General features: G+C 36.4%; 1 protein-coding gene and 1 long non-coding RNA gene across 3 annotated transcripts in view; both read left to right on the top strand.

Annotated features, from left to right (window-relative positions):
• The first annotated feature begins 65,230 nt into the window (after positions 1–65,230).
• Positions 65,231–107,002, top strand: NAF1 (nuclear assembly factor 1 ribonucleoprotein). Its single transcript, XM_082728767.1, has 8 exons — positions 65,231–65,748; positions 69,923–70,091; positions 85,698–85,791; positions 89,191–89,273; positions 97,025–97,185; positions 100,287–100,338; positions 103,175–103,277; positions 106,140–107,002. Exons 1-8 carry the CDS (start codon positions 65,420–65,422, stop codon positions 106,601–106,603), a joined length of 1,455 nt encoding a protein of 484 aa, XP_082584893.1. The 5' UTR covers positions 65,231–65,419; the 3' UTR covers positions 106,604–107,002.
• Positions 107,003–138,144: 31,142 nt separating this feature from the next.
• Positions 138,145–144,179, top strand: part of LOC309863961 — a 15,204-nt gene continuing 9,169 nt past the window's right edge. For both annotated transcript variants that reach the window (XR_014311316.1, XR_014311317.1), the window contains exons 1-2: positions 138,145–138,212; positions 139,167–139,255. This is a non-coding gene — a long non-coding RNA (uncharacterized lncRNA). The remainder of the gene's footprint in view (positions 138,213–139,166; positions 139,256–144,179) is intronic.

The raw sequence follows: 144,179 nt of genomic DNA, 5'->3' as shown, positions 1-144,179 counted from the left end.
CCAATTGACCCTGCTAAAGCTGGGATGATCCCTCTGAGTTGTCCTATGGAGAGAGGGACCAAGACATTTTTACCTCCAAGATAGTCAGGGCCTGCAGGCTGGGCTGGGGAGGGATATGACCGTGGGTCTGGTGCTTGTCTTTTGTGGAGGCAATTTGCTGAGAAGGTTGAGAACTGGGGACTGTGTCTCAGCAGCAATTGCAACAACCCAGGGAAATAAGCCCTTGAGATCTGAAGAGGGATTTGGGCAGCACACCAAAGTACTCACTGCAGTCCATCCCTTGCACCACTCATATCCACTTATTAATGGAAATTCTAATGGTCTTTTTCCCAAATAAATTCGTAATAAGAAGATCAGTGAACCAGCCATAGTGCCTGCTGCTCCAGGACAATATTAATTGTCTCCCTTCTGTACAATTTATTAAAGATTCCCTCACCCATTGTGACATAGATTCTCATTCCTGAGGGGTATTTACCCATCCAGTGGCTTCTGCTCTTTCCATCAAAACTGAGCAAAACACTGAGAAGAGGGACATCATATGTGAGTGACCTCAGTACCAACCATACTTCTCCCTGCCTTTCTTATGGAGTCAGATCAAGATGCCTAAGGGCAGCTCAGAAGAGTCAATGTTCTCAGCACTGGGTGGAATCTTTGTAGATTTGCTATGGACATGTGTTTTCATATTCAGTGACTGTGAATTCAGTGAATACTAGTAAGATTAGGATACTTTCAGTTGCAAAGAATGGAATATTTAATTAAATGGGGCTAAAGCAATGAATGTATGCATTATCCTATTAGACAAGGAGCATGGGGGTTATTACTTTAATGGCTCCATAATGTCATGAAGAACTGAGGCCTTCCTTATTTCTCTTGGTTGTCATCCTTCGATATGAACCTTCGTGGTTGCAAGATGGCTGCCAAAATACCAGGCATTATCTCCCATACAATCACAGATGAGTAGGAAGGTTGGGTTCTCTGCATATACCTCTTTATATCTGAGCCCTCTAGACAAGAGCAGGTCACATACCCATGCCACAGCTGTCAGGGTACTTGGAAAAGTTAGTATCTGGTGATCTTGGTCTCTATTGTAGGGGGTGAGCTGTGACAGCAGGGAGAATGCGAACTGGCTGATTGGGAAACCAATAGATACTGTCACAATATTCAGTGTGCTAGTCATATGATAGAAGTTTCATAAATTTAGTTCACAAATTTCCCCTTATGTATGTTTTCTTTTCTCTCAATTGTTTTCTAATTCTTTTTGTTTCTCTTTCACTTTTGCTTCCCTCATTCTTCCTCATTTTATTCTTGTTTATTTTTCTGCCCATAAAATATATTAATAATCTTTTTCAGCATAAAAATAGAAGGGATACAAAATAAACTTTAGTAGGTGATATTGATTTTTTTCCTTTCATAACTTTCATATGCATAAAGCTCCTATCTCTTGATATAAGCATAAACAGAATGACTATAAGGAGAAAATGAAAGAACAGAAAAACATACCAGAAGGGGAACTTGGGGCTTAAAAGAATGAGTTCCAGAGATCAGAATGAATGGGCCGCAATCTCAGCTATTTCACTGTGTGATTTTAGGCAAGCTTCCCAAAATGCCTATCCCCCAATCCTCTCATCTACAATGTGAGAAAAATAAAACACATAGCTCATAGAATCTTTGTGAGAATAAAATAAGAAAATACACATAATCTTCAAAAAACACTCAGTAAGGAGTCCTTTGTCTCAAAGATCTTAGGTGGTAAACTACAGGAAGAACAAAGTATCTGGGTTCAAATACAGACTCTCCAAATCTAGCCTCTGGGCTTCTGTGCCCAAGTAGTTTGAAACTGATGAAAATCATGCCTTCTTACCTTGTGTGGCTACATTTCACTGAGGACTTTATCTTTTATTCTCATCCCTTATTCTTGCCTATCTTCCCGTCCCCCCATGAGTGTTCTTTTAAATTCTATGAGAAGGAGTTCCAAATCTTTAAGTTTAAATCTCATCTCCTGTGCGAGGTCTATGTTCACATTACCAGTTTCCTTCTAGAAGCCTCCACTGGAATATCCCATCAGATCCTCAAAATACCACCGATTCATTGCATGGATTTGGACATACAAATGACAAGTAGGTTATCTCTGGGGTTCTCAATGTCTGCAGTTAAGAAAAAAGGAGGGGGTGACTGGCTGTTTCAGTCAGTTAAGCATCAGACTCTTGATTTTGGCAGAGGTCATGATCTGGAGGTGTGTACTTAGTAGGGAGTCTACTTGAGAGTCTCCCTCTTTCTTCCTCTGTCCCTCCCCCCACTCTCATATGTGCAAGTCTCCCTCAGATAAATAAATCTTAAAATAAATAAATAAGTAAATAAGTAAAGAAAGAAAGAAAACCGGTTGGGAGAGTTAAGGGTGTGGGTGAAAGAAATCACTGCTAAGACTTCATACGAACAGCTTTTTATTCCAGTCCAAAACAAAAATTATCATCTTCCCCTACAATCTGCTTCTATTCCTATCTTTCCTATTTCAGATTTATAACATTGGTCTTGTGAAAATGGATTTAAAAATTAGACATAATTTTGTCACTGTCATGTTCAAAGTGCTTTATTATTTCTTATTACCTGATGAAAACAATCACACTTTACTCTGACCTTGACTTGAAGAAAATAATTTTGCCTTAGTCTGACATCATCACCTGGAGAAAACCCTGCCTTAGTCTGACTTTAACCAATCTTTTCAGTCTAGCCCCTACTATTTTGCTTATTACACTTCACATTCTGGCAGTTCATTAACTTTATTTTTATTACCCCTGAAATTTACTTCAACTAATATAGACTTGGGAAATCCTACACATGCTTCAAAATTTGGTTTCGTTGACCTTTCCAGTGCCAGTCACAGATGATTATGTCTTCTTCTGTTTGTTCAATGTGCCTGCTTTAGAACTCTTCCCTACATGATATCTGGTTAATGTTAGAGCCATTCACTAGTTTTATTTTCCCCATTAGTTTGTAAGCTCCTTAAGGCAGCAACTGTATTTTGTTCACATAGCCTAGAATCCATGCTGTCTAAATCATTTTTACTATTAGCTTATACAGTAAAAATATAAATGCTGTGGAATAGAATAATTTAAAAAATGCTTATAATGTTCAAATTTGCATGCAGTTTTAAAGTATTAAATGCACCCGGGTCTGTGAGATGTTTGCAAATCATATAAAGTTCACTTTAGGTGTTTCCCAGTGTTTTCCTTTTCAAATAATTTATTATTACGTATATATTTTTGTTCAATTAAAATGTCACTTTTGGAATTTACAAGGAAATACTGCCAGCTTTGACTTAACAGATAATAAATTTGTAAGACATTTGGAGTTTTTTGAATTAAAATCTGTAGGAATGCTAAATACTGTTATCTTATATCATTAGCATTTTGTCTGGAAACCTCTCCCTCTAGCCATATATGGGATTTTTATTTTTATGCATAAATTTGCATAACTGCACTCTCTTTCACAGACTATAATCTTTAGACATTAATTTGACAAATATGAACAAATCATCAGTTTCAGTTCGGTTCAGTGGGTTTAAAACTTCTTCATAGAGATATTTCCGTATCTACCCAGCCTTTAATAGTCTCTCTCTCTCTTTATTGTCCCAAAAGACCCTTAATCAGTAATGACTGTAGATTGATATAACAAACACATTCATTTTCAAAAATAATTTGTGTGGTTTTATTCAGTACTTTCAGATAACTCCATGGCAGAATAAACTATTTAGGAACAAGTTTCTTCAGAAAGTGATCACCCACTTCAGAAAGTGATCACCAATCTCACAGGAGATTTTGGGCACAGACAAGTGAGTTAGTGTGCTGCAGCATTTCATAGCTTATTGATTTTCTTTAATCTTTGTATAAACTAAATGTCCCAGCTTTATCAGCCTACATGGAAAATGTCCTTACACCTACATGAACACTCCAATCCCTAAACTCTGTTAAATAACAACAATTGAACTGAACAAATTTTAAGGATTTACTTGGATTTATTAAATGGATCGTGAATCAGGGAGCATCCCACCATCCCATCTAGCAAATAGAGGGCCACATAAAGGAAAATGTTTTCAAAGACAAGACAAGGAAGTCATAAACAGGAAAAAAAAAAAAAAAGAATTGATTTGGGTGAAGTCACTTTCCTTTGGGGACAAAAGGGTCTTATTAGGTAGATTACCTCTTCTTCCTCTGGGGCATGGAAAGGGCCATATGACAGATTACCTTATTGGTGCGGACCAGAAAATTCCTGATGGATTGGTTAAGACTGCATTTCTGGGGGAGTTCAAACCTGCAATTAGATTAGATATGAAGCCCCAGCTTGGTCGTTTTGCCTAGCGTGATTTCCATTTAGCACTCTAGTTTTGTTTTGTTTTAACAGCCTGTCATCTGCTTGACCACAAAGTCTCCCATCCCCACCTTCACCCAAGTATTTATGGGTACTGCTTGCTGGTTCTTGCCACAGCTTAGTGGACTGGGCTTCCTGCCCCAGGCACAGACATATTCACAGACACTCTCCCAGGAGTGTCTCCTCTCTGAGGAGCTGGAACTCTCTCATCACACTTGCCAAGGGAGAAAAATCCTATCTTCTGTCTTACAGTTTGTGGGGTAATATACAATTTGCATAAATGCCAGGGTCTTGCCATCAAGGGGAATGGCTCAATTCCCACACAGTCCCCTTCTGTGCAAAGCATGCAGATCCCATTAGAGCCAGTACCCGCCTCTGAAGCGTACTCTGAGCTATCAGTTTACTTCAATTCTGGAGCCATGTTTAAACTGTGGATGATTGTGCTCAATAATATTCTCTTTTAGAGCAAATTCAGTATCAGAAACTCCATAATCTCCCATATACAATGACTGCCGCAAGGGCCTTCTATTAAACTTCTTTGTCTAAATACTAGTAACAGGCAAAGTCCAATTCTTGGTCCCCCCAGGACAATCTTGAAAATATCTATTTATCAATGGCTGCAAATAGATATCCAATAACTCCATTAGATAGAAGTACTTGACTCCCAGATCTCAGTTATGAACTTTGGCTTTTATGATGAGAAATTTTATAATTGTAACTTGTATTAGAGGAATGACCACTGATGTAAAAAAGAAAAGCATTCTCATGTAAAATGCTTCTACAATTGCACCTGTCAGCATAAATTTTCCAAATCAGAGCCAGACTACCCAGTGTCATATCCTCACTCATCAGCTTACTACTTGTATGACCTTGGGCAAGTGTGTTAGTTAGTTATCTCTTGCTGTGTAACAAATAACCACAAAATTAGCAACTTAAACCAACATACATGTATATAATCTCATAGTATTTCTAGGGTAAGAACTTTGAACATGATTTAACTGGGCTCTCTGCTTCAGGGTGTTTCACAAGCCTGAAACTCAGGTCTCAGCCAGGGCTGGGTCTCACGTGACACTAGCCTGGGAAAGAATGCACTTCAAAGCTTACTTCATTGTTAGTAAGACTCTCTTCCTCATAGGTTAATGGACTGAGGACATCAGCTTCTTGCTAGCTGTTAGCTGCAAGCCACTCTCAGTGCTTGGTCACATGGTCCTCTCCATATGGCAGCTTACGTCATCAAAGCCAGTGCAAAAATCAGTAGAGAGAATGATAGCAGGATAAAAGTTAGAATCTTATGTAACCTAACCACAGAAGTTATACCTCAACACTTTTCCCATTCTCTGTTGGTAAGAAGGAAATCACAGTTCCTACCCACTTGTAGCAGGAGGTGGGGATAACAGGAAGCCATCTAAGAGTCTGTCTACCAAAATAAGTCACTTAAGTTATTTGTGTATCTGTTTTTTCCCAATATATAAAGTAGGTTGGAAGGACTAGTGAAGATAATAATAGTACCTACCTCATAGATTTATGAAGATTAAAGAAGCTGACAAGCTAATATATGTTTAAGTAACATAACTGTGTTTGGTACCATAGTATATCCTCAATAAAAGATTAATCATTTGGGGGCACCTGGGTGGCTCAGTTAGTTAAGTGTCTGCTTTTGACTCAGGTCATGATCCCAGGGTCCTGGCATTGAGCCCTGTGTTGGACTTCCTGTTTGGTGGGGAGCTTGCTTCTCCTTCTCCCTCTGCCCCTCCACCCTGTTTTTGCTTTCTCTACCTCCCTCTCCCTCTCTCTCTCAAATAAATAAATAAAATTAACTAATAAAAATTAATTTTTGTTTTCTTACTCATGTGTCATAAACTTATATCAACCCAAATTTGGGCCATACTCACAGCCTTCTTTCTTTGATCATTCAGTTACCATCATCATGTTTGCCTCTTTCCTCAGATCCAATTTAGAAACATCTTATTATCCATCAAGACCTACTCAAATAACACCTTTTCCAAGATTTATTTCTAAGTATCCATAGCTGTAAACCTGATTCTTCTCCACTATAACAACTCTACTTCCTTTACAGAAGTGGTAATTTTCTGCCTAATATTATGTTTATAATCAAGCATGTCTCTACCCACAAGATAATAAACTATTTGATGCTAGGGATTCTGTTGCTGATGATTGTATCTGTACAGTGGTTAGAGTTAATGAAGACTCATCGGATTGAACCAAAAATTAGATTTTGGTCTAAAACTTCGCTATTGATGAGATCAATCAAAGAAAATGTTAGAAAGAATCATGGGAACAATATAAGTTGAATAAGATATAAGGAATTAGCCTAATAATTGTCATAGGAAAAGAGAAAATTTCCTAAAACTAGTCTGTTAAGATTGACATTTTATTCCAAATCATATCTATTTGCTAAATTACTTTCTTACAAAGTTCTTATGGGGTATTGAATAATTCAAACTCCTTTACACATAGAAAGACTTGAACTCTCATTCCTCTCATGAGAAAACTATTATATTTCATGAAAAGCTTATAAACAGGCATAATTTGGACAAAAATCCCCAACTGTGACACACACAGAGTTAACCCTTCCTAATCACACCTCTGTGTCCTTATCCCAACTGTCTAGAAGCATCATGTAACCTCTCTCTTCACTTCCTCCATATCTAACCACTGCTAAGGTAGTCACATGTTTGCTTCCATGCCTTTGCCCTAATACCTCCAGATTCAGAGCCCCTGGCAGAAGCACTTAGTTGACAAAGCAAGTCTATGGTTTCCTGACACTTCAGTTTTTCTTACACTGGAAGTAAGACTGTGACTCCCACCTCTAGAATTTCTCTTAAATACGACAGAGGTTGACTGCCAATGACCAAATATCCATTTAACCCTATTATTTTTGAATATAAATTTCTCCACATGGTCACATATTCTTCATATCTGTCATATCTATTATAATACTGCTATTGAAATTTAAAGATTAAAAATTTAATCTAGTCCTTTATGTAGACTTATAATAATAATAATAAATTAGTAATCAAAAATTTTCTACAAAGAAAAGCCCAGGATCAGATGGCTTCACAGGTGAATTCTACCAAACATTTAAAGAAGCATTAACACCAAAACTTTCCAAACTTGAAAGAAAGAAAGAAAGAAAGAAAGAAAGAAAGAAAGAAAAGGGATCACTTTACATTTCATTCCATGAAATCAGAATTATCTTGATATCAAAGATATCAAAGATAGAAATGTGATGAGCTCAGGGTGTTATATGCAACTAATGAATGATTGAACACTACATTAAAAACTAATGATGTACTATATGATGACTAACTGAACATAATATAAATATAAATGTAAATATATACCAATATTCCTTATGAACACAGATGTAAACATACTTAACAAAATATGAGTGTATCAAGCCCATCAACATATAAAAAGAATTAACACCATGATTAAGTGAGACTTATCCCAGCAATGCAAGTTTTTAGTATGCAAAAATCAATCAGTGTAATCCATCATAGTAATAGATGATTACCACATGATTACCTCTAGATGCAGAAAAAGTCCCTGACAAAATCCAACGATTTTTCATAGTAAACAGGAGTAGAGAGGAATACCCTCAACTTTATAAAGAGCATCTATGAAAAACTCACAGCTAAAATCATACTCTAGAGTGAAAATCTCAACCCATTCATCCTAAATTTGAGAAAAAGACAAGGATCTCTGTTCTCAGTTATATTCAAGATTGAATTGGAGGTATATTAGGCAAGAAAATGTAATAAAACCTATCTGGATTAGAAAGGAAAAAATAAAACCATGTCTATTTGCAGATGACATTACCTTTACATAGAAAATCCTAAGGTGTCCACTAAAAAAACTGTTAAAGCTAAAAATGGGTTCAGCAAGTTTGTATATAAAACCAGTGTAAAGAAATCAACTAGATTTCTATATATTAGCAATGGACAATCCAAAAATGAAATCAAGGAAACAATTTCACTTACAATAGCAACAAAGAATAAAATACTTAGGAAAAAATTAACAAAATAAGTACAAATTAAGTCCAAACACTAAACTATTAACCATTGTTGAAATAAATTAAAAGGGGGTTCCTGGGTCGCTCAGTTATTAACCGTCATTAACCATCTGCCTTTGGCTGAGGACATGATCCCAGGGTCCTGGGATCAAGCCCCGCATCGGGCTCCCTGTTTGGCAGGAAGCCTACTTATCCTTCTTACTCTCCTTGCTTGTGTTCCAGAAAACAACATGTGTTGAAGAGGATGTGGAGAAAGGGGAACCCTCTTAAACTGTTGGTGGGAATGCAAGTTGGTGCAGCCACTTTGGAGAACAGTGTAGAGATTTCTCAAGAAATTAAAAATAGAGCTTCCCTATGACCCTGCAATGGCACTACTGGGTATTTACCCCAAAGATACAGATGTAGTGAAAAGAAGGGCCATCTGTACCTCAATGTTTATAGCAGCAATGGCCATGGTCGCCAAACTGTGGAAAGAACCAAGATGCCCTTCAAGGGACGAATTGATAAGGAAGATGTGGTCCATATACACTATGGAGTATTATGCCTCCATCAGAAAGGATGAATACCCAACTTTTGTAGCAACATGGACGGGACTGGAAGAGATTATGCTGAGTGAAATAAGTCAAGCAGAGAGAGTCAATTATCATATGGTTTCCTTTATTTGTGGAGCATAACAAATAACATGGAGAACAAGAGGAGATGGAGAGGAGAAGGGAGTTGAGGGAAATTGGAAGGGGAGGTGAACCATGAGACACTATGGACTCTGAAAAACAACCTGAGGGTCTTGAAGGGGCCGGGGCGGGTGGGAGATTGGGGGAACAAGGTGGTGGGTATTAGGGAGGGAACGTATTGCATGGAGCACTGGGTGTGGTGCAAAAACAATGAATACTGTTACGCTGAAAAGAAATTTTAAAAAATAAATAAATAAATAAAATCTTTTTAAAAAAATTAAAAGAAGGCCTACACAAAGGGAAAGACATCTCATGATCAGGGAACAGAAGACTTAATACTGTAAAGATGTCAATACTTCCTAAACTGATAAACCTATTAAACACCATCTCTATCAAAATTCCTGCTGTGTTTTTGCAGAATTGGAAAACTGATCCTAAAACACATATGGAAATCAATCAAGGGACCCAGAATAACCAAAAAATTTTTGAAAGGAAACAAAGGTGGAGGATTCATGGTTCCAGATTTCAATGTTGAATACAAAGCATTAGTAAACATGACAGTGTAGTACAAGTATATGGCTAGATGTAGATCAGTGGAATAGAAGTGATGATGTTGAAATAAACCCTTAAGTTTATGGTCAATTAATTTTTTACAAAGCTATCAAGATAATTCAATGGAGAAAGAAGAGTATTTTTAATAAATAATGCTGGGATAATTGGGTATAAACATGCCAAATAAAGAAGTTGGACCCTAACCATATTGCATATAAGTAAATCAATTCAGAGTGCATCATAGATCTGAATATAATGGCTAAAACAATGATACTCTTAGAAGAAAACATAGGAGTAAATTTTTGTGAACTTGGATTAGACGATGGTTTCTTAGGTATAACATCAAAAACACAAACAACAAAAGAAAACATAGACAGATTGGACTTTATCAAGTTCAAAAACTTTTTAAAGGAGACCAGCAAGAAAGTGAAAAGACATTCCTGGTATTAGAAAAAAAAATTTCAAAAAATGTATCTGATAAGGAACTCACATCTGAAATACATAAAGAACACTTACAACTCTAAAAAGATGAATAGTGGATACCTTATGTCTGTATAAAAGCCTGCACACAGATGTTTATAGAAGCTTTATTCATAACTCAAAATTTGGAAACAACTGGGATATCCTTCAGTAGGTGAATGTATAGATAAACTGTAGCACATCCAGATAATGGAATATAATTCAATGCTGAAAAGAAAGAAACAACCAAGCCATGAAAAGATACGGGAGAATCTTAAATGCATGTTACTAAATGAAAGAAGCCAATGTGAAAGGCTATATGCTGTGTGATTCCAAGTATATGACATTCTAGAAAAGGCAAAACTGTGGAGACATAGAAGAGATAGATGGTTGCCATGGGTTGGGGGGGAGGATGGTTGAGTAGGTGGAGCATAGAGGATTTTTAGTGCAGTGAAAATAATGGACATGTATTAGTACACATTTATCCAAACTCATAGAAAATACAGTATCAGAAGTAGCCCTATTTTACACTATGGACTTTGGGTGATTATGATGTGCCAATGTAGGTTCATTAAATTTAACAAACGTTCCATTCTGGTAGGAAGTGTTGATAATGTGGGAATCGATGCATGTGTGGGAGGCAAGGGGTGTGTGAGAGATCTCTGTATCTTCCCCTCAATTTTGCTGAATCTAAAACTGCCCTTTTTTTTAAAAAAATCAATTAAAAGAAAGACAAATCAATTAAATGCTGGCAAAGCAATTAAATAGGCATTTTTACAAAAACAAGATATACACATGCTCAGTAAGCACACAAAACTATGCTCACCACTATTAATCATTAGAGAAATGCAAATCAAAACCATGAGGAGATACAATTCCACATCCCTAGCATGGCTAAAATAAGAAAGACAAACAATAACAAGTATTATCAGGAATGTGGAAAATTGGAACTCTCGCATATTGCTAGTAGAAATGTAAAAGGGGCATAAGGATGGCTCAGTCAGTGAACGGTCTGACTCGGTTTTGTCTCTGGTCTTAATCTCAGGTCGTGAGATAGAGCCCCTCATCGGGCATTGTGCTTAATGTGGAGTCAGCTTGAGTTTCTTTCTTCTCCTTCTGCCCCTCCCCATTGTGTTTCCTTTCTTTAAAATAAATAAATAAATCTTTAAAAAAAAAAAAAAAACAACTGTAAAAGAGCATGGCCACTTCGAAAAATAAAGGCTTCTCAAAACATTAAACATAGAGTTACTGTAAGATCCAACCAGGTCCACTGCTAGGTATATGCCAAGAAAATGGGAACATAGGCCCACACAAAAACTTACACACAATGTTCATAGTAGCTTTATTCATAATAGCCATATGCTGTATGCTGGAAACAACCCCAATGTCCATCAGCTGAAGAATGGATAGACAAAATATGATATATCCATACATGGAATATTATGTATGGATATATCATATTTTGATATATCATATGGATATATCATATTCACTGGGCAATAAAAAGAAATGGAGTGCTGATATGATACATTGTACGATAAAGCTATAATTTAAAAGATAGTTCAACTGTAGAATGTAGAATAGACCTAGAGAGAAAGGGAAGCTTTTATATCAGTGTTAACATTTCTTTTTTTGCTTTAACTCTCTATGCTTTTTAACTTGCAAACTTCTACATTTACCCATTGCAGATTATTCCAGCCCCTGTTTATCCAAGTATTTTAAAATAATTAGTTTAATTCATTCTTTTAATTCAGTTGTCTCAAAACTAGTCGTGCCTGTCAAAGTTGTCAAACCATCACCAAATACATGGGTAAGCATTGAAATATATTGACTTTAACAAAAAGTGCAACAGATTCCTATTAATTACTGGCACTACAATTCTGTTAAACTTAAAAGTATATTAACCAAATTATGTAACTTATATAAAGTAGAATACAATCATTCTAAATTTCAGAATAAACCAAGAGTAAGAAAAACAATAGAAATTATTTTACCCCCACCTCAAGTTGGGTTACTTTCTTCCTTTGAAAATAACTAGTCTTTTCTTAAAATGCCAAAGAATGAGCTCCTAGATGTTTCTAAACTTGAAAAATAGTCATGGACAGTTTGTTTCAAATATTGTGCAACTCTGCTAGCCTATCCAGTAATAATCCATTTATTTGTTAGCCACCTGGGAACTGTGGGTGGTGTGGGTTGTCCAAGTATCTTTTGATTATGTCCTTGGAAAGGAGTAGCAGGTGTCATGCCAATGTTCCTTTGGGATTCTCTTAATGCCAAATAGATGGTGTTTTGAAATCCTGTCAGTCTCATCCCTTAATATGGATGAATTCAACCCAGAGTCATTAAATGATACTATGACATGTAAGAGTAGGGTTACTGCAGTGTTCACAAAACCATGGCCAGAATAGGAAAAATGTGTAACAAAGGGCAGCAAGCTCTAGTTTTCCTTTTTTTTTTTAAGTTTTGTATTTATTTATTTGACAGAGAGACAGCGAGAGAGGGAATTCCAGCCGGGAGAGTGGGAGAGGAAGAAACCGGCTTCCTGCTGAGCAGGGAGCCCGATGCTGGGCTGGATCCCAGGACCCTGGGATCATGACCTGAGCCGAAGGCAGACGCTTAATGACTGAGCCGCCCAGGCACCCCTTCCTTGTTCTCTTCTAAACTGCACATAAGATCTATATAATTGAGCCACGCGTGCAAAGTGGTTGCACCCGTCCTCTCCCAGGGTTCTCCTAAGAGTTCCCCTAATGAGTCAGATTGATGAAATATTTCAGCTGTAAAATTATAATGTAGGACTTGTAATATAGTCTCATTTACTTTTTAAAGAAACCTGTCTGGTTAATCACAAGTCTACATAACTCACATGATTAATTTAATTAGCTACTTTTTAAATGTCCTTTTCCTACTCGGAGAACTTTGAATTGAGTTTTGCCTTAAAAAGCTAAACTAAATGGAAAAATGAAGTCAATTACCCTGTCAGAATTTTTAAAATGTCTTTGATATCTTTTAAACTTTATTTATACAATCGTAGAATAACATTGACAGTATTTATATTGGAATATATACCTAATTTGATTCTGAGTAAGAATAAAGCAGATGAGTATGGGAAATATCTTATTTTTCTTCCTATTCAAGGTATATTAAAAATTAACTGTAATTTATTTTCTTTTAATGTATTTTTAAAGATTGCATTTATTTATTTGACAGAGAGAGAGCACACAAGCAGTGGAAGTGGCAGAGGGAGAGGGAGGCTCCCCACAGAGCAGGGATCCCAACGCTGGGTTCCATCCCAAGACCCTGGGATCATGAACTGAGCTACAGTTAACTAGATGCTTAACCTACTGAGCCACCCAGGCACCCCCACAGATTTATTTCTTTATTTTTAATTTTGTAGGAGACTAACACCTAGAACAAAGCTTAGGAGAACTTGATACTTTAAATTAAAAACCGTAATTCAGTCTCTCACTAATTAAATTAAGAATCGTTTGTCAAGTGCCTCTTTGTCAGATCCTATTCATAGGTAACTTTGGATATTAACTGTATGACCCATTTAATAATATCGATAAAATTAATATTAGAGTGTTCCTTTGTGGCAGGCACTGTCTGCCACTATTTATAGATAATGAAACTGAAAGATAGAGAGGCTAAGTCACTTTTCCAAGACCACATAACTAGAAAGGCAAAGTTGTGATTCTAATGGAGACAGCTGGATCTGAAGACCTCGTGTTTTCGCTACTAGGCCATTCTGGCCATTCCGTCTGTTAACTAAATGTGTTGCTGCCATTTTCCTTTATCCTCTCTTTCTTCAGTGAGGGCATCATACAGCACTTCGGCTTTACGATTTTCTTTCGTTTCTTCGTACTTTGGGATTTTTCCTTTCTGTTTTTCTTCTCAATCTTGATGTTGGCTGAAGCATCCGTATTTTCCTGTCATGTTGATAACAGATACGTCACAGAATCCTAATCCTGGATGATGCCTTCATTATCTGATCTTGGTGTGTGTGTGTGTGTGTGTGTGTGTGTGTGTGTGTGTGTGTGTGTGTTTCATTTTTCATGAGACTGTTGAAGCTCCAAAATGGTAATAAGCTTATGCATTTTGGCAGATGTGTCTGAGTCATCAGTGACTGGACTAGTTTGAGCAACTAGCTAAAGATACTCATCTTGGTCTTTGTTCGTTCTGACAGTTTTTAGCCTTGGTGTATAGAGTAACTCATATGTCAGACAGTAATAGTTTCAGTCAGTATTCTTTAGTGATGTTTCCAGAAAATCATCTAATTTCCCAAGGGTTGTGATCATATTGTCACACACGTCAGACCAAGTCATGCTTCTTTTCTAAAATAAAAAGGAAGAGATACTATAATCCCCAAGGCAAACATCCTTCAACAACAAAAAAAGATTTTCAGAGACTTGGTGAAACTCAATTTTATCAAGAAATAGGCAATGTTTTATACCATGAAACTTGTTCATCTTAATCAATGGAAAAAAAATGTGTTCTTCATTTAAATGTGAAAAAGTAACAAGTAATAGCTACTAAGATTCACAATTTTTTAAAATTATCTTAAAAATCATGATTATTATTTTAAAAAGTAACGCTGCCATAAATGTACAAATAATTTTTTGTTTCCTTCCTTGTTGTTTTGAAATAGAAATGTATACATTTAGAAATATATTATTCTTTAACCTATACTGAAACATTATTTTTCCAGATTCTATTTATTTGTTTGACAGAGATTGAGGAAGAGCGCAAGCACTGAGAGCGTAAGACAGAGAGAGAGGGAGAACCAGGCTCCAACTGTTGAACAGAGAGCCCAGCTGGGACTGGAAACCAGAACTCTGGGACCATGACCTGAGCCAAAGGCAGATAGTTAACTGACTGAGCCACCCAGGTGCCCCTTCAATAAGCAAATTATAAGAGACATTCGAGAAGGACTGTGATGGGTAAATGGAGTGTAAATTCAAGGGCAGCTGAGGAACTAGAGTGAAAAGAGTCATTTAATTGCAAAGAGTACATTTTGGATGCAAGTGTCTCTCTATAAACAATATTTCCTGTTCTTACTACAACTGTTTTTCTTTTTCTCTTTCTTTTTTAACTTTCAAAACTGGGTTACAGATTTGGAAGCCAGTTTCTTCATATCATTTTCCATTCCTACATAAACCCCAACATTTGGAAGGTATGTCTGTTATGTGTCATTTTTGACACTTCTAATCTTTGTCCTGAAAAAACTAGCAGTGAAAAAAATAAAACAGAAATTTCCAAAATCCAATAATCAAATTAAGTTTAACTTCTATCCTAGAAACAGGCAAACCATTTTAAGGATTCTTCTCAAGCCATTCATTTTCTTAATATTTGTTTCAAATTTTCCTTTGTTGGAAGATCTTTTTCTAGCTATATAATTAATGATTTTGAGATGTTTTCTGGTTCACCTCTAAAAAGTGTTAATCTTTGAAATTTAGGTATTAAGTTTATACACTACTATGATTGCATCAAAAGCAGATTTAGAATTTTATTGGATATTGTAATTAATTCTTTCTAGATTTGGTACTCTTTAGTTGAATTATGGAACTTAAAATAGAGAATGTGATTTTAAACTGTAATTTGTGTGCACAAAACATTTTTGTTACTGACATGTCACTTTACTGAAATCTGCTATAATTGACTGACTTAACATTTTTCAAAATGATCAACCTTTTTTTTCTTAAGTTCTATTTATTTGTTTTGAGAGGGAGAGAGAGAGAGTCTACAAGCACAAGAGAGAGACAAAAGGAGAGGGAGTAGCAGGATACCCACTGAGCAGGAAATCCAACCTAGGGCTTGATCCTAAGACCTGGGGATCATGACCCGAGCAGAAGGCAGACATTTAACCAACTGAGCCACTCAGTCTGTTTGTAACACTTACCAACAATAAGCTCCTCAAGTTAAGAGTCTGTGTCTGCTGTATCTGTGTGATCTCCCTCAGCACACTGAATACATAGAGATTGTTAGTAAATATCTATGTAATTATTTTCTGTTATAGAGTTTTGAAGATACACAGAGCAGCAGTCAGATTCTGAATCTTTCACTTACTCATTTTCTCACTTTAGACAAATTAGTCAACCTCCTGTTTTCTTCATCTGTGAAGTAGGAATAAAAAAAGTACTGCTCTCACAGAGTTAGCTTGAGAATTTAATGTAAAGCATTTTATATGGTGCCCAAACCATTCTAAGTGCTCAGTTGAAGTTAGTCATTTTTGATGACCACATACACATTTTAATGAGAAACTATCAGGCAAAACCCTCATATGAATGTAGAGGAGATCAGGTGAAAAAATTTATATATACGTGAAATGTTACATGCAGTGGAACATTATATCACGATGAAAAGGGATAAGGAAGTACTTTAGGTACTGATATGGAACTCACTACAAGAAATGCTTTCCACTATGGAAAACAGTATAGAAGATGTTCAAAACATGAAAAAGAGAACTACCATATGATCCATCAATGCCTCTTCTAGGAATATATCCAAAGGTAACAAAAACACTAACTTGAAAAAAATAACTGCAATCCCATGGTCATAGAAGCATTATTTACAATAGCTGAGATGTGGAAAAAACCCTAAGCATCCATCGTTGTATGGTTGGAGAAAGAAGTTGTGATGTACATACATAATGGAATATTAATCCATAAAAAATGAGAAAATCCTGCTATTTGCAACATGGATAGATCTTGAAGGCATTATAAAAGTGAAAGAAATCAGGCAGTAAAAGACAAATACCATATGATTTCATTTATATGTGGAATCTAAAAAAAAAAAAACTGAAAAAACTAAAGTCATAAAAAAGAGATTAAACTTGCGGCTATCAGAGGTGGGAGGGGGACGGGGAACTAGAAAAAGTGGTCAAAAAGAACAGACTTCTAGTTATAAGATACATAAATACTAGGAATGTCATGTCCAGCATGAGGGCTATAGCTAACATTGCTCTATGATATATAGTTGTTAAAAGAGTAAATTTTAAGAGTTCTCATCACAAGGAGAAATTTTTTTTCCTTCCTTCTTCTTTCTTTCATTTTTTAAAATTATATCTACATGAGAAGGTAGATGTTAGTTGAACCTATTTTGGTAATCATTTCACAATATACATAAATCAAACCATCAAGCTACAGGGCACCTTCACTTATGTAGTGACATCTATCAGGTATTTCTCAATAAAACTGGAAAAACATATTGTTATCTTAAAAAAAAAAGTAGTGCAGAACGGGCATATGTGCCACCATGTGCATAAAAGAAAGGGAGGTGGAATTATATATATACCCACGTGCTGGAGAGATCACACAGATGAGTCAGATACAAACTTCTCATCTTAAAGAGTTTATTGTCTCTAAGTGTTAAAAACAGCTTGATCTCTTCTGAGTAACAAGGAAAAAAATATACACACATATATAATTTGTACATATTTGCTTTGTGTATGCATAAAATATTTCTTCCAAGGCTTAAAAGAAAATGATGCCTATATTGCTTAGAGGGAAGAGAATTGGGGTCTTGGAGACAAAAGTAGGAGGGTTATTTTTCTCTGTGTTCACTTCTGTATTTTTTAAATTTTAAATCAAAAGAATATACTATTTATTCAAAATCTTAATAAATGTAATTAAAATTGTTTGAAATTCCAAACTGGGGAGAGCATTTAAACCCAGTCTGTAATGAAAAAATGATAATGATCACTAAGAAAAATTATTTCATCATTTATGCAAAAAACACACAATGATTTTAGACAATAGTCTCTTAGGAAAAAATTAGAACTGTTAACATACTTCTAACTAATGTAATAAGCAAGACAAAAAAAGTCTTCCTTTTATGTTTATAGGTTTTATTTTTTCCTCTTGGTTCCACAGTAGAAATAGTCTGCATATTTTCATAGAATGAGCATCTTTGATAATGTCATATATCTCATCTTTATTATATTATTCTTAAATAATTTATTATTATATTTAAGTGAACATCATATTTAACTCGTGAGTGTTGACAAAGGCATGTGTAAGAATTTTTTCCTGAAGCATCTACATTCCTTCTGCATCATATAATTATAAATGACATGATTTTTATGCTATCTATGAATAAGAAATAAGTCATTATAGAGATTGGTGTCAGAGTCCACTCAGAAATAACCATTTTATGTTCTCTCTGATATGGATTGTGCACCTACAAGTGGTTGTTTAAAGATCATTTCAGGACTATATACTTAATGATTTTTGAAAGAGAAGTCAGCTTTTGTTTTTGTTTAAGAAGAGTAAAAACTGTAAGCCACACAAAAATGATGGGTGCAAGCTACCATAACTTCATACTTGAGGCCTGTTGGAGAAATGCAAATGACATCTTTCTGTTTGATCTAGAAGAAAAATCCCAATAAAGAAATATTGCCTCGGGGTGCATGAGTGGCTCAGTGGGTTAAGCGACTGTCTTCAGCTCAGGTCATGATCCCAGGGTCCTGGGATTGAGCCCAGCATAGGGCTCCCTGCTCACTGGGGAGCCTTCTTCTCCTTCTCCGTCTATTGCTTTGCCTGCTTGTTGTCTTTCGCTCTCTTGGTCAAATAAACAAATAAAAATCTTTTAAAAAAAGTATCTCTTTCTTGTGACCAAGAATAGTCTTATAATAGGTTCCTGATATGTTAGGACTGAGAAGTGATGTTGCTTGTCACAGTAAATAAATTAGGTTCAATATAATTAATGAAATGTTCATTAATACAGGTGTCTGTGTGGGGTAGGAAACTTTCATACACACTAGACTTCATACTTATCTTTAAAACAAATAGAATATGTTAAATTAATTATGTGGAAAACATTTGTTCAAAGCAGTTTAATTGATTCTGCTTTAACTCTGAAAGCTTTACAAGGCAGGGAAAGACTTTTAAACAAGATTCAAGTACACTCCAAAGGGCAAGTACTTTAGCATTTGACTCTCTGAAGTTAACAAATTTCTATCTTAAAAAGGGTGTGAAAACCAAAACTAAGATTAAAAAACATGTTAATTCATATGAAGTTCTTAGAAATATGCACAGCGCATTGTTCAATATATGTTAATATTATCCGTCTTTTTTTGCAATAGAATCAGAAATATAAAGCCAAAGGAAGGCTAAATCATATTTTTCTTCTAGAGTATTTAACCGAACTATACATGCAGAAAAGTACAGAAATCCCAAGTGTACAGCTTAATGAATTTCCACAAAATGAGCACACCTGCTGAGATCAAGAACTAGAGCACTGTTAGAATCCAGAAGCCCCTTCATACCCCCACCCAATTGCTACCTGCCTCTCACTTCCCAGAGGTAGCTCCAATCTTTTCTTTCTTTCTTTTTTTTTTTTTCTTTTTTTTAAGATTTTATTTATTCATTGAGAGAGAGAGAGAGAACACAAACCAGGCAGAGGCAGAGGGAGAGGCATGCTCCTGGCTGAGCTGGGAGCTCCACATGGGGCTTAATCCCAGGACCTGGAGATCATGACATGACCTGAAGGCAGACATTACAGCATCTGAGCCACCCAAGTACCCCGAGGTAGTCTGATGTTAATCTGGAACACCATGGTTTGGTTTTACCTCATTTTGAACTCCATTTGAATTGAATTGTACAATATATATTTATGTTAGTTTTGTATTCTGTGTAAAAATTTACCACAAATTTACTGGCTTAAACAACACAAATTTATTATCTCACAGTTTCCCTGGGTTAAGAGTCCCACGTCATGTGGCTGGATTCTCTCTGTTCAGGGTCTCATGTGACTTAAATCCATCTGGATTCATAGGTTCTGAAGCTGACCTACATCAAGAATAAAGAAGTGCTCCAGGAGTCCATAGAGCATTGCCAGAAATAATGGCATTGATTTTAGGTCAAATCTATTATAGGGTATAGTAGCATTTTTTAGACCAATATTAGAGCAGCCTTTTTATAGGCCACAAAATGTATATTTATATATATGTAGGAAAAATTCTGAAAGACTTTGAAATTGACCGAAAATGTATTCTTCTAGCATACCCTTTCAGATTTTTTTCACTCCTTCATTTTCTTTACACTATTTTTACAACCTCACAACTGGTAAGTTACAACAATGCAAAAACTCTTCCCCATGGACGTACAAACTTGTTGTGTTAGGTGTGGAATTATTACTTGAGGATAGACCTGTTGTTCATCTATTTGTAAAATTATTTCAGTATTACTTGCCTATGTATATATGGTTCTTTACTTTTTAAAAGCTTTTATTTAAATTCCAATTAACATACGGTGTGATATTCATTTCAAGTGTACAATACAATGAGTCACACTCCCTTACATCACCACAACCAGTACAGGCCTAAATCCCCATCACCTAGTTCACCATTCCCCTCCCCCGCTCATCAGTTTGTTCTCTATAGTTAAGAGTCTCTTTCTTGGTTTGCCTTCCTCTTTCTTTTTATCCCTTTGCATCTTTATTTTTTTTCTTAAATTCCACATCAATGTATCGTTCTTTAAATTTTCTTTTGAAATTGATTGTAACACTTTACTGATTTCATCAGCAGTTTAGTTAAATATCTTTGACCTGTGTTCATTTTATATTTGCATGAGAGCCATGCAAATTTCTTTTATTGAGCCAAGCAGATTTTTAAAAATCTATTCTTAAATGTAATTTAATAACACTTTGATTTTATTACTGTGTATCACACAAATGTCTATTTATAGAACCTAGAACAAATTTACTCTATGTGGATGCAAAGATTTATATGTATTCCAACTTCAAGATACATTTTTAAAATTTATTTTGAGTTTTTCATCTGGAATGAAGTGGACCTTTTGTTACTTTTCCAATAGTCTGCAGAGTGTGTTTATAGGATCCATCTATAATTTGGTAACAATGTACATTTAATCATATTACTAAATCATTTTATTAATTTCCCATGGCTCTTCTGGTAAAATCCCACATCCCTAACTGGTCCCATACTTCCTCTTCTGGAAGTTTTCCACACTCTAGAAATACTGGTCTTTCTTCAGTCTCTCAAACACAGCATATATATTCCTGAACTCCAAATCTGCACCCATGCTATTGGTTTTGCCCAGAAAGCTTTTCTCCACCCTTATACTCCACCCTTTTATTTCTTCCCGTCTTCCTTCCTTTCTGATTCCTTCCCTTTTCTTCTTCTTCTTCTTCCCATCCTTCCGCACCACACCCAGACACTAGTTTTCATTCCTATTATTCATTCCTATTCAACCTTTAGATTTCAATTCCCTCAGGCAAGTCTTCCCAGTTCCACCCCAGAACCAGTCAGATCCCTTTGTTGCATCCTCTTAGCACCACATTTTCTTCTTTCTTAGCATTTAAGTCATTTTTTAATTATGTATTCAGTCTTTGGGATAATTTAGTTTACTTTTAAATTAAGGTCTGAGTCTTTTTGGCTCACCTGTGTATCTGCAACTTCTAGTAATTTTATGTGTACTTCTAATATATTATGTGTACTCAATAAATACTTAACTACATTGGCATCTCACTACTTTTCTTTGCCATGAGGTCAAACATGTAAAATTGTCACTCTTCAAATATTTTTATATATTAATAATGATAATTTCTAAAGTTTCAACCAAGTAGCAAGATCTTTCTAGATATGGTTATTTTGGACAGGGTATAAATGAATCTCAGAAGTCATTTCTCCATGTAAGCATTATTCAACACTGATTAAAAATTATCTGGATCCTGGGTTCAAATTCTATCACTTACTATAGTGTGGCATGACTCAAGAAAAAGTTTAAAAATCTTTCTGTGCCTTATCTTTGTCATTTATAACATGAATATATAAGTAAGGTAGTTGTAAGAATTAAATTAAAATATTGAAAGTAATGTATATATTTAAATTGAGATTAGTTCAGAGTAATACTAGCTATTTTTTAAAAAATACTTTTGTGATCGAATTTCAAAAGAAATTTGTGTTTTAAAAAGTCCCTATCATCTAAAAAAACAATAAATATTCAGAATTGTTGGAGTTGTCCATGATAGCCTTAAGTGGCTGGTCAATACAGGTCCTTTGTTTTAGAGGAAATAAATATGAAAATATTGCAATAAACCCTGATAACTGGTTGTTTCATTAGCAACATTTTCCACATGATAGGAGAAGGGAAATAAATTAACATTCTGTTGCAATTTATCAATCTGATTAGTAAAGCATAAGCACAGGACCCTTCTTGCAGCCATACTCTATGGAATCCAGATGTTCTTGGATTAGTTTAGTTTCCTTATGATATCCTCTAAACATATGTGAATGGTGTTCATGAGGAATCCAAGAATAAGACCCCCAACTCAAAGCATTTCCCTAAATGCTAAATCCTTCCTAGATCACGAAAAATGCTAATAGTGTCATGACAAATAAAGGAACTACAATTAAATAAATTTGGAAAGACTATTTGGAAAGACTATTGATGCTTCCCAATAAATGGTAATACATTAAAGCTCTAAGAAGTTTTTTAGCAAAGAAACATACTTGACTATAAGTCATTGACGTGCAAATTTACTACAATAACTTTCTTTTTAAACATTTTACCTATGATCACTTTGAAAAACTAGTGTCCATTAAACACACTTGGGAAGCCCTGATTTTAGGTAGTCTCCAAACTATATATGTTAGAAAACAAAATTCAGGGGCGCCTGGGTGGCTCAGTGGGTTAAGCCGCTGCCTTCGGCTCAGGTCATGATCTCACTGTTCTGGGATCGAGTCCCGCATCGGGCTCTCTGCTCAGCAGGGAGCCTGCTTCCTCCTCTCTCTCTGCCTGCCTCGCTGCCTACTTGTGATCTCTCTCTGTCAAATAAATAAATAAAATCTTTAAAAATAAAAAAAAAAAAAAAAAAAAAAAAGAAAACAAAATTCAACTGAGTGAATTTGAAAATGTAATTGGCTTTACTAATGATTCGTAAATGAAGTAGCAGCCCATCTTAGCAGATAGAAAGGAGCTCTGAGGAGCTATATGAAAGGGAAGGGTTTTATAGGCAGAAGTGACAGATAAAGGAAATTTCTAAAAATTAGTGGATTGTTTTAAGCAAAGTCACTTTCATTTGTGGGGTGGATGGGATCTATCAAGCCAATTACCTCATTAGTGCTGACCAGGTAATTCCTAACTCAGTGGTTAAAGGTCACATTCCTGGGATAGGCTGAAATCCAATTAAGTTAGGTATTATTTACTGATGTGGGGTTTAGCACAAATGACTATATTTTGGACCCATTGTTTCAATTTTAACATACATTGTTAGAAAGAAAAATTCATGATGTAGTCCTTTTAAGAGAATTTGTGGAAAGGATTGTAAACTGTGATATCTTTTGCTAGGTATACAAATACACAAATGTATTCTTTTATATTCCAGTTTATGATAAATAACTTTCAAAGTAAAATTCCAAACTTCGAATTCAAATATAACAACAATTACATATAAGTTTATTTAAACTCAACTTTCTAAGTAGGGACTAGCATTTAGTGCAACTTTAGTGAAAATAGTACATTCCCTACAAGCATATGCAAAAAGGAAAACAGAACTACCTAAAATATTGGGGAAAAAATCAGGATAGGAAAACTTTCCTTACATAATTCTCAACTATTGCTCGGAATGATGATATGCAATTTGCATTCACTCTCTTTCATGGTTTGGAAGATTTCTTTAAAAATAAAGCTGCAAAGATTATGTGTATTTCACAGTTGGTTTTGTTGTCATAAGTTTGCTCTATAATTAAATTTATTAAGAATTTGACATACCTTTTTCTGTCTAATCTCTTTACACTGAAACATAATAGAAAGTTTTTAATGCTTCAATAGTGAGTGAAGCAGGACAAAATTACTTTTTTAAAAAGATAAAAAATGAGCAGTCCCTGTATGAAAAAGATACTTGCCAACCTTGAAACATTTGTTTTCATGCAGATATCATGAATTCTCATATGGAATGTTTACGTGTGAGAGGTCTACTAATGTCACATGACAATGAGCACTATTATCCACTCTATAATTCTGTGTAAGATATTAATTGTCCATGAAACATTCTTGCTCTCATTCTATAATGTGAGTTGTTTGGGGTAAATAGCTACCCAGTCAGGGATTAATTTCCTCGCTCCTGTTCATTTAGGTGAGGCCATGTCACTAGTTCTGAGCAACAGAATGTGAGATATGATGACATGTGTCACTTCCTGGACAAGGAGTGTCTCTCTTTCCATGGACCGCCCCCCCCCCCATGTGACCACCAGGCAACTCTTTATCTTGTAAGTTGGATGTAATTATTTGTGACACAGACATTCATGACAGGACATACATATCCTATCTAAAATCATTTGTTGATCATTATATGTGTTAAAAGATAATTGTCAGAAAAAGCTAAAATCATGATGTCCTACAGACACAAGAATGAGAACTTATTAAAGATTTTATTCTACTCATTGAATAAGAGAAACATTCCCTCAGAGGTTACAACCAGCTCGAAGGAAAAGCACATACACATACACACACAAAAAAAGCACATGAAGTAAAAGAAATGCTGAAGTACATTGTAGAGCCAGGACCATTTTTATAAGGAGAGGAGAGATGTTGAAATAGCCAGACAAGACAGAATGTGCATGGTTATCATTTACTACAATTTAAGAATTATCAAATAACTAAAAGAAAATGAAAAGCTAGAATCAGATAACCTGGAAGGATATTTTGTATATAGGCAGTGGGTAGTCTCCAGTGAAACACAAATTGTTTCCTACAAGTAGAAGAAGAAGAATCAGACACCAGCCTGCTGTTTAATGCTTTTATGTTAGCCATCTGACAGCTCACACTGATACTTTTTAAAAATTAGCTTTACTTTGTCTTTACTTTAAATGTATTGTCTTATTAGATGTGTTATTAAAGTAGCACATATTACCATAATTTTGCCATATTTTAATAGCTGTATTTCTATATTGTTTATTTTCTTTTTGATCTTCAGTATTTTCCTTTATATATTTAAAATTCTGAGAAGGAGTCAAAAGGATTCCATAGATTGCCAAAGGCAACCATGGCAAAAAGACTTAAGAATCTCTAAAAAAAAAAAAAAAAAAGACTAAGAATCTCTGCTCTAGCAGAAAATAATTAGGATGGCATGTTAGTAATGTGGGTTGGTTGTTATTGGCTGTGTTTGTATGGCATTAAAAGAAAGGTATTAGTTCAAATGAGAATGGTCCAGTTTGCAAGCAAAATTTAAAGTGAACAGTCTAGACATTTAGACTTTTTTTAAAAAGATTTTATTTATTTATTTGGCAGAGAGAGACACAGCAGGAGAGGGAACACAAGCAAGGGGAGTGGGAGAGGGAGAAGCAGGCTCCTGGCCAAGCAGGGAGCCCGATGTGGGGCTGGATCCAGGACCCTGGGACCATGACCTGAGCCAAAGGCAGAGGCTTAATGACTGAGCCACCCAGACTCCCCAGCATTTAGACCTTTTACGGTTGGAGAAAAATTACTGCAACAGACACTAGTCTTACAACTAAGAATCTTGAACAATGGCAGTTCATTCAAAATATGAATTTGCCATACAGGAATATCCAGATGGTCTCAACATAGTCACAATCAACAGAAGCATTCAACAGAAAAAAAAAAAAAAAAGCTGGCCTAAGAACTAATATCTAAGAAAAAAAATTTTATATTACTATGTCACATGGAACTGGAGACGAAAAGATCAGAAGCTTACAATATTTTGAAAACATACTGCCAAAGAAACCAGCAGCCTACTTTTGACTCATTGCCCTTTAAACAACCACTGGGCTTCCAAACTTGCATTAATATGAGTACAGTTGCAAAAAGTTCACCACCAAGAAAGGCACATATTCCAAAATCCACTTCAAATAAGACCATCAAGATAATGAACGAAACAGGGGCGGCTACTGAGCAGAGAGCCTGCTTCCTCCTCTCTCTCTGCCTGTCTCTGTCTACTTGTGATCTCTTTCTGTCAAGTAAATAAATAAAATCCTTTAAAAAAAAAAAAAAGATAATGAACAAAACAGAATACTCCAGAAAATAATTCTGGGCCACGGTAACAGGGGCCATTGAGAACAATGAACAAAAGAGCTCCATCTAGAAAGCAGAATCAGAGCCTAAATAAGAAACTTCTCTCTACCTGGGTAAAGGAATTCACAGTGCCTGCCTTCAGGTTTCCATCAGTTCTGAGGACAAGTAACCGTTATGTCTGTAATGCTTACTGTGGCGTGGTGATAATAATAAGAAATTTATATTCTAGTTTTCATCCCCAGGTCCTGGCCAGAGCTCCTAAAATCTTTGTAATTTCCTGAGGATTGGGAGATAACAGGAACATCTTAGACAGAGCTCCTAAATCCTTTGAAATTTCATTGGTGATAGGATTGTCTTTTGTTTTAGTGAAATGACACTTGATGGGTCTCTGAATGAGGGGCTGATCATCAGAAAGATCAAGGTTAATTAGAAGGTTATAACTTTCAGCTCCCTCTCCTATCCTCTAGGGAGGGTAGAAGAGCTAGAGATTAAGTTAATCAATTGTGCCTATGTGGTGAAGACTCCATAAAAATTCCTAAAGAGGGGAAAATGGGGTGGGATTATGGATATTGGGGAGGGTATGTGCTTTGGTGAGTGCTGTGAAGTGTGTAAACCTGGTGATTCACAGACCTGTACCCCTGGGGATAAAAATATATGTTTATAAAAAATAAAAAATTAAAAAAAAAATTCCTAAAGAGGGGCGCCTGGGTGGGCCTCTGCTTTCGGCTCAGGTCATGATCTCAGGGTCCTGGGATGCAGCCCCGCATTCGGCTCTCTGCCCAGCAGAGAGCCTGGTTCCCCTTCTCTCTCTGCCTGTCTCTCTGCCTACTTGTGATCTCTCTCTATGTCAAATAAATAAATAAAATCTTAAAAAAAAAAAATTCCTAAAGAACAGGGTTTGGAGAGATTGTAGGTTGGTGAACACATCCATGAGCCTGGAGATGGGTGTGCCCTCAATGCTAAGGATAGAAGATCCCGAATTTCTGGACCTCATCCTATGTATCTCTTCATCTGGCTATTCATGTGTATCGTTTACCATATCCTTTAATACAAATAAACTGGCAAATACAAGTAAGTATTTGTCTGAATTTTTTGAGTCATCCTAACAAGTTATTGAACTGGAGGAGATGGTCATTAGAACCCTAATTTATAGCTGTAACAAACAATCTAGAACTCTCAATTGGCATCTAAAGTTGGGGGCACTCTTGTGGGACTGAGTCCTTCATCTGAGGGACCTCCAGAGTGATAGTGTCAGAACTGAATTAAATGGTGGACCCCGAGCTGGTGTCAGAAAATTGGTCAGTACAGGGGAAAAAAAACCCCACATATTTGGTGACCAGGAGTAACGTTATGTGCACAGTAGAGGAAAACAGTTCTCCCTTGGTTGGTGTAAAGAAGCTTTCCCAGATACTTATGTTTTCAGAATGTGTGGTTTTATTGCTTTTTGTTTGTTTGTTTGTTTTGGGGGTTTTTATGTTTGGTTTGGTTTGGTTTGGTCCCTGCTGCAGCACTATGTTTTGGTCCCTGCTGCAGCACTATGTTTTGGATGTTGTCGGGGTGGAGGATTAAATAGACAGAGAGTCTTCCTTTTTTAGTTCATGTGTTGCCAGAGTGGAAGGAACCATATCCACCCCTGCTGGCAAGAATCATTCATCACTCAGGCCGAATTCTTAGCTGGATGTGGCAGCTGGTTGAAACTTTTGGTTTCATCCCTCAAAGATAAGACGCTTATACAGTTGACCTTTGGGCAACACAGGGGTGGGGGTGTTGATATCCTGTAGTTGAAAATCCACATATAACTTTTAACACACCAAAAAATTAGCTACTAAGAGTCTACTGTTGACAAAAGCTTTACTGCTAACATTAGCAGTCGATTAACACGTATTTTATATGTGATATGTATTATATATGTATTCTCAGAATAAAGTAAGCAGAGAAAAGAGAATGTCAGGAAAACCATTAGGAAGAGAAAACACATTTACACATCTGTACAGTATTTATCAAAAACAATCCACAAATAAGTCAACCTATGCAGTTTAAACCCCTGTTGTTCAAAGGTCCACTGTATTATTATTATTATTATTATTATTATTATTATTATTATTTTGGTAGGAGAAAAAAGGTTTGGTTGCTTATTTGGTGTCAAAAAAAAAACAGATTGTGGTAGAGATAGTTAACTGTATATCAAAGATTCATACTCCTCTTAGCTCACTGTTATCATTGATAGTGAGAGGCTTTTCAACTAGAGATATTATTTCCCAGCTCACATTGTATCCACAAGAGTCCATGTGATTAGTTCTTCCCAGTAGAATGGCTTGTGTGTCATTCCGGACAGAAAATATCATCTTAGTTCATCTGCATACGCTTTCAACTGCATGAAGAATGTCTTCAGCCTTTCTGAATCTAAGGACGAGGGTAAAAACATAATAAAGAAGGAGTCTGGGTCCTACCTCATTACCAGAAGGAAGGATGCTTTAGGAACCCTGCAAACTGCACTGTTTATGTGAATGGGTGAGAAGTAAATTTTGTGTTATTATATTAAGCCACTAAAATTTGAAAACTATGTATGTGTTCATGAGTTGTAACAACTAATGTTGTTTTATATATAATATTATATTATATATATATATATATATATATATATAATAACTAGTATTATAACAACTAATACATTACATAGTGGAGATCCCAGGTGGGCAGTTAGATAGGAGTCTAGAGTTCAGAGGACGGGTTGGGAGAAGATATCTAAATGTAGAAGTTAATATTACATGTTAATATATTTTTAAAGCTATGCAACTAGATATCACTTAAAGAAAGAGGGTGTTTAGAGATGAGAACTAGGATCAAGTTTCAGCTTTGAGAACTCCAATATTAGAGCTTTGTTAGAGAAGTTGAAATCTGTAAAGGATCTTGAGTCTGCCTGTGAAGTGGAAAACAAAAGATAGCTTTGTCCTAGATGCAGAAAATAAATTATTTCAAGGAGCAAAGAGTGGTCAATGATTTCCAATACTGCTGAGAGCCCAAGCAAGATGTTTAATGAATAGTCTATTGAATTTAGTAACTGGAAAACTATTTGAGACTTTTACAAAAACAATATCAATAAATTTGTTGGGAATAGAATCTTGATTTGAGTAGGTTCATGAATAATTGGGAAAGAAGAAAATAAAAATATACAAAGTTGGGATGCCTGGGTGGCTCCATTGGTTAAGCAGCTGCCTTCGGCTCAGCTCATGATCCCAGCATCCTGGGATCAAGTCCCACATTGGGCTCCTTGCTCAGCAGGGAGCCTGCTTCTCCCTCTGCCTCTGCCTGCCATTCTGTCTGCCTGTGCTCGCTCTCTCCCCCCCTCTCTCTCTGTTAAATAAATAAAATATTTAAATATATATATATATATATATATACAAAGTTAAGGGGCAAACAGACAGGATGGAAGGCAGAAAAGAATGTGGAGCCAGGAAAGTAATTAATGCTAAGGTAAAAGAAATGTACTAGAAAAAATACAAAGGGTCCAGTCATTAGGAAAAATTGCTCTTGGAGAAAGAAGGAAAGGAAGTGGAGACAGGACACAGAGCATCATGGTAGGGTTGACATGTCTGGGGAAATAAAAACACTCACTCTCTTGTGGCAAGAAGGAAGATATAGACAATATGAATATGGATGATGCAACTTTATTAATGTACTGATTATGTTCGGTTTTGAGTATTTTTACAATAAAATAAAACATGAGGGTATAGCTCAAGTGTGTAAGAAAGGGGTATCAGGAATTTGAAGAGAGAAGGTATAAACTAGTCATTGTAGAAAGAGTGAAAGTGAACCTTTCTAGCCAACCATAGTAAGATCGCTGGGCACTTTTGAATGCCTGTTTGAAGGCTTCCTTCACTATTTTTAGAGCATATTCAATCACAAGTTATGTGAGTAAATATTCTTTTCTTCTATAATGAGCAAAGGTAGGTAGCTGAATTCAACAAATGATGGGATTTTTTTCTAGTGTTTGTAACAGAGAGAACACAAATGATTTGGGGGTGTTTGCATTGAAGTGATATGATGACCACGGTCAAGAAGTAAAGAAGAAATTGAAAAAAGGAGGGAATAATGATATTGAAAATGTACATTGGCTGAGAGGAAAGAATTGGAGCAGATTTGATTTTTGAAGTAATTGAACTGGTAAAAGCTACCAAAGCTAGATGAACAGGTCAGAGTGTGGGCTATTTGGAACAGAAATTTCTGTGATGGTGCAGCTCCTTGTCATAAGAGTCTCAAGGTAGGGCAGAATGATGGGAATGGGTGACAAAGATGAGGGCAGAGGAAGAAAATCAAGGTTGAGAGCAAAGAACGGAGAGGTCAATTCATTTACTCTGAGGATGATCTGTATAAAAGTTTAAGATTTCAAGGCTTCTATAATTGGAGAATGACCCAGAAATGGTTTATGACAGAAATGAAGAAAGTTAGTAGGTGGTAAATCAAAATGGATAACCTTCAAAGAAGTATGGTTTTTGAAAAAAGATGGTAAGAAGAAAGTTCACTGACCCCTATATTCTGATATTAAGGCACCAGTGAGGATGAGCTATGCTTTGCACCTTTAGTGTTTGTCTTTCATAAATTTGGTATTCAAAAGTAAACAGGAGGGAAAAAATTTGAATATCAACCAAATAATATTCTGCCCCAAATCTCTTGTGTTGTTCCCTATAGATCATCCCCACGTCTAGGCTGCTCATGGATTGCATCGTCCTCATTCAAAAAATGGATGCTGCTATAGAAATGGTGAACAAGAAAGCAATTTCTAGAATTTTTTGTAATACATTATATTTTACAAATTTATGTATGTAAATTATCTTGAAATAAAAGACTTTGTTTTACAGAAACTGAGCATCTCAGAACAGCAGCCACAAAAAGATTTGGGAAACTGTATGGTAATGTAAGAGCCTCATTTCTGCTGAAGACTTGGTAAAGATTTTCATAAAAATAGACTTTTATTTCTGGCAATAAAGAGTTTATTGCAGTGCAGCACATAAAAATTTTGGATATATCTTTAGGGCATTTTTTTTTTAGAGCAAAAAAGAAAAATTCTTATAGAATGAAAACAATAACAAAGCATACACCTGTAGGAACACTTGAGAGTTAAAACTGGCGATTGCCCTGGATGAATTTCTCTTCCTTCCTTTCTTCATCCCTTCCTCCCTCCCTCCTTCTTGCCTGCCTGTCTGCCTTTCCTTCTTTCTTTTCTTCTTCCCAACCCCTCCTTTGTCTTTCTTTCCTTCTTTTTTTTTTTCCCCCAAGTCTCTCATTTCTTTTTTTACTTTATCTTCTGCCAGTGGTTCAGTCATGCTCTATCTTTGCTGCCTGACTTTCCAGCATCACTGGTGCTTTGTCATTCCATGTCAAGCAAACCTATTAAAACTCTCATTGAGACTGTTTAGCCTTTTCACAGAATTTTTAAAAATATACCATTTTTAGTATTACCATAAATTGCTTTTTGCAGTTCTTTTATTCCTCTTGAAGTGCCTATGATGAATTCCCTTGATCTGAATATCTTTTCAATATGAGAATATTAGGTAATGATGACACTCCCATCACCGATAAGAGCTGCTCCCATATTCTGCCACCTTCCCCGATATTTTTGGTTTGGCTCCATACATACAGTAGATTGCAGGTATTTGCTCTATTTAGGCTTTTTTTGGAAATGTATCTTGCTCTTACTTAACTTTAATTTGTGTTTCTCTTGTGTGTGAAGAACTCGTATTTATGTGATTTATATCTGGCAAGCAGTACGATTTATGTGAGTGCATTCTTGCAAGTACCTTCATCTTATTCTCTATATAATATTTCTAATACATTGGGAATTTGTTATTTTTATCTGATATTAAAAATAATAAAACGATTAAAGCATTATTCTCTATGTTATGAATGTCTACTATTCTAATGCCCACTATATGAACCAATATCAAAACAGTATTTCAGACTGTAATTACAAATATGCTAAAGCCCCGGAACAGACTATTTCATTTGATGGAACTGAGCTGAAATTGCCTACTAAAATAGATTTTTATTGCATCTGAAGAGCACTACAGAAATCCCTGTTGTAGGGGGAGAAGAGGAGCCAAATATTTTATATGAATTTTTTTCAAGTTCTAAAATATATAGTAGGCTATTGCAAACTGACTTTATTAAAGGGAAAAAAAAAAAAAGGACCCAGCTGCTTTCCAGATTTCATTTAAAGGTTAATGGAGACCAAAATAAAAGGCACAGAAGGTCAAGGATGACATTTTTTGCTACATGAGCAAAATGTACAGAAAAAAAATGAGGGGTGCTTTTAAATTTTCTAGCTAGGCCCTGAGATGGATTAAACTTTTGTTTGGCAAAGATTTCTTTCTTAACCTCTTACCTCCTTAGAAGGAGGACACTTCCCTGTACTTTTGATGTTGACCTTCTTCATGTGACTCATTTTAGTCAATGGAATATGGGTTGAAGTGAGCATGTACAAGTTCAAATTGGTATCTGAAATGACCTTGTCTATTTACACATATTCAGTGAGTGCTTTTGACCTCTCTCAAAGTAGCCACTACTCCTCAAAATGAACATCAGTTGAGTGGATCACCCCTGAAACCAAGCCTATAGAGGCTGATCCACATGGTCTCAAGGCTGAGAAAAAATAGTTCTTGGTATATGATATATCATGAGGTTGTTTTATGTGCAAATAAGAGTGACTAATACAGATACCTGATGACTGTAGGAATTAATCAAAAACAACTCCCCACACTCTTGATCCTTGGACACTTCTGTAGCTATCATGTAGGCCCTTCTAACACAGGGATTCAGTAGACTTACTGTGTCTTCTTAAAAGCTGCTTACCCGTTGTTTGTCCAGTTCTGACCTCCTTAGACCTCTGACTGTTCCTTTTACATCTGGCTTCATTTACAGTATGGATTTATATTTGTTAGAAGTTCTCTATTTCTGAGGGTATTTGTTTCTTACTGAAGGGATCTTGCTGAGATAACTTAACATAAATCAACTGAGTGACCAAAATGAGAGAAAGGGAATGCAAAGCAAACAGATAAATACTTAACAAGTAGCAGAGTGATAGACTTCAAGCCAAACCATATCAATTATTAATGTAAATAAAAGTAAAGTAATTTCTCCAATTAAAAGATAAAGATTATTATATTGGTCAATAACAAAGCTAACTATATGCTACTTATAAGAGATTTACATAAAATATGAGGACATAAAAAAAAAGGAAAGGAGGATTGAAAAAGATGTAACATATAAACATTACATAAAAGAAATATTTGTAGCCGTAAAAAAAATCAAACTAGTAGAGTTTCCCATCCAAGTACTAACCAGGCCCAACCCTGCTTAGCTTCCGAGATCAGACAAGATCGGGCGTGTTCAGGGTGGTATGGCCGTAGACAAAACTAGTAGAGTTTCAAACCAACAAAAAATAGCACAAATAAAGAATAATATAGGGGCACCTGGGTGGCTCAGTCAGTTAAGCATCTGCCTCTGGCTTGTGTTCTGATCCTAGGTCCTGGGATGGAGACCCACTTTGGGGTCCCTGCTCAGCAGGGAGCCTGCTTCTCCTTCTCCTCCCCACTCCTGCTCTCTCAGTCTCTCTCTCTCTCTCTCTCTCTCCTTTGAATAAATAAATAAAATCTTTAAAAAATTAAAAAAATAAAGGATATTATACACACACACATATATATAAATATATATTTTAAAGCTAAAGTAATTAACATAATGTTGCATTGGTGTAACAATACATATATAGACAATGGGACAGAACATAGACCTATACAATATAAGAATACTGATTTATAGTATAGACAGCACTAAAAACTCTAATAGTAGACATTTTATCCAATCATAGATAAGAAAATTAACTATATAATAAAACCAAATATTAAATTTCTAATAACATGAGTTAATAATTTACAAAAGAAAGATAAGTAATTTGAACTCTCAAGATATATTTTCTAAGCCTAATTGAAAAAACTAAAAATATTCCTCCAAAATGAAAATAATCATTAAAACCATTTTGTACCCCTCAAATCCTAAACTGTCTTAGCAGACAGAAGTTACTCAGCTGGGTTTCAGGAAGAAGATGACTGGTAAAGATCCAGGCAAGTGGCCAATGCAGTAGTAGAGGCTTGGTAACAAGATGAAGGTTGTGAGGCTGAGGTTCAGTGGCAAAACACAGGATTCAGGCTGGACCAGCATGAACAGTTGCACATTTGTGAACAGCACAGAAGTATCCCACAAGGCAGTCAGTAAGACTAACTTCCAATCCTGTAAGTCTTAAGTTCTGGCTGTTTCATCCCAGAGAAGATATCTTTTCCTAATTCACATAGAAATATTATACAGACCATTGGTAGCTCTGCAATCAAGGCAATTAGTAATAATAAGACATGGCCCAAGTCCTGGCGGACATATGGGAGAGCTTTAATCTTGATTTTAAAAACAATGCAAAAGCCAGATGACTAAATTTAAGGTGTGAAACCAGAATGAGAGGAGCAACAGGACTGACCTGGATTTTAGTCTCTTGGGCTTTCAGATCTCTCTTCCTAATAACCTCTGACTATAGACAGATTTAATCCCAAGTCCCTGAGCAAGGGCAAGACTGCAGGTGGGAGTCAAATGGCTCCAATATAAGTATAAAAAGTAAAGGGGGAGTAGGTAATAAGGGAGGTCACTATGTCAGCCTTCCGGTCTGCCTCCACTCCAAAACTCCAAATGAACAGACAACAAAACATTTTATCACTTCTCTGTCAAAGCAACCAGTGATTGACTTTCTTAAAGATGGCATGATCCAAGTCACATCTATCCTCCAAATCAGTGCTATACCACATCAGCCTGGACATGCCAGTCCTTTTCTGAGACTGTTACTTCATCATCTGTCAAATAGATCTTATGGGGGCTCACAATGCAACCTTGATATGACACACGCCTATTTATTTATGTTGCCACATCTCCATTCATACTCTAGAATCTCAAACCAATTGTTCTCAGAATATTCTCAGAGCCCTATTTTCCTGGAATGCCAAACCTACTTCCTACCAGCTCAACACATCTCTGGTAAATCTTATTTGGTGTCCCTTCCCCTCGGGTTCTCATAGTACCCATATAAATCTTCATCATTGCTTTGATATTTGATATTCATTCATAAATAAAGTACATATATAGTGTCCATTATGTCATAGTCATTGTATTCAGAGCTGGAGATAACAAAAAAGACAGACAAGAAAGAAAAATGAAGTAAGCTAGGACCTTTACCTAGGGTTCCTCTTACTCCAGTAAGAAAAATAATCAGTGAAATTACAATCATGTGTGATGACAGTTATAGGAGCACAAGGTCTTATCATTATTTAATTTGGGTTTTTTTCTTCCATTGAATGTGAGTTTTCTGATCGTGTTTTATTATCTTCTATATCTCTAATACCCAGCATACTATAAGTAAACACACTGTAATTGATAAATGCTCATTGAAAGATTTTCTTTCCCAAACATTCCTTAATTAATTAATTAATTTTATTATTTTTAAAAAAGATTTTACTTATTTCTCAGAGAGAGAGAGAGAGAGCTTTCAAGCAGGGGGTGGGGAGTGGCAGGCAGAGGGAGAGGCATGCTCCTCACTGAACAAGGAACCCAATGTGGAGCTCAATCCCAGGTCATGACCTGAACCTAAGGCAGATGCTTAACTGACTGAGCCACTCAGGCGTCCCAGCCATTCCTAAAAATAACTGCTTTGCCCGCATTTGTGTTTCCATTATATTCTCCCTAAAAAGTCCTCTTATTTCTAGTTGTGCCAGTCTTCTCATTACCTGCTCACTCACTTTCCATTGATCATTCTACCTCTTGCTCAAGGTCCTCCAATGGAACTGAATCACTGTAAAATACAAATTTCTTAGATTGGTTTTGAAAGCTCTTTATTTTCTGGATCATGATGATCTCACGACTTCATTTCCTTTCACTGTCCTCCATTTCTTTAATCACAGTCACCTTCATCTATTCCTTAAACACACCAAGCACACTGGGCACTTCAGGGTCTTTATAGTTTTAGTCCCTCTGCCTGGAATGCTCTTCACCCCAACATCTTTGGTCTCTGCTTCCTTTCATTCATCCTTCTTCTCAAAAGTCCTATCATCAGAGATAACTTTCCTGACTACCCTATATAAAGTAGCACTCTACCCCAATTTTTCTCTCTGCTCTTACTTTTTCTTATTTTCTTCTTACAGATATACCTGCTATTACTGCATATGTGCCATGTTCCAGACATGACTGGGATACAAGTGTGAACAAACAGACAAAATGACTAACTTCTTGGAACTCACATTTTAGAAGGAGCGAACAGACATTATTTTTTTTTCTGAAAAGATGAATATCTTGTGTGTCAAATGGTTTTAGGTTCTACATAGAAAAATGAAGCAGAGGAAAGATAAGGAGGGCTAGGAGTCTAGGGAGAAATTTTAAATAAGGAGTCTACAGAAGGTGTTCTAACTCTCTGTGTGGCACTTAGAAGGTGACCAGCAGAGCCCCTATACCAGTTCCAGTGCCTGAATCTCCTTGAAACCTTCAAAGTCCCATTCTAGTGCTTGGGATTGCCAGGTGCATACCATCAAGGGGCTTGAGCTTGGCTCCACTTTCTCCTCTTAAGCTATTCTCTGACTTCCTACCATATACTTGAAGTCAAAATATGTTTCAAATGTCTTTGGGACTCATGCCTCTGAGATCATTTCAGAGTCCCAGTGATAGATCCCAGTTGCAAGAGAATGGCCTAATAAGTAGTAGATCACTTCTATTGTCTGGTGCGGTATTTCTTTCTTGGGATTCTGAGAGATTGGAATACCAGGCTAGTGCTGACCTGCTAACTTAATGTGACTTTAACATGGGTCAGACATTGAACTAAGAAATTTTAAATGCACACTGATTGGACAGCAATCAAACTCTTCCTTGATAAATCTCTGTACTTCGCATGGGCTCATGACTTTCTATCATATTTTTTAATCGAATGATTCACATAGACAGAAACTCCATAATAAATAGTTACCTCAGACCGTATGTGACCTATTGATAACTGACAGTTATCTCTACGTAACAAATTACCCCAAAACCTGTGGTATGAAACTACTACTTATTATCTTAAGGATTTGTGAATCAAGAATTTGAATAGGGTGTGGCAGGAATAGCTGTTCCACAATGTCTCAGTTGGAATACTTGCAGGCTAAGAGCTAGAATCACCTAAAGTCTTGCTCATTCAAATATTGGCAGTTAATGCTGAAATTTACACATGATAAGGCCTCTTCTCATGGCTTGGGCTGCCTCACAAAATAGTAGCTGCATTCCAAGGACTTGAGTCCCCAAAGAGAAAAAGAGCCAAGTAGAAATCCTTGGTAGCATAGCCTCAAAGTCACACAGTGCCAATTTTGCTTTGTTCTATTTATTGAGATAGTTACTAAGGCATGCCCAGTTTCAGGAAAGTGGGAGATAGATTCCGCCTCTTCACTGGAGAGAGGCAAAGTTCTGGAAAACTTGTGGGACTGGAAATATTGCTGTGTCATTTTAGAAAAAATACAGTCTGCCACAGAAGGTTTCACTGAAAACATTACATTAGAACAAAAAAATTGACATGACATTTAAAAAACAAAAGAAAGTCCTTTCCAGATGGGGCAAGGGCAGAGTTCTTTAGATTGGAGCATGGCTGACACATTCCAGAAAGACTGGCAGAGCCCATGGGGCAGAGCACCAAGTAGTTATTCCCTCAGAAGGCCTTGTCACTTCCCTGTTTGAATTATTCCCCAAACACACATTTCCTAGTCCTCTCTCCAGTCTTAGGAAAAGCTTTTCCAGCCCCAGCAACTTCCTTCTTCTGGCAACTTTGAGCAATTTACGTCTTGTTCTGCCTACTGTACAAATACATGTCTCCATTTAAAACTTTGAGGTTTAATCAGCTTATGACACGACTCGTAGGCACGCAGAGTAATTTAATGTGAACTCTAGATTTTTGTCAATTTACTTTCTATATCATATCATTTTAAAAATGTGGTCAGCACATTTTAATCAAGTATGTCTGGTATTTTCCTTAAAGTCACATAGGGAATCAGTTGTCAGACGTTAAAAATGCACCTAAAAATATCGAAAGCTTACTCTCGTTATTAAATAAAGTTAATTTGTGCCTGGCAGTTTTTCAAATCAAGTTCCATTGGTGGAAGCAGGTCGTGCTCACTCCAATGAAATTGGCCAGATCAAGTTAAAAATCTGTTATTGTGATTTTGCTTCAATATAAAATAGTGAAATTTCTCAATCTTTTCTTTATATGAATCAAATGTAATTACTTTTCAGAAGTATTAATATTTTAAATATATTTCAAGTACCATTTTCTAAGCAATATTGTCATTGAGAGTATAAACTCCATAAATAGATTTTCTCAGGAAAAACATCTATTAATACAATGGCAGGCAACTTCTGTATTTCATGCATTCAGAGAGAAAATCAATCATGTGTTTCTGAAGGGAGAATGATCTCATAAATGTAATCACAAATCAAACAAAACCTGCAAATATCTGAAAGTCTACCAGATAACATTTTAAATATCCAAAAGTGTTTAGAGGTCTTGAAAAATGGGGATAGAATTCTTCACGCCCACAAGGGAAAACTTTACATATCTTAAAAGTTAAACAGATGCAAAATTCTCTGAAGCTTTAGCCTGGAGAAGATTTAAATACTTCTGTGAGTAGAAGGGAAAACAGGACTGGGAAGCTGTGACCAATCTCCATATGAATTTTGCAGCCAGTGACCTAGTGATCAAAAATAGAGGCTGAGATACAATGAGACCAAAGTTTTCAAATGTCTGCAGACCCAAATCTGCTGCCCTACTCACATCTCTGAGCTTAAGTAATTCAGTTCTCTGGAGATCCTATTTAAAATTGCTTTAGGCCCCATGTGTCACCTTCTCCCACCCCCCGATTTTTTTATTATGCTGAAATACACAAAGCATAAATTTGCTATCTTAACCATTTTTGACTGTGGAGTTCAGTGTCATTAAGTACATTGATATTGTGCGACCATCATTGCCATCTGTCTCCAAAGCTCTTTTTCTCTTGCCAAACTGAAACTATACCCACTAAACAATAACTCCACATTTCCCCCTCCTCCCATACTCTGGCAACCACCATTCTACTTTCTGTCTCTGTGATTTTGATTAAGTACCTCATGTAAGTGGAATCATACAATTTTTTTTTCTTGTGATTGGGCTATTTCATTTAGCATACTGTCCTCAAGGTTCATCCATGTCGTAATATATGTCCAAGTTTCCTTCTTTTTTTTTAGACTGAGTAGTATTTCACTGTGGGTATATCCTGCTTATCTATTCATCCGTCATTGGACACTTGACACTTGAGTTGCTTCCATATCTTGGCTCTTGTGAATAAGGCTGCGAGTAACATGGGCTGTGCAATGATCTCCTTAGGGCGTGGCTTTCAATTCCTTTGAGTACATACCTAGAAGTAGAATTGCTGCGTCATATGGCAATTTTATTTCTATCTTTTGAAAAACCATCATGCTATTTTTCACAGAGGCTATACCATTTTACATTCCCACCAAGAGAACACAAAGGTTTCAATTTCTTCACATTTTCAATAATACTTGTTATTTTCTGTTTTTTTTTTTTAATGGCAACCATTATAATGAGTGCTGAATCACTCTTACCATGCTATAAATTATAAGCTAAGTTTATAATATTAATTCTTTTCCTCTCCCTTAAGAATTTAAGCTTCATGAATGTAGACTTGCTTTTTCTTGATCTTTTATTAAGATTTACCCAGTACCTAGAGCAGTGCCTGGTACATAGCAGGTATGAAAGAAATAACTGTTGAATGAATGAATGAATTGGCTTAGATTTTATTTTTAATAGGTATGTTATGTATTAACCACAGGAATATGGTGGATTAAGAATTTAAAGATTTAGGAGAAATGGAGTCTTATAATTAATATTTTTATGTTTGAAAGGAAAGTAAATATTAAAGCTTTATATATTAGTAATTTTAACAAGAATTTAGATCATTAGAATGAAAGTCTTATTACTTCAGTTACGTGAAATATATGACTATGTGAAATATGATCATGTATTTAGACAGATAGTTTGCAACTTGAAATATTACTAATTGTATAGACAATGTTAAGCCATCTGAGAGAACGTTAGGTTTACATTGTTTAGCTATTTAATTTACTACATTTATAAGAGTTATTTAAGTAATCAGGCAGGATCTATTTGAAGACAATTAAAGTACGTAAGAGGAAATATAATACATTAAAATTACAAATGTAACTTGAAATGTTGAAGATGTTTAAGCAATTCTAAATATTATTCAAAGATCTCTTAAAAGTGGTTATTTAGGGGCTTCTGGGTGGCTCAGTCCATTGAGCCACCAACTCTTGATTTCAGCCCAGGTCATGATCTCATGATCCTGGGATCAAGCCCCGTGTGGGGTTCTGTGATCAGCAAGGAGCATCCCGAAGATTCTCTTCCTCTCTCTCTGTCCCTTCTCCTGCTCATGTGCATGTACTCTCTCTTTCTCTCAAATAAATAATCTTTTTTTTTTAAAGTGGTTACTAAAATTTACTAGTCTTACAAGTGAATAACAAGATTCTGACATGAAATTAAATGTTTAAGAAAGTATCGGGGTTTTTAAATTGTAAATTTAATAGATTGATCACACACAAGGTAAACTTCTGAAATTTCTTTTCTGCATATAAAACTATAGGAAAGGACACCAATAGAACTCACATCAACAATGCCAAATGTACTGCTTTAATGATACTTTATAAGCAAAACTATAACTGTTTATATTGAACACTGTGTGTTCAGGGAATATCTGATTAGATGATTCTTTTTTGGGGATAGAACAACCATCTGTTATAATAAAAAGAAAACTATTTATAATACTTTCTATTTCTCTGGTCTAGTTCAACAGTTCATAGTATTGCTACTGAATATAATAAAACAAGAAAAAACTGCTTTAAAATAAACTCTACTGAATTTAAATGAACAGAAAACATCAGATATTCTAAATGTCATTAGCAAAGGTGCACATTATTCCTTTATCCATTATTATTCTTATTACTTTTAAGAAAGTTTGAAAAGCAGATAGAATGCAATAAATAAAACACATTGGTATAGAAATAATACCATGTTGATTAATGAATGTCTTTACCATATTGAAGAAAGATGGTTAGAAATCATTAAATGCTTCCCAAATTCTTATTTTTTTCCAATGTAGGCATATTTAGTGCATCCTTGCATTTTCCCATATTTATAGTTTGGCAAGGTAATAAATGTAGTAACTTGTCATGATTTCAGAGAGAGAATAAATTATAATGAAAATATTATATCCTTAATTTAGCATATATGTAAGATATACAAATCTTTGGAAACTATTTTAAAGCCCCCTAAAGCAAATAATTACATGAACCATAGTTAATCTTGTTCTTTCATAACCAGTTACTATATTACTCATATTCTTAACATTATTGTCTTTACTATTTTCCTCCAATTAAAAATTTTCCAGAATTTCAGAAGTAATTTATTTGCCCTAGTTGATGTTGGTGAGAACACAGAATATTGCACTCAGTTCAAGGTTTCTTATTTTCAAGAGAATAAAGAAAATCCAGAGGATGCCTTCTGTTTTCACTTATTCATTCACTCCTACATATAGCAAATACTTATTTACCATTTTCACTGTCCAGGAATCATAAAAGACATTAGAGAAGGTGGGGAAACATCCTTTCTAAGGTTTAAAATCTACTAAGACAACTTTGGGAAGCTTGATTCTCCCCATTAGATGACTTCTAAAATATGTAAAGTCATTAAGGCCATTATCAAAGTCTTCATAATCATGAAATGGAACAGACTAGTTATAGAGTTTTCAAGAGAAAATTGTCACCTACAGAACTTGCTTAATCACAGAATACATGGAGAGCTGTATTTAATACCATAGGCTAGTTTGGAGTTCATACATGCCATAAATTTTGTTGCCTTAGCCAGAATTGGTCTTTTTCTTTTTTTTTTTTAATTTTTAAAATTAAAATTATTTTAATTTATTTGACAGAGAGGCAGAAAGAAAGAGCAGAAGCATGGGGAGCAGCAGAAGGAGAGGGAGAAGCAGGCTTTCCTCTGAGCAAGGATCTTGATGTGGGTCTAGATCCCAGAGCCCTGGGATCACTACCCGAGCTGAAAGCAGACACTTAATCAACTGAGCCCCCAGTCACCCCACCAGAACTGGTCTTTAACAAGAAAAACTACAAAAAGACGTTTCATGCACACTACACTGACCAGGTAATTCTGGTGAAACTTTATAGAATATATTATAAAAGCTAGCTGAATTATATCCCAGTATTCTTCCAAAGAAATAAACATGTATACCATTTCTGGACCAGACCTTATTTAAAACTTTGTTATGGAACTGAAATTTCAGATCACCAAGATACAGAGACAAAATAAATGTTTCAATTCTCTATGGTCCTATTGAGGAAAAAAAAAAAGTATTTTCAGTTATTCTCAACCTAACTAAGAACTAGGAGTTCTAGACAAAAATAAAATAAAGCAAAATAAAATCTATTTGAAGGCATAGGAAAGCTGCCAAATAGCAAAGATTTGTGAAAGCAAGATCCCACAGAGAATGGAGGTTCAGAGAATTGAGTCCAAGATCTGTCAGTGTACATCCAAGATCTTCCCAAGTAACTGCTGAGGCTGCAAAAAAAAAAAAAAAAAAAAAACCTAATCAGAGGTTTTGACAGACTCATTAAGTTCCAGTAAGAAAAAACAAAAACAAAAACCTGTGTTTGAAGGACTATGAGGAAAGAAGAGGAAGACTAGTAAAAATAGTATAGGTTTTAGGCTAGGGCCCTTGAAGTCTCCATCTTAGGAATTGAGAGTGAACCAACAATAAGGCTCAAATTAGATATTTCAATTTCTTATTAGATTAAGGTGATCTGAAATTTCTAGCACCTTAGATTTAAAAAGTAAATTTTCTCTGTTGGAAAATATCATCTAGAGATTGGAGTATATGTAATTTTTCATAAATAATGTCTGACATTAAAAGAAAAATCTCCAGACACAACAGAATGAAAAGAGAATAAAAGGAAAAAAATATCCAAACTCAAGTATGGAAGACAGAAAGATATAAAATACATTTTAAAAAAGTATAAGAAACATGGGACATAGCAAAATGGTCTATCACTTATAAGATTCGAGATCCAGACAGGGAGGAAATAGACAATGGGACAACAGCAATATTTGAAGAAATAACACCTACAATTTTTTCCAAAACTTGTTCTCACAATGAAAAGCTGAGAAAAATCTCTTTGTGGCTCTGAAAGCAGAAGGAAAGACTATTCATTGTGAGAAACACCCAGAGCATTCTCCATACCAAGAGCTACTCTGTAAGGGAAATTTTTTTTGATTTAAAGACTTTATTTTTTTGAGAGAGAGAGCGAGCAAGGGGGAGTGGTGTGGAGGGACAAGGAGAAGCAGACTCCCTGCTAAGCAGGGAGCTTTATGGAGAACTTGATTCCAAGACTCTGAGATCATGACCCGAGGCCAGGGCAGACCCTTAACCAACTGAGCCAACCAGCACCCCTAAAGGAAAATCTTTAACAGAGCCTTATCTCAAGTGGTAGAAGAGAATTTCACTTGTTGCCTCTAACTTTTCTGTCTCATGTAAAAGAGAAAACACTGGGAAGGTGGTAGTCCAAGGTCTTAGGTCCACTAAATGACAGATTTAATCATGATTATAGAATGCTTCCCCTCCCCCACACCTTACCACATGCCAACAGTGCTCCAGTATAAGAGCAGTGGGTCACTGCTGAAAGGGCAGTAAGGTACAAACTCTTTCTAAGGAGGGGTACTTAGGGAAGTCTAAAGTACACAGGGCAGAAAAAAAGAGGACATTTGAGAAACTGGAAGCATCCAGTACATACAACTACAGAGACATTAAACATAGTGGAGTTCCTTTTCGGCTTTTGCCAAATGTATTGCAAGATGAAAACAATGACGGTCTAATTAAATCTTATGAAGGTGAGCAAAACTGTTAAAAACTATCAAGGACACTCTTTGAAATATGCTTTCACATCTGCTATTATTCATTATTTAATTTATCTTAAATGTATAATGTATACTACTTATATTATGGTTTTGCAATGTCTCTTTTTCAGGTAGCACAGTAATTAAAATCAAGTGTTACTATAATTGTAATTGGCTGTAAAAATAGTGAAAAAATGTGAATGGTGACTGGATATATGATACTATTAAGTTCTTTTTGTTGGTTTTTTTTTTTGTTAATACTGTTGCATTTTATTTAAAAATATCTTCAAGAAATACATATTGAAATATTTACAGATGAATTGTTTGCTATCTGGAATTTTTTTCAAAAATAATCTAAGGTAGTGGTCAGGGTGTATATACATAGACCAAGATTCCTATGAACTGATGATAACAGAAATGAATGAAGAATATAGAGGAGTTTATGCTAGTATTCATGCTACTTTTTGTATTAAAAATTTCCTTATTTAAAAGGTAAAAAAACAGTTAATTTAGAACTTCATCTTTAATTTGTTGTATCACATAATAACGGCACAATACTTTCAAATAATAAAGCATATTTAAGAGCATTGTACTCACTAAGTTATTATTAAAACTGATATGTATTTGATAAAAGTAAAACATTGTGCCATTAATTTAAAAGTTTACATTGTTTTAAAATTTGAATTATTTAATCTAATTTTATCTAAAGTTTTATTTAAAATTCATCATTTTCTGGGTGCCTGGGTGGCTCAGTGGGTTAAGCCGCTGCCTTCGGCTCGGGTCATGATCTCAGGGTCCTGGGATCGAGTCCCACATTGGGCTCTCTGCTCAGCAGGGGCCTGCTTCCCTTCCTCTCTCTCTGCCTGCCTCTCTGCCTACTTGTGATCTCTCTCTGTCAAATAAATAAATAAAATCTTTAAAAAAAATAAATAAAATAAAATTCATCATTTTCTAATTTCTATTCTAATGAACTTAATAGTTAATGTAGTATAAGCATATGGTTTGGTTTGCAAGTAAATGAATATATGTAATTTGGGGCATATACTCCCAAATCATTTTCTTTTTCTTTTTTTTTAATATTTTATTTATTTATTTGACAGAGAGAGAAATCACAAGTAGGCAGAGAGGCAAGCAGACAAAGAGGGGGAAGCAGGCTCCCCGCTGAGCAGAGAGCCCGATACGGGGCTCGATCCCAGGATCCTGAGATCATGACCTGAGCCAAAGGCAGAGGCCTAACCCACTGAGCCACCCAGGTGCCCCCCCAAATAATTTTCTAATGATTTCTAATATAATATTTACAATATATTTATATTCTAATATAAATATTTACAATTTTCTGTATATTATGATGTTTTAACATCTTAAAACAAAAAAAGCCAAACTTGTCTGCCTGGGGAGAGAGTGCCCTTCCAGGAGCTAGTCAATTCTTAGAAGTAGCAGAGGGCCTAGTCAGAAACATGTCTTTGATACACAAACCAACCAATCCAAAACCAGATCTTCTCTATCTGGTTCATTATACCCTTGGAGGCAATGTGTTTTTCTAGCTTAATAATTCCATGGCCAGGTGCCAGGCAACTAGACATTCCTCCTGTAGGCCCAAATCTGCCAAAATTATTCAAATTAACCAAATATGATCTGCGCACACAATGTCCTCCTGTCTTCCCCCTGGAAACCCCAATAAAGACTGTGGCCCAAACCTTCCTGTCACTCCTGCTCCTCCCTCCTGACCACCCCAGTGGTGGCTTTCCCACGTGGTCTGTGTGACATGCTGCACCTCCTGTCAGCAGAGCCTGGGAATATAATAAACTTTTCTGTTTCCTCAGCCTGTCCTCTGTGTCTTCCTATACTGCACCTGTCTGACCATCTCAAAAAAATTCCAAACTGGTGCACATACAGAAAAAAAGTTTGAAGATCACTACCCTAGAAGTCATCACATTCAAGCACAATGTAAGACTTTGAAATATTACAGTATGATTTTAAACTCGTCACCCCCCAAAGAAGCTGACTACATTTTTGGTTTATGCTGTTTGTGATAAACAAAGAATCTAAATTGGTACTTCAAATATCAGGGAAGATTAGATAGAGGTAGTAGGGTCACTGCCTTCACCTTGGGGTATGATGCAGAAGTGCTAAAAAGTGAATTAATCACTCCCTTAGAAACACTGAAATGTTCTTGCCTACCTCCCTCAGCACACCAGAGTGGCTTTGGCAAAAACACTTCAGGACCTTTTAGGTAAAAGCACCCTTTCTTCACTCCGCCATTCAAATTCACTTTTCCCAATGCAGTAAATAGTCTAGTGATTGCCATTGTCATTTAATTCAGAGAATTGAGCAAGAATGACTTCGACATATTTTTAAATTTGGAATCTAGAGGAAAATAAAATATTTCCTGTAAGAACTTTTGTCAATATTAGTAAATATCAACAAGGTATGTGAAAACAATTTTCTCTGCTCTCACAGACAAACCGCAAAACATCTGTTTTTATTGCTTCTTTCCCAAACTGGAAATGATGATATCTGTAACATTCTAACTGGCTGGTGCATGAAACTGTTCAACTATTGACTGACCTCAGTTTAACTTTCACATTACTTTATGAAAAAGAAAATATTTTTTATTGGAAGAGTAAAATCAATTTTAGTAACTTCAAGATTGCATTATAGGCAACAAAGAAAATACTTAACATTGGACTATAAACTGAAATTTAGAAAAAGAGGAATGTAAGCCCTGGCTTCAGACAGAACTAAAAATACACAAAAATGAAACGAAAGGAATTTTTCAAGTGCATCACCTTCACATCCACCTTGGGTTACAGCTGTTCCAAAAATACAGTTTTCTTTTCTTATTTTTTTTTAAATTTCAGCTTTATTTAGGTCTAATTGACATATAAAATTGACTCAGAGTTTATTGATGTCATCTTCTTCTCTTATACCCCTGTGCCTGCTCTTCCCCTGACTTGATTCAGATCCTGCCCTTTGTTAAACAACAAAAAATCAACTGAGTAAATTTGAACATCTAATTGGCTTTATTCAATGATTCAAGAATCAAGCGTCATCCCATCTAGCAAGGAGCTCTGAAAAGCTGTATAAGATAGAAGACTGTTACAGGCAGAAGGGGGAAGGAGGAAGGAAAGAACTGATTGCTTGTCTTCCTTTTGGAGATAGAATCTATTTGGCATTAGTGCTGACCAGAATATTTCAGACTGACCAGTTAAGACTATATTCCTGGAGAAGGCTGAAATTGCAATTAGGTTATGTATTAAGTCTTGATTGGTGATGTGAGTTTAGCACAGGTGTCTCCATTTTTGGCCACTTTTTCCTTTTTAACAATTCTCCCCTTGTGATCAGACTCTCAACTTAACCTAGGGATGCGATCAAATTTTGAGGCATTGGCATCACCTTCAGCTACTGCTTGAAGCTTTTTTTGGTTCTTTGTGCACAATCCATAGGTCATGATGCTTTTGCTTAATCCCTGTAATGTTCACAGGTCATAGCAGGCTCACAATGTTTAAGCTGATCATTATCTTTGTTCCTTTTCTGATATTCCAGTCTTAAGGAGATCATTTGCTTGCTGGTTAGTGGCTGCAAACATGCATGAAAAGGTTTTGAGAGGATACAACACATTAGAGACATTATCATGATTATTATAAGTGGGGTAATTCCCAGTGTTTGAAATGCAGTTCAGAGCCATAGTCTCCAAGACACAAACCAATCAAAATTAAGTAAGTCAAAGACCTGCTAAAAAAGTTACTTTTTTAAGCTGGGTGGCTTGTTCAGTGATTGTATGTTACTGAGTTTCAACTTTCCCAGAAGTGTGAATCCAGGTGTAGCAGGTGGTTTTGGCCAGCACAGACACTGCTTTGCTCAGCTAAAAGATATTCAAGGGCTGTTCTTTTGATAAGAACAACATTGGAAGCAAAATCAGACCTATAAATACAGAGAGCAAACTGTCAATTGCCAGAGGTAAGGCTTTGGGGTAATGAGCAAAATGGGGGTAAATGGAATGAGAGTATAGGCTTCCAGTTATGGAATGAAAAGTTATGGGAATAAAAGGTAGAGTATAGGGAATATATTCAATGATATCATAATAATCTTATATGGTAACAGGTGATAGCTACATTTGTATGATCATAGCATATCATATAGAGTTGTTCAATTATAATGTAGACGTAAAACTGATATAACATTGTGTGTCAACCATACTCAAATAGAAATAAGATAAAATAAAATGTTAACATTTGCTTTAAAAAACAAACAAACAGGGGCGCCTGGGTGGCTTAGTGGGTTAAGCCACTGCCTTAGGCTCAGGACATGATCTCAGGGTCCTGGGATCGAGCCACGCATCAGCTCTCTGCTCAGCAGGGAGCCTGCTTCCTCCTCTCTCTCTGCCTGCCTCTCTGCCTGCCTCTCTGCCTGCTTGTCATCTCTCTCTGTCAAATAAATAGATAAAATCTTAAAAAAAAAAATTAAAACAAACAAACTTTGGCCAGAGAATCTATTTGTTGGGCAGCTATCACCTTAGCAGTGGATTCTGCAATACTTTCAAGAGTTAAGCAGAGATTTCTAATCATGGGTCATTTATAGTTATTCCTAACCAGGGACATAGAACCGTGCCAAAGGAAGTGAGTCCTGAATCATGAATGCCTCTTTCTGGTAATTCTTGTCTGAATTTGTCTCAAGACTGGAAGTGACAGTTATGCAGGTCAGTAAAATTTAAAAGACTGTAGACCGCACAAGCAGTTTCATTCTGCTTACCCTTGCCTTGTGCCCTTTCTTTGCATTGAGCCTGGAAGCAAAGTTCCCTAGCTTTGGAGTGATTAACTAGAAGCATGGACATAGACCAGGGATGTCTCTGGCACCATGGACAAATCAGTTTTTCGATGACAATCCAGCAGTCTGAAAAGTTATTCCCTTAACAATAGCCTGGGATGTGTGGATGATGACTATCTTTCCAGACCATGTAAAGGAAAGAAAGAGAAAAAGAAAGGGTTTTGTATTTAGCTGAATTTTGAAGTCTTGATCTGGTGTCCTGGGAGAAAGTAGTCTACAATCATGTTGACTACGTCTCTTCCTTGTTAATTTGGGCTGTAAAATCTGTACCTAAAGCTTGAGTTCCTAATGTTCAGCTGTCATCTGGGTAGTGAGGAGAACTTGGTATAGTCCCTTCCAAGGAGAAGCAAGGTCAGTCTTGTACTTAGTGATTTCAAATCAGAAGTGTGGGAGAAAATTGGAAATGTTAGTTTGGAGAGTCATAAGCAAATATTTGAGGAAACTAGAAGAATTTAAGATCCAGCCCAATTTACAAATATATAATAAATCCTCAAAGACAATTAATAGGACTAGAATTTGATTATCTACAAAGGTTCAAACCTAATTTTTCTATCTATAATTATCCCCATTTTTTACCAAAGATAATCATGGTAAAACTAATTTGTTTGCATGCAACTTGGCCAAATTATTTATTTAAATGCAGCAAGAATAGTGATTAACTATATAGGCATTTTTAAAGACTGCTTTGCTGGAACCTTTTAAGCATGGTACCAGGTCAATTTTTCGGTGGGACTTTATTGGTTTCATATATAATCAGCCTTAGGGGCATCTAGGTGGCTCAGTCCATTGAGCATCTGACTCTTAGTTTCAGCTCATGTCATGATCTCATGGGTCCTGGGATGGAGCCCCAAGATAGGCTCTGTGCTTAGTGGAGAATCTACTTGAGATTTCCACCCTCTGCCTCTCTCCCAACTCATAGGCTCTCTCACACACTCTGTCTCATATAAATCAATAAATAAATCTTTAAAAAAATAAATCTTTAAAAAAATAAATCAACCTTAGCTTCTTAAAACTGTCTGGTCATATTTGAGTCTATTATGCTCGCCTCTCTTAAATATGACATTGCAGTCAAAGCCTTAGTAATATAACCAATGTTTCTAATTGTGTCCTCTTATAGGGAAAACTGATTCTTATTGAACTTATATAAATAACTGTTTTGCTATGAAAAGAATACTTGAGTTTCTGAATTCTGGAGGAATCGGATAGGGAGAAAAAGCAAATGGTTCATATTCACTTACAAAGGTATGCTTTCATTGAATTGTTACATGTCATCTAAAGCTTAACAGAGGTTTTCTTAAGTCTAGAAAAATAAAATATTAAAGAACCAGCAATGTTTTAAGCAAAAAGTCATAAAACGTTATAATCATCCTCCTCAGTTCATGTAGTTCCATTAATTAATATTTATTCTGCTTGAATCCAATTTTTTCCATTAGTTATAGAAATTCTCATCCAGTTCAGTTTTATGATCTCAAAGGTATTAGAGACCTGTATTCTAGAATAGTTATCAGAGTCCTTTCCATGAGTCTCCTTGAAGATGAAGCAATTGGTAGGAACACTTCTATAAAGCATCAGGGTAAAATAACTTTCTGTAAATGACAAAGACTTAAAAATAGTTATGCTTAAGAATCTAATGAGAATTCATTGTAATGCAACTGGCAAAGAAATTTGGTTATTTCTTTGACACATGACATTTCAAGATGATCACTAGAATTACAAGCGATGACATACCAGGACATGTCAGTTTCATACAATTTCTGCAATATTTCTATTAATAACATGTATTCACACAAATATAAGAAAATTTAGCCTATTTTACAACTATTTTAACCACCTATTTTACAATGCTTCTCATGTAATTTAAGATACCAAATAAACCTGATTAGTTTAATGCCTTTTTTTTTTTTTATAAGGATAGAAAACAGATCTTTTGAGGTGTTCCAAGGACCCTTTGGAAAGTCCCTAAGTTTGAGGTCAAAAGACTTTAGAAGTTGATTTGGGGGAAGTTTGTAGAAAACACCAATATGTCTTAAAACACTTAGTCAAATAGAATTATAGGTCATTGTAAGACAATGCTTATTATCCATTTACCCATAGTGACATTTCACATGCAGGGGCATATGGGTGATTCAGTCAGTTAAGCATCTGCGTTTGACTTTGGTAATGATCTCAGGGTCCTGAGACTGAGCCCCACCTCAAGCCCCTCCCCACCCCCCCACAGAGCCCCATATCTGGCTCCCTGCTCAGCAGGAGTCTGCTTCTCCTTCTGCCTCTCCTCCCACCCCTCTTGTGCTCATTTTCTCTCTCAAGTAAATAAATTCTTTAAAAACATAAAGGAGCCAACATTAAATACTTGGCTCCTTTAATAGAGAAGACTCAGCTTGGTTCAGTATTCAAAAATTTGATAAAGATAGCAGAAATTATTTGGACAAGACACAGAATCTTTCTTTGTTAGGCAGATTACTTAAAAGATAAAGAAAACCTATTTACAGTCTCTTGTGAAGAGCAGACCACTAGTTCAAGAAAACGTTGTTCTTTGTCCTTTTTTTTTTTTTAAAGATTTTATTTATTTATTAGACAGACAGAGATCACAAGTAGGCAGAGAGGCAGGCAGAGAGAGAGAGGAGGAAGCAGGCTCCCTGGTAAGCAGATAGCTCGATGCGGGGCTCGATCCCAGGACCCTGGGATCATGACTTGAGCCGAAGGCAGAGGCCTTAACCCACTGAGCCACCCAGGCGCCCCAAATGTTGTCCTTTTAACAGAGGGAAAGCCAAATTCTAATCTGTACCAGCTTACCTTTAATATAAAATTTATAACTTAATTAAATTTATCCCAATCTTAGCAAGCCCTGACCACTCATAAAATCCCTTTTTGAAGATTCCAATTCCATAAACCTACTACATTTTTTTTTTCTCTCAACATATATTGCATTTCCATTTCTCATGCCTTTTTTACCAAAAATGTGCTCCCTATTTTTCTCACATATGAAGATGTTTCTCTTCTTACTTTTTAGTAGTTTTAATTGTATATTAGAATTTTTAACCTAAAATCCTTTATTTCTAGTGACAATAAAGAAGAAAACAATTATGAACTGCTTTTTATATTAGCATTCTGTAGCTTGGCAGATTTATAAATACTTTTTATAACTTCTAGAAACATTTTTTTATGTAAAAACTTTTGCTATGGCACAGGACTGTTAATTAATAAGCCCAAATATCTTTAATTTCTCTGTAAAAGGAAGCTTATGTTTAATAATTAATGTTCTAATATTTTATCTTGTTTTGAAATGATCTAGATGTTTAAAGATCATCCATCATTAAATTTAGCAAAACCTAAAGATTTCAGGTCATCAAAAATATTTGGGAAGCTCACTTAAACCGTTTTAGCCTACTTACATGTATTTAGTACACAGCTTCTTAACAATTGTGTTTAGATCACCTACTGTCAGGGGCACACTATGAAGTCAAACACAAAAGTTTTGTCTTTCCACAATGACAGCTTTATTCAATCATAAAGTAAAGTTAAGTCACAGTTATAAAGCAGGTTCAGGATTCCAGACTCAATGACAATTCACCATGTGATTAAGCCTGGCTTCTCTTACACAGCACACAGAGCAGGACAGAAAACGAGCCACACAAAAAGATAACGGAAGGGTGTAGGAAGTTAACGAACCAAATTGGAAGTCAGTCTGTGGGCGTGCAGTTGAGATAAAACCTCCATTTGGTCTGGGTCAGCTCTCAGCGCTTGCTTTTTCTGATGTTCAAGCACGGAGGGATCTCGCAACCAGGCAGAGCCTCGGGTGGCAGTTGCCCTTTTTAAGTAGTCAGACAGAGGGGTCATGTCTGAAGAGTCTGACAGTTTGCTCCCCAGATCCTCCTCTTTTGATGTGATTGTTTTCGGGTCCCCACAGTCCTCCTCTGGTCCTGTCTGTTATCTGTTCTGAGGTGTCAGCTGACGCTGGTCCCCGCGGTATCTCGCAGCTGCCATACCTTAACTGTTTGCGTCACCGCCTGCACCCACCCACCCTCGACTCACCCATGTCAAGCACCCACCCCTGCTTGACAGGAGACGCTGCATTTTGCTCTCTGCACCTACAAGGTCTTTATGAGACTTGAGACAAAGCCAACCATCATCCCAAGCTATTCTTTTTTTTTTCCTTTTTCTGAGGAAATTTATGAGATAACATGAACTTATTTGACTCGCAAACCTAGGTACACATTGTATGTCATTATAGTTAATGGTGGTGACTCTGAAGACATGCCTATTTTAATTAAATCAAACTTAAGCTATCTTTTATTTGCCAAAGATTATCCCAGATTGTGTGAACATGAAAAATAGTTGAGTTCGTTTTTATCATTTTTGAAGGTTTTTTTGAGTACTTAATTTATATAAGTAAGGTTCTGATTTTTTTAAACTAACTAAATAGAGGGGCGCCTGGCTGGCTCAGTTGGCTGAGCCACGACTGTTTTAGTTCAGGTTATGATCTGTGGATTGTGAGATAGAGTCCCATGTCAGTCTCTCAGCCCCGAGTCTCCTGGAGAATCTCTCCCTCTGCCCGTCCCCCCTCGAGCTCTTTCTCTAGCTCTCTCGAATAAATAAATAAATAAATAAATCTCGAATCTCTATCTATAAATAGATAGATATCAATATCAATATTCAATATATGTATTATATGTATAATTTTATATATATGTATAATGAAATAGAATGCTTTTACAAATTAATTTTGACAATACCATTCAGAGGTAGAAAATACCACACACCTACAATACATGCACATATGATAGATAGAAGGATAGATAGATAATAGATATTTAGAGACATACACAGAGACCTTACAACTTCCATACACATAAGATTTCCCATTAGCCTGAATTCTAAATGACGTCCCCACCGGCCAAGAATTAGTTCCCTGGAGTTTGTATTTTAACGTTTACATCTCAGAGACGTCAGGAAGAATGAAAGTTACCAGCCTTTTAAGATAAATAGGGGAAGATTTGCCCTTGGTAAAATAACAATAGATAAATTCTGAACTGCCTCTAGAGTTGCATTTCTGGTTTTGTAAATATTTGTAATATAAAGACTGTTCCTCTCAATTCCTCAAGGAATGGGGTTGCAACTTAAATGATCTCCTAAGTTGATCCACTCATAAATCTTTTAACAACGGCTTTAGAAAGTTTTTCTTTCCCTCTCAGTTTATAGTTTTATTTTACCTTGGGGAGAAGGCCTAAAAAAGAAATTTCCTATCAGGCTCTGTAATAGACCAATTTTCTGACCACAGAGTTACATTGTAGTTTTTAGCCAGAACAAATGAAAAGCGTTTCTGACAGTATTGAACAACCCCTTGGACTGAAAAGGTGTTCTCAAAGAGGGTGAAAAAGATATTTTATTTTTCTCTTCCTACTGGGTACTATAGCAGAGATCCAGGAGAGCTGACTCTGGTAAGAATTCTCATCCTTAACCTGCTTCTGCCAATTTTGCTAGGATCCCATCTGTCCCAGTATTTACCAGAGTTTGGCAAGGTTTTTCATCACTTTTAATTTTAGTTTTCCCTTCTAAGAGAATAACAGCAGTTTATCAGAAAATCCCTCTGAGTCAGGTCAGCTTTGGGAGGGACCCATATAAAGGGCCCAGCTTTAAGAATGTATCTGAAGTCATTTGAATTGATATTGAACAATGTACGTAAGCCTTTTGAGCACAATCTTTTTTCCAACTGATTACAACTGAGACATGGATTCCTGGGCCAACATTTAAGGATGGATCCCTAGGAGACTGGTATGCGGAGGTTGGAGAGGCAGGTGTTATTTTATTTTAGGTGTCTGGCCTTGAAGCTGTTGTAGCTGTAAAACTAATAGTTTGGCAGACTTTTGTTTATGATTTTGTGTCTTTAAATTTCCATTAGTCTTTTGCAATGAATTTCTTTTTTCTTTGCAAATGAATTTTTTTAATTAAGGTATTTTGGAATATTGAAGCCTTTGGAAGCATATATATACCAATTAAAACAGGAATCTCATTCTGTTTGTTTGATATGGGAGCTCTTACTTTTTAGTGTACTACTTAAGTAAACAATCCTATCTAATAGGAATATTCCCCATAATGGCCATTCAATTCTAGATTGTCATTAGTAAAATTTTGCCATTTTTGTGGATATTAATAGCTTCCAGGAACACAGTTCTTAGACCTAAACTAAGCAGGTATGCTAGAAGATGGTGGGCATAACTTGTTGAATTTTGTGAATACTATTATTGTTGTTGTTGTCATTTTAGCTAAGCCTTTGGGTCTCTCAAGCCAAACTAATACCTAATAGGATGTGTCACCCAGTTGGGGTTATGTGGTGTTTCACAGTGTACCTCATTTGACACAAATTATCTTGAGGTTGGTGGGTGGCCTAGTGTCAATCTAACCCATTCTGTGACCAACTAATCCCCACATGGGAGTCTTGGAGTTAGCTGGGAAGCACTCTAAGATTGCCTTTAAGTGTTCAACTTTTGCCTGCTAATTTTTGTGGCTTTTTCCTTCCCAAGATTCCCATTAGCAACTAGCCTTTATCAACACAAAATAGGGCAAACAAACATGTAAATCCCAATTAGACAAGCAGTAACTGAGAGATGTTATCATTTCCTGTCCAAGAGAATAAATAGCCTATGTATACCAATAGCAAATTCCAGCATAGATTAAACTAGCAGACTTCAGTAAATGGAGATTATGGACCAGAACTGGAAAAAAGAGATTCCAAACAACTGGGGAATTTTGGATGGAACCAAGGGTTAGGGATGCAGATCCCAGATGGAATCATCTGACAGCTCAAACTGTCTCCTAAGCCCTAAACCGGAAAACCAATGAGGTCAGGAGCTCAATGTATAGACAATGGAGCTCAGAACCAAGTGGGCTTGCCCATAGCCTTCAAAAATAACAAGAAATACTGTGAACCCTTTCGGGTTCACAGAGTACCATGCTTGTTTTTCATTGTCCCTGAATGCCATCAGAAGTTCATTTTAGATCCAGCTGACATCAGCAAATCCATTCAACCAAGTTCAACCAAGTAAATCTGAAGATCTAACTGGCTTTATTCAATGATTCATGAATCATGCGTCATCACATCGAGCAAGCCAAAGGAACTCTGAGGAGCTGTACAAGATGGAAAGCTGTTATAGGCAGAGAGGGAAGGGATTAGGAAAGAGAAGTTTCATTTACCTTCTTTTGGGGAATGGAAAGGTTTTATGTGGCAGATTACCTCATCACTGCTGACCAGAAAATTCTGGACTGACTGGTTAACACTAAATTCCCAGGAGAAGGTTGAAAGTAAAATTAGGTTAGATATTAAGCATTGGTTTGGTGACATGGGCTTAGCATAAGTGACTCCATTTGGGGCCTATCATTTCTTCTTAACAACTTGATGCACAGATGAACCAAATTGGTGGCAGCACTGCTCAATGAATGTGTCCCTGGGTTAGAGGTTATTTGAGGTTAAGTAGAGATTCTGAAGCAATATTAGCCCAGGGGGCTTCGAGCTGTGTTGATGGAATAAACAGACGACATTTAAAAGGTTCAAAAGTGTAAATAGGTATATAATAACGAAAGCTAAGTCTGATGAGCCTGGACTACAAAAAAAATTATATCTAGCTCACCAGCAGAATAAAAGGTTAAACAAGAGATTTATAGTATAGTTTGGGTTTGAGTATGGTTTGTGTTGAGCCATTCAACATGTTTCAGACACCATTCCCTTTTTTGGAAAATTTCTTTAAGCCTTTATTTCTAATTTTTGTTTTTAAAATTATACTGATATATAGTTAGATTTTGTATTTTTTTGGAACAATTTCAGAGTAGCTTTAAGAATAGTATGAAGATCTCCCATTGACTGTTTATCTAGCTTACGTAAAATTAACATCACCATAATGGCAAAATGCAAACTTGTGTGTCTTCTGATGTAATTCGCTGATAGAAACATAGCATTGCCTTTGTGATATTGAAAGACCCCCTCTCCCCTTGCTAAAGGCTTGTTTAAGTAACCTGATGTCCCCACAGCACCCCCTATCCCCTTGCTGAAGGCTTCATTGTTCCCATAGCCAGATGGCAACACATACCAGGATGTCTATTGTCTGTGATCACCCGGTCTGTCAAAAGAAAAGACAAATGAGGAATAGAGTGTACCTGGGACTTTCCAGAGTGCTGAGCCAAGGCCCACCAGAACAAACCGTTGTGTCCTTGCCTTAAACCCAGTGCCTGACAATGCTTGATTTAAGTTAACCAATCAGATTCCCGTAACCAAGCATCTGCTTCTGTAAACTCCCTTCCCGCCACCCCAACCTTGCCCTATATAATCTGCTCCCCAACTTAGCCCGGGGAGCTCAGCCCACAAAGGCTGATGCGTGCGCAGGCACCTGTGTAACCAATAAACCTCTTGCAACTTGCATCCAGTGGAGGCTTGGTGTCTGCTTCTTGGGTGCGGATCGAGGGTCTTTTAATATCCTTGCAAAATAAATATATTACATGAACCAAATAATGAGAAAACATCAGAGAAACCCTAGTTAAGGGACAATCTTCAAAATAACTGCCCCCTTCTCTAAATAATTGATTATTGTGTACAGTTGATAATTTCGCTCACACATAAAATGTTCTCTTTATAGGAACTATGCACTGAAATATTTAAGAGTATAGAGGCATCATGTCTGCTGCTAACTTTCAAATGGGCTGTGATCATACAGACAAATGCACAGACACATATGTATATGTAGACACATGAGGTGAAACTGATAATATATAGTAAAATGTTAACCTTCTGAGACTCTTCTAACCTAAAGCCATGCGCTTGTTGTGGAAATTGCCTTGCCAGGAGTGGTATAATCTCTCACTCCTATCCCTTCCCTTATCTGCTATAAACACAGAATTGCCTAGGTTGGACTGTGCTTTTGGGGGCTTGGGCCCTAGTTATGCCCCCTCAGGTCCATAACTTACCGGGTGACCAAAGCTGAATGTCAGGACTGGTTTGAGACAGAGGAATAAGACCATATGGAAATGTAAGGAATGAAGAAATGTAAAGAATGAAGAAAAATGAAATTGATAGACAAAGTGAGGGATTTTAAGCAAGAAAGTGATGAGATTAATAACACTTGTTCTCTGTTATGGACCAAGAACCTGGTCACTCACTTTGCAGCAGTTTGTGGCTTTCTTTGACTTATCTTCAGCTCTCAGCAGAGCATGTCTTTCTGGGAGGTTTTGGGGGTGTTTGGCCTTAGCTATAAAAGAGTGCGGTACAGTAGGGGAGCTCTTTTAGGTTTGGAAGGGCAAGTGGCTGGGAGAGTCTAGGCTCACGGCTATATAACTGTTAATTTGAACACAATGGACTCAAGCAGTATAATCCAGAAAACAAATCTTACTTCTTCCATTGTCCCATTAAATCTGCCCAATCAATGGGAGCAATCCTTCTGTTTGTGTGAATACTCAATTCTTCTGACTTTCCTGGTAACTGCTATAAAAGAAAGTCCTACGATTTTTTTTTAATATTATTTATTTGTCAGAGAGAGAGAGCACAAGGGGAGCAGCAGGCAGAGGGAGAAGCAGGCTTTCCACTGAGCAAGGAGCCTGATGTGGAACTCCATCCTAAGACTCTGGGATCATGACCTGAGCCGAAGGCAGTCGCTTAACTGACTGAGCCACCCAGGTGTCCCTGATCTTTTAATGTGGCAAACAGAAATAACAATGTCTCTTATATAAAAACCAAACCTCTAAATTTGATTTCAACATCAAATCTTCACACTTCCCTGAAGATGAAGCCTTTCTGAGCTGATTGCTGACAGTAGGAAGGGGGACATGGTATTCCTTTTCTCTTTTATTCTGCCCTCCTATTTCTCCTCCTTTTCCAGTTTGCTATCACTCTAGTTTCTCTGGTCTTTCCTGTGTTGCTGGGAAAAAGCAGAGAGAAGGAAGGCAGATTGAGGGTGGGGTGGGAATCACAATCCCCAACTTTCCATCCATTAACTTTCTCCATCAAAACCACTTCCTAAAATCCCCTGTCCATCTTTCTACTTTTTCATATTTCTGATGTGAGTAAGGAGAATTTAAGGTTTTTGTAAATGAATGTTGGCTGTTTCCTTTGAAACCCCGCCTTCAAGGGAGTCTAGCACTTTCTTGAATGCAGCGCCACCTATATTCTGCTGCTTCATCCAAAAATTCTAATTTAATATCCTGTTAGAAGTATGCCATGGAGTATTGGTATCTTAGTTTGGGCTGCTAGAATGAACTATTGTGGGCTTATTAAAAACAAAAAAATTATTTCTCACAGTTTGGAGGCTGGAAGTATGAGATCAGGGTGCCAACATGCTCTGGTTCCAATGAGAGCTCCCTTCCTTTTTTTTTTTTTTTTTTTTTTAAGGTTTTTAAAATTTATTTGACAGAGACAGAGATCACAAGTTGGCCGAGAGGCAGGTAGGGAGACAGGGGGAAGCAGGCTCCCTGCTGAATGGAGACCCTGAGATCATGACCTAAGCCAAAGGCAAAGGTTTAACCCACTGAGCCACCCAGGAGCCCTAAGAGCTCCCTTCCTATTTGCAGAATGCTCACTGCTTTTTTAAAATCTCAGGTGGCTAGAAAAGCAGAGGTGTACTCTCCGGTCTTTAATCCAAGCCCTCATGATTTAATCATCTCCCAAGGGCTCCACTTCCTAATTCCATCACATCAAGGATTAGGTTTCAACTATGAGTTTTGGGGGCACACAAACATTTAGTCTACAGCAACAGGTATACATGAATTCTGTCTCCAGGGAAAGAGGTAATCCTATAATCCTGTCTAAAGGATTTGTTTTCCTGGAGACATTTTTCAAGGACCTGTTATATAGTCCATCTAGTTGTTCTAGTAGCAGTGGGCAGTGGGAGTGTCTATTTGTCTTAAGAGAGCTTTGAGGAGTCCCTGAAAAGACTGGCATCAACTGGAATTTTTAAATGCAGTGTGGTTTGGAGGGCTTAAAAATAACAGCCATGAAAACGGGTGAGAGGATGATCTAATGCAATCATCAGGGGATTATTTTCAAGTGTCAAGAATAAGATAAAAACAGAGAGGGAGGCAAACCATAAGGGACTGTTTAGTTAAGGGAACAAACAGTGTTGCTGAAGGGGAGGTGGTGGGGGCATGGGCTAAATGGGTGATGGGTATTAAGAGTACACTTTTGATGAGCACTGTGTGTTATATGTAAGTGATGAATCACTAAATTTTACCCCTGAAACAAACAAACAAAAAAATATGTGAGTTCCAAAAGTGGTCTACGATAAAGTCTATGGTTCCAAATCTCAAGGGCACTCAAGTATTTGAAAATCACATTCTGTATATTTTATCATATCTGAGAACAGTATATTGAATGTAGAAATCACAAAATTTCCAGTTCAAGAGAAGGGAAACCAGCCCAACTTCTATTTCCCTGTCTCCACGCTTTGCTCAAAACAGTTTCTGACAACATCTTCTTCATTTTCATCATCACTTCTTGGGGTGACTGATTTACAATTTTATGTTTTAAAGCCATATTTAAGAGTTTTCATTTATCTTAATACAATGGTGAATTATTGAAATATTTAAACAAGAAAAATTATATGATCATATTTGCCTGTCAGATATCTTATTCTGGCAAGAGTAGAGGATAGGTTATAGACAGGTGAGACTAACCAGTACATCAACAGTTAAGAGAGAATGGAGAAAAAGCCAAAAGTTAAACTAAGAAAACGAAAATAACACAGAAAGGGGAGAAATATAAGAATGATATCACAAATGCCACAAGTGGAGGGAGTGATAAACAGTGCTTCTAATAATTATATTGCAAATATTAGGAAATCTATATCCATTTAACAAGGGCATTGTACACTTCTAACTATGCATATGTATATTCATGTCTTTTTAAACAAAAATATAAACAGATCAATCACTGTGTCAGGATATTCTATAAAAATTCTTGAATTCAAAAAAATTTTAAAATAAAAACCAATGACTATATAAAATCACATTTCTAGAAAAGGTCTTAAGTTTCAATTATTGGTGTTTTTTTTTTCTTTTACCATTAAATCTTTTCTTCAAATGAAATCATACTTGAAACCCAAAACATGTAAGCAATCTGGAATGTTCACTTCTGATTCCCTAACTCTCACTTTGGTTCCTGATACACTCTGAAAGGTCTGTTGAGCTATGTTCTTGTGATCACTCATCACTTAAAACTGAAATTTTATATTGTGAGTTCCATGAGCTCTAGGCCCTTTCCTGTTTTATCACTTTATTCCCAATACTTAGTGCAGCACCTGCCACAAACATAGTGTCTGGTGGATATTTAGTGAATGAATGAGTAAATATTAGACAGAGAAAAATTAGGTGACTTGGATTAAGTCACACAGCAAATTGATGAGGGTCAGACTTAGTATATAGCAAGTGGCTGGGTAGATATCGGTGGCATTACCAGAATAGGAGATAAAGGAGAAGAAATATAGGGAAAAGGATGCTGTGATCAGTCTTGGATATTAGAGTTTGAGGTACCTTTGGAGCATCCGAGTAGACATAATGACAACAAACTGCTCAGTCTGTTTGTTTATTTATTAGAGGGGAATGATCAGTGGGAAAGGAGAGAGAATCCAAAGCAGACTCCACACCCAGTGCAGAGCCCTACATGGACCTTGATCTCAGGATTCTGAGATCATGACCTGAGCTGAAATCAAGAATCAGATACTTAATGGACTGAGCCACTCAGGTGCCCCTGATCACTTTTTTAACTTAGACTCAATGGTCTAGCACTTCAACTCTTCTTGCAAAAGGCTTTCATTCATTTTACTTTTAAGTACTATGTTTGTCCAGGAAGGTTTCCCACACTTATGTAGCCACCAGTGCAGTTTCCTAAACTTTATTGCGCCTGCATATCACAGGAGGAATCTTGTTAAAATGCAGATTCTAACTCAGAAGGCGGAGCCTGAGCAGTGAAAATGGCACTAAGAGCTCAGTTTGTTTTTTGTTTTTGTAAAATTTTACAATCTTTATTATAAGTGGAGATGGGTGAGCTTGTAAAATTTTGAGTCAAATGAATTTCTTCTCATAAACTTTGTTTTGTACTTCAAAGAATATGTTTAGGTGTTTCACAAGTTCGCTTTGAAATATAATACAGCTTTTAATTCATAATTCAAACTTTCTTAATTTGAATAGTGATCCCATAAACTACTTATTCTTTCTAGGACTTATTTTTTTTTTTTAAGCTTTTAGCCTCAGGCTAAAGATTTCAGGCTGTTTAGCAGCTGTTGGCAGTAAGAGGGGCAGGCTCTGGAAGTAGATAAAATTCAAGGTATTTTGAAACATTCAAGAGCTTAAAAAAAATATCAACCACAAAATAATAACATATCTGAATCTAAGCAGAGGTGTGGCTATTTTTTTTTTAATTTTATTTATTTATTTGACAGACAGATCACAAGTAGGCAGAGAGGCAGGCAGAGAGAGGGGGAAGCCGGTTCCCTGCTGAGCAGAGAGGTGGATGTGGGGCTTGATTGGCCCTTGATGCAGGGCTCGATGTGGAGCTCAATTCAGGGCTCGATCCCAGGATCCTGGGATCATGACCTGAGCTGAAGGCAGAGGCTTTAACCCACTGAGCCACCCAGGTGCCCTGGTACGGCTATTCTTATCCCAAAACATGGAGAGCAGCCCAACTGGAAAACAAAAAAGAGATTTTTATATGTAACCACTAGCCTTTCTTAGATATCATTAGATTCATTTAAATTGAATGAATAACTTAGGTAACTGTAAGCCATTTCTCTTTTTACTGTGATTGTTTCATAAAACTTCATTATTTGTTTTCTCTTTCATTCTTCCATTTAAAAATCTTTTTAGGATTTGTTATGCTTCTGGACACTGACAGCTGTGAGTTAGATAAATACCTTGAGTTCATCAGACTTAGTTTTATAGGAAAACAGACAACGAAGAAATAAGTAAATGTGATAGTTTTTAATATGTACTATTAAAAAAAAAGAGCAACCAAGTAGAGTGATTGGTTATAGGTGGTATTTTTAGACTGAGTGGTCAGGAAAACCCTATCTATGGTGTAATATCTTAGTAGAGAAATGAGGAAAATGAGGTAATAAAACATATTAATATGAAGAGAAATAATTAGAGCAGAGTGAAAATGCCATATATAAAGTATCAGATTGGTGTGTGGAAAGGAGATTAAGACTAGTGAGATGAGTGGCATAAGGGAGGGGAAAGCAGTAGGAGATGGAAATAGGAGAGAGAAGCAGCAGCCAGATCAAGCAGGGTAAGGAGTCTGGCTGGATTTTATTCTGAGTGACTGCAAATATTTAGGGATGTAAACAGAAAATTACATGTGATTTCTCTCTTTCATATTCCCATTTATACATTCCCTACAATAGTACATGTTTTTACTATAATACATTTCTGAATGAACAAATGGATATTTTAATTGCTCCCAAATTTATGCTTCTGAATGTAATCTTTCTACTGGATTCTAGTCTCATATTTTCAAATGCTTCTTGGCATTTTCAATTAACTATCCAATTTTTCTTCAAACTCAACACCACAAATTCATCATCTCATTCCAACTTCTCTGTATTTATTGGTAACACCAACTTCTTTCTGGTTTTCTTGGTTAGAAATTTTAGAGTACTTTGATTCTTCTGATGTTGGGGATTTCCTTTACTCTATTACATTGACTCTAACCCTGGTTCAGACTTTCTACACTTAATTCCTGGAAACATGCAACAGACTTTTACCTAGAGGGAAAGATATTCTGACTTAAATTTCTTTTTTCTTCGCATTCATACGGCATATCTTTGCAAGATCACTGTTGCTGAACTATCATTTTATTGATAAGGTCATTCATTTTTCTATTTATCAACCATTTCTCACACTAATTTGTGTATGTTAGGTGCCATTTTCTTCTATAAAACCTTAATTAGTGCTCGCATGAACTAAACAAGATAGTATTTTTTTTTTACATTCTTTTTTTAAAATTTTTAATTATTTGACAGAGAGAGCAGAAGCAGGCAGAGCAGCAGGTAGAGAGAGAAACAGGCTCTCCCTTAAGCAGAGAACCCCATGTGGGGCAGTGTCCCCAGGCCCTGGGATCATAACCTGAGCTAAAGGCAGCCACTTAACCCACTGAGCCACCCAGGTGCCCACAACACAGTATTTTTATCTTCATTTTATAGGTAAGGAAAATGAGCATTAGGTATGTTAGTTTACCTGCTCAAAGTTACAATTATACCAACTAGGAAATAGTAGGGCTGAAATTTGAACATAGGCCTGTTTAACTGGGAACACTGAGCTTTAGTTAATAACTGCATTAATGACTGGTATCTCGAGTTCAATTTCCTGTTTCTCTTTGGGGCTTACAAAGACACAGCCCACCAGTTTTATTTAACTTCCTATGACGGCTGAACTTGCATCCCGTATTCCACATTTCAAATATCTAGTTATCTCCCCGGCTTTGGACCTTTTTACTTCAGAGAAGAAGCTCCTTAAAATAAAAGACTATGCCTTACTCTTAAGTCTCTATGAAAGTCTGCTACTGTGATGTGAACAGAATACATTCTCAGTGAATAACTGATAAAATCTTTAGTACTGTCCCTGGCACATATGCATGCTTAATAAATGGTAACGAGAATTATTATTTATTACTGCTGGAGGGGCTGATGCATCGAACTGAAGATTTAAAAGGAAACGGTAAAATTCTGATCTCTGCCTCATTCCCAAGAAATTTTTGCTTACCAACCTTATGAACTAGAGTAATCGTTTTACTTCCATCCCACCACCCTTTCTATGAAGTGGCGTCAACTACCATATAGACATTGCCATAATATCAACGAACGGCAGCATTACGTCCGCTCTTACTGCTCTTTTTGAGAATGCTTTGGAAAAACACAAGGAATAGTTGTAGTTTTTCTGAAATGAAAAGTTAATGTGCTTGCTATCTACCGATTTAACTTCATTTAACTTTAATGAAGTTTACTTGAAGTGTCTGTTGGAAGATTTCCTGGCTCAAATTTCTTACAAAGAGACTCTCCCCGGTCTACTAGCCCTCCTTCAAATCTCCGCTTCGAGTATAATTGGCCCATTATATACATTATACATAGTATACATTCAGCAAGAGGAACGCCTAGCCACTTGACCCCACGACGCCTGCCTCAGCAATAAGAGGTAATGAAATCGGCGGGTTTAGGACCGCGCGAGATCTTGTTTCCAAAAGCCCTGCCCTCCCACTCCCAGCGAGCGCAAGCGCGTTACGTCACGTAGTACGCTCCCCCGGAAGTGCCGCTGTGTCAGCGGCGGGGGCGTGTCTCCAGGCAGCTCAGCGTGCAGTTACCGGAGAAACGCGGGAAGTGGGGCCCAGGTGTAGTTACAACCCGCGCGTTTGTTCTATTCCCTAGCGAGCCCCGAGCCTGTCCGAGGGCCCTGACCGTGAGCCTGACTGGGTCTGTGGAGCGACGCCATGGAAGTAGTGGAGGCCGCCGCCGCTCAGCTGGAAACTCTTAAATTTAATGGCACCGGTTTGGGGGATGGCCAAGGTCAGACGGTGCAATCCCCGGGCTCTGTACCTGTTCCAGAGCCACGGCCGTCACTGCAGTCGGATGCGGCGTCCCCGGACACCGGACAGGCCGCGGAGGCTCAGCCCGCGGAGGAGCAGCCGCGTGAATCCGCGCCGCAGTCAAGGCCAGAACCTCCTCCCGGCGGGAACTGCGTCACCGCCCCGGGCGCAGCAGAGCAGGCGGGGACCCCAGACTCTATAGAGACTTCGGACTCGGATTCAGACTCGGACAGGTCGGGTGCCTGGGGGGTCCTGGAGCTATGGGGGGGGGGGCCGGGATCGGGGACTGAGAGCGTGCCCGCGTGGGCCTGGGAGAGGAGAGGTAGCTGGAGCTCGCTGCGCACGTGCTGCCTAGTAGCTTGGACCGCCCCTTCCTCGCCTTCACTCTGCAAATCGCGTTGCGAATCCGAGATAATCAGATTCCTCTTCTTTCCTTAGTTTGGTAGTCTGAAAAGTCTTACGTATAGATCGCAAAAACAAAAACAAACCCTGAGGATATTGGATTATTTCGATAACTACTCAATTTGACGTGTCTTTTTGTGGTTATAACTTTGAATTTTGTGTCAGATTTTTTTTTTTTTTTTAAAGGCAGGTTTAGAGTGTGGCCTTGTTTTTTAAACCAGATGAATTAAGGATCAGTTAAAGGATTTCATACGTTTCTAGTTTGGCTCCTGATAATTTTTGTAGAATCCTTGCAGGGAGCATGTGTTCACCAAATTAGGGAAACATTGTTATTTCGCATAGCTGTATCATCGGGGTAAGTTTTATAGACGGCAGCCCCACGCCGTCGTGTCTTTTGAATATGAATCCTATGGAGAGAGAGGACTTAAAATCGTAGGATGTTACTAAATCACACTGAACGTTGTCTACAAATATTTGAGTGTTTTGCGTGGGATACTGAATAGATGAACAAAATATCCCTGCCCTAGATACTAGTGAGAAGGATGAAAAATAAAACTAAATACATCAATGCATAGATTAGAGGTGGTGAAAATTACAATGAAGGAACAGACAAGGCATGGAGAAAGTAATAGGAGAGCCCAGCCGTGTAAGACAGTGTAGCCATGTTACAGTTTTAATTCTGAGTGTTAGGGAAGCTACTGAATTTCAAGCAGAGAAATGGCATGCTCAGGTTAATATTCTAATAAGCTTTGTTCTGTAGAGAAGGAATTGAACTGGGTTCAAGAGTGAAAGCAGAGAAGCACGAGTGTAACAAGGCTTAGTGTGGAGAGAGTTGGAGAGATGCTGCATGAGTCCATCAGGTGATCATGGTTGTCAGGGTTAAGTATTTTGAAGTCACCATAATAGATGGGGTAGTGGGCTTGATAGGGAGGCATCAATTGGGTGGATGACAGTACTGTTTAAGGAAATGGGGAGTAACCTATCTGGGATGAGGGCTGGTGACTAACAGGAGAGTTTAATTTGGGCAGTTAATTTGAGATTTCTTTGACAGCTAATTGGAAATAATAGGATAATGAGTTTAAAGTTGAGAGTTCAATTCTAGACTGGAGATATAAATTTGTACAGATTACAGATAGGATTTGCTTTAACTTCTTACTATGTACTTTTTCAAATTCGTTAAAAGTAGAGAGTAATATAATATACTTATAACAATGAATAATAAAATAAGTGTACTCATCACCACACTTAAATGGTTTACAGTATTTTCTAATCTCGTTTTATCTAGTATTTCTAACATTGTTTTTTAAAGATTTTATCTATTTATTTATTTGATAGAGATCACAAATAGAGAGGGAGGTGGAGGGGAGTTGGGGGAGTGGGGGGAGGAAGCAGACTCCCTGCTGAGCAGAAAGCCTGATGCAGGGCTCGATCCCAGGACCCTGAGATCATGACCTGAGCCAAAGGTAGAGGGTTAATCCACTGAGCCACCCAGGCGTCCCTCGGACATTTTTTTAACCTGAGATTTTTAGTGCAAATCTCAAACGTATGTCACCTTCTCTATATGTTTTTTACATTTCTAACCGATAAAGTACTTATTACGTAGCCACCATGTTATTAATCAAACGTAGTAAAATTAACCCTAATTTCTTAATACCACCTAATAGCATTCACGTTTCTCTGGCTGTCTTTTAACAGTTGGTTTGTTCGAATTGGCATTCAAACAAGATTCTCAAACAGTGCATTTGGATGTTATGTTGATTTAGTCTCTTTTCAGTGAAGGTCATATTTAAAACGAGGGGAACAGAAGATACGTGAGGGTAGAATACCACGGTAGCATAGTGGATTCCAAAATAGGGAAGTTTTTTGGGGAAGGAAGGGGGAATCATGTCAGATGTTGTTGAAAAGTTAAGATGAAAGAAAGATGTCTGCTGGACTTGATAACATGGATATTGTTAGTGACCTTGTAAATGAGTGGTGGTGATGGAAGCCAGTTTTGGGGTAAAGATTGAATGGGAAATAAAGGAGCAGAGATAGCATATGTTAACAACTCTGTCAAGAAACTTCAAGGAGAGAAACGAGACCATTGCTGGAGGAATTCAGCAGAGGTACTGTAGAATTTGCCAGTAGGAATGATATGGGAAAGAGGAAAAGACTCATAATAAAGTAATAATAGTAAGGAGTCCGACTGTGAATGGGATGCCCATTTACCCCTGTAGTAGAAAAACATCATACTTGCCAAAACTAGTGCATTTGTTTCAAGCACTTCATAATCCATCTGAAAAGACATGTTTTCCACTGAATTATGGATAGTACAAGACAGGCTGTAGTAGGCAGTTTGAAAAAAATGCTCTGGGAGATACAGAAAAAAGTAAATCTACTTTCAGTGGATAGGGGTGGCTTCAGAGGAGATAATATTTGAGTTGAGCTTATAAAGAGGAATGGAATTTTTCTGCCCTAGGGACATTCCATTCAGAGGAAATAGCACAAGTAGCAGCATGAGATAGTGAAATTAAACAGAATTTGGGATATTTTATATGCTTCTGTGCTAGATGTGGCAGAAGATGGGATTGTGAAGATTACCAGGAACCTGATTGCAAAGGGCTCTGAGTTAGCCTTTATCTTGTACCCAGTATAGCTTTATGTAGAAATTTTTAAAGCTTTTCTCTGTGTTTAATGTTTTCTTAATAAAAAATGGAAAGAATGGTGTGAACATATAGCCATCTCCTTGAGTTAACACTTAATAACATTTTAGAACTTAGTTTCACATATGTATGTTATTGAGCCCTTTTAAAGTCATTTATAGATATGATGACACTTTCTCCCTAAATGTTTCAGCATGCGTTCTCTAAGAGGACATTTTTTTACGTAATCATAGTTATCACACATAACAAAATTGATAATCCCTTCATATCTAATGTCCAGTCATGGATTTTTTTTTTTTTAAAGCAAGTGTGTAAACTGATTAGGATGGAAGGTCATGAGAGGGTGAAGGAAGGTAGCAGCAGTAGGAGGAAGCGTTGATTGTTGTGAGAAGAGACTACGAGTATTGACTTCTGTTATACAATTATTACTGAAAAATAGGGGAGAAATAGGATTCCTCTCTAAATACGGTCATAATAACAGTGGAAATGGGATTGAGAAATGGAACTGGAGTGATGTTTGCCATTTGAAGGTAGGATTTTATCATTGACTGAGACAGCATTGGCTCAAAATGATTCAGGTTTTTCACTTATAGTGACAGGATTGAAGACTAAGCAATGAAATAAAATAGAGGCAGGACAGAAGCGGGTTCAGTAAGGAGAATATTTTCTTTTTTTAAACTTGCTCTTAGAATTAGGTAAGTGTAGGTTATTCATACAGAGGCAGTCAGTGTGCATCTGGAGATTAGGGTGGAGCCTAGAGTTATCAATATGGTTGATGATTGAAATGATTTGAATGAATGATGTTATCCATGTGAAGAGGATAGAGAGAAGAGAAAATGAGGGTGGGACTTTTAAAAACAGCACATAAAATGGGCTAAGGGAGAAAGCCAGCAAACAAAATTTAAACTAAGAGGATTGCTGATAACAATTGCTGTGAAGCCAAGGGCTAAGGGAATTTTTAGAGTTGAGTGGTCAACATGGTTGGTAACTTTCAGGAGTTTCCAAGTTGTATGAAGACAGAACATTTTATTGGCAATTAAGTGATCTGGTTCATTGATGACTAATAAGAAAGGTGTCTTGGCAGATCTCTCTTTTGTCAGTGATTTGTCATGTGCTTAACTATATTAAGACAACTGTGTGATGTATGAGACTTAAAATAATAGAATTTGGGTTATAGCAGGCATTTTGAAAATATTATCAATGGATTAAAGACTACTTTCAAATATTATAGTAAACTTCGAAATGCTAGCTTTTGAATTATATCAGCAACAATAACTACATATAGATACTTCCTAGTTGAAAAATTATAATTTAATACTTCAGTAATAATATTACTAAGTTTTTGACTTTTTCTTCCCTACAGTGAAACAGATTCAGATAGTTCAAGCTCCTCCTCATCCTCATCATCTTCGTCATCATCTTCCTCTTGTATATCACTTCCTCCATTGCTGTCAGATGGAGAAGATGATTTACAAACTGAGAAGGAAAATAAGAATTTTCCTCTTAAAACAAAAGATGAGTTACTCCTTAATGTAAGTACTTAGGATTTGAACATTATAAAATATATGTTATGATACTAATATTGATGTAATTTGGCCTGTATCTGGTTCTGTAAATTTGAAGATTGCTTAGCTCAGCCTCTTAATTGGGCATACTTTTTCTATGCTTTGTTTTTTTTTTTTTTTTTATTTTAAATAAAAGAGAAGATTGATCTGGTTGCTAAGGTTTCTAAGGTTGCTTATAACTCTAATATTTGATAATTGTTCTTGATGGACATCAACTTTAGCTTGCTATTTTTTGGTTTTTATCTTTGCTACAAAGATTTCTCATGTAGATTTACAACCTTGGTTTTTGTTTGTTTGTTTGTTTGTTTGGAGTTTTTTTTGGTCCACAAGTCAGAAAATTTTGCTCAGTAGTAATTGAAATCTTTTTTAATTGATTGTGTTTAAGGGAAATAGGAAGTAAAATTAGATAGGTTGAGTTTCTTAGGACTCTTATTAACTTGAAGTTTTCGAAGGATTTTTGTTGCAGATGGAGAAAACTCTTTCATTATAGAATAGTATTTATTGGCACTTGATAGGGTTGGTTTGTAAAGTAGACTCTTACATGGTAATTTCCTCCTCTTATCCTAGAACAATTATGGTAGTTTGGTTGAAACCTCATGATCCAAGAGACACATCTCCTCAGGATTTCAGAATATAGACTGTATTGCCACATGTTTATTCTCCCTACACCGACATGTACTTTAGTTACTACTAATGCTTTTTAAAAATTTAATGATCACTAATTACATCTATTATGTAATGTTTAAATCAATGAAACAGTTTAATGCAAGGTTTGAAAACATTTTAAAAATGTTGAGCAAATCGGGCACCTTTTCGTGCCTGGATTCTACCAAAATTATTTCTTCTTCTTTACTTGTAATGAGAATTTCCCTATCTCACTCACACTTTATGTATTGAAAACCCTTTGAATTTTATGCAGCTTCATCAGTGGTTCTTGTTTTCATACTACAGACATTGCTGTCTCTTTCTAGTCTTTTTATACAAAGGCTTTCCCAACTTTTAAATTATTGGGAGACTTCTTTGGTCTTTCTCATGTATCTTGGTCATCTTTCTACTTAAGTTTTCTCAGACTATAAAAATCAACAAATACAGGACCACAGTACTTTTTTTTCCCCCCACATTTAAAATGCCCTAGATGTATGATGGTTTATCAGAATTTTTTTTAAATTAATTTTTAAAATTTTTTATAAACATATAATGTATTTTTATCCCAGGAGTACAAGTCTGTGAATCGCCAGGTTTACACATTTCACAGCACTTACCATAGCACATACCCTCCCCAATGTCCATAACCCCACCACCCTCTCCAACCCCCCTCCCCCCAGCAACCCTCAGCGTGTTTTGTGAGATTGAGTCTTTTATGGTTTGTCTCCCTCCTGATCTCATCATCTTTCATTTTTTTTCTTTTCCTACCCTCCAAATCCCCATGTTGCATCGCCACTTCCTCATATCAGGGAGATCATATGATAGTTGTCTTTTTCCGATTGACTTATTTTGCTAAGCATAATACCCTCTAGTTCCATCCACATCATCGCAAATGGCAAGATTTCATTTCTTTTGATGGCTGCTTAGTATTCCATTGTATATAAATACCACATCTTCTTTATCCATTTATCTGTTGATGGACATCTAGGTTCTTTCCATAGTTTGGCTATTGTGGACATTGCTGCTATAAACATTTGGGTGCACGTGCCCCTTTGGAGCACCGTGTTTATATCTTTAGGGTATATACCCAGTAGTGCAATCACTGGGTCATACGGTAGCTCTATTTTCAGCTTTTTGAGGAACCTCCACTCTGTTTTTCAGAGAGGACCACAGTACTTTTTATATGTATCATTTTCTTATTTATCTTACTTGACTTAGAATTCATACCTTTTGAATCTCTTGAAACTTAATGCAAAATCTTAGTCTATATGTTTAAGTATTTTTCTTGGTAGAGTGATCATATTTTCCTCAGAAAACTAAAAGGGTCATTGTTCATGCAGAGGCCAGGAACCACATTCTGGAGGGCTGAGTTTATATCTGATCTTTGTAGTTCCCTAGTGTCCAGTAGAATGCTTGACAGATAATAAGTTGTCAGTCAGCAGTGATATATGATCACAGGAGTGAGAGAACAACAGCCATCTTACGTTCCTTTATTCTTAAACTGTTATAACACACTGGCCATATACTAGGTGCTGTAAACAAGACCCTCAAGTTTTTACTCTCGCAGTACCCAGTGCAGAGAGGCAGACAGTAAATAAACTAAAGACAGATATAATTTTGGAAGTGCTTTTGAATTTTGAGAGTGTATCTTGGGCTTATATCAGAAAATTACATTTTTGTTGCAAAGGTATGTTAGCTTTCGAAACTTGAACAGTGGGCCAATCTGTTCATTTTTGTGCCACTTCCTAGGGATCTTTGGATCTTTGGGAAGGATGGAAGAAGCAATTATAGTCTCTGTTTTTCAACTTTGGATTTTTTTTTTTTTTAAAAGATTTTATTTATTTATTTGACAGAGATCACAAGTAGGCAGAGAGGCAGGCGGGCGGGGGGGGGGGGGGGCGGGGGCGGGGAAGCAGGTTCCCTGCCGAGCAGAGAGCCTGATGTGGGGCTTGATCCCAGGACCCTGAGACTGTGACCTGAGCCCAAGGCAGAGGCTTAACCCACTGAGCCACCCAGGTGTCCCAATTCTTAAGTAGCTGTTCACTTTCTTTTACATTTACATAATTAGGAAGTCAGTTACTAGAAGTTCCTAGTCCTTTAGACCAGTGCTGCTAGAGTTAGGTAGAGGAATGAGTTTCCTGGATTGCCATAAATCTTTGATTTGGGGGACTTGGGGCTATAAAAGAGTATGTTAGGACTTCTTCAGGATTTAAGGAAAGAGAATAATTTGGCCCTGAAGACCAGGATGATAAGGATACATGTATTTAGTATCTTTAGGACTCTGCTGCTTTCTTGCTTAGTAGGTTTTTCTCCATGGGGCTGGCAGTTTGGCCATTGATACTCTTGTATGAAAGTCACAGGGAGGACTTGTGCTGGTTTACCTGGGGCCTGGTACCCAGTCCTGAACACATCATTGAGGCTAGTGGAATGTGTCTTTGGATTGCTTGGGCATGAGTCACATAGTCACTTGTTTGTGTGGGAGAGTATGTAGGAAAGTGAGTACTTTAGAGAAAGCACATAGGCAAGTGTGAGGGCGGGAACATGTAAAAGCCAGTTGACAGAAAGGGAGTGTGAATGTGCGTGTATTTTGAGGAGCACGAGGGTTGGGTGGGTGATACCAACCCCATGCAAACCACAAGGAATGGCTTCTCTGTCACAGGAAGTCTTCTGTCCATTTCAGAAAGGGATCTGTTTAGTCAGTAATAATAGTAATCCTGTGTAGAGTGTAAAAGGGAAATACTTGGGAGGGGTTATCACATGTGTCTTATATTGGACTCCTGTGGTTGCGGGCAATGAAGACTCTCCACTTACCTCAAGAGAAAGAGGATACATTGTAAACTTACTTGGATAAGAAACCATGGGGAATTAGGGTAGCTAGTGAGGACAGTCAGGCTGTTTCTTTTACATGCCTCTTAGATAGGGTCATGATTTTCTGAGTGTCATTTTATTCTTTCTTTACTCGCTGACTTCTTCTGTTTAACTCTAGATTCTTCTGTTTAACTCTAGATTAATCTTTTAAATTCTAGCTTGCATGTAGAGTGCTGTGACCCTGGCTCTAAATAGAGTGTCTTCTACTTTGATCTTCCCTTTAAGCCAGCCAGTTAGTGCTATATTTCTTTGCTGACTTTTGGGACAATCCTTTTACTTAGTAGATTAGGTTTTTTGTGTGTTTGTTTTTTGTTTTTGTTTTGTTTGACTGTTATTTGAAAATGACAATCCACTTTTCTTGGGAATTGTCCCCTCCTGTTAAAATCAGCTCTAGCCAGTGTCAAATGTACCATTTTGTGTAGGTCATACTGGTATATCCTCCTAGCAGGGATTGTGCTTGGAGCTGTTTGATCTATATATTTTTTTTAATTTTATAATGAAATGCTGAGGAAAATTAGTAAAACATTGTATCCATGTTGTCTTTGCAAAAAGTTATGCATAAATTAAAATGGGCCAAGCAGTTCTATCAATTTCAGAGTTTGTGCTGGTTCTTTAGGGATGTCTGGAACATAGGCATGTCCAGTTTAACCCAGTTTTATGTCCCAGCTCTTTATTAAAAAAGTGTCTTATATTCTGGACTGTTTCCTATTGCTGTTCAGGCATGCTGAGCTTAATTTTTACCTCCAATTAGTCTGTTTGTCAAGCAAGAATACCCCCCTCACACACATCCACCCTAGATCTAGTTTTTTAATCTTTCACATTGTTGGAAAGTTAGATTCTGGTGATCTGACCACTAACTATTGCAGATCTTTAACGGTAAGATTATATGGGAGCCTCAGTGAAGTAATCTCAAGATTGTTCTTTTAGAATTAAACCTTAGAGAGTTGCAGTGGTCCCTTGGGATGACAAGATATGTTATATCTTGATTTAGAAAAAGGGGTGAAGAGAACAGGAAAAAAAAAAGGGAATGGTTTGCTATAGAGGCATAGAAAAGGAGATTAGTCTTAGTTGGCTCTTTTTATAATGTCACAGTTATATAATACATGCTGTTAAATTTAACCAAGTGGAATTATTCTTTTGATCATAAACTCCTCTTTAATGCTGAGAAGATTTATATATAATCTACACAGTAAATGTAAAGTAGCATATGTATTACAGCTTTGAAACTACATTAAACCACACAGGGTTTATTCAGTGTTTCAGTGAATTAGAAAATCAGGTCCTTTTTGAGAAATTTTCTCAGCAATTTATGCCCTGAACTATTCATTGAAATAAATCAGGTGTAATTAAAAATCTAGAATCATAAAAACATTAATGGGATTGTGACATTTCAGAACCTTTATCAGAAATGAATTTTATAAATTAATGCCTATTATTTTCTATTCTGAAAACCTCAAGGGTTTTTCGTAACATTTAAAAGTTATGGCTACAGTGCTTATGGGGATAAAAAATGGATAATACTGCAGTAGGCATATTAATGTGTATTTATACACATAATATAACATCACTAAGAAAAAATATAAGGCTTGTAGGCAGTTCTTGGTAGGTACCTTTGTAATTTGGAGACTGCGTATATTATATTATAAAATAAATGCATTTTGTAATTATACTTAGGTTGACTACACTATATTTTGTTCCTAATTTTGGCAATGCAGACCCATATCATAAAACATCTAACTTGAGTATATGGAAATACCTGGGCCACCTGAAGTGGTCAGAAGTTAGAGCGGATTCTTTCATACTTTTTTATCTCCCACTGTCCATGAAATTACAACGTACCATGGTCTCTTCACTTAATAATTGCTGACTAAATATGTTGTTTCCAAGGCCTAGTACAAGTTTTGCCCTAAGTGCAGGCCTCTTTCATCTTCAGCATTTTATGACTCTAAGTGTATTTGAAATTACTGCATTGTATCATAGAATACTGGTGACGCTTTTTAACATTCTTTTCAAAATGTCATATTTAAGACATTATGGCTTATGTACTTGAGAGGAGATATTTTTAAATTAATAGTTGGTGATCTTTAAAAATAGTGCTCATATTTTTTTAAAAATTAGAATTTTGTGCTTCATTAAACAAAATTATTTTAGTAAAGCTTATAGCAAACAGAAATGATCCCTTAAACTTCAGATAGTGTTTTATTTATTTATTAAAAAATATTTTACTTATTTATTTATTTGACAGAGATCACAAGTAGGCAGAGAGGCAGGCAGAGAGAGACAGGGGGAAGCAGGCTCTCTGCAAAGCAGAGAGCCTGGTGCAGGACTCAATCCCAGGATCCTAGGATCATGACCTGAGCTGAAGGCAGAGGCTTCTGAGCCAGCCAGGCTCCCTGGCTGTTTTATTAGTCAAGTAAGCATGTATGTTCTCTGTGTGTGTGTGTGTGTGTGTGTGTGTGTATGTCATACATATATTATACATAAGCATTCCATTTATTAGAGTCCTCCATTCCTCAGTAGATTTTAATAAGTTCTCTTTGCTTTAGAGGTTAAAGACAAATGTCTGTTAAAAGGAAATCTGGCTAGAGAGTGAGCATACACACCTTTGCTAATAGCAAAGTAACACCAGAAAGTTAATGATTGACTGCAAGATGAATGGTACTGGACATAAAAAATTGTGGGATTGAGTGGAAGAAGAGATAATTTGCAGTGCAGGGTCAAGGAAGTTATCCTAGATTGCAAGATGGATAGGATAGGTATGGAAAGGTGACAAGTGAAGAGAATATGAACTTTCCCACTGATTAGCTAGAGTCTGTTGCATGACGGTTGTATTTGTAGTGTTGGTTACATAGTAGGGGCTCAGGGAGGGTTTCTTTGTTCATACATCATCCATACACCTGATGCTGTCCCTTCTAAAATTCGGAACTAGTAATTGTTAACATTTTACAGTTATTTGGCAGTGCTTTTATCTTTGTAATAAAGTCACGGTCTTGGATTTGATGAAATATGGACTCCTCAGTTAACGTAAAAGATAATGCTTAGTATTATATCATTGGTTTTTTTCTTATTGAGATGGATTATAATTTTTCTGTGAGTCACCTTCTAAAGATAATCTTGTAAACTTTGTTTCTGACAGTAGCTTTAGAGAAAAACAGGGTAAGAACGTAATATTTATTAAAAAAAAATACAAAGACACTACCAAGAAGTATTCATTTTTATTTTTTAGGTGAAAATATTTAATGGGCTAATCTCAATCTTAAGTTTAGTGTCATACACCTTAGTATAATTAATAAGGGCAATTAAAGTGTATTGAGGTCCATGGGACATTATAAAAGTACTTTTGGATTGTTCAGTTGATGAAGTAGACTAAGTGTTATATGTGGTCTTAGTTACCACACAGTGTACAGATCTAATCCATTCTTTTTTCCAATATGTTTTACCAGCTATAGGGGAAAAAAAAAGTTCCCAATCATGGCTCTCAATACTCCAGGGATTGGATCCTTCTTTCCAACCATATCTGAAAAGTGAAGGCTCACCTAATAGGATCAGGTAATTGGCTGCCACATGCATGTCCTCTATTCTTGGGTAATGCAAGGAAAGTGGCCACGTAATTTTATTCCACTTTCCTCATTTTTAAAAAATTTCTCCAGTCTAGCACCAGAAAGTGTTAGTTGCCATTTGCAGTATTTGATTACTTTCCATTACCCCCTGTTGTCCTTTTCGTAGATTTTTTTTTTTTGATATTTTATTTATTTATTTGACAGAGATCACAAGTAGGCAGAGAGGCAGGCTCCCTGCCGAGCAAAGAGCCTGATGTGGGGCTTGATCCCAGGACCCCGGGATCATGGCCTGAGCTTAAGGCAGAGGCCCAACCCACTGAGCCACCCAGGCGCCCCACCCCCCTTTTGTAGATTTGTGAGTGAAAACCTAAATCAAAGTTCTTTAGATAATTTTGCCTCAGAAAATCATAAATTACTGATTTTTTTTTCCTTGCCCAGTAATAAGTCTTCAAAGAGCTAGGAAATGCAAGGTAATTGTAATGTACAAATGTCATCTTTTCAGAGGGTCGTTTTGACCCATTAGCTCCTTCCATTTTTGCACTGGAAGTCTTAGGCATCCATTTTTTAACTAGTCTGTCTACAGTTTAATTTTTTAATAGGGAAGATTTTTAATATGTGGTACTCATATGGATGTTTTGCCTAATTGAACAACCTTGTAGGCCAGATGTTCAGATGTTCAGGAATCAGAATGTAATATTCTTGTAATACAATAATTGGTCTTTCATGGATATCTCAGAAGTATAGGTAGGACTGTGCATTTCTTTAATGCCATAGTTAGGAGTTATCTGTTATCCAGAATTATCATAATTGTGTTTGAGGCTGGTACATAATTTTCTATCTTAATGTGCTATCTTTTTCATTACATTCAGTGAAATATTTTTAAAATTGTATTAGACATTTGCATGAAATATTCAGAACTTTTGCTCAGTTTTTTCCCTGTTTAGAGATAAGAAAACTGACTTCCAGAAAGAAAGTGATTTGCCCGAGGTAGTATTTGAGTAGGGGCGAGCAGATTGCAGTCTGCTGTATTTTTAGTACTTGCATAGACATGTGTACCTAGCAGCATTAGAATTTGAATTTGATCATTTGAACTTCTTTGATTATTTGGTTTCTGAATAATGTAGTGTATTTTGTCATGGTGATAGATGATTGTATCATAATGTAAGATTTCTTAAATTGCATGTTTGGACCATATTGTCTTTTAATAGAGCCTTTGACTTAGAACTGTAGGTTGTAGAAAATACGTGATTAAATTTCCTTAGTATGGTGAATTTTAGTAATTTATTGCCAAATGGTATTATGTATCTGGGGATTTTTATTTCCATGTGGTCTTTTCTTTTGCTAAAGAAGAGAATGAAGTATTTTTCTTCCTTTCCTTGCCTGTTCTTTGTTACTACATACAACATTTGTTTTTAGTCAGTAAGCGTAGTATTAACTTTATTTAAATGATAGCATGGATATTTATATCTTAGTTGTATATACTCCACACCCAAGATAGGTTTTAGTTTTTTTTTAATTTGGGGGAAGTAACAGTGGTAAAAATAGAGATTTATCACAAATCTTCATTTCCCAGGTTAAGTTTTTAGGTTATCATTAAGATTTTGTAGGATTATGGTGTGTGATGTGGCCTTAGAATTATATTTGTATTAATGGCTGAAAATAGAGTGGTCTATTAATACCTGGGTGTATGTTTTGTAGTGGAGGGCTTTTTGGATGCATGAGAATGTAAAGCAGCGCTGTTCAATAGAGTTTCCTGCAATGGTGGAAATGTTTTATATCCACACTGTGTTAATACTGCAGCAGCTGAGCATTTGAAAAGTGGCTAATCTAACCAAACACTGCCTTTTAAATTTTACTTAATGAAATTTAAGTAATCAAATGTAGTTAGTATTGGATAAGCACAATAAAAGGGGCCTTTCTTACCCACCATCCATCTTTCCATGAGGGTTGTAGGGTAATCCAGGCTCATACTTTAATCTTCCTTACCTGCAGTAAATAGCCTTCTTGTCTTTTATTTTCAGGACAGTTGGGATCTTGCTTATATGATAGAGAAGGTCTTTATATCCCAGGTTTCCCTTACCACCTCTGCCTTCAGTTTTTTAGTTTGTCAGAGTGGCTTTTACTTCTAATTCTTTATATCCTGTGTGTCCTGTCAAGAGTGGTAATGTCCTTCAATATGTTTTCTGGGTATTCCTTTTTTTTTTTTATTGGAGTTTGTATGTTTTTCCTCTTTGCTGTGATCCTTTCCTTACTCATGGAAAAGTAAAGTGTTAGATTTTTATTTCTTGAAAGAGAGTATGTGACTGAGCAGATTTATTTATTACCTTACTGGGAACAGCTGTCAAACAGCTGCCATGTTATCAGGGAGCCAGGTGTTAATCTAATAATTCTAATAATGTTCGCCACTGCAAACCTGAGGTATCTGTGCATTAGTCCTGGGCAATGAAGCTTCCTTAGAAGTCTGCCTTTTTAACTTAAATTCCTTGAGGATTCTCTTCAATTCTGGGAATTATAAATTCATTATCTGATTTTGTTCCAATTGAAAAAGACTGTGATTGCTTCTGAGAATTTTGTTTAACTCAGACTAATAAGTCATTTCATTTAATAAATATATGTTAAACAACTAGGATGCGCTAGTCATTGTTGTGGGTGCTGTGCTAATGAGCAAGTCTGACCAAGTCCTGTTTATTGTTGAATTTATTGTCTAGTTAGGGAAGTGGACTTTAGGCAAGAAAACACATGGGATGTTAGACAGTGATGTGTTTACAAAAAAGAAAGTTAGCAGGATAATTTAATAAAGAGTAACTAGGCTTGGTGGAGGTATAGTACTTCAGATTTTACAGTTAGGAAAGAGAAAGTAATCTTGACATCCAAATACTAGCACAAGATCATATACTGACATGGTAGTCCCAGGAACTTTTCCTTTTAAACCTTCTTAAATTCTGCCTTTTCAAGCCTGACAAAAATCTTTATGGAAAGCATGCTTGCTTAAATGGGACAAATATATCTCTTCTGATCCAGCCCCCAAATGTCTGCCATTTTCAAAGCAAATACACTGCTTGACATAACTGCACTTTCAGAGGTAAATTCCATGATAGGCTTTTGATCTGGAATTGTACTAGGCTGATTTCATTTATTTTTTGTAAGTTTTATGTACAATATTTAGTTCTTTGTGTACCTTTTATATTCTGCAAAGTATTTGGGATGGAGATTTCATGCACACCACTCTTACAGGGTAGGTCTTTTTCTATCAAGAGGCCGTTTCATGCCTTCATTGTTCTTTTTTTAGGAATGCTTAGAAAACTGTATATACATTACAGTGTTATAGGGTACTGGGATCACTGAACTAGGATTGGAGGTATGGTGGTGATCGCAGATGTATCTCTCTGTTTTTTCTCTAAGTTTAGCTGTGTATGAAACAGAGGCCTTCTCCATTTGTAGGCAGTTTTGTCCTGTTAATACATAGGTTGGAAACAGGATAACAGGATTTAAGGAATCCTGACAGACTCTGCTTTTGACCACAAAAGTGGGTCCCTATGTCACTACAAATATTTTGGCTTTGTATATCTTCCCCTATCTTCCTCATTGCTAGATGTGTCTCATAGACATCCTTAGGGGAGGAGAACGTCAGAATTTCATCAGACCCTGCAGCTGACCTGTTTTGCTTGTGGTAAATTATGTAATATTGATCTCAAAAGATGGTGAAAAGGTATTAGATGAAATTCAACAGTCTGATTTAAAAAAAAAAAACAACAGAAACAGGAACACAAGTAGGAATAGAAGGTCACTTTTTAAACCTTTTAAAAAAAGAAATTTCAATTAAGAAACATTGTTATGCTTAACATTTAAAACTTTTCTAATAAGTAGTCATACATCATGCCTACTATCATTAGTTTCTTGACACTTGATATTGTGGACATACCAGTCAATACAATTTGAAAAGTCAAAAATATAATATTGAAAAAAAAGAGAACTTATTTTTTTTGGAATTACACAAGAAGATCATTAGATACAAGTTTCAGCATGATGCTTTCTTGTGTTCAAATGATACCGTATAAAGGATGCATTTATAATAGCAATAAAAAATATTAAATAATTACAAAATTATAGCAAATAAGGTATGAGATGGCTTTAAATAAACCTAAGGATTATTTAGGACCTAAGGCAATCTAATTAAGTGTAATTTTAATCAATACTAACAAGACTAATATGATATGACAAAATGATTTTAAAGCTGGTCTAGTAAAGTAAACATGAGAATAGTTAGAAAAATTTCATGGGGAAAAATATGGACGGAATGCATAGAGGAACTACCCTTATTCCCAAATATTAAACATGTAACGGAAGGCACCTTTGTTGAAAGAGTTTAGTACTGACACTGAAATAGATTAGTAGAAATGAAAGGAGATTTCAGTAAAAAACCTAAATATATAAGTACATCTAGTATGTGTTAAAGTTTATTTTTCTTATCAGTAGGGGAAAACATGGATTATTCTGCAATGTGGGAATAATTGGCCAGTAATATGGATAAAGATAAAGCCCATCTGTGTCTTGCTTTTATACAAGAATAAAATTACGAATGGTCCAAATATGCAAATATTAAAAATGAAATTGGAGAAGCAGTGAAAATAGAGTGAATTCAAAAAGCGATTTTGGAATAGTGAAGGTCTTTCTCTCTGTGTCATAAGTCTCAAAAGCCAAAAAAAAGAAAAAAAGCTTGATATATTTGACTATATAAAAATATGCTATATAAAAAAATGCTGAAGTTCATTAAGCAACTTAAATACTAAAAACCATTCTGGGAGAAAGGGAGTGGATAATTCCTTCATATTTGATAAAGGTCAAATGTTTTTAACCCAAAGTTCCTTATAAAATATTAATAGAAGGATAAGCCCTCTTAAAGAAAAATATATATAATATACAAACAATTTATAAACATATTTGGATAGCCAGGAAACATGCAAGGCTGCATAGTCTTCATGATTAATAAAGAAATTAAAATAAAAGCAAGATGCTGTTTTGTATCATAGACCTGTCACACTGGCAAAGGTTTACAGTTTGTTTCTCAGTGATGGCGAGAATGTGAGACAATCTCTCATTTGTGGCATTATTAATTGACAACATTTTTGAAAAGAAACTTGTCAGTATCTGTCAAAGTTAAGAATGTTTTTATCTTTGGACCTAGTAGTTCCACTTACAGGGATTTATCACAGAAGTTACATGAAGATGTATGTAAAGGATAGTTCTTTTTATCATTGTGTGTAATGATAAAAATTAAAAAGAGGCAGATGTTTTATCAGGTGACTGGTATTAACAGTCTATACAGTGGTATACTGTAAGAAAGTTTAAAAAATTAGATGTTTATGTTTTAATGTAAAAAGATGTACAAAATATAAGTGAAAAAGGGTAGCTTGCATTATAATGTGAATATAAATAAAACATTTTACCATTAGAAATGTAAAGTTTAGGGGTGCCTGGCTGGCTCAGTCATTTAGCGTCTGCCTTTGGCTCAGTCATGATCCTAGGGTCCTGGAATTAAGCCCTGTGTTGGGCTCGCTGTTCAGCAGGGAGCCTGCTTCTCTCTCCCTCTCCCTCTGCAGCTCCCCCTGCTTGTGTTCCCTCTCTTGTTAGGTCTCTCTCTCTCAAATAAATAAAATCTTAAAAAAAAAAAATGTAAAGTTTATATCTGCATGGTAAATATATTTGAAATACCTCTGTGGAGAGGTATTGTTTCGTGGGTATTCAGAATGGTTTGGTAGATATCTATCTAAATTAAGGGGACTGGTTGAAATAGTCCTCCACCATCTTTTCCATTTCCACATCTTTTTCTAATATAGTTTAAAGTCAGTGTAATGACCCCAGCTTTGGTTTTCTTGTTCAACATTCCCCTGGAATGTTGGGAGGTTCAAAGTAATAAGATAGGGGCATTTTTGCTATCCTTTTTTTTTTTTTTAGTCCTTCTGTATTACTAATTTTTTTCCCTTTTTAAAAATCAGGAGCATGTATTTTATATTTTAATGTTAAAACAGTGTCAGGGTTGGGGTGCCTGGGTGGCTCAGTGGGTTAAGCCTCTGCCTTTGGCTCAGGTCATGATCTCAGGATCCTGGGATTGAGCCCTGCATCTGGCTCTCTGCTCAGCAGGGAGCCTGCTTCCCCCCACCTCTTTGCCTGCCTCTCTGCCTACTTGTGATTTCTCTCTCTGTCAAAATAAATAAATAAAATCTTAAAAAAAAAAACTAAACAGTATCAGGGTTTAGATCTATACCAAAACATAATTATATTGCATGGACCTCCATTCCTCTTGATAGAAAATATAGAACAGGAGCTTTTCATTCTGTGGCCAAGTAGCTTTTATTTATTTGAGAGTAACATTGATTTTGTGTTCTACATGTTAATGGTATTTGGTTTACCCTCCTCTTCAGTTTAGAGGTTTCCCAAAAGATCTAATGACATTTTATCTTTGTAGACTTCCTTTTCCTTTGTTCTACGTGCATGATTCTGACTATTTAACTAGTGAGCTTAATCATAGTCCAAAAGTACAAGAAGTTTTTGCTCTGGATTTAACTGTGATTTGGTTGGTCAGTGGGGGAGATTTCAGATTTTATTACTAGACTTTTGCATTAGAAAATGCCATTCGCTACTTCTGAGAGCTACCTCTTCCAGAAGCAGAAGGCAGTGTGATTTATTCTCTCTGTCCTGTCTGCAGTCTCCCAACATTAGAGTTCTCTATTCTTGTATTTAACTGTAAGTGGGGTTTTAACTCAAGTGGTACAGGGAAATCTGGGAGAACACAGTTTTATTTTCACTGGTGGGCTCAGTGGGATCGTTCCCCAAAGACTGAGCACCCGGCAGGTTAGAGGTGAGTTTTTATGGTTATGGGTGATGGAGGATGGTAACAGTACTTTTTTCGGGGTTTCTCAGGGCCATTGGCCCCCTTTATGCGGAAGTGTAATCTATATGGAAACGTCAGAGGAGAGATCTAAGTCATCCCTGGGAACTTGTTTTCTTTTCTTAACCAAGCAGGTCGACCATTTGGTTTTTTCTTCCACCTCAGCAGGAGCAATGGAGAGCAGTGGACAGGAAGGGGCTGAGGCCCAGGGGTCTCTGTCCGCCTCAGTTTCTTTTGCTAAGAACTTCTTAACAAGGCCGTTCCATGTCACGTGTTCTTTACCAGTTCTAACAACTGTACTCTCTTGTCTGTGCTAATACACACATGGGCCACTTTCAAACCATGGTCTTACCAAGAAAGAATTATCCATGTTTAATATGCAAAAATGACAAATGGTTGTCCTCTCCCTCTAAAAGTACTCAGAAAAATTCTGATATATAAAATACAATCATTTCCTCTAACACCATCCAAACTAACGTGCAAAAGTTAAAGTCTTCTCCGTGGAGTTGGTTGAGACTATTAGTATGGTTGTTTGTAGGTAATTCTTGATTAGAAAGTAGCATCTCCCAAAAGCAAGTTCTACTTTAACTCTGGGTATATGGGTTGTTAAAAACCTTATTTGAGTCCCTGAAGAGGAAAATGATTACCCATGATCCATTCATCTGTAATAAACTGTGTTGTTTCAGCTTTACCCATCTTTTTCAACATTCCTTCAAAAGTTGTCTTTCTCTTCCCAGACCAACTCCCAACATGCCAGTAATAGGATCTTCACACTTTCAAGCCTTCTTAAGGAAGAACTTCTTCTAAAAGTTAATTGTGGTCTTTTGGCAAAGGTCAAAAATAGAAAGTTCCATTTGTTTAGCTTAAAGCCTAAGGTCAGTTTTATTCTTAGATACCTCTTCAACTTAATCTCTACTTAACATCTAGTTTCTATGGGAACTGAGGTATAGTTAGTAGTTGGGTCAGAAAAGAGGAATTTTTAAATGTAAAGGAATTTAGTTTTTGACAGAAAGAAGATACTAGGTGACACTTCACAGCTTTTCCAGGTGGAGCCTGTGTTTTGTTTCCCAGGAACTCTAGATTTTTTTCCTAAAGAAACCAGACATTTACTCTTTTTCACACAGCCCCAGAAAAGATTGCTCTTTCTCTTTTCAACTACTTAATCCCTATTGAGTGAATTAACCAAATTAAGATAGCTAAGAGAGAGAACTCTTCTTCTGTGGAGAAATTGTAGTGACCAATAGAACTATTTCTCTGGGAATCACTTAGTGAAATGTCTTTTTTTGTTTGTTTACTTAGGATTCCTTAACAATAATAACTTTTTTTTTTTTTTTTGTCTCTTTCAAGTATAATTGGAAAAATCTAGGTACTTTTGTCCATGTTCTTAGTCTAGCTGGATTAAAGTATAGATGCTGTTGCATCACTCACGTGGGGAGATACTGGAGGTGGAAGAAATACTGTCAGACACTAAAAGGGATAACATCAAAGAGATGGTATAAGTGCTTGATGTTACATCTTCAGAAATGTTTAGTCTTTAAATGGAAATGATGTCCTATTTTTTTTTAGTTGTTGAAGCTTGAGAGGAAGATCAATGCTTTTTTTATATTATAGGAGCTACCTTCTGTTGAAGAACTCACTATTATTCTGCCTGAAGATATTGAATTAAAGCCCCTTGGGATGGTTTCAAGTATTATTGAGCAATTAGGTATGTAATTAATTTTATGAATAAAATTACTTCTATCCAGATATGCATTCATTAAATCAAAGATTTTATGACAAAAATTTTGTGACATATGTAAATAGTCATTTAGTTTGAATAGATGGAGTTATTTTTTACTTATATATGTAACTCATAAATGCAGTGTCTTTTTTAAAATTCAAAGTCTACTTTTACTGACATTTCTCCAGAGTTCTCTTTGATTTGGTATATTCGTTATTTAGTGTTATTAAGTTGCTACTTAGTGGCTTTAAACAACATAAATTTATTGTTTTATAGTTCTGTAGGCCAGAAGTCTGATGCGGGTATCACTCAGCTAAAATCAGTGCTGAGTCCCTTTCTGAAGCCTCTAGGGGAGAATTCATTTTCTTGTCCCTTTAACCTTCTAGAAGATACTTGTATTCCTTGACTTGTGGCCCCCTTCCTTCATCTTCAAAGCCAGTAATATACCTTCTCTGTGACCCTTCTCCCTTTATCACATCTCTCCCTGACCAAAGCCTGGAAAGATTATCTGCTTTTAAGGAATCCTTAATTTGGGCCTGCATGCATAATCCAGGATAATCTCCCGCAACTCAAGGTCCTTAACCTTATTAACATCTGCAGAATCCCTTTTTTTTTTTTTTTTTAATGTAAGGTAACATAGTTTCAGGGTTAGGGGGTGGGTGTCTTTTGGTGGGGGGAACATTGTTCTGCCTACTGCCTTTGATTTTATTTTAGAGACATGTAAATTAGAAAGTTCTGTGATTTAATGTCATGAAATATAAAGCTGTTGGTTATAAGAGAACTAGATATTATAGGTTTCTTTAGCCCCAGGTTTTGAAGTAGATGTACTGAAGGCCTTGAAGTTCATGTAGCTACCATTAGCTCTCGTAGTAAGATCCATCTGAAAGTAGAACTCAGAGTTGACAAAGTCAAAGGATATTTGAATTGGATAAAAAACCTAGATTATCCATCAGCCCCCTTAGTTTACAGGATTTAAAGGACACAGAAAAACCTGACTCACTTGCCATTCTGATCAGTGGTAGAAATTGGATTTTGACCTTTTCTCACAGTGTCCATAGCAATATTTTACAAAGTTTATACTTATATAATTTTGTGCTTTTGCCATGTATTAATAAAAATTCTGATTAAAGTGAAACTTTTTTAAAAAAATTAATTAATTTATTTATTTGACAGAGATCACGAGTAGGCAGAGAGGCAGGCAGAGAGAGAGGAAGGGAAGCAGGCTCCCTGCGGAGCAGAGAGCCCGATGCAGGGCTAGATCCCAGGACCCTGGGATCATGACCTGAGCCGAAGGCAGAGGCTTCAACACACTGAGCCACCCAGGTGCCCCTGAAACTTTTTTTTTAAAACAGAAATCATTATTATTTCTTTCTGTTATTTATTATTTATTTCTATTATTATTTATTATTATTTAAACTCTTCATGTGGTTCTTTTATTAACATAAACTCTTTATGTTTTTTATGTTTATTAAGTTTTGTTTTTTAAGTTTATTAACATAAACTCTTATGTTAAACATTAACATAAAGTCTTTATGTGATTTATTTATTATTTATTTCTATTATTATTTATTATTATTTAACTTTTCATGTGATTCTTGCGTCATTACATTTATTGGTATTTACTGATATTTGGTTCTTTTATGGCATTTAATAATCTGCATAAATAAGTAATCATTTGATTAGATAGTAATCATTTTATTAGACTTCATGTATGTAGCAAAAATCTCATGTTTATCAAGAAAAAAATGTGAACCATACAGTATGCATAGGACAATGCTTTTTAAAAATAGTTTTGACTAGCATACCCTGTTAGGCTAACAAAATTCTCAAGCTTCTGGGAATAAAGATTGACTGAAAATCAGCACATGCTACCCTGTTTTGAGACTCTAAAATAGTATGATTTGGACCAAATTACAGAAGAGAAAATATAGTATTAATATACAAAGCAAAAAATATGTGAGTTCAAGTAAGAACCCTAGGAGAATAAGAGAGGATTTGGCTTTGTACTCTGTAGTTGTTCTCCAAGTTCTGTTGGCTTGTTCTTTTTTTTTCTCTCTCTTATTTAATTTGGAAAATATAAGAGGCTAGTTAGGTATTATCCACTTAGGTAGAAGTAGAGAGATTTCATGAAGTTAAGGATCTTGTACTACTAGATACTTTGACTGTTGATAGCCTTGGAAATTTTTATCAATGTATGGTACAGACTTTAGGTTGATGTGTATGCAGATGCCGCCTAGAATAATTTAATCAAAATGGTTTTTTAAGACTATGGACACAGAGTCAGTAGTTGTGTTGTTAAAGGAAGAGCATTGGAACTAGGGATCTAGGTTATTCTAGGTTCTGATGATGACTTGGTTTGTAATTGGCCATGTGATAAGGTTACTGTGTTAAGCCCTGTTTTCTCATCTTTCTATAAAATGAGGGAATTGGATTAGGTGATCTTTTCTTTTCATGTAATCTGATCCTTGGGAATGGGATTATGGAGAAGAAATGATTGAAAATGAATGCTTTGTTAGTGCTCACTATCATTATCAATCCTTACTCATCATGTTTATCCCAGAAACATATCTTACTCAAAAGATGTTGACCTGTGATCTGTTATTCCACATGTATGTTCAGAATTTAGAAGCACTAACTATTGTAATTAATTGGATATAGTTGAAATTTTTAAAATGAATTTTAATAACCTAAACTAACATTTTATTTCTCAAGTGGACATGGCTTTATCTGTGTAATGTAGCAAGTATTCTTGCTTTTGTTGCTCTAATTTTCTAAGCCTATTGTTTGTTTGTCTTCTCTATTGCTGTGGTAGCTTGGTTGTTTTCGCATATGTGGCCTTTATAGGAATTGGCAGTTATAATAGACTAGTGGGATGCTTCTGTTGCATTTTGGGGCAAATTACCATGAGTTCTATCATTCTTCATCTCTTCAGAGGAAGATGCTTTTGGGAAGTCTTTAGCTTTTTCATAGATCAGTAAGTACTCTGCTTTGTAGAAAAGAATTTCTAGAGTGAGAAAGAAGACTAATTTTTTCCTAAAACAAGGGTTTGTGACTAAATGTGATTTTACTTTTTTGGGTGAAAATTGCTTGGGAAAATGTACATGACTTAAATTTTGGCTTTTTAGTGAGTGATACCAACTTCCTGTGAAAATTTTTACTTTAGTTTCTGTTTCTTAGAGTTGTAGCTTTTTCTATTAAAGATATGTAGAATCTATTTCCTTGTGCCACTTGATAATAAATAGACTGTTGTTTTAAGAGGAATAGTTACTGAGGTGTATTATCTCATCTTAAATTTCATTTTAAATTATGTTAAAAATTTCCTCTCAAATTTTATATGATCTTCTGATTAAATCTTGAAGTAATCTCCTTTGTTTCATTTTTCAGTAATAATTGAATCTATGTCTAACCTCCCTCCGGTTAATGAGGAGACTGTGCTGTTTAAAAGTGATCGACAGGCAGCAGGAAAGGTTTGTAAAAAAAAAAAAAAGCAAATCTTACAGTTATTCTGTTTCTTTGTTGATTGGTTTTTCTGATTTTCCCTATCTGTCCTAAAAAAATATATTAATTTTAGTAGATGAGCAGTCTAGAGCTCTGGTTTTAGTTTATTCTTGATTTTTTCAGTACTTCATATCTGTTGGTATGCAGTTTTTTCCTTTTTGTCAGGTACCTTGTGAAGTAGTGGGTCCACATATTGGATACCTCCAGGTCCTCAAAGTTGAGTGTAGCACACGTTCTACGATGTAGTAGTTCTTAGTCGTTTTTAGGTTTGTGAGTTCCTTTTAGTGGGGCCTCTCAATACTTTTTAGGCTTTGGTTTCCTCAGATAGAATCTGTAGAGTGGAAAAAAGTAAAAGGAGGAAAAAGGTTTCTGTAATAGCTGAAGTGTCACTGTAAGCACATTCTGGGGAATTAGGAATATGTATACTTCAGTACTCACCAAAAAGTCACGTCCCTAATAACATCCTTCGGTTGTTATTAATAATTCTGCATGTCCATCTTTAATATGGAAGACTACACAATTTACCCAGTAAATATGCAATTTTGAGCCATCAGCAGAGGATCTAAAACCTCTAAGATCAAGACTATAAATACCAACTAAGTATTTCTTTTTCGGCATTAGGGGTAGTTCTAATTCACCTTACATTCTCCACTCCGTAAAGAATAATGCTTTGTAAATTATAAGTGCTAAGTAAGTATGTACTGTGTTGAAAACAATAAAAATAATAAACCAGCTGCTATTTTTGGGGAAGTCACTTTTTGGGTTCTACTTTTTCCCAGATAACTAACAGTTGGTTTGCTTTTTGTTCTAAAGAGATAGTTCATTTACATCTAGTCAGGAAAAAAAGCATATCTTTTTAATTATATTATTGGGTCATTCATACAATTTTCCCTTTTACATGTTATTTCCTACTGTCCCATTCTAATACAGATTAGAAAGAGGTCAGATTTTTATCAGGGTCCTGCCTACCTTGTACTGCCTACATACTTTTTTGGTTTTGTTTCTGTTTTTGTTTAGATTGACAGGCTAATTTACCAAAGAGAAATGAGTGACTTAAGATTGCAAAGCAATCAGTAAGAGAATTAATTGGAGTCTAGAGCTAATATATTTTGGCAATTTTTGAGAAAGTTGGTGAGGGGAAGAAAGACTTTAATGCCTAAAGCATGGCATCATACATTTTTCCCTTACAGATACCTAAGTTCAGTCTTTCTGTTTCAAGGATGAGGGCTGCTGGTGCCTTTCTAAGTGGTTAGAGATTCACTGGGGGGCTTAATCTCAGAGAAGGTTTAGAGAGAAGAGGGATGGGAAATGAGTCCGTGGCTGTGCCATGAATGTAGCTCTCCATGCCCACTGACTGGTATGTATTCTTTAGGAAATACCAGTATTCTGCTCTGGTACAAAGAAAGGCGAAGCATTATTTGCTCTCCTCCAGGAAGTAGTAGAAGATGGGAGGGGATGAAGAGGGAATGGAAACTTATTTCTTGGTTTTCTAACTCATTTGAAACTGATTATTTCCATGATTCCTTTATTTATGATTTTCATGACAGTTGTCTTTTTAAGTAGCTAGCTGAGACAATTTTGATTTCAAAATACCCAACACTTTGCTAATTAAAAACCTCTAAAGTCAGATTTCTTCTATCCCTCAGTACATTTGAATTTTTAGTTTTTTAATTGTGACTAATAATGTTAATATTCAGCTCTTTTGTCACTTGACTTTGAAAGGAGTTAGATGAAAATGTTACATTTATGCCTCTAACTTTAGTTATGTGACATAAGTCTAGAGGGAAAAATCAAATCTATTTCTAAATTTTACATGGGAGCTTTGTAAATACAAGAAGTGACAGGCCTTTAAAATATTTGATTAGACATCTAAGTTCCTTGACATGATTTCCCAAAATAATGGTGCAGGGATAGGGAGGGTTGGAACTATCAGTTAAACAAATGAATGACCAGAAAGTGACATTGAATCTGTTTTAGATCTTACCTATGTACTAAATTAGTTTACCTTCAGTGTCGAGCCTTTGTACATCCTTTCTTTTCCCTCTACTCTGAACAGTAGTAATGAGCCACAGTGATACATATTTTGTATATATTTTTAAATTCATTGGAACTCTAAGCAAGTGGAATTATCCCCATTTGCTCAAAAATCAAAAAGCTTTGAAAAAGGAACAAAATTGAGTTTATAACCTAGTTAGTCTGTCTGACGCATTTCCCTTCCACCTTCCTCCCCCTTACCCACTGAATTAAGGGAGGTGACCTTGAATTTGTGTTCTACCCTTTGCCCTTCAATCCTGATGATGAAGAGTTAGTTACTCATGACAAGTGATGAATGAAATTTTATTTTTAATGTTTAGCATTTAAAAATCGACCAGCCTATACAGTTTATTATCCCTGTATTCCATGAATTACTTATTGTTTTGCACTTAATTTTCAGTGTTTGTTAGAGTTGGGTTGGAATTTTTACTGATCTTCTTTCAAAAGAATATATTACAGTTTTGGTTGGTAGGATGTGTTGATTTTCTGAAAGTCTCTATATTATTTTGATACAATGGTTTATTTTCTCTTCCCTCAGCACCTTGTGAAATAATAGTAACACATAGTGATTAGTGTAAAGTGATTGATAAGAGATAATTCTGAATTGCTGTGAGGGGTTCATTTTCCCTTTTGCCCTTTTGGTACATTAGCCAAAAAGAGGCTAAGCTGGGACAACAACCATGAGGCCTTTGTCAGTGGCATTCTTTGAAGGCTGTTCTCAGAGCAGAAGTATGCAGATCTTGGTTCCATTTGTACAGTGTTCCAGCGTTACTCCTGGGCCTGGAGATTCTTTGATCTGTTTCTTGTTACCTATAGGAACTAGGATTACCTAGTCCCTCTGAGGCTAACCAGTAAGTATATAACATGTGTGGAGAGGGCAGTGTGCAGCTTATTCTCTCTCTTGGAGTGCTCTCTCTGCATGTCTAGCCAGCTGACTCAGGCTTGCCCCCAACCACTAGAACTTTTGCCATGGAGCATACAGAATACCTAAGCCTAGACTATGCTGTGGAATGAGAATTTGGGGGGATGAATTTACTTGTGTGCTTGTCATTTTTTTCCCAACAGACCTTAAACTGTATCTGTATAAGGTGGTAGGTGGTGTATGTTTGTGATCTCTCTGTTGTGACGAGAATCCTTTAAGGTCCTTTAGCAGAAAGATACTGCTTTTGAATAAGAGATGGTAAGTTCTGTAAACTAGAGCCAAGTTTGTAGACCCTGAAAACTACCTTTTAAAGACAGGGCAAGTATAAAACATTAGTTGGATTAAATTTTTGAGTGTTTCTATGGAATATATACTATTATTTAAAGTATAAGGAAAGCTTCTTGCCTACCTTAAAGTAAGTATCTTAGACATTATTATCCTGAGTTTCCTTTCTCACGCTGTTGTCTCAGCCATTCCTTCCTTTTCCTTTTATCTGTAGTCAGGTGGTTTGGAACTTGCAAAATCCTCAAAGCAGGTCTGAGGAGTGAGCCAGGATACAAGGTTTAATGAAACTATGAGGTGTGGTGGGCTGGCCTGACCTCTGCTTTGTCTGAGGTTGTTCTTCAGAGTTAGCTCTCAGGTATTAGCCAATCTAAAATCTATACTTTTAGCTGATAGTAGTTTAAAATATTGTTAAACCCTTTTTTTCCCTGTAACTCTGGATTAGCTAAATCGCTTATGTCAACTCTGTCAAGTGTTTCATGGCTATTTGAGGTAGGAGCATAAATACTTCTCAGTTTTGGTATAAGCCATGCATGGATTTTCTAAAGTAGCTTCCTGTTACCTGTTATATGTGTAGTTATTTTACTTAAAACCTTATAATGATTTTATCATAGGTATGGCTCATTAACACTTGAGCTCTTAAGAACAGTCAACCAGGTATACTTTGATTTTAACTACGTGTTTTGAATGCCAGCTTATATTTTAGTTCAAACCAGTTTCTGCATAAGCCTGGAGCTCTTCAGGCATTTCTTTCGTGAAGTCATTTCTCAGTTAGGAAACAGAATTGTTTTGTCCAGGAAACCAATCTTTGGGAAACAGCTTTATGTACCAGGTTACAAACAGTGATTATTATACATGAGTTTTTCTTAAACAAATTTTTATCCCTATCCAAACTTGAAGAACAAGATTTATTGATATTTATCAAAGGAATTGAAAAAGAGAATTGTTTTTAAGACTTTTTAAATTAAAAACAATTTTTTAAATAAACCATTCAACAAACTTTAATTAAACTCCTGCCTTAATACTGTTTGCGCTTCAGTGGGTGACCCCACTATTCCAGGATTAACATGGGTGCTCAGATATTAAACTTGCAGTGCTAAAAGCAGACAACCCAGGAGTCAGACAGACCCAGCCTCAAGTTTCCTTTTCCACCACTATATGACCTTCATCATGTTACTCTACCACCATGAGTCTCTCTTTATATTTGAATGGGTTTTAATATAGGTACTTAATTCTTAAGATTGCAGTGAAGATTAAGCAAGATGAAGTGTACAGAGCTCACACACCTGGCATATAAACACTTGATCAGTAAATGCCATGTGTTATAATTGTCAACATCCCTGTTTGTCAGCTGGCTTACCAGCTTCTTCTCAGTATCGGCCTAGGGTACGCCAGTCTGGGGGAAGGGTTAGACAAAGACTGATGAGTTCCTCAGTAGAGGTCGTCATCTAACCTAGTTCTGGCCACTGAGAAAAAAGAGGATGTTTTTGGTTGTGACTTTCAAGAAGGCTTAAAATAATATGAATGTATGGGGCGAGTGGGAGGTTGTGGGGGGACATGTTGGTATATACATTTTGTTCTTCCTTCTTCCACTTCTTCCTGCCTGGAACACAGGTGGTATTTCCATCACTTCCTACCTAGAAGCAAAGCAGCTATCCTGTGATGCTAGGGGTAAACAAGAATGTGCTGAGGATGGCTGGTAGAAAGACACAGGGAGTCCATCTTACCCCTGGCATCATGGAGCCACTGTACCCAACTTAGATTTCTGTCTCTCGGACTGAGAAAAAACAAAAGTTCCAATTTGCTTCAGTTGCTGTTTCCAGGTTTCTGTTATTCACAGTCAAACAGAATTTTCAGCCAGTAATAGGCACGCACAAATAGAGGCATCGGATGCAAACAGGCAGTTTAACAAAAAGGCAAATGTCATGTAAGTCTGTGACAAAACTTACTACATCATCATTAGATAAATATAAGCATGACACCATGTTTTAACTGTCATGTTGACTATAAAGTACAAATAATAATATTTATTTATTTAAAATATTTTATTTATCTATTTGACAGAGAGAAAGAGAATGAGAGAGGGAACACAAGCAGGGGGAGTGGGAGAGAGAGAAGCAGGCTTCCCACTAAAGAGGGAGCCTGTTGGGGGTCTCGACCCCAGGACCCTGGGATATCATGACCTGAGCCAAAAGCAGGTGCTTAACATCTGAGCCACCCAGGCACGCCCAGAGAATATTTCAAACACCATATTTAACAATTTATAAAATGTAACAATTGTTTTTATTATGCTATGTATTCTTCTGACTTCTCTGTAAGAAATAAAATACAGTACATGAACTGGAAGCTCTGTTTTCCTTTCTTCCTAATCCATTCACTTCGCTTCATCCCCACATTTAGCCAGTATTCTGAAGATACTGTGTATTCTCTTTATCTAGATTTTTATACTTCCAGTACATAAGTATATATATGCAAAAAAATTACTATAGAACAAGTTACCTATTAACGTATTTTTAAAATTCACTTTATAATTCCATTCATAACTTTTTATGAAATTCTTTAACTCAGTAGTATAATTTTGAGGTTTACCCAAATGTATACATATGTCTAGTTTATTCATTTTAAAAATTCTACTGTCTTCCACTGCACAAATATACTATTTGTTTATTTATATTTATTAACTTATAAATTTATATTATATAAATTAATGATAAATCATATAATTTATATATTTATATATAATATAAATTTATATAATATATAATTTATAATATATATCATAAATTATATCTATATAAATTATATATAATAAATTATATATAAATTATATAAATTCATATTGATTTATTATATTATGTTTATATTTACCAATTCTTTGTTAAACATACATATTTTTCTAGCTTTTGCCATTAACATGACTTTTTAAAAAGTGACAGGTGAGATAATCCATTACTTTATGTAATGTGAACCAGTAAGAATTGTGTTGCAGTATATCCCTCTGTCCTTTGCAATTCTGGAAGAGGACTACTCTTTGTTTCTAAATCCTTTCAAAACAAATTTGCTATTTCCTTTTAGAATTTAAAAAAAATAAATTTTTTATGCTATTAGTGCTGTTTCAGAATACTTTGGCATTTTAATTTTATTGAGTGTTACGAGTTCTTTTTGGGTTACTCAAATTTTCAGAATATTGGTAGCATGATGGGTGAGCTATTTTATGCCTCACTGAGAATTAATAAAATCCCAAATGGTGTACTTTAAGAGAACAAAATGAGAATATTTACCATCAAAACTGAAGAACTGACAGTGTGCTAAAACAGGCACTTTCAGTGCACTGGGTTTAAAGTGGTCCAGGCTATTTGGAACGTTACTTAGTAATTTATATCCAGAGTTTTGGTGATGATCATACTCTTGGCTCCAATAATTCTGCCCCTTACAAACAAATTTTTGGGAAACCTTAAGTGTAGAAATATACATAAAAGGATGTTTATCAGGGCATCATTTATTACATATTGCACAAATTGAAGCTCCGTAAATGTCCTATTAGGCAAGTCAAATAGTGCCAGATCTATAAAAGGTTGTGATACAGTCACTGAAATTATACTTACAGAGAATATGTATAAGATGGAAAAACTTAATGCAACTTTAGGTTTTAAAAGGGAACAGTATACAAAGCTACAGTGTGATCTCAGAAGAAAAAAAATTGTTAAAAGCCTAGAAAGGTTGACACTGACAGTGATCATTGTCTAATTTCTATAACATACATATATTTATTATTAGAAACATTATTTTTTTAAAATTTAGGTATTTCTTCTGAGAAGAGTTTGAAAATAAAAGGCTTCCTGTAATCGTTCATAGAACATTTTCAGAAATAAAATATGACTGTACTAAAAACAGTTCCTTTACATAAAGGAACTGTATAAGCTTCTCTGGTTTTTGAGAAATAAATAGCTTCAAGTTCAAATCTACTCTTCTGAGTTTTGAATTAGAAACAGTTGTGGTATAACTTTATGAAAAATGTTAACTACTGTATAGAAACAACAGAAATGATTGAATACCCACTAAAGCAGAAGCTTGTCAAGTTTTGTGTTACAAGATTCCAGGTGACTGCATTTTATTTCTCAAAAGTTACACATTATAATTCTTTTCTTTATCCTTTACAAGTTAAATGATTAATGATTAAAAAAAAAACTTCATAATTTGTATCTAGTTAGTACACCACCAAGATGATTTGAATTTATCAAGGAACAAATTTGTTACACTTGTTTCAGATTCATAAAGGAAATCTGGAATGAGTTGATGCATTTATAATCAAAATATGAAGACTTTGAGTATGCAAAAATGACTTCAATATAAGTATAATTTTATTGTTCTGACATGACAGATTTACCTTATTTTAACAATTACCAGTTTTTAAAAAAAATATGACTGACTTTCTGAGTTAGTTCACATATTAAAGGTACTTATATTTCTTCTATTTTATAGATATTTGAGATATTTGGACCTGTTGCACATCCATTTTATGTGTTACGGTTTAATTCTTCAGAGCACATTGAGAGTAAAGGTATTAAAATAAAGGACACTATGTATTTTGCTCCATCAATGAAAGACTTCACCCAGTACATATTTACAGAAAAACTTAAACAGTAAGTATGTCACTGACAACATTAGTTATTGTTTGCTTATCTAATGTTTATATTTTATGAATAATTTTCAGTGAAGGTAGTTTCTTGTTAAATATCTGTGTTCCAGAGCATTGATTTATTTTCCTAATAATATCTCTGAAAGCTATAATTTCTTACCAGATTTTACAGGTTGAGATGATTTGTATCTTTTACCCAAAATTACATAATCAAGTAGTAGGACTACATTTGGGCCATAGAAAGTTTCTGAATTCATAATTTTTTCCATGGCATACTTTTTTTTTATAAACCTGCTGCTTCAGCATTAGTAACCACGCTTTTCCATTTTAAATAAAATTATTCCTTGGGTTACATTGTAGGCTTAACTATTTAGTAAAACTTGGTAATTCTCAAGGGAAAAAAATGAGTAAATTTTACATTGTTTATAGATAACAAATTTATAGACAGGACAACAAAAATGTGCCCCTAAGAAGTTGTGTATCAAGTTGATAAACAGCGTTTATTTATTTATTTTTTAAGTTTTATTTCATTTGAGAGTAGGGGGAGAGCATGCGCACAAGTAGGGGAGAGGGAAGGGGCCAAGGGAGAAGCTGACTTCCTGCATAGCAGGGAGCCCAGTGCAGGGCTTAAGCCAAAGGCAGGTGCTTAACGGACACACCCCTGTGCCCCAAACAGGGTTGATTTAACCAACAAACTACTGCTTTCCCTTCTGTAGATGCTAAACGATGCCTGTGGCATACGGATAGTAATATTTCTGCATGTTTATGCTACTTATTTATTGTGCATTTTCCATGTATTATTTGTGTTACTAAGTGTTATCTGTAGAGCTGCTTATATCAGCTGAACTTGTTATTATAATTATATAATTTGTTTATAGTAAATCAGTGATATATGGTTCCAGTAGAATAGTTTTTTTCAGAAAAAAAGAAAGTTGAATGCTTTGGAAAGATGTAATGAATATGAGCCACTAAAAATATTGTAAAATTTAGTAAGAGTGGAAGAAACCCACAAAAGATTGGGGGAGGGATGGGTATCCAAAAAAGACTTTGCACTTGGTTTGACACACAGGTCTCTTTTAGGTCTAGCTCTCTTTTGATGGGAAACTTGAAGTGTAGTTGAAGTGTTAGGAATGTGGTTTTTTTAGAACATAGAGGGGAACTTCAGTCAGTGAGTAACCTTAGTGCTACCTCAAAAGTACTAGTCCCCATTGCATGGTGTAAAATCTCTAAAGTGCTTACACATTAAATCAAGTCTCTGAATTTCATTTACCATAATTCATTAAACTCGTGTTTAAGAATCCATCTAATTATCTGAGGAACATTTTGCCTAAGTTATTCTCAGGTCGGTTAGGTTTATTTTTCTAAACAACCACTGAAAGAAAGGTAAATTTAATAGAAAAGTCCTGTTTTAAAATCATGCCTTAAATAGGTAGCATTTCATTCTGCTTTACTAGGATGTTTCTGCGGATATGCCTTTTTTTGTTGTTGTTGTTTTTAACAAAATATTTTAGCTAATAACAGATAAATTTAAAAAACTTCTCTAAAGACATTTATTAAATAGATTTTAAACAAGAGAAGTCTTTGTTTTTGATTTGCAAGAATAAGAATTTTTTCCTGGAAAGAGACAATAATGAATTGGGAAATTAGGCCCACGTGGCAGAAGCCCCACCTGACAAAGGTTATTTTATTCTAGACTGCAGTATGGTGTCTACATGGGCACTCAGTGGAGTACTTTGCCTTTGAGGTAGAGAAGGTCATCTCCTCTCTAGTTTATCCGCTGTAAGGCTTGTAAGGCTGTTTTAATTTTAGCCTCCCATGAGCTTACTCTTGTTGAAAGTGTGTTTTGAAATGTTGCTAGATCTTTTCTTTAGTAGATTTTGATTTTCTGTAGTAAATGCACTAATGGGGAACTTTCCCAGTTTATGTCTTTAAACCCCATGGCAAGGGCAGTATAGGCCATGAGATGGCATATATGCAAGAAAGAGTATTGGAGCTATGTTAAATGCATAGGTGTAAGCTTATCATTAGTGAGTAAAAGCTTTTTTTTTTAAGTGATAGAAAAAATCATTGATAATGCCCCATATACAGTGTCAAAGTTCTAAATCAAAATTTTAGAGCAGACTTAATGATTTTCTTATTCTGTCAGCCCCCTGACATTTGTACATTCATTTTCATAGATTATGGTTTAATATAGTAATGATTTTAATGAATGAATTCTTGAGAATCTCATTTATTTGGGGGATCTATTTTAAAGCAATGAGGACCACATTTACTCCTAGTATTTTTTGTAGTATTTTAATGTAATTGAGTAACAAGACATTATTAAACTTACAAAATAAAAATGATGAAAGAGATAAAGATGAACTTTCAGAAATCATAGTCATACTTAATAATATGTGTATTTTTGTTGGTTAAAAACTTTCCACTAAAATAAGTTAGTGCTTGTGATTATACTGTCCTTCAGACTCTTCAGAATTCTTTCTCCTTACCAAATGAGATAGCTTTTATTCCACCCTCTCAGCTTTGAGAAATACTGTTGGAATAAGCTTTGGTTCCTCATGGAATATTGTTGATACTCCTCAGCTAAATAGAGGAAGAAGAATTTCATGTTGTTTTCTCTACCATTAAAATTTCAAAATTTTAGGGAATGCTTCATGGTCATTTTTGTATCCCTAGCACCTGAAACAGTGTCTGACCTATAGTTGGTGCAGAATACACATTTGTTGACCTGAGTTTTATGAACCAAGCTCAGGTATCATGAAAGTATCAACCAAAGTCATAGCATCTGGAGATGGTTATGAACTGCAAAACCACTTTCCTCTGCATACCATATAGCCTTGGCTTCTCATTTTGATTATCCCAGTCCTAATATTTGTATGTGTCCAGATCTTGTGTTTTTCTTACAAGCTTTCTACATCTTCTGAAACAAGGTGAAGAACATATACATAGTCCTTTATTTTTTGCTCTTCTCATGTATATTATAAAATTAAGGATTGAGCTCATGTCTTTTACTTCATTATTTTCTATACTGTTAAGTTATAAACACAAAATCTTAAGTACTTTTTAAGTACTTCATGTTTTCTTTTGACTTTTTTCTCTTTCTAGGGATAGGGGATCAGATGCGTCATGGAAGAATGATCAGGAACCCCCACCAGAAGTAAGTATAAGTCTCTTTACATAATCTTTTAGGAAGAGAAGCAGGATTTTAATTTTTTTTTAAAGATTATTTATTTATTTATTTGAGGAGAGTGTGCACACATGGAAGAGGGGTTGGGGACAGAGGAAGGGGGGCTCGATCCAGGACCCTGAGACATGACCTGAGCTGAAGGCATACATGAAACTCACAGGCACCCAGGCACCTCACAACTTAATTTTATAAATTCGTCTTGACCTTAAGGAGATCCTTAATGCTGCTTGGCAGTCATACTGCCATCTGTGGGAGCATGTACTTTCCCCTCCTCACCAAGATGACTCTTTTTTTTTTTTTTTTTTTTTTTAAGATTTTATTTATTTATTTGACAGAGAAATCACAAGTAGGCAGAGAGTCAGGCAGAGAGAGAGAGAGAAGCAGGCTCCCGCTGAGCAAAGAGCCCGATGCGGGGCTCGATCCCAGTACACCGAGATCATGACCTGAGCCGAAGGCAGCGGCTTAATCCACTGAGCCACCCAGGCGCCCCCAAGATGACTCTTTTATACCCCTCAATAAGAGTTTTTAATTGATCATTTTAGGAAAAAAATATTTTCTGTTGTATCTTAATAATTACCAGTTTATCATTTTCCTTGTAACTTCCTATTTTTTTTAAATCAATTTTGTTGACAGCTGATAAAAACAGAATTGTCATTATTTAAAAAAAATTTGTTTTTAAATTTAGTATATTAACCATATGGGACATGAATACATACAGTGGTGCTTATAATAAGCTGCTTTCTCTTGGAGGTACAAAATCATTAGAATCTACGTGCCTCTCCATTTTTTATAATATAATTACATACCTAAGAAGAGGATTTTCTTTCTTGAATCCATGTCAGCAAGATTAATTTTATGTTTAAAGTAGCTTGATGCTCAATTTTTCTAGAGATGTGGGATAGCCAGGAATAATCAGGAATAATAGTTGGGAATTATTTAACGTTCCATGGAGATTTTCTCTTTTTTTAATTAAAATATAAAAATTGTAGCAATGAGTATATACATTTCTTAAAATAGTATGAATTTATACACTATAGGGGAAAATATAATTATTATGAGTGAGAGTTTTTAAAGATACTCAGGAATTCGGGTGAAGTTTCACAATATATAAATTCTTGGGTTTGTAGATTTAACTTTGTTCATTTTAGATGTTCTCAAGCAGTGCTGAAGATTCATGTTATTTTCTAGTTTTGCTGAGGTGTGAATCAGGTAACACTAACTGAGAGGGTCACTTAACCAGTGACTGATCCTAGTTTAGTATCTACATTGTCAGGGGATTATGTTTTCTAATTTATATTATGTATACACATGATTTCTGTTAAGGCTCTGAAGATTCACTTAATATTTAGTTATGTTTAGGTCATCTTATTATTGAAGTTACGTGTTTTTAAAGTATTTGGGAAAATTCACAAAGGTCTTAAAACTTATTTCTTGGGAAATGAAAATATTCTAATACATCCCTATTGTTTTAGACCTAAGCTTTGAAGTTGCTAATTATAATAATGTTAATTGTTTATAAAATTGGTGTGATTAGGTTAATTTTAAAATTAAATCCCAGCATACTTCATGGTTTTGTTTTGTTTTGTTTTGTTTTGTTTTGGAGTAGTTGACTGAATGTCTCTTAATTCTGTAATAGGGGAAAACTTTTGAAAATTTTAAAGTTTATTTTATTATGAAATTTTGTAGTACAGAATTATTGCCTGATGTTAATCATAGATTATGTATAAGGCATGAGTCTTCTTCATTTTGGTATTCATTTCAAATATATGAATATGTAATTTGTAATTGAATAAGTGTATTTGAGTGCAGATTTATTATGTATACTAGAAGCATGTGAATTTTTTTCTGACTTAAGGGAGTGATAGCAAAATATTGCCAAAGCAATCTCTCTAAAATAAAAAAAGCCAACTAAAATCCTTTAATACCTTCCTCCTACTCGTAGGACATGCCCAGTGACTAGGCCTAGAGTTCTTTATTTTCCAATTTTATCATCTCTGATTTCACTATATAGGAAGCTTTTGCTTTGCTTTATAGAACCAGTTTTATGTCTCAAATATACCATTCCTTTGCACATATTCGTACTCCTTGAAATTTTTCTTCCCTTGGTGCCTTGCTAATTCATCTTTAGGGATTTATCTGAATTTTTGTCTTCTAAAGATACAATGATGAAGATATCTAAGCCTTTCCCTGCAGTCCAGTCTAAATCATATCCACAGTGATTTTATCTTCCCTTACTTTGCTTCATTATTTATTTATAGCCCTTACTCTATTTGACATTATATTATTAAAAGAATTAGTAACTGTAAAGTGTTTAAAACACTGCCTGGCATATAATGGGCATGTATAAATTTTTGAGTGAATGTAATAGTTTCTTCTATTTTTATATTAGATCTGATCATTTATGTTATTTACATATTCCTCACTGTCCCTTCCCTTTATCATTGTTTGGTAGCTGCTGCTATGATGAATCTTGATTCTTAAGTGTAAGGCAGTCTTCTGGCTATGGAATACCCATATCTGAAGGTTGTTAAAGATTGGTATTTTAAAGTTACCATCTGTGTATAGACAATTCCCTATCTGAAACTTCCTAAGGAAAAATTAAAAAAAAAGCCTTGAGTACTCTGGCCTGTGTTAATTAAGAGTCATATATAGTTAATTCAGATATTTACTAGAAAATATTACACATCAAAAAATAATATTCTTTCAGGGTCATTGTTAAATAATAGATCTGTTCTTCTCACATCCAAGTATGTAACAATGAATTGGTAAATCCATTTGACATAATCTGTATGTTTTTCCTCTTGAGGCCTTAGATTTCAGTGATGATGAAAAGGAAAAAGAAGCCAAACAGAGGAAAAAATCTCAGATTCAAGGCCGGAAAAAATTCAAGTCTGAATCTAATGAATCAAGTGAGTAAATGCAATATATAGTAATTTTTTATCTTCACTTAACATTTATATAAGCTGATAACTAATAAAATTGAAGGAAACATGTGGGATCTCTTACCTCCTGGCATCCATCTAATATAGGAGGCATTACAAAGATGTGGTAAGAAGAGAGTCATGAGGAATATTCAACGTTAGTTTTTTAAGTTTAAGATGTGAAAATGGCATCTAGAGGTAAAACTAAGCCTCGTTAGTCATTTGTGCATATGGGCATTTTTTTTTTAAGAAACCTCTTTGCTTCCATGTTTAGAATTAAATGCTATAATACTTAATACCCAACTCAAAAGTATTTTATTTATTAAAGTATTTTTATAAATTTATAAATAGACTAAAATCAATAAATAAATTTATTAAAGTATTTTTAAAGTATTTTATTTCTTAACATGCATTTCCGTTTATTATACCTTTCCTATTTTTTTAAAAATTAAACTTTTTATAGATTCCTGTGCAGTTGTAAGAAATAATTGAGATTTTCTTGCATGTCCATTACCCACTTTCCTGAAATGGTAACATCTTGTAAAACTATACAGTACAGTATCACAACCAGGATATTGACTCTGAGGCAGTCAAGATACAGAATATTTCCACCACAGGAAAGGATCACTCATATTGTCTTTTTGTAGTCACTCCCACTTCCCTCCCTCCCACCTCCTTAACTCTTGGCAATTACTAATCTGTTCTCTATTTCTATAATACATTTTGTCATGTCAAAAATGATTACATAAATAGGGATTTTTTTTTTTTTAACTTGCTGGGATTTTGGTAGGAATTATAATAAACCTGTGTATTGGTTTGGAGAGAATTGATAATTAATTGTATTGAGTCTTCCATTGCACAATAATGCTGTACATCTCTATTAATTTAGATCTTTGGTTCTTTTCAGTAGCATTTTGCATGTTTAGAATACTAATCTGTATTTTTTTTGTTATTATACACCTAAGTATTTCATTTTAAATCATTGTAACTGGTTTTACATTTTAATTTCAATGTCCATGTGTTTGTTGCTAGAGTACAGAAATAAATTAATGTTTGGTTAGCTTCTATCTTGTGACCTTCCTGAACTCACTAGTTCTAGGAGTTTTTTTCTTTGACATTATCTGCTTAGCCAACTGTGTCAGTTGCAAATAGAAACGGTATTCTTTGTTGTTCAAATCATATATATATATACATATATACATATATATATATATATTTTTTTTTTTAGTCTCTCTTTTACTAGGTCTAGTCTCTTGCACTACGTTGAATAAATGTACTTTGTTCTTGATTAGAGGAGGAAACACTGTCTTTCATAGTTAAGTATAATTTAGGTATCAGGGTTTTGTAGATGTAGTCAAGTAAAGAAAGTTTCCATCTATTCCTATTTTTTTGGAGCTTTTAAAAAAAATTTATAAGTATTAAATTTTGACAGTTCTTTGATAAGATGACATTTTTTGTCATTAGCCTGTTAATGAGGAGATTACACTGGTTTTAGAATATTGAACCAGTCTTTGCATCCCTGGAATAGACCAGATGTGGGCATAGTGTATAATTCTTCATATGTATGTTGTTGAATTCTCTTGTCTCTGTCTTTCCCTGATGATTTTCTTTGTTCTGAAATCTATTTTATCTGATATTAATGTAGCTGATCTTTTTTTTTTTTTTTTTTTCCCAAAATTTATTTGCTAGGAGAGGGAGAAGAGCAGGGGGAGGGGTAGAGAGAGAGGGAGAAGTTGACTCCCTGCTGAGCAGCTGAGCTGATTGCCCAACACAGGGCTTAATCCCAGGACTCTGGGATCATGACCTGAGCTGAAGGTAGATGCTTAACCAGTTGAACCACCCAGGCACCCTTTCTTTTGATTAATGTTTGCATGTCGTGTCTTTTGCTCTCCTTTTACTTTCAACCTGACTATATCCTTTGAAATGAGTATATTGTTTTTTAATCTACTCTACCAGTCATTCCCTGTGTCTTAATTGATGTATTTAGACTATTTATATTTAATATAATTATTGATGTTAAGGCTTAAGTCTGCCCTTTTCTGTTCATTCTCTCTGTATTTCGTTTCTCTGTTTTCTTATATCCGCCTGCCTGTCAGTACTATAACATTCTTTAGAATTCCATTTTGATTTATCTGTAGTGTATTTGAATGTATCTCTGCATAATTTTTTCAGTGGTTGTCCTAGGTATTAAATTGTATATATGTTACTTATTGCAATCTACTGGTGTCATTGTTTTGCTAGTTTGTGTGCAGTGTAGAAACCTTACCTCTTAGAAGCTTTACCTCTTTATGTCCCTTGTTTTCTTTTGTTTATAACATAAATTGGCTTAAATAGTTCATATATAGAATTAGAATCATATTACTTACTATAATATTTGTTTTAACCACCAAACATAATTTAGAAAACTCAGAGGACATTTTATTGTATTTACTCATATTTTTGCTGTGTTCTCTCTTCCTGGTGTTTCAGGTTTCTTTATTGTTTCTATTTAGAGAACTTGCTTTAGTCATTATATCAGTGTAGGTCTGCTGGAGATAAATTATAGTTTTTCTTCATTGTAGATGTCTTTAGTTTCCCTTTTTTTCCTGAGGATATTTTCATTACATTTAGAATTCTAGATTGAGTTTTCTTTCAGCACTTGAAAATGTTCTACCACTTTCTTCTCTTCTCTCTGGTTTCTGATGAGAGGGATTCATTTTTAATTGATAATTTTAAGGCTTTTGCTTTTTTAGTTACCATAAGACAATACTGGAGGTTAAAGAAAAGACATTATTGAAATTTTCCGCAGTGTTTTTTGATATACTAAAATTAATTTTAATTTTGTTTTTATGCTTTTTTTCTCACTCAAAGGTGAAAATTTTTCAGAAGTACATCAGAACTGGAATGTTCATAGCTCCGCTTCAGAGCATTCAAAAGGATATCGTAACAGAGAATTCACACGAGGATTTTCCCGGGGTAGATATCCTCGACCTTGCCACGGCAGGCCTCAGTCACCACAGTTTCATAACTCAGAGCATATGGTGTTTCAGGACACTTCAGGATTTCCACCTCAGAGACACGATAATCCTATCATGCCACAGTATCCCTTTCCTCCTCCAGTGTTTGACATGCACGGCTTTTCACTCCCTCCTCCTCTACCGCCACTCCCTCCACCACCACCACCTGCATCTGTAAACCTGGGGTGGGCTGCACCTAACATGGCACCTCATCCATTAATTCCCTTACCATACTCTATACCCCCACCCCCTCCACCATTGCCTCCACCCCCCTCTTCTGGGGATAGTAATTCTTCCCATTTTGGATCCTACTACTAGATGACTAACTGGATGTTTCTGGAGAAATCTGGACTTTTTATATTGTATGAGAAGGATTTTTTTAAAAGGAAGCAATTATGGAGCTAGATTTTTTGTAAAATACTAAATATTTCCTTCAGTTGTAAGTTGATATATATTTGTAACCTTTGTGAAATTGTATCCATATGAAAGTTATACTTTTGTGGAGGAGAAAATCCAACTGTGTAATATTTAATTAAAACTGAATCCCTGTTTTCCTTATCCCTGCTCAATTAAACAATGTATATAGGTCCAATAGATCTGGAGCAACTGTCATCATGGGTTAAAATTATTGAACACACTGATTGTCTTAGTATATCTGAAAATAAGATGTTGAAGTCCTACTGAGAGTCTTTAAAATAAACTATTTTTACAAATGTATACTTTGAAAAGTGATTTTGATTGTTAATGCAAAAACATAAACTTACATGTCTTATTTTTTTAAAAAGATTTATTTATTTTAAAGAGGGAAAGTGAGAGAGAGTGAGTGTGAGGTGGAGGGGTAGAGGGAGAGGTATTCCCAAGCAGACTCTGCACTGAGTACACAGCCTGAAACGGGGCTTGATTCCACGACTTCAGGTCACAGCCCAAGTTGAAACCAAGAGTTGGACATCAACCCACTGTGCCACCCAGGTGCTCAGACCCTTTTTTTTTTTTTTTTTTAAATAAGTGAAGGGTACAGAGAAGAAAGGCCTTCAATATTGGTAGATGTTCTGACTCTAATTAAAGTTCACATTGATTATGCATAGGCAAGCTTTATTATCTATGTAGGTTTCTAGAACTTAGCATTCTTCAGTAGACTTTTACTATTTATTTAAAGGGACACAGTGGTTATTCATAATAAAATATGTTATTTATTCCCAATAAAGTATATGTAACTCCATATTAGCACACTGTATTCTATATCTGTTTTCCAGATTCTCATATTGCCTGGCACAGATTAGGTGCTTAATAAGTATTTATTGAATTACTGACTGAATTTAGAGCTTTTAATTAAATTACCATGGAGTGTTATTTTACATCATGAAGTGTAAATACAAGGGAGATTATGGAGTCTTAGAAAAGGTCTTAGAAGTAGTTTAAACTATTCCTCATTTAACAAGTAATAAGGAACCTAACTAAGGGTTCCAAGTTAAGTAATTTAAGATTACTCAGTGGGATGACAAGGAGTTGAACCTGGTTTTCTTGATTCTCACATCAGTACCTCCTACTAAATTGTTGCTTCCTAATCTTTAATTCCTTGACGCTCTTAGAAAATAATACTTGTATGCACATCATTGGGGTAATCTGGAGATCATTCATCACAGCCCCATGGACTCTGGTTGCACCCAGGCCCTTCACATCCCTGAGGCTGGGGAGACTCTGTAAGGTACCTGGGACTCAACTGAGAAGTTCTTGCTTTGGTATACGTTGATTTCATCATATGTTGTACTTTATTATTGTTTCTTGAAATGTTTTTGTAGTAGTTTCTCTTGAGGAGTTAACTTTCATAGTCTGTGGCAGTCTTTTTTTTTTTTTTCCTGGTTGATAGAATATTTTTAGAATTTTGAGATTATATCTAGAAGTACTAGAAAAAATAATTTTTCTACAAGAGCGAAAAGAGTGAGATGGTAACCTTCAAGTATAGTATATCAGCAAGCCATTGTAATTGCCATAGCATTTAAAAAAATCTTGGAACCTCTGTGCCTCAAGTACTGGTGTCTGACTGTAGATATGTATTATCTGAAGAAACAGAACTGAATGATACCATTTGGTATCCACCTTCAGTTAAGTTGCTACCTTAAATACTTATAGCCAATGTGCTTCCTCCTTATACTTGAGGGATTTTGAAACTTCAGGGTGCCCAGAAATCACTCACAGTAATCACCTAAGGTTTGGAAAGCTTACTAAAAATGCACATTTTTGAAATTTATTCCCAGATTCCAGTTCAGTAGATGTAAGATAAGACCTAGGATTTTTTTTTTTTTTTTGTCTTCTGCTTTCCCAATTTTTTTTCTTTAAATTTTATTTTTAATTTCATTTCTAGGATAGTTAAGATAGCAATCTTATATTAGTTTCAGATATATAATACGGTGATTCAACAATACATTACTTAGTGCTCATCATGATAAGTATATTCTAATTCCCCTCCCCTATTAACTCTATTCCCCCACCCACCTCTTCTGGTAACCATCAGTTTGTTCTCTGTAGTTAAGAGTGTTTCTTGGTATTTCCCCCTTTGTTTTGTTTCTTAAATTCCACATATGAATGAAATCCTATGGTATTTGTCTTGCTCTGAATTATTTCACTTAGCATTATACTTTCTAGATCCATCCATGTTGTTGCAAGTGGTAAAATAAAAATTATTGCCTAAACTAATATATTTGTTTTACCAAGATGAATCTCTCCTCCCCGCCCCTTTTTTTTCCCAGAAAGGATAGTGAAGTTCATGATAACTGGATGACTTGTCTATTTAATGGAAATAGCTATTGAAAGAACTGGGTTCTACACAATAGAATGTGTAGTTCAGAACCTACCAAAGAACGTCTCAGTCATGTACTTAATTGTTAAGCTTAAATACTAAAATGTATCTTGTGCAGCTAAATATTAGTAGACCTAATTGTCAATACTAATTGGACATAGGGGAGATAAAAGGAATAAGCAGGGTGCCTGTGTGCCAAGGTCTCCATTGTTTTGGGTCAGTGAGGAGTATAGAATGCTTTCCCTTTCTCCCTCTTCCCACCCACATTCTAATTTATTCTTCCCTGCCCTCCACCTCCACTGATTTACGTGCTACATTTTTTTTGTTGTTGCTTGCTTTGAGTTGGTATACACTAAGTACATTAAAAAATTCAGAACATTTGATGAGTAAGACATGAGTAGAATCCAAGTTCTAGTCTACTATAATTTTAAACTAATAAATAGAAGTGGTATTTTAAATCCCCAGCGGCTAAAATTCTTCGTGTATTTTTGAAGGACAAGGTTTCTTAAGATAACAATTGTAATGATTTAGGGAGAGACAATCTCAGACATAATGCTTTTATTTATTTATTTATTTTTTTGAGAAAGAGAACATCAGAGCGGGGAGGGGCAAATAGAGAATTTTTTTCTAAAGGATTTGTTTGAGAGAGAGCACTAGTGAGCACTGTGGAGGGGTGGTGCAGAGGGAGACAGAATCTCAAGCACACTCCCTGCTGAGTGCAGAGCCCAGGCTCCATCTGGCAACCCTGAGATCAAGACCCAAGCCTAAACTCAAGAATCTGTCACTTAATGGATGGAGCCACCCAGGTGCCCCCATAATGCATCATACTTATATGTCCTTTTGGACAATAATGTTAATGTTTGCATTTAATTCTATAAAATTTATGTAAAAAATCATAACAGCTTTCAGTGCTTTCTGCTAGTTTGTTTGTAACGTGTACCATTACCGAGATCTTTTTTGTTGTAGAAAAAGGCAATCCTGCCTCTCCTCTGGGTGACACAAGTCAAGGAAATCAACCACAGGAAGAGCAATAATTCCTTATCTGTCTATTTCTTATCCATTCCCAGTCTCTTTCACCACGGGACCTGAGGTGGACTTGAGAAAATTTTTTGCTTAGGATGCTATCTTCATGTGGTTAGGGTATTTAGAATTTTTGAAAATAGTTATGGTCTCCTTCAATTAAGTACTAGAAAAATAAGTTAGTATATTATTAAATAGTAGATCCTTAAAAAAAATTTACAAATTTAAAACAATTATTTTTGTAGAATGAATTTGTGTGTTCACATTATACATTCACAAAATCTTTTCTGATACTGCAGAAGCTCGGCAGTATAACTATAAAAAGACAATTTTAATAGAATGTAGACTGGATAAAATAGAGTTATTTATGAAAATTCATTGCCAGGTAATGTTGCAGCCACACTATTTATGATTTAATACATTCTACATTATAATTTAATGTAGTTAAATATATATATATATATTTTTCTGCAGATAAATTACCAGAATTCCAAAAGCCTTTCTTTCCTTTCTGAGACCTAGACTGATCCCAGACTTATGTGGCAATCATGTTCCAGAAAACCAAGGAAACAATTACTACAGTGTGCCTGAAATTAAAGTTGAGAAATATCTTCTTAATATATTCTATCAGACCAAAGTACTTGTTTTGAGCTGCTTGCAAGAGTGAAATTGCATCTCATTTTTGACTCTGTGTGTGCTCTGGACCTAAATTGTTATCATTGGTGTATTAGACATGTATAGTCACTTAGTGCCCTGGAGACAAAGGGCAAATTTGTTTATCAAACACTAAAATAATGAAAAGTAGCCAATGAAGAAAAATATAAAACTTTTTTTCTGCACATTCAATAAAAAATGCATATTGTACTTACATGTGTATATGTTCATGTATATTTTTTGAAGGCTAGTACAAAAAAGCCTGATTATTATGTGTGTTTTAGTACCTTTTGTTTCTACATAAAACGTTGATAACAAGGGAATAAATGGTTTATTTTGTAGCTAGCTGCATGACACCTACCCTCCCCCACCACCCTGAACAGAGCAAACTAACCTTACATGGTAAAAGCCTCTTATTTATACCGAGGATATATGAGCTAAATATTGTTTCTAGCAAGACAAATGACCCAAATAGTAAAAAAATATAACAAATACAAAAGAAGAGAATCTATTGGAATAGAATCCCTATTAAAATGTGATAAATAGATGATGGTGGTCTGTGATGTTTGGTTGATAGAGATGAACTTCTCAAATGTTCTCTTAGCATCAAAAGCCACTACACTGTGCAGAACCTGTTATTGCAGCTTTTAAAACTATTTATCGTGTGCTCCCATGACACACAGGAGTGCTGGGAAAACATTTGCTCTCTCTCCCATCTCATTGCTCTTGCAAATATCTGTTTGACTAGGCGTCATGCAGTGTTTCATCTTAAACAGGATTTAGGACTATGAGGCTTATTTATGTAAGCTATGTTTGTAGCTGATTTATGCAAAGCAAATAATTATTTTTCCTTAGTGTCAGTTTGCTTTTTGACCGAGTATACTGTATGCTAATATATTTATTGGCAACAACATAGGCTCAAATGAATTCTGTTTGGCAAGATTATGAACAGAAAAAGACTTAAGGGACAAAGATAGTAACATGGCATTAACTTTATTAACATATTCAAATACAGTTAGTTTGAACCATATGAAATTCCCTATGCAGGAGGCCTTTTGCAGGGTTCAATGTAATATATGGACTATAAAATATAGTCTATATAGACTATAAAATATATAAATATACAAAATATAAAATTGCTTCTCATATTTATTTTTCTTCATAGACCATATCTCTGTACCATTACTTGCCACAACACATTGGGAAGTATTTGTCATGGATGATAGCTGGCAGAAATTCATGTTAGTCAATGTTTCTCAGAGATATCTCTAGTCTTGCTAAAAGGACAATCTGTGAAAAGACCAGGGGGGCCAGAAAACTATTAAAATATTTTGTATTAGGTTAGAAAAATACTTTCTTTAGTGTAGACTTCGTGGTTCTTAACCTGAGGTTTGTTTCCCCAGTGTTCTAGAACCCACTAAAAACCTGTGAGATGTACATTTTTCTAGGAGAGAGGGTCCTTGACTTTCATCTTGTTTCTAAAGTAATATATAAAAAGAAAGAGGATGAAGAGAGAGTCTTTCAAAAGGGTTTCTCCTTTTAGAACATATATAACAATATAAATGCTTCTCAAATTTGATAATGCACAAATCCTGTTGAGGAGGGGTGCCTTGATGACTCAGTCAGTTTTGGGCATCTGCCTTCTGCTTGGTCATGATCCCAGGGTCCTGGAATCAAGTCCGGCATCAGGCTCCCTGCTCAGTGGGGAACCTGTTTCTCCCTTTCCCTCTACCTGCTGCTCCCCCTGCTTGTGCTCTCTCTGTCAGATAAATAAATAAAACCTTAAAAAAAGAAAAAGAAAAAAGAAAAATGTAGATCCCCAAGACCACGGTTTGGGAAACATTGAGTTATGAAACTAAATTTCTTTCTATGCAAATCTCCCTTCAATTTCTTATAGAATGTTTATACCTGCAAGAATGTTATCTATGGACCTCAACTTAAACAGTTGCCTTAGACAATTTTGGGTTTCAAATGACCGTATGGGAAAAACTTACAAATGATTATGGTCAGGAGTAGAGGAAACATTTAACAATTGTCTAGAAAATGTCTAGCATGTATGTTTCTACCCAGTGGGAAATTTCTTTATGATTTAGACTCTAGATAGGAAATCACTCTTACACTACAAGAAAGGCACAGTATCTTTAGTTTAACAAATTTAGTTGTCTATGGCCCCATTCTAAGCATATTGTGATGAGAGGTAAAATTTGACCAAATTAACAAAGTCTAAGGACATTTCTACAAATACTGTAATGTCCATACATGGGAACAATTGAAAAGGGAAGGACCTGAATGGAACACAGAAAATGATCCAGAAAAATTTCTGGAAGGAGAAATGGAGATTAAGCCAAGATGAGACCGTCCAGGCATAATCAGCAATGACATTTCTCCATTTCCTCAGGACAGAGGATGTGGAAGATTATATATCACCATCTGTTTTATTTGTATAATTCATTTTTGTTAAGGAAAATGTATAGCTTGCTCATTAAAATGTGAATTCAGTCATGCTTGCTGATATACTTCTTTAGTTTTCATAAATTTTTAGTCAAATAATATATCTAGATACATTTACATACAGCTGTCTGAACTGAGTGCCCTGAACCCTAAGGGCACTTAAAGACCATTCCCAGTGTGGTCAAGCAGCATTATCTCTTTCAAAATGTTCATTTTAAAAGTTTCGTTTTTGTGAACACAACATGATGTATAATAATAGGCTTAATTATCATAGAGTACTCCACTTACATTGTCATAATACACATGACATTTCATTGTAACCGATTATATTGATCTCCCATATCGAAGTATAATTTCCTTGAGGACCAGCACTGTTTGATCACATCTGTCTGTATTCTGAGCAAACAAAAGGTATTCAAGAGAGAGTAGTTTCAACCTTGTTGCCAGATGCTTCTTGCTGATTCATAACCTGTGGGATTCTCTTTTGTGTTTCTAGAATACAGTGGTTTATATGTGTTCATTCCAGATGAATGCCACAGTATTAGTGATAATTCTTTTATTTAATGACTTCAAACTATTTCTCAGGATATCAGAAATCTATTTTGGCAAAGAGTTTCAAGTCAGATGTACCTCAGAAATGGCCCAGAGAGATCAGTAGAAAATGGATTTACTTGTTTTTAGAACTGGTTTTGATAATATTCTATCAACACTAATGTGGAAATGATAGCATTTTGGCAGCAAAATTAATAATTTATTTTCTCAAGATAATAAATATGCTTAAAATTCATATTTTAGATGATATAAAAATATGGTTATCAAATTATTAAGAATGATATATTTACTGTGGGGTTTTTTTGACTGATCTCTATATTGGTCATTCAGTAAGATTGTATATATGCTGCTCTATCCATAAATATACTTTTTAGAGAACTAATCTTATAGATAGCAAAGAATAATGGATGATGTACATATCTATAATAAGGTTTCCAGAGAATTTAAAATTCAAGATTAAGAAGAGAAGGCTTAGTATTTTCGGAGAGATTTGCTTTCCCCACCAAATTTTCTCTATTTTGTAAAATGGCTTCAGGATGAGAAAGCCACTTGAGATCATGCACTAGATTCATTTGTAAATGTGAAAAAAAAAAAAAACCCAAAAGCACAAATCTTGTGAATCTCTTGTAGCAACTGATAAAGAAGTACATATAATTTGCTGTTAATATTTCTTTAGGTTAACCACCCTTGTGGAGTTTGGGGTTATAGAGCCATGAAGTTTTCTTTCTTTCTTTTGTTTTCTTTCTTTTTTTTTTTTTTTTAAGATTTTTAACATTTTTGTTTGTTTGTTTTTTTAAGACTTTAGTTATTTATTTGATAGAGAGAAGAGATAGCAAGAGAGGGAACACAAGCAGGGGGAGTTGGAGAGGGAGATGCAGGCTTCCCGCTGAGCAAGAAGCCCGATGTGGGACTTGATCCCAGGACCCTGGGATCATGACCTGAGCTGGAGGCAGATGCTTAACTGACTGAGCCACCCAGGTGTCCCCAGACACTGAGCTTTCAACTGTTTATTTATTTAATAAACATTTGCCTTGCGCTTATTATTGGTCATCCATTTGATGCTGGGGATACAACCATTAGAGCAATAGTAGGAAATATACAAATAAGGGTACCAGGTGCTGTATCATACAAGTGTATATTTGTACAGAGTATGGTGGGAACATAGAGGAGAAAGAGCTTAATTCTACCTTGGGTAGGAATGGGGAAAGGGAGAAAATAGGGAATAATTTACAGAGGACATGATTCTGGAGCTGATTCTTACAATATAAGGAATAAACTTGAGAAAAACTACTGGAAGTGTGAAACAGGTCAACATGTTTAGAAGCCAGCAGGCAGATAGGTAAGATGGATGTGAAGGGTATGGCTGGAATGGAGGAAAACAATCCCAAAAGCTGGAAAGGAACTGAAGGCCAGATGACTGAGAGCTCTGGGGGCCTTCCCGGGGAGATCTCACCGCATAGTTTCATCCTGGGTTAATGATATTGTTTTTTCCTACTAAATATTATAGGGAAAAATATGCAATTTTACCAGAAAATAGAAAAAGAAGAAGCAATGTGAGAATTTCTGATTTTATGAGACTAACATAAACTCGATGCCAAAATCTGGCAAGGACATTACAAAAAAGGAAAAATATAGGTAGGTCTCATTTTTAAAGACAGATCTAAAAATACTACTACTTACAGAGTATTTGGCAACATGGATTCAGCAAATACAAAGAAATAGATACAACAACACTGCCAAGCAGTGTTTATTCCAAGAATGTAAGGTTGATTTTATATGCGAAATCAGTGCTCATCCTATAAACAGAATATGCTGAACTTGTCCACTTAGCACTATTACTCCTAGTTAAGCCTGGGAAATACATTTTCCAGGATCTCCTTTCTGCAAGGTTCTGGATTTTAGTTGAACGAAGTGGCAGTCGTGCAGGACAGGACGAGGGGAAGTGAAAGAAGGTAAATGCTGTTAGCCCCCTGGCCCCACACAGAGTTGAAAGACACAGAGATAGGTCCCAGCTTCTAGCTCTATCCAGCTTCTGGCCCAGCTGCCACCAAGTGCTTTATTACAGTTTCCTCAGAGGGGGTAGCTCCCCATGAATCCACAGATTCCCCCACTGTGGTTCCACTTCTGTGGCTAGACATATGCAACTTGAGTTTTCCTGCCTGCTCCTACAATCCTTGCCTCTGTCCTGTTAGTGACTTGCTATTATTATTTTTATAATACTTTTAATGGTTCTATTTTCCTGACTGAACCTTGAATGGGATTGAATTTGAGTAGAAGCAATCGAATTTTAAGGATAAAAATCTGGAGTTGCTTTTCTAACAAGATTTAAAGGTAACATTGACCCACCTATTGTCATGGCCAATAAAACAGGAGTAGCCCTTGGCATATAGCAATTAGTTAGCTCCTGTTTAGAGACGTTTTAAGTGATCAAGTAGTTGCTGCCATAAAACACTGTCCCTGGAATGAAGAATAAAGTCTTTTCCTGCAGTCAATTTGCTTCTAACTGCACCTGAGGGTTTGGAGAGAGGAAGAATTGAGCTCTGGGTTTTAACTTCTGATCTCAAGGGGGAACCACAGGCATCTGCCTTGGGCTCAAGTCTTGATCCCTGGACCATGGGATGGGGTCCCTGAATTGGGCTCCCTGCTCAGCGGGGAGTCTTTTTCTCCCTCTTCGTCTGCCCTTCCCCCCTGCTTATGCTCTCTCTAGCCCTTGCCCTCTGTCTCTCTCAAATAAATAAATAAATAAAATCTTTAAAAATAAATAAATACGTTCATTCTAATTTCACCATCTGGGTATGGACTCAGACTACTTCTATGTTGTCCTGAGATAAAGCAAAAATAATTCCCTCCACAAAACTATCTTCTGTAGCTGCAGGTTTAGAAAATTTCTGAGAACTGAACCCAAGTCTGATCCCATGGTTGGCTCAACTTACAAATGCAACAGCATGAATGAACATAGTGTTGACTAGAAATGCCAGACACAGAAAGAATACATTGTTGGATGCCATTTATGAGAAGATGCAAAAAGAAAAGTAGAAACGGGCTAACCTAATCTTTAGTGTCTACAGATACAAGGTTTGATAGCACAACCATTAAAAGAAAACGCAAGAAAGTAATACCATAAATGTCAAGAGAGTCAATACCACTAACAGCAGGGAAGGAAATGATAATTGGTAGAGGGCAAGAGTGGACCTTGCACAGGGTTGGCCATGCTGTTTTCTGACCTGGATAGGGTTATATGGGTGGTCCCCTCATGATGATTTAACGAGCTGTCCATTTATATTCTATTCAATTTCCTATATGTGTATTATTTTTCAAAATAAAAAGGATGAAAACAACTCTGAAATGGCTTCTTATCTCATTCAGAGTGGACACGGGCCTTAAATGGCCTGCAAGTCCCTCAGTGACCGGGCCCCCTATAAACTGTGTGATTTCTCTACTCTTCCTCTCTTCCACTCTCACTCTTTTCACATACAGAGTTGAACATGATTAGAGAAAACTAAAGCACCATGACTCCGAAATATAAAACGGGCTCTTAAAACTGCCTGGAAATGCATAGTACATTCCTAACCCATTCACCGGTCATTCACCTGGGCAATAGGGTCACTCACAACTTGTCTCTAGCGCTAAGCCCTCCACTTCCCCCACCCTCAATTTTGCTGTCCTTCTTCACTTCCAAGTATCCATTTTTTTTTTTTTTTTTGCTTTTTTGTTCTGGGGGGGAAAAAAAAAGGATTCTATGCAAAGGACATTGAGATTATTTTCTACACCTTCCCTTCAAGAAGCAAGCCATTAGCCCAGCTGGGAGAACTGGGAGAGGCGATGCTTCTCTAACAAGAGCCCAAGAGAGCACACTTCCAGAGGGACCCCAGATCCAATGCCTCTTTAGGGACAGTGGAATGGGGGTGACATAAAGGCACCGAGGGACAAATTCAGAGCTCTCTCTGGGAGTTGGTTAAGGCTTTGTTCAGAGTGCATTGTACTTTGAATTTTTCTTTCAACCCAATCCTGTATCCTCCCTCTCCCTTCTGCAGGTCTTGATCCCTAATGCACATTCACTCTTCCCAACTTCTCAGTTCTGCCACCAGAGAACCCAATCTGTGACACCTCACAAAACATTCAGATTCCCATTACCATGTTCATCTATCACCCTGCATCTGTTCCAGTCCCCTGTGATTGTCTTCTTTAGAGGCTGCTTGTATTTGAAGGATATCATGTCTTTTTGCATCGTATTTGATTACTAAAGACATCGCTCCAACAGTTCCCCTCCTTGCTCCTACATCACCAATCTTTTCTCCCTGGGAATAATATAAAATATTACATGTAATATATAATAATAATATCTCTTACTGGAATAACAATAGATTATTTCTATTATTTCTTCCATCCTATAATTTAAAAGAGATCATTCTTTTTTGGCCCAATTTACCTGCTGCAGCCCTATTTCTCTGCTCTCTCTTGGGAAAAAAAAAATCTATTTAAAAATGATCTATAATCCCAGTCTCTAATTCTTCTTCTGTTTTCTCCTTAGTGTGTTCTGATTAGGCTTTTGTCCCTCACTGATCAGAGGCAACTGCTCTTGTCAAAGGTATCAATGACCTCTGCAAAGCAAGCTACAATGGTCGAATCTCTGCCTTCATCACACTTAACTTTGTAAGGGCCTATTTAGCCAGAGCGATTCCATCTTGGATTAAACAGTCATTTTGTTGTTTATGCAGTAAAACTTAAACTGTCCCTGCCCCTCTTCCCCCCAGGGGACTTACTTAAAAACAAGTCCCAGAAACTAGTCCCAGGTAACAAAGCCCAAATACAAGCGTGGGTCAGGCCAGGTGGATACATCCAATCAGTGGGGGCGCAAATGTTGCCCTAGCTACCAAGGAGTATGGGCCCCACCCTTTGGGAGCCTTTTGGGTGCCAATTCTGACCAAGGTGATAGGCTAGTTCAAATGTCTACTATAGGGTAAATTGTAATTCAATTGGTCACTTATGTGTGACCTAGCATGGCTGTGCAGCTTTCTCTGTGTGTTACAATTCCATTTGGCCACCGGTGTGTGGCCAGGCCCAACCACATGGCCTTTGCCCTTAAAAGCTAGTCTGTGAAGCAGAGAGGGGTTGTCCTCTCTGTAAGAGGTGCAGCCCTGAACATTTGGTTTGATTCTTGATGCTTGGCGTGAAATAAAGCTTTGCTTGACCTTCGCTTTGTATCAGTCTCACTCCTTTAATCACGGACCCATTATTGGGGGTCTTTTCAACTTCTGCTCTTTGAAGTTTTTTCCACTTGGGTTCTAGAATATCAGACTCTCTTGTTTATTCTGCCTCACTGGTCATGTTTCTCAGATGGGCCATCAATTGCACAACTCCAAGAGATGCCATTCACCCGGACAAAAATACAAATGATCTCTCCGGGGTGAGGCAGTGAGGTGGCTCTGCTTCTCGGTCTTTCGTTCTGGTTTATTCTCTTCCTCTCTTACAGTGCGAGGGCCACAGGGCTCTGTACCTGGTGCATTTCTGTTTTCTAATTACACTCATCTCTTTTCCAGACTTTGCTCAGATTCAGAAATCCACAGGATACCTGCCTGACGTCTTTACCTACCCGACTAACAAATATCTGAACATGTCTGAAACGGACTTCTAAACTTTCATCCCATCTTGCTCTACTGGAAGTGGAGTTGAAGACAACTCCTTCCTTCCAGTTACTCTAGCCTCTGACACTGTCTTCAAAACAAAACAAAATAGAAAAACAATAGGATTGCCTACTGCTTTTACCTTATGCTCAGAGATGATAGGGGAATAAATAGTAGTGATCAAAGTAGAGAATTAACCTACTGGAAGTTTTCTCAGGGTAGCTCTCTGAATTTAAAAAAAAATTTAAACATTTTATTTATTTACTTATTTATTTATTCATCAGAGAGTGAGAGAGAGAGCGCCAGCATGCACAAGCAGGTGGAGGCAAAGAGAGAGAAACAGGCTCCCTGCTGAGCAAGGTGCCCAATGTGGGACTCAGTCTGAGGACCCCAAGATCATGACCCGAACCTATGGCAGCAGCTTAACCCACTGAGCCACCCAGGTGTCCCTGAATTTAAATATTTAAATGGGTTGACAATGACCAAAGTAATGTGTCCTCTGCTTCCTCCCTTTCTGTTGGACCTCATTCCTTCCTCCCTTGATTCTGATAGCCATCAATTTTTTAACATCAAGTCAATCTTTCAGCTTTCTATCTAGAATATATTCAACACTTGCCACTTTGTAAAAACCTACAACGGTATGTATGCAAGAGATGGAGCCACATCTGGCTATTCCATACATAAGTTTTTTTTTTTTTTTTTTTTTTTTTGCAGGATCCACTTAAGTAATTCCCTGAGGAGCCTTTGAAAAGTAATTTCTTGGTTTAATTTACAAAATGTGAAAATCAGTGCAATTACTAGTCATTGTAGAAAGGAAAAACAAACTCAGGCAGCTCTGTAACTCTTATGGATAGAAAAACCAAAAGCGAAAATAAAAGTCACATTAATCTGTAGAAATGCACTAAACACATAAGCATCACTTGCTTGACCTAAGATTTTCAGAACAGTGAGAAAATAGACGGAGTCTGTTTACCATGCAGATTACTTTTAAAGTCAAAATGGTGGTGGGATTTGCAAATGTCGCCATGGCCAGTGATGGTAATAGCAAATCTTCTAGCCTGGTCAGGCATTCTTTCATATAGAATAGTTTCCATGGAAACCTTGTCTGCAACCCACAGATTTCACGTACTGTATGTTCTGGCTAAATAAATAATGAAAAGCTGTCTTCTTTCTTATTTAATGATCTGCAGATCTGCATACCCGATAGGCAGGATGCCACCTCCCATGTCATTTGCAGTGAAGAAAGACAAAATGAGGACACGACAAAGAACAGATTCCATCTCTACATTTTAATAGCACAGTCTGTATTAAGAAATTATATTTTCATTTCACCTCAGATCACAAGATCAGACATGTATCACTGGCCATTCCTACCTCCCCTGGTCCTAGTTATGGGCCACTCACTCTCACTGAGAATGACAGCCACCTGGGGACGAATGCAGGAGTTGTGAGGTGTCCTAACAAACACCTTTCTAAGTAGACTGATGTTGAGTTTTAGCTCCCTGTGAAAGAACACTCTCCTTCCCAATGGCAGATGTCACAGAACAAGTTGGGACATGCTTTTCTGTCTCAGTGAGGTAGGGTTATGTCATCATTCTCTGTTACCATCTGTGTTCTTTCTATATGTCCCTAAATGTTAACTTTCTCTGTGTACTAATTCATAGAAAAATACTTTAAACAAATCACCTCATAATAAGAGGGTTTTTTTTCTTCCTAAACAACTTAAAATGTTCTGGACACTAGAAAGCAAAAGAGTTTTAATGAATTCAAAGTAAATATTTACAATTTATTTTTCTCTTTTCCCAGTATGTATAAACAACAATCATAGGCCAATATTTCAGTATGGTCTAGTCAGATAATATTAGCTTTTTAGCTATGAAATAATTTGAAGCACTTCATTTTGAGGTAACATATAAACTATAAATTTTATATCTTGATAAAAAATATAAAGCTAGGAGGTCGTGGAGGGAGGAGAAAGAAGTATTCTTGAATTGTATATGAAAAGAGTAATTTTTCTAGTTATAGGCTTTTCTGCCTTGCAAGATTAGGTTTCTCCATGGGTGAAAAGAAGGGGAAAGGAAAACATTAAACCATGTATAACTGGAGTGTTTTACTTCTTATTTCTTATTTAAGAGCTTATTTCTTCCCAAACAGAAATGTCCTGGATATGATAGGTTCAAATGGAGAATTCTAAATAATTTGTCAATTTATGACACAGATTTGGGGAGAGAAAAGAAGGAACTGTATCTTCCGGAGCCTAAATTTGTTAAGGAAATACAACCAAAGGGGAAAGACATAAAGTCCTTTTCCAGTGAGGATCTAACCTGGAGCTCTGCAGATGGGCAAGAATGATCACCGAACCCCAGGTTTCCTCTGGTGCGTAACCAGGCGCATGGTGACTATTTCTTGAACGAACAAACGAATGAATGATAGCATAAATCCAAAGAGTACATTTTGGCCTGCTACCTTAATTGAATACACCCCAAGAACAATATTTCATTACACTTTTAAATCCCCATATTTCTTCTTTTTATTACTGGGCAAGCCATAATGAAGGAAAATGTCCATGAAAGGTTCTACTGTCTTAATTGTAAGAGTTGACAAGTTTTGTCAAAAAATTATTGATTTCTCAAATAATACAGAAGGAAAGGTTTGACTAAATGAAATAGAGGTTAGTGCAAATCTTTGTCATTCAGATAGACTTTCTCATATTGAACTCAGTGCTCGATGTTTGAATATTATTTTTTAGGAAGTGATCTTAATAATCGAGGGTTGGCAGTCATCCCTGGTTGGCTCAGTCGGTTGAGCATCAGACTCCTGGTTTCGGCTCTGTCCTGCTCTCAGAGTGTTAAGATTGGGAGGTCCAGTTGGCATCTGTCTCCACACTCAGCTGGGAGTCTGCCTGAGATTCTCTCCCTCTGTCCCTCCCCGACTTGCACACTCAAATAAATAAATATTTATTACTCAAATACATAAATAAATAAATATTTTAAAAAATTGAGGGTGGGGAATAAGATGCTTTCCAAATGTTAATCTCTCATGTTAGACGTTGCAAGAGATGTGGGTAAACAAGAGATGTGTGAAGAGTTTGAATGACTGACTATTGGGGGAAAAAAAAAAAGCTATATGCTATTATGTAGGTATCTTCCTCCTCTCCTCCCCTCCTTCTGTGTTCTTTTTCTTATCCTCTCACATTTCCCTCTGAATCCTACCCCCTCCCTCTTCGCCCCTGTAAACAGTGACATTGAAAATGCTAGAGTAGAAAGACATAAGTTCTCAAAGGATCCCGTGATTTCAAATACTGTGATTTCTTAGAAAGCCCAGCGAGGTTATTCCCTTACTAAACTACTAATTCATATAAATTATGATGTATGCAGGAGGAAAAAAGTATTTTCCTAATCTCCATACTCAAGCGAGCTACAACTTTGAAATATTCATGACAGAACACTGCAACAGAAGTAAAGGATCTTAAAAATAGTATCTATTTCTTATATTTTGATTCCTTTTTATCAGGCATTATCAAAAGGGGCAAAATTGTTGCTAAGGAGATATAATTTGATTCTTGGAAAGTGACAAATTCTTACTCTTTTTATGTACAAAGCACAAGTATAAAGACAGGAATTGTAGGAAATCTGAGGTATTAAAATTTCATGATGGACTTTAGGAAAAAATGTCTTAAGGGGTCAATAATAAGAAAAAAAAAGGTTAAGAAACACTATATTGTGCTTTTAGTTTTCTTTAAAAAAAATTTTTTTTAAAGATTTAATGTATTTATTTGACAGAGAGAAGACACAGCGAAAGAGAGGACACAAGCAGGTGGAGTGGGAGAGGGAGAAGCAGGCGTCTTGCTGAGCAGGGACCCTAGATGTGGGGCTTGATCCCAGGACCCTGGGATCATGACCTGAACCGAAGGCAGACACTTAACGACTGAGCCAGTCAGGTGTCCCTGTGCTTTTAGTTTTCTAAAGATTTTTTTCTCCTCTCCCAGGTTCTGGTTAATGGAATAACTGGTAAAGAACTAGAGCCCCATGGAAACCAGTTTTTTAAATAGTTGAACCAAAACAGGACTTCCAGGTTAAAGCTTATTTGTAAAATGTTCCTAGATCTGGAGCTGGCAGAAGTCAGTCATTTTTGTCAGAATTGAAGTCAACTCATTCTTGCAAGATGGTCTCAACTTGAAAGAGAAAGAAAAAAAAAGAAGAAGAAGTAGGAGAAGAAAAGAAAAAGAAAAGGCTTGTTCTGGAGAAGATAGTGCAGGGAGAGTGCTGTGTGTCTGAACTGTCCTTGCAGGGTCAGGCAAAGGAGCCTGTTGTACCTTAGCACTTGGCCATTAGCAAGTGGAAGCAGAGGATTCTGCTCTGGAGGCCCGGTGGTCCCCACTGCCAGCGAATGGCCTAAAGAGTATAGGATTAGTCACTTTTCCTAAAAAAGTAGGTTTGGAGAAATAATTCTGAAATATACCTTTCTTTTTGAAAATATGAGGAAAGGATGGAGAATTCTCTCTAGGGTATAGTACTAAGAATCAGAATGAATTTTGTCTATTAATTTTGCCTAATTTACTATTGATGAATAGATCTTTGTGTTGGAATTATATTTGTAAATAAATACTCATCTCTGCAGGGTGTTTCAAATATCCTTTTCTAGATATATGTACTCCTCTATTCATTGGTGAATGAATAAGTGTGGTAGTTGGAAACAAGCTAAGCGTCCATTGATGGATGAATAGACAAAGAAGATAATGGTGTACACACACACACACACACACACACACTCCACACACACACACAGTGGAGTACTACTCAGCCACAAATATAAAAATCTTGCTACTTATGGCAACATGAATAAATCTTAAGCGTATTACACTAAGTAAAATAAGACAAATACTGCAGGATTCTACTTACACATAGAATCTAAAAAACGAAACAGAACTCAGAGTCATAGAAACAGAACAGGGTGCCAGAGGGTAGAGGAGTTGCAGGAGGAGTGAAATGGATGAAGTTGATTAAGAAGTACAAACTTGCAGGTATAAAAGAAATATCATGAGGATGTAATATATAGCATGGGGCCTATAGTCAGTAATGTTTTGTCTCTGTAAAGTGACAGACGGTAACTCAAATTATTACGGCAACCATCGTGCAATGTATACATATGTAAAATCACTGTGTTGTACACCTGAAGTGAAGATAATATTGTAGGTCAATTATAACTCAATCAAAATAATAAAACAATAAAATGAAACATCATTTTCTATATTGTTCTCTAAATTTCTCAGGAAAGATAAGATTTCCTTCAAATTGTTTTTCAGAATTAATTTTTAATTAAAATAAATTATTTTATTTCATTTTGAAACTAAAATCATATTGGTTGATACTCTATTGAGATGAGGAGTGAATAGGTAGAAGAAAGAAGAGGAAAAAAATTAAACCAAGGGATGAAAATAAGAAAAATGAATAGGTTTAATTACTATAGGAAATGGAAATTTTAGACTAGTGCTGCCCAATAAAACTTCCTGCCGGATGGAAATGATGTAACCGGCACTTTCTAACATGGTAGCTGCTAGCGACATGGGGATATCCAGCACTTGCAATGTGCCTAGTGGGACTGAGAAATTGCATTTCAATTTTATTTAATTTCAACTAATTTAAATTTGTATACCTGCTTGGGAGCAGTGCCCAGCATACTGATCAATGCAACCCCTAGACTATGAGGGTGTTTTTATGTTTAATTTACACAATCAGAGCACCTAGTTTGAAATACTATAAGAATACTGATGAATCATTGTGAATTTTCCCCATTACATAGATTTAGGCTCTCAGGCTATTACCATGTCTTCTGCTGGGTTAACTGTCAGTAGCAGGACCCTGGTTCACCATCCAAATAGGCTTCCCACAGGTGTAGGTAATGAAAATGCATTGATTGTGCATTTTTTAAAATGAAAAACTGAAATCCTACAAATGGTTAAAGTTATATTTAAGGGATATTAGTATTGCCATCATATTTGAATGAAATATACAATTTAGAACAAAATGTTAACAAATAAACATTTCAAGGTATAATCTGGCAATTTGTTTCTTATAATTTTCCTTATTATCAGTTATTACTTAATTCTTGACAGGATCTGAATCAAAGCTTGCATTCAGTGACAAAGCTAGCAGCCAGTTTTTGACCACATGTTTTCCACATCTACTTAAAGATTTAAGAGAAATAAAAATCTGACTTGTACCCATTTTGTTTATAAAATAAAATAAAATAAACTTGCTTGGTCAAAGCAAGCATATTTTTAGTTTTTATTTTTCTTCCAGTTTTATTGAGATCAAATTGACATAAAATGTTGTATAAATTTAAGGCATACCACATGTTGATTTGAGAGACTTATATATTACAGAATGATTACTACCATATCATAAGCTAACATCTCCAGCCTGTCATATAACTACTATTTCTTTCTTGCTATAAGAACAATTAAGATCTACTCTTAGCGATGTTTGTATCTGTAATATAATATTATTAGATATAATCACTATGCTGTACATTAGACCCCAGGTCTTATTAATTCTATAACTGACAGTTTGTATCCTAGATCAATATCTCCCCATTTCTTGCAACTTCCAGCCCTCAGTAACCACTACTCAACTATTTCTGTGGGTCTGTTTTTTTTTTTTTTTTCAATTTCACATATGTGGTATTATATAGTATTTATCTTTCTCTGTCTGATTTATTTCACTGAGCATGATGCCCTCAAGATTTATCCAAATTACCTCATGGTAGGATATCCATCTTTCTCATGGCTGAATAATAGTCCACTGTAAATACACATCTTCTTTATGCACTTACTCACTGACAGACACTTAAGTTGTTTTCATATCATGGCTATTGTAAATAATGCTGCAGTGAACATGAAAGTGTAGATATTTCTCCACTAGATCTTGATTTCAATTCCTTTGAATATATATCCAGAAGGGAGATTGCTGTATTATACAGTAGTTCTATTTTTAATTTTTTGAGGGACCTCCATACTGTGTTTCATAGTGGATACATCAATTTATATTCCCACCAACAGTGAACAAATGTTCCCTCTTCTCCACACCCTCGCTAACACTTGTTATCTCTAAAAGCAAGTATATTTTTAGGTATTTTATTTTTTAGGGATGAAACTTCACTTATAATAAGATGAAAATGCCATCCAGCATGTTTATTGTCTTAAGAAATTATCATTTCCAATGGAATTTTACAGCAATTATAAAAGACTATCTTCTAGTTTAGATATAGTATGGGCAAGAATATTTACATTTGTTGGTCAAATATTAAATAGCTAACATATTTTTTAAGAATCATAGATAACAGATTCAAAAGTATAAGTTTCATCTTGTGATTATTCTTGTTGCTTTCCTCCAATTTTTATTGTGATCTAATTATAGGTAACATTTATTAAGCATCTAAAATTATATGCCAAGCACTGTAAGTCCTAATTTTATAGATATTATCTCACTTAATGCTTCTAACAGTACTGTCATAGAAGAGCTGTTATTATCTGGATTGTATTCTGGCTTGAACTGCCCCTCACCGTGATTAGCTTACTGAGGCTGCTGCAGACAGCAATTCCAGAGCCAAGATTTGCATCAGGCCCTGCCCCAGATCAGAGCCCAGGGCTTACATCTTAACCTCTGAATGAACTACCTCTTAGGAATTTCCAATATATATATCACAGCATGTTCTGGAAGCAACAGTAGGGACTCTGCAAACTAGCAATTATAAAGGAGGGGTCTGATGATGTTTTGGTGTAACACTGTGAGGAAATACCTTTTAATAATACCAAGGATGAAGAAAGATTTGTGTTGAGTTTAATAATTACAATTTCTAGTACTGGTTTTCTTTTTCTGCTCCCTTCTCTTCCCTTCCCTTTCCTTTATTCCTTCTTTGCCCATCTTCCTTCCTTCCTTCTCTGCTTTTTTGAGACTTAAAATACCCTAATACATGAAAAGGCACTGAACAAATTACTGACTTGTGGTTATTAAGCTGAATTTATCTTATGTGTAACTAATATCCTAGTCACTTATATTAAACCACCAGGAATTGCACAAGACCTATGTGATCACTCCTGAGGTTGGGAAGACCATTCAACCAGTATTTTCATGGAACCATTTGCTCTGGTATTATTCAGAAAGTGAAGCTTATTATTTTCATTGCGTTATAAATTGTTTCTTAGTGATCACACATTTTTACTCCAGTTAATAAATTAATGAGCTTAGAGATTGGGGTGTGTATAGCTCCTTCAGTATAAATTCCCATTCTTGCCACCTTAATACAGTTGAGTAATTTCAGAAATAAAAGTAGCAACATCTTGGGGCACATGGCTGGCTCAGTTGGTAGAGCATGTGACTCTTGATCTCGGAGTCATGAGTCTGAGCCCCTACATTGGGCATAGAGATAACTTTAAAAAACAAAATTAACATTTTCATGTATCCATACTTAGTTATAGCCTATAAAACTAGGAATAAAAAGAAATCATATCTATAAAATATATCAGAAAACAGTGTAACATTATTTTTTTTATTTTTGTTTTTATTTTTTGGTTGAGGAGAAGTTGTTGCCCCCCACCCCCCAGAAACTTGAGATTTCTTAGATCCATACACTCCAGTTCAGGGCCTCAGGTGGACAAGCTTTTCACATTACCTGAGTTTACAGCTGGAGTTTAGCAGAGCTAACCTTCTCCACCCTCACCCCACCAATAAAGTCATTAGTTACTGGAACAACCCATTCACAGAAAAAAGTCATTCCTGGGAGAAAAAGACAACTTTCTCAAGGAAGAGATGTAACTTTGCTTTAACTACCATGAGTTTTAAGGCTTCTTCATTGAGAGAAGTAACTAAATGAAGAAAGGTTTTTCAGACTTAAGACAGGTCGAAAAAGTCCCCTAAACAGAATGGGCAGGTGCCCATATTCTTATCAGCTCAGGACCTCTGTGAAGAGAACAGAAGAAAAAGCCCATACAGGAGAATGCCAAGAGAGACTGGCTTTTGGAGAGATATGCTAGAACCCCGTTCCCCAAAAGCTTTCTCTTTTGAACGAAAAAAGTGGTTTATACCCCACCCTCCCCACTTTTTCTTCTTCACCCTACTCCCGATTCAGGTGAGCTTCTGAGGATACAACCGCCCTAACACCCTCTAGGAGCCACTGCCACCTCTGTGAATGCAACACTCTAACATTGTTTTTATGGAAATTTCTACGATAGCATCTTCTTTCTGCACTAAGTAGATAGGTTCAATTTTATTATAACCCCACTTTTATGAAAGTTCAGTGTGCCAAATATAGTATTAATAGAAAGTACAGCTTTCACGTGTTTATTTCCACACTTGTAAGTTATTGAAAACACCCGGTGGATACCCTGCATTGTTGTACGCCTGGTAATTTGACCAAGCAAGTAGAGGATATCCTTATCTACAACAAGCATACAATCTAACTCTAAACAAACATCTAAAAAACAGTCCAAGAAGAATTCCAAGTCAATGCATTAACAACTCAAATGTTCATAATTGTAATTTGTCTGGCTCAGCTAAAATCAAACAACACTGCTGCCTTTGTTTTAATAATAGAATACTCAGCAAAGACTCAAGTGAACTGGCATAAAATGGAAAAAAGTGAACTTCTTGGGAGCCTGTGAGTGAATTTGTTTGTTTTTTGTTTGCTTACTTACTTACTTAGGTGTAATTGACATTTCACCCTTCTTCCTGCCTCATATGTGGAAAGTAAAAACATAGAAAGAACCAATCAGAAAGAAGAGGGGTTATTTTTCCCCCCCTTTCATAGTTTGTCCTCTGAGAGATTAAAGAGGAAAACACAGAGTTTGAAGTCACATCCTGCTGCAGGAAAGAAAGCTTGGAGGAGTTTCCTTTGAAATAAATCTCAAAGATCAGTACTGTTAATGTCTTGATGTGTCAGAACTGAAGCCTGCGAAAGAAGTCAGGAGCATCTCTCTGAACTAGAAAGAGAACTGGTAAATAATGAGAACAGAGAAGTCTAATGACAATGGCAACAAGTTTTATTTAGGTTTTGAGTTAATTTAAAGGTTTTTTCTATAAGATGATATGTTTAAGCTGATTTGATTTAGTAAAGGCTTGCTTTTGAAAAAATGCGAAAGGCCTGCTTCTCTTGTGCTGAGACCAACCATTATGGTAACATGAATAGGCTTTGCACTTCTCTTGGGGCTGGGACCAATGTACCATTGTCAGCTGACGGGTAGCACACCTGATTGTGCCAAAGTTCCCCAAATTATATTTCTTCTTGAGCAAAATGTCTTGAAACCTAGTACTGCATGACTCAAGAAAGCTAAACTTCAGCCCCCCTGTGGTAATTTGTGCAGAATGCCATAACCAAATACAAAACTGAGTGGCTAACAGAAAAACATTTGTTTTCTCATTGTTCTGGAGTCTGGAAAGCCAAGATCAGAGTGCTAGGAAATTTTTTTTTTTTTTTTTTTTTTTTTTTCTGTAACCTCTCTTTCTGGCTTGCAGACAGTGACCTCTTTGCTGGGTCCTCACATGGCCTTTTTCTCTGGTTGTGTGTGTTGCTGGTGTCTCTTCCTCATCTTATAAGGACACCCACCCTATTGAATTAAGGCCCCACCCTGATGACCTCATTTCATCTTAACCTGCTTAAGATCCTGTTTCCAAATACTGTTGCACTGGGGTTTAGGGCTTTGCCCTATGAATTTGGGGGGAACACAGTTAAGTTCATAACATCCTTCATCTACCTGATGACCTTGTGCTGCCAAGTTTATTTTGATGTGGCAGCGCCCAAGTATGTCTGGGCAGCTGGTGATGCTGCCTTTTCTCAGAGCCCTCTCTTTCCTTGGTCTTATCTCATGAACATATCTCACCAACCTCCCCAACCCCCAGTTTAGAGAACCTAAAATTTGACACATGTGAGAGCATTTTCCTCTCTTCTCCTCTCCCTCTTTCTCTCCACAATCCCTGGTTAAAGGATTTCTCTACATCATTTCTTCCCACTCTCTCTCCTCTTCTTCTTTCTGAATCTGGCTAAACTTTAATGACAGATAACAGTTCCTTTTGTACCCTGGAAACATGTCTGAGAACTAAGTTCTTCAAAATTGGTCGTTGATATGCTAGTGAGAGGAACAAAATTAATTTTAAAAATTTTCTCTCAGGTCTGTCAGTGTGACTATTGTCTTGCTGCATAATCCTATTTTGGAATAATAAATTTAAGCCATCTCAGGTGGTATATAATATGTTTGTATGATTCGTTTTATATGTGTGACTAAAAAAATAATTACAAGAAGAAATAAAACATTTTATATGTATAGAGCATAAAGTAGAATTTAGAATTCAAATAATTCTATTTTTCTGTAACATGAAATGTTTTTCATTTAGGTTCTTGACCTCCCTATTACTAGATAAGTGAGGGTACTTAATCAGCACACACTGATGCAGGGAGCAGTTAAGCCAAAAAAGAACAAGTTGAATGAGCTACTGGAAAACTCTTAGGCAGAAGTGCTAATTTTCTTCTTAGATTATTGACTTCAATTGCCAGTAATGCTTAAAGATGATTAAAAGAAAAGATGTAAGTACACTTACACACCTTGTTAACAAATTGTTGAAACTCACTAAAAAGCCCTAGAACACTAGTACTGAGAAGAATCCAGAAGATGAGAATCATTCGTTTCCTCCTAGGTACTCACTAGCATCCCGAAGTCACTCATATTTCTGAAATTTTTCCTCAGGCACCAACACTCACAGTTTTTGAACTCTCTCTGCTATGGGACTTTGTAGTTACTAGAATTCTTCTCCCAGGTGACCCTTCATGGGAGGAGATATTCCTTAAGAGAAGTGTTCTTACCATTTCTTGTTCTCATTAATGGACAAGAAGCGGAAGCAGAAGACTTACATTTTCGTTTGTTTATTCCATAGATATTTATCGAGTATCCGTGTTTCAGGCATTGCTTTAAGTTCTGAAAACACACAATGACCAAACCACAAAGCATACTCTTGGAAGCTCCCTATCTAGTGGGGATGACAGAGAGAAGAAGGAACGATTGCGGGAGCATAATTAGAGTGAGATACTACAGGAGAGAGCAGGAAGAAGGCACCACAGGGAAGGCTGTACTGGGCTTTGTCCTGAAGGATGAGTAGGAGTTTTCCAGGCTAGCAAAGAGAGGGAAAAGCACAAGAGAAACATGGGCTAAGACAGAGAGCAGTGAAAACGCATGACTATAAGATCACATCTTTATTTTAGTTATATTCTGCTCGACTCCAGGCAAAATCATGATATCTTTATATCTTTGACCAATCTTTGCCAATTAATCTTTTAACAACTGGAACCAGGGGGGTATTTCTATGTTTTCATACAGTGAACGGCCTTACACTTTGGGGGCCAAGTTCATTCTTAAATTCAGATTGAAGTGGTTTCATCCAAATATTTTATACTGCATTTTCCTTCTGCTTCTGTAAAAACAAAGGCAAATCACATTTAAGTGACAGTGCTGCCTCAGGGAGCCGTGGCACATATAGGAATGCCTTTATTTGATGTGTACTTGAATCTGCCCAGGGAGACGGTCTCCAGGGAAAGTATTCTAGTCTGAGATAGTTGTGGTTGTTCCTTCAGGTCACAGTGTGATTGCTGTGGGAGGAGGACATTTCTGCTCTGTTCTTCCCACTTGCCTTCTACCCTCATTTAAAGAAGTGGAGCAGCTGTTCTGATCCGTCAATCGGAGACATCCCCCTTCCTTCACCGGGAGTGAGATGGCTTTAAGTGAGAAATACATGTGAGTCCCGAAATATTCGCCTCTCTCTCTCTTTTCTGTATTTTATGTGACTGGGTTAGAGAATTCGCCATAAACTTAACTGCTCCCTGCCCGAGTTTTTTTTCTTTTTGTTTAGTTTTTTCTTTTTTTCTTTTCACCTAATAGCCTCATGTGATAACCAGGTCCTCCCAAGATACAGATTTGAGTGGAGCCTGGGGGCAGTGTGGGAAAAGGTCATGCTTGGCCAAAGCCACAGAACCTTTGCCAGAAATCTGCCTTTGTTGTCATTGGTCAGTGATTCCACGGTTACTAAAGTGGTTCTTGATTTTCCATGAGCTACATTTCCTTTTATAGAACTACCTTGGGTGACTTGGGAAAAGAGAGAACGGGAGGAATGATGGACAGGTTTGGGGCATTTTCCTATTTTTGGATATAATACCACCAAATACTATAAAAAATATGCTCTCATTTCCTAACTTTTTTGCACAGTCTCAGCGGCACTGAGCATCTGGGAACCAAAACTGCAGATAGAGAGGTTGGAGTGATGTCGGGTCAGCTCCTACTGGGCTGTGCTTGAGGTGAGCAAGAGAAGAAATTCATTTGGAGGCGAGGAAAAATATATCTGGTATTTGCTGAAGTTTTAGGAAAGAAGAACTCATTTATTGTTGTTAGTTCACGTAATCCTCTAAGTGAATAGTTAACTATTAAAAACCATTAACTCAGAAATTCCAGTCTGAAATTTATCCTTCAGATGTACTTTCTTGAACAAGCAGATACACACATAGAAAGATCTTCCTTGCAGCCCTGTTTGTAAAACTGGAAACAACCCAGATGACCAAAATAACCGAAGAACTGCTTTAAAATGCTGCAATAATTTATGGTACATTGTACAATAAGATATCAAACTTACACTGAAAAAAAAAAAGATATTTAAATGGTCATATTTATTATGCAGAAATTAATTTTTCTATTAAACAAGGTACAAAACACTATTTATAGTATAATCCTGTGTAGAGACCAAAGTATGTGTTTTGGCAAAAGTTCCAGGAAAAGGCTTCTCTCAAATACACAATACTGTCGATAGTTGTTACACTTTTGAGGAATAGATGAAGCGCATTTGTGTGTTATTTAAAAAAAATATGTGTACACAAAACTTTTATGATAAAATAGTTTTAAGAGGTAAGTAAGGTCTGATGCAAATAATAATAAAAGCACAAGATTTAACATTGTACAGATTTGGTTAACTACTTTTCCTTGAAGCAAGGTTTTTTTTTTTTAAGATTTTATTTATTTGAGAGAGAGGGTGAGAGAGAGGGAGGGAGTGGTAGGAAGGGCAGAGGGAGAGGAAGAAGCAGACTCCCACTGAGCAGGAAGCCTGACAGGGCTCTGGGGTCAGGCCCTGAGTCAAAGGCAGACATTTAACCAACTGAGCCATCCAGGCTGAAGCACTTTTAACTTGTCTTCACTGGCATCTCTCCTACAGGACACATTTTTCTTCTGTCCCTGGTCATTCCTGATTCCTCTTGAATATTGCCTTCTCTTCCACCCTCTTCTAAAGATTTGTACTGGACCTATTCTCTCACTGCAATGATTTTCTTCAAATAAACTGATCTCCCCCACTCTGGTTTCCTTTACTGTTTCAATGCTGATGACTCTCAAATCTATTTCTCAGCATGATCTCCTTTTCCAAATCCCAGATCAATAAATCTAATTACCTCTACAAATTTGTACCTCACACGCAACATGCACAAAACAAAACTATCGTCTTACCTTCAAACAGTCCTTCACTCCTTCAATATTTCTCTTCTTAGGAAATGTCACTGTCAAAAGCCAGCGGGAGACACTGTAGTTAAACAAAACCAGGCTTATTTACTACAGCAAGGAAGACTGCTCACACAAGGAACAGGGGGGGATCTCAGGAACAGTGTGTTAGAGGGGGATTGATATAGAAGATGGACTTGTGCTAGGTGATTTTGAAGGAGGTATATGGGAAATGGAATTGGCTCTGGAGTGGGTGTGTTCATCAGGGGCAATTCTAAAATTGGTATCTTAACTCTTTTTAACTATCCAGCAGGAGGGCAGGAGGAATGGAGCAGGGCAGATTCTGTGGCTGGTAGAGAAGAAGCAGTCACTTACATTTGCTGGAAGAGGGTAACATTTGGTCAGTTTTGTGGATTGCATTGTCCAGTGACAAAACTAAAACAATTTAGTAATGAATTCAGTGTCCTTTATTTGAAGGAAAATCATCCACGGATTGGGAGAGTACCGTACCTTACAAGCGTGGACCATTCTACCTGATGGATTTTGTACAAGAGCGAGCTTTATAGGGCATTAGAAGAGGCAACACAGAAACAGGGAGTGGTTGGTTAGGAGGTCAGGGCTTTCCTCCCAAGGCTAGCAGGCCCTGTATTCTAGGGTAAACTGAGTTAGCCCAAGCTGAGTTGAAAGACTATGAATGGCCATGATAGGATTCCTGGGAGGGGTTTTGCATAAGTGCAGCTGACTTAGATTTGTGACATGGCTGGGCCCCTGGGGTGGCTCCATTCTGCTGGTTCTGATTTATGAATTAAATTTATCAGCATGGTGTTTTTATTGTCTTTGTGTACAGTCAGGATTACAAAGGTTCTTTATTTTGCCTTGCACTGTCATGGTCACAGAACGAACTTGTTTGATGTTGTACCATTCTTCCTGCTCAGCAGAATACCATGGCCAGCAACTTGGCAGCAGTTTTGATGCAAAATTGATCAAACTTTAAAAAAAAAATGTTAAAGAAAAAAGGAAAAGAGTTTTATCTGAGGCCAAGTCGGTACAGCTGCCTGGAATACGCAGTCTTTATCTGGCTGAGACTGCTCCAGGGAAGGACAGTTGGGTGCAGAGTTATGTATGTATTTTACATAAAGAAAAAAGCTACAAATCATCATGACAGAGGACATTCCAGGAAGTTACAGACTTTATCTTATGTTTTTAGTAGGTGGGGGGGTTGTCTTTAATCTTATGGGAACTGGGGAGGTGGTTTGTTTTTTTTTTATCTCATTTATATTTGGAATGCTCCTTTTTGGTTATTATTATTATTTTTTAAACAAAGCAGATGTATGAAGTATGCTCAGGGCAGAAATAGAGCCCATGCTTTGAGGTTTTGTGGAGTCATTCTGATCTTGATAAATGTTAAAGTATAACTTCCTTGGGATCCCAGGAGCAGGGACCACAAATCTTAACCATTCAAATTTTCCTTTATTAACAGGAACAGGGGTGCTAATTTTTTCCTAGATCTAGTTGCCCAAGCCAGAAACTTTGGCATCACCCTTGAATACTTTCTCTTTACCTAGCACATCCTTCCAATTAGCAAGCTCTCCTGACTGTCCTAAATAGCTCTAAAATCCATCAACATTCCCTTTCTCCATTCCACCACAATCATGGCTCACATTTTCTTCTGTCTTAGAATTCTAGCTCAATTCAGTGCCTCCATTTTGCTTCTTCCTTGGCTGATTTTGTTGATTCCTTTCAGAATGTCCTTCCCTTTAAAACAGGTTATTCCTTTAAAACAGTACTTCTCGGGGCGCCTGGGTGGCTCAGCGGGTTAAAGCCTCTGCCTTCAGCTCAGGTCATGATCCCAGAGTCCTGGGATCGAGCCCCACGTCGGGCTCTCTGCTCAGCGGGGAGCCTGCTTCCTTCTCTCTCTCTGCCTGTCTCTCTGCCTACTTGTGATCTCTCTCTGTCAAATAAATAAATAAATTCTTTAAAAAACAAAACAAAAAAAAAAAACAAAAAAAAAACCAGTACTTCTCAATCTTGGCTTCCAATTAGGATCACCCCCAGAGGCTGGAAGACAATACCGACACCGTTCCTTTTCCAAAGAGGAAAGAATTGCACTAACTCTTAATCACGTCTATTTTACGTAGAAATATCTTCTAGGGAGGCAGAAGCCCTATCACCAAGCTAAATTTTGAAGGGAATGGTGAATGGTTGGAAGGGGGAAGGTGGAACGGCAGAGAAAGAGGTCTGAGAGGAAAAGAAAGATGAAGCAGAGAAGGGCTGCGAAGTCCTGCAAGCAGCTTATGGGGAATGCGACATTGTGATTCCTAATAAGAAATAAATATTTGGTCTTCAACCCCTGGCACGGAGCTCCGAAAGCCTTGGAATTTCCTAGGTGAAGAAAACATCTTTTGTCAGAATATTTGCTTTTTTGGCTTCAGGCCCTGAAATCACCTCAGAGCCATAAAGGTGACATAGGCATCTTGTTATTCTTTGCAAGCTCCTTTCTGCCAGAACTGGGTTTATGTTAATGAGGTCACTTTTAGAAATTCCCTAAGGATGGAGCTGCTTAGCAGGGAACCCACCATGAAGAGAGAGGGTGGCATCTATCAGTCCCAAGCCGTGGGTGGATTTGACCCACAGCAGTCTGCTGACCCTCGTCCTTTACCTTTCCCAGAGCCATCATTCCCTTTTCTCTCTCGTAATTATTGTCTTCTTCCAGTGATTCTCCTCAGCTCACGCTCTCTCGGTTGTAACCCTGGTTCCATTGATCTCATATGCTGAAATGTCTTGTTGTCTGCTTCTTTTGGCCAATTCCCACTACCACTGTTTTCAGAAACTCTGTCTAGAACAGCTTCTTTAGCTCAAATCCAACGAATCCTGACTCATCCTTCAAGACTCCATCATAGAGCCCCCTCCCCCAGGAAGTCTTTCCTTCCTCTGCCAGTCTTGACCTCTCCCACTTCTGTGCTCAGGGACACTCTACCCTACTTGCATTCCTGTCATTATTAAATTTGGGGGCTGCATATGTTTTCTTTCCTAGTTTTTGAACCTTGTTTCATTCATTTTGTTATCTTTCATACAGTATCCCATTTACAATAGAAGTAAAGTCGATGTTGGATACTTAAGTACTCACTGCATTTTTATTTTGTATCTCATACATATTTTATAAACATAATTTTGTACATACTCAATATCTAATAAAAACATTTTAAATGTTTATAAATAAAAAAGAAGTACATGTAAATTTTTTTTAAACAATGGAAGAATGTAAGAATATCCTTTCCCTCTTTTCATCTGTGTTACTAGCTCATAATACGATGAAAGAATGGAGGGTGGGAGAATTGTGACAGAAATTAGTGCCAAGTAAATTAATTGCCTCCAGAAACTGCTTTAAATTTTGTTTGGAGGCTGACAGCCATGGTCTCTCATTTCAGGTTGATTTCTGCTTCTAATACAAAGGGCAGAAAATGTGCTTTTCAGATGGAATACGGCATTATCACCTAAGTGAGGAGAAAGTGAGAGAGAAAGTGAGGAGAAAAATAAGGGGGGAAATAATCTTAAATTTTTTACAAATGAAGAAAAGATACTCTAAATGATGGTAAATATGCTGAGTCCTTTGGTTGCTTATTTAACAAGTACTCTTAAGCCCTTATTATGTGCTCAGAACTGCTGGGAGGGTTTAACACAGATGAGGACTGGACAAAATTCTTTCTTTTTCATAACATACCTGCCTCTCTGAATTTAAAACATCAGTCTATTTTTTTTGCCTTATAATTTGTGGGAGCCATCAAAGACAAATGAATATGTTTAAAGTATGCTTGAAATATCAAAAAGCTTCCTAAATGGATCTTATTATCTCTCCTGCTAGCACTGTCTTCTTTGAGGCATAAAGGATTTAAAAAGTAGGAACAAAGTTTTATTAATATGTCTTGATAGGCAGAAATGGACAGTGAAAAAAGATTTCAGGTGGAAATTTTACTTGGAGGCTTATGCCTCTCTCATAGGGAAATTAGCTACGGAGAGGTTCTCCCTTCTCTGCCCTCAGCCCTCTCCCAGATTATGCAGAAAGGATGGTAGAAATAACTGCTAACCTGTCTTTTAAAACAACAACTGTGGAATACAGCAATGCCTTGGAACTGATTAGGATACAAACAAAATGCATTTCTCTATAACTGGTTTTGACTATTTGCCTTAATAAGCTTAGTAATTTGCTTCTCTGTCACCTTTTGGATGGGCTTAATACAACCAAGAAACCCAAGACAAGCAGGCTTTAGGACTCTGTATCATCTCCCTGCTAAGAAACTGCTGCAGTCACAGGTGAGGCTCCCTGGGAAGCCAACTGGGCAACAATGACTGGCTTGTGCCAAGAAAGGAGATATGGGATGGGAAGAGAAGGAAGCAGAATTGGGCTGAGGGAATCATCATGGAAGCACTAGTCAATTCTTCAAGAAGATCTGAGGGTAAGCAAACTTTTCAAAGTGATCCTGAATTCTAGGCAGACCTAGAAAGGGCTGGGTCTTCTAGCTCCTTCTAGTACCCATAGGCCAATATGAGGGCTTCACGGGGAAGGGAGTGTAACTTTGGGCAAGGCAGTTGTCTTTAACTGAGGAGCTGGGACTTGACAGTTCAACCCTCCTAGAAACTGGGCGGAAAAGTGCTTTTGTCTTGCAAGTCAGACCCGTGAGTGGTGCAACTCCATACGCGTTACACAGGCTGAAGAGGAGATGACTGGGGTCCCTGAGGGACCTTGGGTTTGTGTAGCTAACCTACAGGCACTGAGGTTGGAAGAGGAAGGACATAAATATTCGTGTCACCAGGCAATTTACTAAAGAAGCTGGTGAGCTATTACCTTTGTGTTTGTGTACAGTTGTCCTGTGACATCCCTCAGTCTCTCCCCGCTGGCTGCCTTCATTCATTCATTCACTCTTCAAGCTATTCTGTGATGATCTCGGAGAAAAAATTTAGGGGAATTCTTGCTGAGAGAGCTTTCAAGTTTTAAAGTTTGAGACTTTAAAGTGGTTTTCAAAGATATTTTTACCTTACATAATATCAGATTATGTGTAGTTCATTTATCACTAAAAGTTGATGGAAAGACGTGTTTATTGAATAAACTGATAGAACTACAGGTTTGGAATTTTAAAGTCACTGAGTCCTTCAGGATAAAGTGGAAACTTGATAATCTGAGAATTAGTGAAAATGAAATAAGAGGAAATTCTGTCCTCTGAACATAAAAGCGCTTGGTTTCTTTTTCCTCTTTCATTCTTCTGGAAGAAAGGAAGATTGAAGCCTGTAGGGAATCCTTCAGCTGCGGACTGTGAAGTTGGGCATCAGAAGACTAACCCCCATTCACCACACCCTGGGTAGGAACTGACATCGCTGCCCTCTGAACTGAGTTTGCCTAAACTGACCTAATGTCAAGACAAATAGACAGGTCCAATGGGACAAAGAAATCCTATGAGCACAATTTTAATGTGTGAAACTTTGGAGAAGTTTAAACTTAAATTTTACCTGAGTACCTCATCTACCTGGCAGAGGAAACATTTGTCTACCAAACATTTAATTGTTTCCATTGTCCTGTGAATTTCTTTCCTTCTTTTTGACGGCCCAACCCCCTACCTTCTTCTCTTAATTCAGGAAGGCATTTGTACCCCATTGTGCCTGACTACCATGTCTGTGTGCATTCCCCATACATATGTTATTAAATTTGATTTTGTCCTGTATTTATTTATTTATTTATTTATAAATTTTATTTTTTTTTCAGTGTTCCAAAATTCATTGTTTATGTACCACACCCAGTGCTCCATGCATTGTGCGCCCTCCATAATACCCACCACCAGGCTCACCCTATTTTATTTATTTTAATCAGAGAGAGAGAGAGAGTGAGCACTAGCAGGGGGGAACAGGCAGGAGAGGGAGAAGCAGGCTCCCCACTGAGCAAGAACCGCCCCCCCCCCCACCTTCAGTGTGGAGCTCCAACCCAGGACCTGGGATCCTGACCTGAGCCGAAGGTAGACGCTTAACTGACTGAGCCACCAAGGTGCCCTAATTTTGTTGTGTTAAACAAACAAACAAACAAACAAACAAAAAAACCAACCTGACAAAGGCAAAAACAGGGTCTTTTCCTTTTCTTTAAAGATTTTGTTTATTTATTTAACAGACAGAGATCACAAGCAGGCAGAGAGAGGGGGGAAGAGCAGGCTCCCTGCTGAGCAGAGAGCATGATGCAGGGCTTAATCCCTGGGATCATGATGACCTGAGGCAAGAGCAGAGGTTTTAACCCACTGAGCCAGCCAGGTGCCAAAACAGGATCTTAACTTCAGGCTTTTCTGAAGCTCCGGAAGCACACGTATATCTGCGTGCACAGGCACACACACACACTCACTCACTCATGCATGTACCAGGCTTTTGAGTTGCAAATTAACATTAATGAAATCTCTGAAAAATTAGGATTGGGATGAGTGGATATCTGTGAACAAGTAATGAGAGTACCAATTTTACCTGAGTGCTTTTCTTGGTGTATTTTTCAAGAATGACCTGCTTTATTATGTAATTGGTAACATAATCATAGGACTGATGTCTCACTATATTCATAGATTCCACCCACACTTAAAAGGGAGGGGCCGTACAAGGGAAAAGGTCATTGGAGGTCATCTTAGAATTCTGCCTATTGCAATGTATAAAATTTCAAGTGTTAATTACTGCTAGTTCCCTAAATTCTTGTTTTTAAATTCCAATTCTTTTAATTCCATTTTTTTCTGTAGGTGAATATACATAAGTGTGTATGTGCTTTATCTTTGAATTTTCTCCAGTGTTGTGACAAAAATACAGCATAAGAAGGAAAACCTAGATTTATTTTTTAAGTTTCAGAAATGTAACTAGTAGGAGCATCATGGGGACATAACAGTACTCTTAAAATGAAGGTCTGTGTTTTTTCCATTGTCTCTTCTTGCTGTGTATGTGGTAAAAAAGTGCTCAAATTCTTCTCTTTTAGTTTTTCTTCCATGGGATAGTGACAATTTTACTTCTTTTTCAAGATGTGACAATTTTACTTCTTACTTTCCTATCCTTATATTTTATTATCTATCTATCTATCTACCTATCATTTATCTATTATATACCAATCATCATTGCCTTGTTTAAGACCTTCAATGCCATGTAGAATAGATGTCGTGATAATAGGTAAGCAGTCTGTTAGGACTACCATAACAAAATACCACAGACTAGGTGGCTTAAACAGTAGACATTTATTTTTTCACAATTCTAAAGGCTAGAAGTCTGAGAAGAAGATGTTGGCAGGATTGGATGTGGATGACCACCTTCTTCTAGTATCTTTGCATGGTTTCCGCTCTGTGTGTATCCATGTCCTAATCTCCTCCCCTTATATAAAGACAAGAGTCATAGTAGATTAAGGTGCATCCAATAATCTCATTCTAACTTAATTATCTCTTCAAAGACCTTATCTTCAAATATAGTCCCCTTCTGGGGGACTAGGAGTTAGGACTTCAACATATGAATTTTGTGGGGACACAAAACAGTCTATAACAACAAGTATCCTAATTTTAAAAGCCATTGTTTTACTGCTTTAAATTTACCCATAATATGTCGATTTCAGTGACATAAGTTGAAAGGAAGTTGGCTCTGGACCCTTCTTATCCCCACAAATACAGTTATTCAGTAATAATTATTGACTGTGTACAGATAAATCAGATACTAGTGGAAGGGCTGCAGCATTCTAGGAGAATGTGCTCTCCATAGTTAGCAGGGGATCCCAGACATCGTCTTGTCAGAGACCTTGCACCCAACTTAGTGCCATGTGATCAGGAAGAGACTACTTAGCTTCCAGTTTCACCCTGGGAAGAGAAGTTGGTTTGCATGTCCAGTGTCTCCAACTTTTTGGAGGAACTCCTTAGAGGACTGACTTATGTCTTGCTAGACTTTGAGCTCTGATGAGTCTGGTACAGTCTAGCTGCCTGGGCAAGAACAGAGGTGGTGCCTTGGGCTGGTAGATGCTACTGATCCTCTCCTAACTCAATATAAAGCAAGCGGATGAAGAATGCCCAAGGCTCAGCTTCCCTCTGGGGGAGAGAAAGTGTTGATCTCTACAATTAGTATCTCAACTTCTCCAAGGCTACCAAAGAATGAGCGTCTGTCTTAAAAGTCTTGAAGCTTTGATGAATCCAGAACAATCAAGCCACTAACAGGGAAAAAGGAAGCAGCCTCTTGAGTTGGTAGATGCCATAGCCTCCCACTGTGTCTCAGTACAAAGTGAGCAGACAAAAATCACATCTGCCTGCTTCTCCCTGGAGAAGGAAAGGGTTGGTAGAGGCTCCCAGAACTTTCTGGCTGGGATGATTGAGGAGGGTCTTCTTCTTCACACAGCTAGTTCATGAAAACTGAAATAGGTGCTTGCTCTGTCTAATGTACAGACACCAACACAGAGAGTCAAGGAAAATGAAGAATCAGGCAAAGGGGTTTCAAACAAAGGAACGAGGTACATTTCTAGAAACCAATTCCAATGAAATGGAATTATGTGATTTATCTTACAGAATTAAAAAGAACTCTTATGAAAATGGCTAACATGATAAACAGGAAAATGCATAAACAGAGAATTTCAGCAAAGAAATAGATAATACTAAAAATATGCAAAACAGAAACTTATTCTTTACTCACTGGAGTAAAGAATACAATGACTGTCAGCACAGTTTAATGCCATTGCTGTGATTCATGGTAAGATGTCAACACTTCTACTCATAATTTCTATCATCAGTGTAAATGTCAAGGAAGTGAAAAAAGTAAATAATGCATTAGTTGATGACACATTGTATAAAGTTTATGGGGAATAGGCATCTGTGAATTATACTTTGAAAACTATTGCTCTATGAAATACCAGGAAAGCTCTAGCATTTTAACTTCATCTCATGTAGTCACCACTGGGTCCAGGCTTCAGTCAATCAACCCAATAAAACATTAGAGCCACTTCCACTTCTCATTGACACATTCAGTCTGGAATCTCTGCTTTGTGATCATCTGAGCTTGGACGAATGCTACATTTTTTTCCCCAGCAGCATCATCCTTAGGATCCCTTCTATATGCTCCCCCAGATTTCTGTTGACATAAAATGGCAAAATCCTAAAATTCCTGATACATTTTATAGCTCCTCAGTGGTCACTCTTTTACTTTACCCTCTGGTACATTCCAAGATTTGTCTGGTTGTATGATGTAAGATAGACTATAGGTCAAGAGTTAGTAATTCTTTGTAAGATAGCTGCCTCAGGGGATCCTGCAACAGTGTCTTCAGGCAACAGAAAACTGATCTTCTCAGACAGGAATGGAAACCTCTTCTTTGGGCATAGGCAGAAGGATTTAGGATTTCAAGTTCCTCACTTCATAACATTCTAAGAACCTACCCTGATATTTTGGGTCCAAGTCCTTCCCAAGCAGTGCCTTAATTGTAACATCAGAGACCTTTCATCCCTGGGGATTCAATTTGTGCTGTAATTCGACCATGTGAAGTTTAGATTTTAGGACTTGTTTTTCAGAAATCTCAGTGCTTCAGCAACAGGAAATAAGAGGGGTTCATTTGTTTGAGAAAGTACTGGTCAGTCAGACCTTCAGCTTGGAATTTAAAGACTCAAGTTTTAAGATCCATGACATCCCCCCCCTTCCTTTTCCAGTACCCTTTCAAGCAACTAACCAACTTCAATGAACTCCTTAGTCTTTCTAAACTGTGCAATGATAGTGAATATCAGTCATCCTAAGCCTTGCCATCTTTAGATACTAATAATAAGGTTTCTGAAGGTGTTAATTTAAGTAATTCTTTTCCACTGAGTGCCGTGGGCTGGTTTTAATTCCCTTATCCCTGGCAAAAAGATCATTAAGGCCTTTAACGACCTTTGATCAGACCAGAGAACCAATTCCAGAAACCCCAGGACCACTTCAGAGAACCTATCTTAAAGGCTCTGTTTCCCTTCTGTTATCATTGTTTTCATATCCGTTAAGATTCATTTAGAGAAGCAGAACGATTGCGCGTGACACTGAATAAAGGATTTGTTGTAGGCATTAGACCTTATGTAATGGTGAGATCCAATGAGGAGGTCCACTGGGGGGCCAGAAGTTACTGTGAATGTGCAGGGCTAACGATCAGGAAGACAACCCAGCTATGAAGAGGGAGAGAGCAAGAAAACATTGGAATTCGTGAGGACAAGCTGGAGACCAACCACGTCTGCCTCTTACCATTTTCAATCTCAAAATCAAAGCAGAAGGAGCCGCAGGAGGAGCTGGCAG

This window comes from Mustela nivalis (genome assembly GCF_964662115.1).
Source record: "Mustela nivalis genome assembly, chromosome: 4".
NCBI classification, from domain to species: Eukaryota; Metazoa; Chordata; class Mammalia; order Carnivora; family Mustelidae; genus Mustela; species Mustela nivalis.
Note: the sequence above shows the minus strand (reverse complement) of the source record. Positions and strands in the feature narration are given on the sequence as shown.

Bases quoted from the DNA above. Each gene is read 5' to 3' on its own strand.
- NAF1 (XM_082728767.1), top strand. From the start codon at position 65,420: ATGGAAGTAGTGGAGGCCGCCGCCGCTCAGCTGGAAACTCTTAAATTT. The intron at 97,186-100,286 runs GTAAGTATGTCA...TTCTCTTTCTAG, and splicing joins TTTACAGAAAAACTTAAACA to GGATAGGGGATCAGATGCGT. The intron at 100,339-103,174 runs GTAAGTATAAGT...TTTCCTCTTGAG, and splicing joins ATCAGGAACCCCCACCAGAA to GCCTTAGATTTCAGTGATGA.